This window comes from Macrosteles quadrilineatus, unplaced genomic scaffold (assembly GCF_028750875.1).
Source record: "Macrosteles quadrilineatus isolate MER2022 unplaced genomic scaffold, UCM_ALF_1.0 Scaffold_2__2_contigs__length_208266976, whole genome shotgun sequence".
Classification (NCBI taxonomy): domain Eukaryota; kingdom Metazoa; phylum Arthropoda; class Insecta; order Hemiptera; family Cicadellidae; genus Macrosteles; species Macrosteles quadrilineatus.
In genome coordinates, this window is record NW_026542595.1 from 197,448 (window position 1) to 319,343 (window position 121,896).

General features: G+C 32.4%; 1 protein-coding gene and 1 long non-coding RNA gene across 3 annotated transcripts; both read right to left on the minus strand.

Moving 5' to 3' along the window:
- Positions 1-13,505: 13,505 nt before the first annotated feature.
- Positions 13,506-47,624, minus strand: LOC128986581 (uncharacterized). Its single transcript, XM_054407018.1, has 21 exons — positions 47,512-47,624; positions 47,243-47,319; positions 46,974-47,051; positions 46,704-46,781; positions 46,458-46,646; positions 45,638-45,813; positions 43,750-44,041; positions 37,928-38,127; positions 37,012-37,140; positions 33,631-33,852; positions 32,708-32,848; positions 31,814-32,019; positions 30,792-31,013; positions 30,054-30,236; positions 22,856-23,015; positions 21,949-22,215; positions 18,041-18,271; positions 15,609-15,763; positions 15,079-15,286; positions 14,328-14,474; positions 13,506-13,805 (listed from the first exon to the last, which is right to left on the minus strand). Exons 1-20 carry the CDS (start codon positions 47,622-47,624, stop codon positions 14,358-14,360), a joined length of 3,444 nt encoding a protein of 1,147 aa, XP_054262993.1. The 3' UTR covers positions 13,506-13,805; positions 14,328-14,357.
- A 51-nt stretch (positions 47,625-47,675) lies between these two features.
- Positions 47,676-116,602, minus strand: LOC128987180 (uncharacterized). 2 transcript variants are annotated; one of them, XR_008490203.1, is made up of 3 exons: positions 116,516-116,602; positions 69,904-69,994; positions 47,676-47,724 (listed from the first exon to the last, which is right to left on the minus strand). It is a non-coding gene; the product is annotated as an uncharacterized LOC128987180 (long non-coding RNA). The 2 variants fall into 2 exon arrangements; XR_008490202.1 differs by lacking the exon at positions 47,676-47,724 and adding an exon at positions 47,979-47,993.
- Positions 116,603-121,896: the final 5,294 nt, after the last annotated feature.

Sequence of the window (121,896 nt, forward strand, 5' to 3'; positions counted from 1 at the left end):
GATAGGAGAACTTTCCATGAAGTTTTTTTTTTCAGCAGTATTAATTACATGATCCCAAAAACTGCATTTTAAAAAGTTATCAAAAAGCATTAATAAATCGATTTCAGATTTACCAACACTTCTTGTCATTATTTTATTCAAAAACACTACGGGGTTTCTTGCAAATGCACATCTGCTACATCCAGATTCGATTTGAATTGTTGATGTTTGGGGACATATTGTGTACAATTCTGAACAAAGCATTGTATTTTGTGTGTGAAGTCTTAGGTTTAGTAAGTATTGTATCAAGATTGACAGTTTAAAAGGTTTGAGTCACTCAAACCTTGTGGGACAATTCGACAAGTATTGAATTGTCTCACAAACAAATCAAGCATAAAAGGTCTAAACTAGAAAAATACAATTACAGCCAGCCTTCTTTATGAGGCGAAACAAACTTCCCTTTTAAAAATGGCATGTACTATTGCACTGCTTAAGTTACTAAGTTTATTTGGACTCATAAAACGTGGTAAACAGTACAAACACATGATAACGTTTCTAAAGACTTTGCAAGAAGAGTTCACTTGTGATAGTGAGCAACTGCAAGGTTTAGCTTTCTCCAGTTTAAGTAAGTAAATTTAGCACACTGTATGAGTGTATAATTCCCCCAAATTTTAAATTGTGTACAAATACTAGCAGTTACCCGGCGCGCGTTGCTGCGTTTAACAACTATTATTTTAAATGGCAATTTGTTCTTTACAAAAAATAATAAAAGTGTATACCAAAAATAAAAATTTAATATTTGACTTAATTGCCAGTGGATAAACAATGTTTTTTTGTTTTTTTCATTAGGTGTAGAAATATATAAGTTTTTAGGCGTACCTACCACCACTGTGAGTATAGAACAAAAGATAAAAATATTAACGCATTGCCATCCCATTTATTGTTTATAATACTTTAATAAAGGTTTTTATGTTTACATATTTAACATTAGAGAATTTAAACGTCGTTGAGTGCACAGGTGTGCTGCGATTGGGGTTTAATATATTTGGACTTATTCAAAAGTAAAATATTTTTCTGTGCTGTACTCTGTGGAACCATTGTGGCACTATTTCAAATCATGACTAATACAGCATGTTGTGATTATTACAACCTACTAAACAGTTGCCGGGTAACAGCTAGTTATATTTATTTGTAAACATTGTAGTTCAAAAAGTCTGACATTGGCCCACTTAAAACCCTCTGGGGCGGAGCCCTTTTGACGGATCTGCACCAAACTTCACACAAACCATCCTTTAAAGATGCTTAATAATGCCTGAAAGTTTCATTACAATCTGGCAACCGGTTTCGGAGTCCATAACGTACATACATACATACATAGTTCCTCTTTTATAGATATAGATGAAAGTCTGATTATGTGAATAAACAAACTAATATTGTTTTTATTTCTTTTTTAGACACCATGACATCATTTGCTAAGACCTCGGTAGTTTTTCTTCTATTCTTTGGATGGTGTTGGGCTCTTTACATTAATCAAGAATCAGAATTAGAAATGGATGATAGAGGAGAGGACGACTCCGATTTTATCTTTGATGAAAAGGATGTTGAAGTGATTAAAACTGGTAACAAGCGTGAATCTAACCAATTGAACTGTAAATGTAGTAAAGTTAAATGTAGTATGCGACTTGGATGACTTGGATGACGTGGAACAACACATGCAATTCTTAATATGTTTATGAAACAAAAATATAATTTTTGTAGTACAGTTTAATTTTTAATTAGTTTTGTTAATATAGTTTAGCTTTTTCAGTTCTAGCTCTAGCTCACAGTCGGTTTTGGGTAAACAATTATTATATTTGATTGCTATGATGAATAGAAGCGCTACTCGGAGCGCAGGAGCGTGGCAGTCTTAACTAGCCGGCGAAACGGACAAAGATGGCGGCGCTAGCATACCTGTCGGGGAAATAAATATGTGCACTCGAGTTTGAGCCTAAATATCTCAAGAGATGAATAATCCAATTTTGTTGAAACAAAAATTAAATTTAAGCTGGTTTAAATACATTTTACGTGGTAGCAATAAAAAAAAATCCGTTTACCAGAAAAATTTATATTGTTGAAAGATCCTAAAAAGTACCGGGTTTTAAGAAACTCTGCACTAACACTGAAGTTTAAAATTTAATCGTAAACAAACCACTGAGCCAATCGGCCTGCCAGTTGCGGGAGAAAGTTTTATTTACAAATATATATATTTTTAAAAAACACCTTATTTCGCATTATCGATCCGTCATATTGGTGTTATTACTTGTGTCACGACAAACACGATAATATTTTGAACGAAATTTTTAGCGTCTTATTAACGATGTTAGCATACGTTTTAAAAATAAACATCAGCATAAAAACTATCGTGAGTAAAAAATTTTAAAATGCATGGAACTGTTAACAATAAATCTACCAACAAGCCATACAAATTTCAGAAAGATTGGTTTAGTGGTTTGTTTACAATTAGGTTTTAAACTTCAGTGTTAGTGCAGAGTTTCTTAAAAACCGATACTTTTTAGAATCTTTCAACTATAAAAATTTTTCTGGTAAACGAAATGTTTTTTAATTGTTACCACGTAAAATGTATTTAAACCAGTTTATATTTAATTTTTGTCTCAACAAAATCGGATAATTAATCTCAAGAGATATTTAGGCTCAAACTCAAGCACATATTTATTTCCCCGACAGTAGTCCCGGCGTGTGCAGCGCGCTAGTCGTCTGCTATACTTGACGAGAATAGTGTAGATATAAAGTTAATGCTATTAGTGTTAAGAAAAACAATGTAATTGAGGACTTGACGAAGAAAGTACTTGGACAATGTGTAGGAGTAAATTTGTTTCCAAATAGAAAACATTTCTCAGGATATGAAACAATATGGACAAAAATCATTTTTGTTTAGTACCTAATTAAAATTATTGTTCAAAAATATTTCAATGTTAGAGTTCGCTACTACTGTAAAATAAGTAACGAAAGTCTTTACAAAAATAAAATCAGGCAACATCTCAATAAAACTGTAATTTTTCTGGACAATAAATTGAGTGTAATTTTACAAATATATTTGGGAAGTTTAATTTAACTTACAGAATTTTCTTTAGTTTATCTTGGATGATATTGAAAGCTAATTAGCCCTTAAAAAGTTGTGCTAAACGGTTAAAAATTCTTCATAGACAATATATTTGAAAATTTCTTTAATATATACAATATTACAGTACAACAGTATAAAACATTAAAACACTGCGCGCTAAATGTAGTCGACGGCCTGGCGGCGCAGCGGGCGTGGCGCGGAGCAGCGGCAATGGATCCCTTTTGTACCTGATTTTTTAGAAAACCGAACACGATAAAAAATTTTGGTGAATCGGATAGTTAAATTTGGTTATTTATCCACAACTTTCCCGCTGACGAAATTTCTCTGACCAAAAAATAAAAAAATTCCTCGCAATACAACTTTTTCATGTCTGAATCTGAAAAATTAAACTACAAATGTATTAAACATATTTATAACTCAATTACTATCATTACTATTAATTTTATATTAACACCATCGTTTTCCTCAGTATCATATCTACAAGTGAGCAAAATTTCAGAATTTTTTGTCAACTATTAATGTTGTTTATGATCGTGTATTTGTCGCGGGGTTTTTAATGCAAACTTATCGAGGGTCTTGGATTCAGGCTGTATGACGGACCAAGATGGCGGATTTGGCCACACTTTCAGTGCATTTGGTTAAACGCCGTGTCCTCTCTATTATTATTATTATTATGTGCTCGCTGATGATTATCTAATGACTCAAATTTTTAATGCTGAAAATTATTTGCAAAAGGGCATGAAAAATATGTGCTTCAACTGTCACTTTGCTGCCAAATAATCGACCCCTCGTGGTCTTTACTAAAATGCGTTTTAAGAGAATGCTTTTAGGTAGATCATTACAAGATCCTCAGTCCTGACTGTTACGTTGAATTCAAGCCATTTCATGAGAAGTAGGCTTATAGTAAGGCTTTTTGAATGAGAGGCTGAGCTTTAAAAGGTAAGATATAATTTTAGATGAGTAAAACTTTGATAATATTTTTAGAGATACTAGATGTCTGAGGTCACACATATACATATATACCGGGTGATCAACTAAACAAGGAGGCCATTCCACCATTGGGATATCAGAAACGGTAAGAATTAGAGAAAACTTTAAATGGGAAAAATTCCTTTATTTTATTGGAAGTTAAAAATATGAATTTAGCTATTTGAAATTCAGCCGCCATTTTCCAATATGGCGGCCAACTTTGAAATTCATTATAGAACACCCTATATTTTATCATGTTTTTATATAGAACATGAAAAAATTTAAAATTTTAATTTAAAAAAAAAATTTATTCCTGCCATTTTGTTCTATAAACCCACTCGTTTAGGAGTTACAGATTATGAAAAAATCACTTCCCGATGTACATTTTGCATCATGTAGCTCCTAAACGAGTAGGTTTATAGCGAAAATGGAAAGAGTTAATAATCTTCAAATTGCATCCACATTCCTAAAAGACCACAAAATATAGATTTTATTATTTCAAAAATGGCGGCCATTTTCCAAAATGGCAGCAAACTTGAAAAGTGGAAAACTGTGTATTTTATGGTCTTTTTGTGGATGCAATTTTAAGACTAATAAAATAAAAATAAACATAAAACAAATATGGTTGGGGGAAGTTTTTTTTTATTGAACTGATAACTCCTACCGAGCCGCAAGCACTAAGTGCATTATTTAGGATAGAATAAACATATATTCTAAAAATATAGCCAATACATAAATAATACTTACAAATATTACTTAAAAAGTTAAATAACTTTCAAATGAATCTATGGCATTGCATTTTGTTGATTTTCTAATTCTGTGGAATCATTTAGGAAGACTTTTAAACAGAATATGGGTTTTTATTCATATCCCGTTACACTTTAAATTAGTCAGTTCCGGTGAAATCTGCCATGTGACGCAAACAATTTGGTTCCATGGCTGCACATATGACACAGTAAACGGTCAATAATTGGAATATTAATGTGTTCAATGTTCTACTATAGAATCTGAACGGCTATTCAATAGTATTGGTATAGTTAAATAGTATTAATTAAGTGCTATATATTTGTACGTTTAGAAATAGAGAGGAAGTGCCCATGCTCAAAAACCTTTCTTTATAAATGTGTTGCATATTGTTGTTTTATTTATTTACTATCTGTAGCTGTTGATAAAAATATAAGGGCTGTTGATATGGGTTGGGTATATTAAACTTCAAACAATACAAATTTAAAACTCAAGTACGATGCAAGTATCCGCTTGTGGTTTAATTAACAAACTATGAATCAAACAGTTACTGAATCACAAAAACTAAGTTACTAACGGTCAGGTTTATTAGCAGAGACTGAATGCGGTACTGTTTTTAGTAAATAAAATCGTCATGTTATCCTTTGCATATTTGCAATAGGATTGAAAGTGGGGCAGTAATATGCCCCTTAGAAAACTACATTATCTAATTTAGAAGCCATCTCACTATTTAGAAGTTTATCTTAAATAATTTATTTTTGTAAAAAAATACAACCGACTTCAAACGCTCTAAAAAGAATGAAATAATTTCAATAAAGTAAACTTTTGTATTAGGCAAGCTCATGTATTTTAAGTCGGCGCGGCTCTATTAGGATTTTTGATACAAAATTGAAAGAGGGTGTCCATATTGCAGGTGACTATCTATAACTAAAGGTGTTAATCTGCATGTCTTTTTCATAGTTATGCCTTAAGTGTTATTTCAATACCGTAATCAGAGATCGGCATTATAGTGGTATAAACGAGAATCTTTAAAAAGATTATAACGCATTTAAATGTTTCTAACTTGGAAAAGTAACGTTTTAATACTAAACTAGCTTCTTTTCCCTATCATAATATCAAACTAAATTATTTTCCTATTCATATAGAACATTTGTGTGTGTTATTTTCATAATGCATTATTCTGAAGTAAACATAAAATACAAGAAAATACTTCCTTTAATATATAAACAAAACAGTTCAGTATGTTTTTTATATATTTATGTTATCCAGCTACAATTTATTGATTTTTAAAATACACACACAATATTTAATTTATTTGCAGTTTGAGCCGCGCCGACTTAAAATACGTGAGCTTGCCTAATACAAAAGTTTACTTTATTGAAATTATTTCATTCTTTTTAGAGCGTTTGAAGTCGGTTGTATTTTTTTACAAAAATAAATTATTTCATGATTTTTAGTGACTGTATAATTTTTTATGTATTTATTACTTGAGGTTTTTTGATAAGTAAAACTGTTTGAAACAATCAAAAGTTCCACAGAACAATCATTATTTTAAAACTGCTTGAGTCACCTGTTCAGGTTATATAATCAATGGGTATGAAAATAAACATTTTTAGATATTCCTTAAAAAAGATAGAGTTGTCCATTACATTAGGCCTAATGAAAAACTAATTGTCTTTTCTAGATACATTGAAATGTCAGACATCATCGTTTCTTGCAATCGGTGTACTTCTACATTATAAAAAGAAATACAGTAACGTCTCAAGCCTTTTGGAACAATATGAAAGTTATTCCTCAGCCACCAGCACTAAAAAATCTCTCAAAAGTGGAAAATTGGTCGTTAACACGTATAGTACCTTAGGAAAATATTATATGAAAGATTGGTTCAGCTAAAAGTGGTGTAAGTCATGTAGGGGGTTTTGTTTGCTCAAGATATAGCCTAGTCGAAATTGCAAATCATCTTCCTCTAGGACTTTCCGAAGCAGGCATAATAGTATTGATATGTTATAGTAACTTGGTAGAGAATATTAATAAACATTCCACATCTGCAAATGAAATATGTATATGAAAGATTGGTTCAGCTAAAAGTGGTGCAAGCCATGTAGGTGGTTTTGTTTGATCAAGATATAGCCTAGTCGAAATTGCAAATCATCTTCCTCTAGGACTTTCCGAAGCAGGCATAATAGTATTGATATGATATAGTAACTGGGTAGAGAATATCAATAAACATTCCACATCTGCAATTTTATGCATGTTTAGTAATTAAAATATTTAACACTTTTAAGACAATTGACGATTATGCACTGTCACACTTCTTAGGTCGTGTAAGGAATAATTGCATTTAATTTATATTTAGACCTGTTTTACGAATGCTTTGGTTTTCACAATACACCTTTATTTGTCAATATCATACAGCTATTCACTGAAACATATATGTTTTTGTAAGTCAGAATATTCAATACTAATAAAAACAGAATTACTGTATACACAAATCAGGTCAAACGTTAAAATACATTTTTTATAGTAACCAAAACAAAATGCATTTTTCTCAATGTAATTCATTTATTTAGGCTCCATGGCAAGAAATAGTTTATTGATCAATATGAAGCAACTGTTTCATGAAGAGTTGCCTGTAGCTTCATTTAAATGGTTTAAACTAACAGCTGTAGGAATGTTGTTATTATTTATTGCCTTCTCTGCACAAATGTAAACAATCTGCACAAATGTAAACAAAATAAATGTTGAATATTTAAGGTTTTCAGAATTTTTCACCGAAACAAATATTATACTTAAACATAATATATAAGGTACCAAATAGAAACTCTCCTGGTTATTTTGTTGGTGGATCCACACTGATCGGTAAAAGAAACACGGAGAAATTAGTGAACATACATAGAAAAAAAAAAACAAAAATAAAATAAAATGGAGTCTTCATTGGTAAATCTGCAGATCTATTTAACTACACATAACATTATTTAATCACTGAATCTTAAACAGAGTTTAACCAACTGCTACTTTCATGAGAATATGCTTTTACTCTTCCCAAAGTTCATAATGTTCATTAATATGTAAATGAACTTCCAGAGGATGTTACAGCGTTGGGCGTGTGAATTTGAAAACCAAAACCTAAGTAGTTTATTCAAGAAACACCCAAAATCCTTTGAAGTCATTACGGCATTTTGAAATCCCTAAAATTCAAACTAAGTTAAGATTCCTTTTAAAAGAAGCTTTAATTGACAATGAGGATTAAATACAAGTAAATAGTTGATTTTAGGATATTGTTGCAAAGTTTAAACAATATTTCTGTTTCTGGAATCTCTAACAAAGTTTTAGCTCGGTGCGATCAAAGTTCAAGTTGACTAATTGAGCAAGTTCCTTGAAGTTTTCTCAAATGTTAATTGCGTTTACTGATCACCATTTGAACTGTTCCTGGCTAATTACTTGGAAATGTACGCTGAATTTTGTAATATTTTCCCAATAGTTGGTTTTACCAATATATCAAGAAAATAATATTGAGATTGGACCTTCTATTAAATTATGATCATGATTCGCTTTTAAAACATTAATTTATAATACAAACCTTAAATTTTTTTTGTTATTTGTTGTTAGACCTTTTTTTATTAATTGTTTTATTTACATTAAAAACATATCTAACATGATCTCTAATATAACATTTCACTAATAAGTTAGCCTTTCGTATGCAAATTCCCCCTAAGTTCACGTTGCAATCAATCTAAAAAATGCATCACAACGCAATTCTAAGACTGTTTAATGACGGTATTTTGGTTGTTACGTGAAAAACGTTTACAGATATTGATTGATTGTCATGGTCAATCATATGATTGAATGATCGATTTATCTCAGCCGTTGAGGCATTAACACAATGCCTTAATATCTTAAAAAGTACTTGGGGGGCGAGCTGGTGTAGTGGTTAGAGCGTGGGACTTCGGTCCGTGAGGTTCCGGGTTCAAATACCACAAAATCACCAATGAATTTTATCCCCTAGGTCTAGCCTGACGTTTTCGGAAAAACAATTCCGGGCTTGTGCCTAGTGTCCTAGGGAAAAAAATATCTTAAAGTACAGATACATAGCTGAACAAAGCTATGACATAAAAGTTGACCGCATAAGATTACGAGATGTACTCAGTTAGCAATGCACCACTACACCAAATAATAAACAGTTTAGAGGGGGAAAAAAAAACCTCAATACAACACATGTTTGGTCACTTTTACTGCACGTACTTTTACTCTGTACTTACGGCTGAGGTAAATGCCGGTAGTTGTGGAAGGTGTTTTTTTACATTGTTTTGAGTTTTCACCGTACCACAGTGGTGTCAAATTTATGGTCTTGAAAGTAAATTAGATAAATTTTAGAATGGGTTCGTAAGAGGGTTAAACATGATTTAATTTTAAATTCAACCTAATTTACGAGTTTTTTTCTTTTTTATGCCCTCTGATACTTTAACTTTTTAAAACCTCTTTTACAATATAATTATATCCATTAAATAACTACGTCAGTTTTAAAGCAATAATGGCATTACAGTCCGTTTCATATGATTCTAACAACATTTTGTCTTTAAATATTATGTAAAATGGTTCAACCATACAGAACGCCTAAAGCTTTAGAGGTATCCGTTCAATGTTTCTACATAAGCTTAAGCTTGCATTTCCCAACAATTAATAATACTCCCATGGCATGGATACCCTAGGTGGTATTTGGCCTCGCCAATAAGTTGCCTCCATCTCTACCTGTTCTCTGAATCTTATTTCCTTCCTTGCTCTCATTTTTCTCAAATCTTTCTCCACTTGGTCCTTCCATCGATTCTTGGGCCTTCCTTGGAGTCTTTTTCAGTAGACTATGACAGTTATCACTGTCATATACCTAATTAAACCTAAGAGAAAAGCAAAACTTGATTTTATTGGATACCAGTTTTCTAATTGCAACATAGTTTTTATGAATATTATATCATTTTTGTTATTGACTCAGTCTGCTCAGTATGTAAAACTATATTGATATTTCACGACGAGTAAACGTGAGTCATTCGATGGCGTGCAAACTGATGATTGCAAACTGTTACCTTACCAACCAGCATACCACATTAAGAAATTACACTAATGGTAAAGGAAAACAAAGTAGATATAAAAAACTTAACTTTATTATTATTTCTCTATCGAAAGGCTAAAACTTCATATAACTTTAATAGTACCTCATATCAAATAGAGTACCGTGTTAACGATATAAAACAACCTAATACATTTATTCTATTGATAAAACAGTATATATTGATATTATCTAATAATCAACGTTCTAGATTAAAATTCGAGTATATAATATACATAATGACTCAATGATGATATGCTATTTACATTTAGCTATAAAGAGGCTGGAACCAATGTAAACGTTTATTGTCTTTGGTATACAAGATGGAACTGTATATTCTAATACCTTGCAATTGAGTTAAGAACTCATCAGAACGACTTCAGATGATGATAAGAAATGTTAAAACTAGTTAAATATCCATATGTCAGTAATGAACCAATTAAATTGCAGAATCTTGCTGTATACTTTTATATGCAGATTTCAAATTACTTTTACAGCACCATTCAACAGTAAATCTTTACAGATTTACAGTATTTGCTTTTAAGAAAACATATTAAATAGGTGTTAAAAGACAAAATTAGGTTTAAAACAGATTTATAAATATATGAAGATATTTAAAAGTGCTTTGTGGAATAGACAATGTTATCCAACTCATAAATAAATCCACAGAAGAATCAGTTTGTTGTTTGATTTAAGATAAGTTATATTAGATTAAGAGGCTTGGCTTGTTGTTTGTAATAGGTAATGTGATTAAACAATGAGTAAATTAGATTGGAAAATATTTTGTTATTTTGAATTACCTAAAACATAAAACCTTAAACCTTTATTATCAATAGGACAAGTTTATATGTGATCAAAAGCGAATTTACAGCACAAAATTGTTTATAAATCACCTAACATTAATAGTTGGTTGTAAATGCTGTATAAGAACAATTATTTACATGACTTGTATGAACTATTTGTAATATCACTACCACAATTAATATAAAATATACTCTATGATTGTTAAGATAGGCACTACTCTCTGCAGTTGTACCTAATAAGTTATCACGAAAAATGAAAGACTACGCCCTGAAATTTTCATAACTAAAGTTGTAATTTAAAAAGTTTTTCTGTGGCTTTCACGAGTTGTTAAATTGCGGTTAGCTTATTATTGAATTTAATTTATTTACAAATATTTAATTGGACTAGGTGCAGTCCACAATCAAAGATTAAGGAAAATATATTTCTTTTAGTTAAAATGTGTCATCAACCCTTGTTTGCATTCTTCGTTGTTATCGTTTGTACTTTCCAATACGAAATGTATCATTGTAGGACAACTTTTATTATTGAAACAGTTACTTTTAACACTAAGTGTATATAAATTATTATCGTTTTAAACTTTGCATAATAGGAAAGACTCATAATAGCCATTACAGAATTTCTCATGTAGTAGTTTTCAACTGAAGTTGTGAAACGCCTTTCAAAAACTCCAGGGCTTTGCCATGCATTGTATTATATACTTAAACACCAAAAATATTACTAACAATAGTAAATTAGATTCTCTATACACATAAACGAAATTAACTAGAAATGCAATAATAAATTATTGTAAAATAAAAGACGCTTGTGTGTAACCTATGATTACTAAGACATGTTTTGGCATTTTAAATTCAATGTATCGAAATGTTAATGGATATATTAAATTTGGAACTCATTAAACATATTTCAAACCATTTAAAATGGATTATACTGTAAGTATGAGGATTTCATTGGCTGAAAGAAATAATTGAATACTTATAAGCATTATACTACTATAAAAATCAATAAAATTAGCACTCCTATTTGGTTAAACCTTTCGTATCTAATAATCAACAGCTAAACTAGTGTACTACGTTACAAATTATCTTTTATAGTATATATAAAACGTCGATTCATATTTTTCTAATCCATGATGTACAACAGGGGGATGGTTAAATGAGTAATATTTAATAATGACGAGAAGATTCTTAAAAAAAATACTATGGTGGTTATCTAATAAACTTTAAACGTTTCAAATGTTTATTTTATAAGCTGTACGCAGTCAGTTCTAAAAATATCCTGTTAATAAATTAAGTTCTTTAAGATATGAATTAAACTATTGATTTTACCCAAAGAGTATTCACTATTGCTTTATAAGCTTAGTGGAAGCACTAAGTGACTATAAAACTCTCATTATACAACAACTAACGTTCACCTTAGCTAGTTACAGTTCAAGAACACTTTATTAGTATTTGATACCTCAAGGAAACATATAAATTGATCTATTTGAAAACGTTGGTAAACTCTGGCAGTATTTACATAAAAAAAAAAAAAAAAACATGTATATAGCCTTTTCTTTATTGGCTCAAGAACAGCATAGTCTCTTTGCATTTTATAAGTAAAATATATTTTCGGGTACGAAAATGCGTAACACGTTCACACAGGCAAACGTGTGAGTATTCAAAACAATTAAACATTTGATTTTAAATATATTTTTTTAATAATAAACCTAAAAGGTGACTTTGGAATATTAAATAAGTATCATAAATAACACTCACTTATAATATCAATTCATAGTAAAATAATTTTAAAATAAGTTTTGTTATGTATATATTAAGTTTAATTCAAGTAGAGATTATATGCAATAATAATCATCAACACCTGTTATGTTAATTAATGCATTTATTTTAAGACGGTTAAATTAAACTATGAAAACATAATTTCAGATAGAGCTTTACATTTAAAATAGTTTTATTATTCATAGATCTTTCTAATTCCTAGAAAAATATTACCCTCTTACATACACCATGTTGTATTCCTATGTTCTAGTTTTAAAATTCGAATAACTTTTTTAAGACTTTAACAGCAATGTATTAGTTTTTACAGACAGTCCAGTGTAGATACAGTGTGTATTCTGCGCGCTAGCCACTCCCACTCTGCTATTTCTCACATCCTTTTTTAAAATATAAAAAAAAACTACTAATCGATGTAAAAATAACTAACAGTAAACATGTTATATCTCATGTAATATTTACGTTCGTGCGATTATTAAGGTCCCATTTCAGTGTTTTTGTGCGATGACATTAACTAGTGTAATAGAATAACCCTAATACAGTAATGAATTGACTCTTTTATAACAATTGGTCGTAAATCAAATATTACAAAATTTGGGACGAAATAAACTAATGAAACATTTATGCACATTAATGAGCCACTTAATAGAAATGAATCTCTTAGATTTCTGTTGAGAATTCATACTGGTAAAAACAGGATTTAAAAAAAATGTTTAAAAGAAAGTATTTTTTTAAATATATAGAATAGTAGATGACAACTAAAGTTCTTATATGAAAATGGATGGGCATTATGAAAATCAAATTTTAACTGCAGCTTTATATTGTATCATTATTTATATTTTTTTAATTGTTGAACACCAGATCGTTGTTTCATTTATAATAAAAGGAAAACCAATAAAAAACATGACATTCAGTCACTGTATTATTTTTTTGTCTTAAATATTAATGTGAAAATTGTCTTCGAATCTGACAAACTAAGTGGTATTTATAAGTGTGTTCTTTTTTGTTTCTTGCTAGCTTTACAAGTTTGTATGTTATTATAAGTGTCTATTAAATTTATTTTCGTTAAAGACTTGAAATTTTTAAGAATACTATTCAATAAATTTGCTGTAAATTGTGTTACAACATTGATTCGAAAAGAAATACTGTGGCCTTTACATTGTATACGACTGTTGAACTTAAAACTTAGTATTAATAGGATGGAGATCTGTAGGCTGGTGGTCCCATGGTGGAGGTGGGGACGTCAAGACGACCGATACTCCGGGTGATAGAGGCACAAGTAAACCTCAGCCTATCACACGGTGGTCACACGGTCAACCTGAAATTCGCACAAAATATTTATGTCTAATAGATTAGATCGTTTACAGCATTAAACTCAATTGGTGTAAATCATGAGAGATAACCACAATTCGCCAACATAATTTACACAATGAAAAAATCACCGGACCTGATCCTTCAAAAACATTAAAGAAGAGGGATATTCCTCAAACACACAAGACAGTATATCAGGTATTATACGGTATATTAAATTCAATGCCAGGTAATTATTATCTTTTCTTTCTTGTAATATTAGCTAGTCGATTTAGTATTGTGTTGTTATCCTACTACTGCTTTTCAGTTGTATGATGTTATAATCCCTCTGTGTTTCTGCTTATTACATTGTTCAAATGTTTGAATTTTGTTGAGTTTGGATATAACAGATAGTAACAAGACCAGGGTCAGGGTAGTTCACTCACAATAAAAGGTTATGCTGATGGCGAAAACAAACTAAACTCGAATATTCAACAGTGAATAATGTAAAGTTTGATTAAATCAATAAAATATGTTTATCAACACTTACCTCAACGTAGCGCACAGAATTGTCTGATTGTCAGCAAATCACCTCCTTGGGAGTGCCGACAATTGGGTCAGTATCGGAGGGGAGACTCTTGAGTCTAGAGCCTGCCTCAGCTCGGCAGACGTGGCAGAAGACACAGCAAACTGATGCCTTCAACAATTACACAAATATAAAACCTGCCAACTTTCACTATCAGTCCTGTTGAATAACAACAACTAAGATTTTAATGGACGTTTTTGGTTTAGTTTATTTATCCACTTAGAGGAATATGGCTAAATGTAGAAACTATAGGTTTATTGATTAAAAAGGTTATTTTACGCTCATTATTATAACAAACTTAAAAAAAAGACTTTTAAATAGACAGTTTAGTAATCAAACTCAACTAACTATTGAATGAAATTGAAGATAACACGTTTTAACCTGTTTTAAAATTGAGTTAACGAATATAAATTTTTTGATTTGGCAATATAGTTTTGAAACTATCAATTCATTTGGAAGGATGCTGGCAAAAGTATTGGTTAAGAAATGGTTACACGTTATGTGTCTTCATTTCCACTAAAATAGATTGTGCAACTTTTAAAAACTGATTTTGGAAACTTGTGATTGAGTTATAATATAATAGGTCAATGTAAATTTCCATATTAGGTACATGTTTAAACTGTCATAATTTTCAATTTGTACTTAGATTTTAAGAGATGCTGTTTTTATCAACTATATGGTGTTAAATAGCTAAAATGATTTCACATGTTATTACCACAAGTATTAGGAAGCCCAGTATCCACAGGGCCATTTGGTGAAGTGGTAGTTGAAGCAGGTAGAGGCAATGGGTGAACGCCTCGTCATAACCGCTGGGGCAGTGGGAGGTACCATCACACCACAAGGAAGCATTGATACAGGCATCTAGCTCTGGACAACGATGTGGGCAGTCGGACAATGCCATGTCTGCGGTTGGGTAGTTAGGTCTAGAAAAGTAACATAAACCTCAACACATAACTATAATACTTTGTCAAACTACATCGGAGCAACAATTGGTTAAACCTAGTTGTAACTCTTCTTGGTATATAAAATACGTAAAAGTATTGTGGCAATATTTGTAAAATAAAAGAATAGTATTTTTACATTATGTAACTAAATTTGAGGAAAGACTCGGAAATCACAAAACATGTAGTACTAAGCTATGGTACTATCAGCCAATTAACGGCCATTTACGTACCCAAACTAATTTGAACTTTTGCATAACTTTAGTGAACAAACATATCAAAATAAAAAATAATAATAATATACCTTCTTGAAATCTCCATCCACGTAACAGTGTATTTTCCCGGTTCTTTGGGGAGGAACTCCACGAGAACACTACGAGTCTGTGGAGTATCGGGGATAAATCCTGGTGATTTACGTGGGGAACTATCAGTCATCCAGCCCGCGGAAAACACCTCGACCTAGCAGTGGGAGGGACAACAAACATTATACAACATTAGGTAGGTCACAATGCTTTGGTTAACATTTGTTTACTGTAAAAGTGCGTACAAGGATGACAATGTTATTTATACTAAGTCAACAGTAGATGAACATTTTAAAAATAGTATTTTGACAGGAAGAAACTGTACAGTATCGTCTTAATGAGACTGTAAAGGCCGTATATCATTATTATATTGAAATATAACGTGATTTTAAATGTAATGGGACATTATGTTATGTTAAAGAACCTTAGATTTGTATTTACAACTCTTAAACGTTGAAACATATTAATACTAGTGTCAATTAGTTGAAATTTACGGATCTTGTTTAAAAGCTCGCCTTCAAATCTTAAGGTTGCCTGAATTTTATTGATTAATCTGATTGAGCGTGATCGATTATTTAACCAATGGAAATTTGCCTCTAAGCTATCGACTAATGACGCATTTTAAACGTTGACGTTTGATAACAACGAGGGTAGAATCGGAAATGTTTTCTTTTAAATGAACTTTTCTTTATTTAAATTATATTTCTTCAGGTAAAAACTCTTCAGGTATGAAATACCCGATGCCACCCCATTACTGGTTACAACATTATACTTTTATATTGTATCATTACGTTTATGTGTTTATATTAGTTTCGTTGTAAAGAAAAGTGCTATTTAAATCTCATTATTGAAATAGTTTTAAGAATAATGTTCAAATAGTAGTGAATAATAGCAATTTTTCATGTTCAAAACAAACTTCATGGACTTAATAGTGGCAAATACAAAGAGGCAACTGGAGAACATCAAACTTGTTTGAGGTTGGATTACCAAGTTATCTTTCCAGTTCCAAAGTTCGTCAAACTTAATTAGGAATCAGTTTTGGATTTGATCAAGAAGACGTCTTTGAAATGTAAGCCTTATCAAGTTAGGCTCTAACAGAATATTACATCCACCGTGGGATCTGCAATATTAACCTCAGCTAAATCAAGAATTGCGGAAAAAAATTAAAAATTTTAAGTTTAAATTACAGTATATTTTTATAAGACAGCCAAAGTTATGTTTTTTTAATCTTTATTTTTGTTTGAATGTCCTTTTCAGTTTGGTTTTCATAGGTATGAACAATGTTCGTCCAAATATTCTGTAAGTGAAAAAATCCATAACTTGTTATTTTCTAACGGCAACAGTTTTTTAAATTATTGTGAAAGATTACAATTATTCTGTTTAGTAATTTTCATTCATGTTTATACGTGCTATTACGAAGTGCTATAATCGGTTCATGTTTGTAACCCATAAATGGTATATATTGTTACATCCATAATTTTACTTGGTCCTAAGTAGCGTGACTATAAAATATAGTAATTCAAAACTGAGAATTTAACAACTGATCTGGGGGTTTTCTGTCTAAATATGATATACGAGTATAATAGATAATAATAGTGTACCTACGACCTTTTTTTTAATGTTGCCGTTTCAGTTCAGTTTTTAGAATTGAAAAGTTTCTCATAACAGCATTGTTTACTATCATAACAGCATAGTTCTTCTCATAACAACACGGGTAACGGACCAACGAGATTCAAGGATTGAGAGAGAAGAAGTAAAATTGTAATGAATCGAACTTCAACTAATCAGCTGGTCAGACCAATTTAATTTTTGAGTGATGCAATTAGTGTTTGGTTCAGTTTCGTTGCATCACTGTCAGTGGCAATGAGAGGTTATAAACGAAAACATAACCTCTCTTAAAAGTTATGAGCAGTGATTTTAGTAATTTATACACTGTCGTAGGTAAAGCAGTGGAAGCAAATCGCGTAAATAGTGTTAACGACACTCGTAGAACATTAGTCATTAGTTCAAGTTCGAATCATTGGAATTTAACTTATTTTCTCTAATCCTTGAACCTCATTGGTCCATTACCCGTGTGTTAAATAAAACTATGCTGTTATGTAAGTAAACGGGCATGCTGTTATGTGAAACTTGTTAATTCTAAGAACTGAACTGAAACGATTAGTTTACAAAACGGTCGTAAAAAATATGTACTTGGGTTTTAAATTTAAACATCGCATTGAACATCGCATTTACCACCTATTACTTACTTCAACATAAAGCGTTGCTAAAGGTTGCTAGGGAGTATACTGTACATATGCTGTTGTTAGAGGGTATTCTATTCAACACAATACTACTGTTATAGTTTGATTTGACCTTTTTTCAAACTGAAAGCTTATTTATCTTTAAACTAACTACATATCTTTCTTTTACAACCGAAATATCAATGATATACCAGCGAGTTGTGAGCTGAATCTTGGTCCAGGGGGCACACAAGAACTTGCTGGCCTCCCCCTCCTGAATGAAGCAACATGCGATTCCGGGTGGGGCATCGACTGGATGACGAAACGGAAGTAGAGTTGGAATCAACTGGGGCAGCACCACGAATCACTGTTCCCTTGATCTGGACGTATAGGAACCTTGCGTCTAGAGGAGTGATGACCCAGGGATGACCTTCACAGTTTACCTGTAAAGGTTGAATTGTATTTACAAATTAGATTTACAAAATAACCCTGACTTGTTAAAATCTTTTCACTAACTACAAGATTTAATCAAAATAAAACTTTTCCTAATCAATTAATTTATGATGCTAAGTAAAGGTAACACGGTGAGGGATTAAGCAAATAGATCCTCCTTTTTACAATAAAATAAATAAATATAATAATTCAAAACAATATGAAAAATTGGTTGTAAGGGTATCTGTATAACAACAAAAATCTCTTTATATTTTCCTACAGCTTACTTATTTATCAATAGTGTGGTGTGACCCTTTCTCCGACCCATGGTGACACAGTGGATAAAAATACAGTATGTGATTCTTTAAGTTGCTGTACAAATTAGTTACACCAACCCGAAACATTGGCTATAAAAATTTAGTTGTACCAATAAAATGGATTTCCCCTTTCTTAATTACTGTAATACAAATCACTGAGTTGAAAATTTAAATTCTTTAATTCGTCCAAATGCAAACAGATAAAATGTGACTGTTTTAGGTTTTTTTTATAATACTTACAATTTTAAACTCAACCTCATAGATATTTCTGAATACTTGAAGCATGGGGCCCTAGATCAATATCGAAATCAGAACTAACCCACAGAATCCTGAGTACATGTATCTCAGGGCATGTATATGTATTTTATTAAAGTTAATCTAATTAGTTTATGTGGTTTTGCATTATATAATGATAATGCTGAAAGCCAGACGGAAACCTAGTTTGTAAAATTCATCAGAGAGATGTATAGAATGTATTTAGTTGGAGAGGGAATACTAAATAATTGTTATGGAAAATTTAACAAAATTTGTTCATGAACATAAGTAGTCTATTATCAAAAAGTATGAATAAATAGATTTTAACACGTATCACACTTTAAATAATGATAATATATAAGTGGGTTTTAGTTATTGAGTTAAAACGTCATTGAAACGTGAGTGGAAGAAACTTAGTTAAGCAATCAACATCAAAAGACAATAATTGTCAATTAACAGCCAAATTAACTGACAAAGGAAAAAGTGAAATTCAAAGAGTTGTCTGGTGGCATATTCATAGACTTGCTAATTGAAAATTTAGCCTAACATTTTATCTTACACATAAAAATTAAAACTTGATAACATGTGTTTAATTTTATAATTTCTTTTATTGAGATTCGAAAACTAACATAGTTTTAACAATTAAAAAATTCAATAACTGCATTGTTTCAATAGAACGACACATGTAGATAGGTGAATTATATACAAACACACATATATAAATATATTACCATTACTGACAAAGTACAAAATGCAGGTATTATAAAGAACTACTTGGCAGTATATTGCCTGAAGCGTTTAGACAAAGTATAAAATAAAGATATTTGTTCAAATAAACTCTTTACAATATTAAAATATTTTTCCTACAGTCACCCGACAAAGTGGGGTTCCTTGCACTGATTATAGTAAAGAAAGCTGCCAATTGCTTCATATACTTACTTTGCTGCACACTTTTTACTTTGTAGAACATCAGTATTTCAACCAAACAACACAAAACAGAGTGCTTTTATTATGCACGTTAATCGTACGCTTGGAAATAGGTTGGCAACATAAAGATACGACTACGATCAGCTGGTGCAGCGTTTCCCATTTCGTTCATTGATTGGATTCAGCCTAACCTAAAAGCATGTTGTACAGTGTTTGAAAGATTAATTATTTATATGATTTATAGTAACTGTAGGAAAAATATAATGTGGTTAGGTTAGTAAAGATTATTTCAGTTTAGACTGGCTAATACCTAAGTCCATTCATTTTAAGATGCAAAATACCCGTCTACCTGGAAATAATTCTCTAAATGGTGAAACTTTGCACAAGTGTAGGACTAGTACCTCGTAACAACATATCAAACATCAACATTCGTGTATGCTGTGCTTTAAATAGATTTATTTGAAAATTAATCAGACAAAGGGAATTTTACTTAGTGTACAGGTTTGCTGCGGCGGGGGTATTGTTCATACATTACACTAGACTTGAATCAGCACAGTAGTTACCAACAGTTATTGGGGACGTGGCTTATTCTGAAGTTAACAATCACAGTTTATTTAAATAACGTCAGGTTTAATAAGTACTTAGGTTTGCTACTACAGGGAGGATTATAAAATTTGTTATTTTTATCAATATATTAATAGCTTAGTATGAAATAAATAAATTTTCTAAGTTTATTAAAAAGATATCCATAAACTAGCGAACATCAACAGTTTTCTTATTTTCCATAAAGAATAACATAGGAATTTTAAAATTAATATTAATTTCAATTTTCCTCAATAACCGTTTGAGGTAGGACTAGTATTGCCATAACTAACGAGATGTATTTTTTTCTGTTCTTTAACTTTTGTTAGAACAACATTTCTGTATTTCCAACGGTTAGTGAAATATGGTAAAAAAGGTGAAAATTGGCCGCCATTTTCCAAGATGGCTGCCGTAGCACAGCATGCACGAATTTAATTCTTATAATTTAAATTTGATTGTTGATATGTTGTTACTGGGTATTAGTACTACACATGTGCACAGTTTCAACATTTATTGAATTATTTCCACTTAAAACCTTAAAATGGCTAGATTATAAATAGAAATCAAAAGTCTAACGAGTTTCTTTAAAATAATGAAGCATTTTGTATATGATTAGGTTTTGTTGGCTTGGGTTAGTTTATTTTGGATTAGATTAGTTAATGATAAAAAAGGAAAAAAGTCCTAAAACAACGTATTTTTTTAAACGTTGCCTGGAGTGGCAAAAGCATTCTGTAGAATGAGTAGGAAAATTAAATAATGAGGCTTATTTGATACTTTGCCGGGCTGAATAATTTTAGGCATAGAATGCCTGATTATACAGGGGGGCTGAAAAGTAACTTGCACCCTTCCTTAACTTTTGAGCCTTTTGAGATATTTAAAATCGTTTTGTGGCAACCTTCTTAAAAATGAGGGGCTACAGTAATTATGGTTAATTTGGAAAATGTTTCCCTCTTGGGTAGTGGTGGTAGGGTGTAGGATAATTATACTATTTTTGGCAAATACCATTGATAAGATAAAAATAACATATATTAAAAAAATAGTCTGTTATAAGCAATCACATTTTTACAGCAAAACATTCTATTAACTCTACCTGTGCCTGCGGATGGTTTTGGTAGGGTTTGCAATCAATACTGTATTTAGGTGTTTGGAAAAGATGCTTTCGCGATTTTATTTTTATATAATAGTGATATGGATGATTTTATTCCATTTTGAGTGTAAAGTGTCTGGATCTCCGAATTTCGTACCACCCAAAATTTAAAAAAAAACTACTAAATTTTGTCAACAAAATTATTCACAAACCTAATTAGTAAATAATATGTCTATTCCCATCTCGATATTGTTCTAAGGCTTGTAAATATTGTCCGAGTTTTAAAAATTATTTTGGACTTACGATGATTATTTTATTGAATGGCCTTACTCGGTAACAACGAGGTTAACAACAATGTTGACTCTAATTATCTAACTGAAAGCATGCAAAGAAATCAATTGTTTCAACAAGTAGTAACATTTACCTTAAATACCCACTTCTATATCACAATCTGTATATTTAATATTTGTATTTTAGCAGTTTTTTTGTTCAGGGACATTGTGATTAATAAAACATTTACCTCATCTGGTGTGCGACTTGGTGACTGGAACAACAATTCCCCACTGATGCCAGCAATTCTCTGTTTCCTGGGACAGACTGGGGTACGCACAAACTCCCAGGAGGCTCTGAAGTTGAGACCTCGGTAGTCGTCAGTGGAGGTCATGTGAAGTGCTGTGAAGTGGACCTCTACTATGTGGGCGGCGGAGGTGAAGGTGTAAGGGAGGAAGTTATCTGCACCTCCACACAGACAGTCACGACCTAGAGGGATGGCAGTGCTCCACGACACCTGCACACAGTTGAGAAATTGAGTGTTTTGGTGGTATACATTTTTTTATTGCTAGCTTAAAAGAAATAATTACAAAGAAAATAAAGAAAATACTACACAAAATTTTAGTTTGATTTTGTGACAAATTGAGGCTTTATTAATTCATCGCTGGATTTCTAATGAAATCGTAATCATTCCATAGAGAAATTAAAGGAATTTTCTTTTTCTCGTTGTTTGTTAAATAATTGGATAATATGGTATCATTAAACGTTTTCTAAAAGTCTTGGTTCATGAAATATACCTTAATATAAATGGCAAATACACACATAGACCTATGCTATTATCAAGTTGAAAGTGTTTAAGCTAAATTTGAAATAAACAAGTAAAAAATTCACTTGATGACCTAACCAATTATTTCAATCAGCGCTATTTATAATGAAAAGAAAATCTTATAAATATATGAATTTGAACTTTAAAATAAACTTATAATACTTTTAAATATCTCACTTAACGACGACAGTGTACGCCTTGACCAACCATAAACCGTAGAATGATTTTATTTCAACATTCTAAAATGCTGAAATGTTAGTTTTTTAAAGATAAAGGATTTCATAAATTCCTCAAAACGTTTTTTATAAAAGGAGACCCATGTTTCATTTACCTCCCATATTCTCAACTGAGCAGTCGCGTTTCCAACACATTGTAGTCTGCCGGAGTCGGTGTTATTTCTCGTCACACAACTTGATCTGTTAGCGGTCTGCATGCCGTGGATGGTGATACGAACACTGTCTCCTCGCTGGGCCTCGAACCGGTAAACACAGCTGGACACAAACACAGCTGATATCATATACGAGTAAAAATTATGCAAAAAACAGGAGGGATACTGTAATCTATATATTTAATACACAGTTGTAACACTGTTTTCTCAGTAATTACTGGACCGATCCACAAGATCTATGTGTCAAATTAAAGGGGATAATGCATAGATTTGCCGAACTTCATTAGAATTCACGTTTTTTCTAAGGGTTAAGACCTACAGCCCTTCAAAGGTTGAGTCAATACATTCTTATTGAAGAATATAATTTACAGCTTATTTAATAATTGTTAATCATATGTCAGCTATTTAATATTTGTTAGATTTGTTATTATTATTGTAACCTTACTTTCAGTATGTAATTATTAATCTAGGAGTTCCTGTACACACGATTTCAAACAAGGAAAAGTGAATTTGTTAAAGTTGTATACCACAATGTATTATTTGTAAATGTATATGAACATTATTTGTATTTTTTAGTGTCAATTTTGTATTTTCGAATAATGTTTGAGTTTGCCTGCAAAAATGTTGCTGAAAGAAAGTGTTTCTGAAGGAATGTGTTGATTGAGTTTTCAAGGAAAAGTGTATTTGATAAGGTTGTATACCACGATGTATTATTTGTAAATGTATTTAAACATTATTTGTATTTTTTAGTGTCAATTTTGTATTTTCGAATAATGTGTTAGTTTTCCTGCGAAAGTGTTGCTGAAAGTGTTTCTGAAGGAAAGTGTTGATTGAGCTTATGTTTGAGTATGGAACATGAAATTATACCTATAGCAGGGGACGGAAACTGTTTGTTTGGATCAATATCATTTATTCTATACGGCCACCAGAACAATCATAGGGAAATCCGTTTGAAAGTTGTCCAGAAAATTGTTAAAGAGTGGGAAAAATACAAAAGTTTTATCGTAGGCGATGAGTCTTAGGTACTCAACATCAGTGTTTGACCGTCACCAATACCAAACTTTACTTTCCCGAGATGGCAATTACGCTGGATACGTGGAACTACAATGTATCAGTGAGCTATACCCTAACTATTTATTTCGATTACACAGGGAAGTTGCTGAAGAAACTGTGACTTATGACATTGGTTCTGGCGAAGAAGTGTGTGACTTGATGTTTAGTGGCAATGTTGACTCGGGTCATTACAGTGTTATAAAACTTTCTCATAATACCCAGGATGAAAAAAGTACAAAAAGAAAAAGAAAAGGTAAAAAGTCATTAACTGGGCGTAAAGAGACAAACAGAACAAAAACACGCGTAGAAAAACATCGAACTAAAAAAGTAAAGAGCAGTGATAGTGTAAAATGTGCCCTGGAAGTTCCTAAAAAAAAAAACGCCGATCAGGTATAAGATCATACAACTCAGCTTTTGCTATGGTGAGTTCTGAGTCTCACTTAGATGAATCAACATCTGGTTGTATATATAACTTTAAGATCCATGACTCCTTTTACCATCGGATTGGACCGTTAATACTCTCTAACATTGAACCAAAGTGTGCCCAACTAATACGACGTAAACACCGCTGTTACTCACAGAATGGGTCAAAGGTCCAATGTGAAATGCGACCAACTGCTGATGCATGATTTAAGTGAATATCTTTATTCCATCAATCCCTTCATGTCTTCATTTAGAACTGTGGCAGATATGTGTTGTAAATATGACTCTGAAATTCTTATGCATACAGTGGAAGACAAACTGTGTGACAGGAGACGCTACAATGATGCCGTTCAAACAGATGTGGCTGATTCCGGTCAGAAGATGGTGCACCCCCTGCTGAGAGAAACTTAAGAGTATATTCAAGATCTAATGGTGTTCGTAAAATTTCTGTGATTGAGCCATCTTTAGACCCATTGGCCTATCTTCTGTTGTTCCCATATGGTGACTTTGGATGGAAACCCCAAACAGAACATGACCGTTGTAGTGTAAATCGACGTAAAAAAACTACATTACTGCAGTACGCATCCTATCGGCTTGCGATTCGTCCAGATTTCAGCCTATTGCATAGATCACAAAAACTCTACCTGCAATGGACAGTGGACATGTATTGTAGGATTGAGGGCACACGTTTAAACTATATTCGTTTCAATCAAAACAGCCTACATGCTGATCTTTATCTGAATATTGCTGACTTCGTGCACAAAAGAAGTGGTCTTCAGGACGATGCTGTTGGAAAACAAATAATATTGCCTTCTTCATTTATTGGATCTCCACGGAATATGCATAAACATTATTTAGACGCTATGGCTACTGTCCAAAAGTTTGGAAAGCCCTCATTGTTTATAACCATACCAGATTTGGTCGTGCGTGTGTTTCATTGTAAACTTAAAGAACTTATTATGTGCCTTACAAAGAAACATGTATTTGGAAGAATAGCAGCATTGATATATACTATCGAATTTCAGAAACGTGGCTTACCCCATGCTCATATTTTATTGACACTTGACAATGATGATAAGATTCACAATATTGCAGATATTGATAAATTTGTTTCTGCTGAAATTCCTGACCCAAATGAGCATGCAACTCTTCACAGATTGGTGCAAAATCACATGGTACATGGGCCATGTGGCTCACTAAACCTAAACTCCCCATACATGGTTAAGGGAAAGTGTTCAAAACAGTTCCCAAAAGCTTTTAACAATAGCACTAGAGACAATCTAAATGGATATCCTGAATATAAACGCCGCGATAATGGCATAGTTGTCGACGTTCGTGGACATACTATAGACAATAGATATATATATATAGTTCCATACAATCCATACCTTCTAATTAAGTTCAACTGTCATATGAACGTAGAAGTCTGCACAACTGTTAAAAGCATTAAATATACATACAAGTATGTGTACAAGGGATGATTGTGCAACACTAAAATTCTCAAAGAAAACAGCAGTGTTCTGGTTTATGATGAGATTGATTCTTATTCAAACGGCCGTTACGTTGGTTCAACTGAATCTGTTTGGCGTATATTTGAGTACAAAATGCATTTTCAAACTCACTCATTGATTCGTCTAGATATACACTTACCTGACCAACAGACAGTAATTTTCAAAGAGGGAGAAGAAGATGGTGTTATTGCTGATCCCAAGAAAACTAAACTACAAGCCTTCTTTGATTCAAACAAAACTGATACACATGCACAACATCTCCTGTACACTGAAATTCCTCAAAACTATACTTGGGACACGATAAATAGAACTTGGAAACGGAGGAAACAGGGAGCATAAAAAACAATAACGAGGTTATACATTGTCAACCCAAAACAACCAGAAATATACTATCTTCGCCTCATTCTACTGCATGCCCGTGGTCCATCATGTTTTGAGGACTTGCTAACATTCAACAGCGTAAGGTACAACTCTTTTGTAGAAGCTGCATATGCCAGAGGGATTGCAACCAACAATAACGAATGGCGTGAATCACTCAATGAAGCCAAGGAGACACAAATGCCATACCAGTTACGTCAACTCTTCGGATTTATTTGTGGACTAAACATTCCAACAATTGCTGCAGAACTTTGGGAAGAATTTAAAGATTACTTGTGTGAAGATTTCAAACTACGCCATGACACACAAAGCTCTATAAATTTATGCCTAATGGAAATAGAGGATATTTGAATCATCCATAATACGTCATGTAAAGAACTCGGCTTACCTATTCCTATTCAGTATACTATCAAAAGAAACACATTCGATGCTCAAGAACAAGACAGTTTATTTAAGGAAATGTACAATAAAGCAAATGATGAGCAAAGATTCATTATCGAAACTGTTTTAGAAGCCATACTAAAGGAAACATCTTCTACAAACGTATTTTGTTTAACAGCATATGCAGGATGTGGAAAAACATTTGTGCAAAAAGCTTTACTGTGCAAACTATGATCAATGCAACAACAGTGTATTCCATGTGCATGCAGTGGCATTGCAGCCAGCCTCCTAGATGGAGGTCGGACTCTTCACAATATTTTCAAATTGCCTATACCCATCTTGGAGAACTCAACATCTGGTATCAAACCAAACATTCCTGGGGCTAAAATAATTATAGAGTCTTCATTAATAATTATAGATGAAATATCTATGTGTCCAGTATATGTTTTAAACATTATCGATGGATTACTTTGAGATCTTATGAGAAACAAAAATAAATAAGAAACTATTCTTAGGTGGTAAAGTTATCTAATTGTGTGGAGACTTTCACCAAACACTACCAGTAGTACCACACGCTGGTCCAGCCACGATAATTGAACAATGCGTTAAATCTTACGAGCACTGGGGGTGCGTTAAACAACTGAGTTTGTCTAAAAACATGAAGGTATTGGATAGTGAAATAGAGTTTTCAAAGTTTCTCAGATCAGTCGGTAATGGTGAACTAAACAAAGAAGTTGATTTGGGAGAGGATATAATGAAAATACCCACCCAGTTAATTAGTTCTGGCTCAGTAATTGAAGATATTTACGAAGATCTTAATAAACTAATCGCAACTTCAGACATTACTGAGAGAGCTGTACTAGCACCAAGAAATGAAGACTGTTTATTAATTAATAATTGCATTTTAAAAAATTTACCTGGTGAAGAAATAGACTACTGTAGTGTTGACAAGGTGATAGCAGATGATGACATGGCTCACACTACATTCCCAACTGAATTTCTCAATAGTTTGACTGTAAGTGGCTTACCACCTCACAAACTGACTTTGAAAAAAATTCTATAGTAATGCTAATCAGAAATTTGAACACATCTAAAGCAATAATTAACGGAACAAGAATGCGAGTGAAAAACCTGTACCGCAACTCAATAGATTGTGAAATTCTGACGGGGACTTCGATTGGACAAAGGATTCTTATCCCACGAATTCATCTAACAACTTCTGGAACTTTATTGCCATTCAAACTTGAAAGAACTCAGTTTCCCGTAATCCTTGCATTCGCAATGACAATAAATAAGGTCCAAGGGCAATCAATCGCTAAAATCGGTGTATACCTACCAAAACCCTTTTTCCCACGGACAGCTCTACGTAGCAGAAAGTAGAGAAAGATCATTCAATGGCTTACGTTTCTACATATCGGATACAAAGGATCATGGGCACCTAAGAAATGACCGAAATGTCTATACAAAAAATATAGTATACAAAGAACTCTTGCACACTTAAAATGAAACATATTTTGTTTAATCTATTTTAACTTTTTACTAGATGAAAAATAAAAATAAAATCCTTTAACCTTACCAGTGTTGTTTAGTATTTGATCATTTTAATACAGAATTTAAATAAAAAATAATGAATGTAGGAATATACATAAGCAAATTTAACATCTCAATAGCATAAGTATATTAAAATTATTAAAATTGTTAAAATTATTATCTCTTTTATTGCTGACATTATTCCCGTGGCAAAGCACGGGCTGTTAACTAGTAGCTATTTACATTACAAGTGTAGTAAGAGCGTTTTTACATCACGCAGGGCGAAGGCGAGTTGCATAATTCACCGAAGTGATGTAAACTCGCTCTTGCGTAACGTGTAACGTACAAGATTTTACCTGACCCGACAATATTCAGGAGGTTACGAGCAATATGCTTCATTATCAATTTCACTCATCTTCTAACAGTAGCGTTCATTTATAAACAAAAGCTAGGTTCGGAAAATTCTTCAAAGCATAACAATAAAATTCAAACACACAGCTGATGTCTAGCGTTGAACGTCGTTGGCTCCATAGAGGTATATTTTTTAAGTTATCCACTCAATGTTATTTAAATGGGTTTCATTACATCACCGAGTGAGTTTTTTTCAACTTTACATCACTCGAGAAGTAAGGAAGTTGTATACATCACGCTTGGGATAGGGAAGTTTAACATGGCGGGTTAGGTAAATAAATAAATCAAGTATTTAATTATTAAGGACAGCAACGCAAACTAAAAACGAAAAAAAATCTTGATTTTTTAATACACACTGTGGATAAGTGCAAATAGCAAAATAACCTAATATTGAAAAATTCTTGTGATAAGTAATATTATAATATATAATGTTATAAGTTTGGTTTTTTTTTGACATAATAGTTTGGTGAAACGACTGATATCAATGGCGTTGTTGCTAGCGTACTTTATCAGCATGTTACGTGTTACACTATTTGCTGCAGTAAAAAGACATTATTTTATAAACAAAAGTTGTTTGACAATTTAGTATTATATGCAGTTCTCTAAAAAAACATTAAAAAAAATTCTTTTGCTTGAAAATTATAGTTTCAGGCTGAAATACAGTGAAATAAAAGTGTAATAGTATTTTATTACAAGGTAACTTACATTTATAACAAAATTAAGTCTGCAATAAACTGAAATAAAATTAAGATTTTGTTAACTGCAGTTCTCATCAACCCTAATACTTTAAGACTCTAATTAAACTTTAGACGCTCCAAGAAGATTGGTTTAGTAAAGGAATACGCTGCAATTACAAAGGATTTATCAGGCTGAGGTCCTGCTGAGGAGTTTCAACCGTTCTAGATGCTAACCATTCATATATTTCTTATTTTGATGTGATTGATAATTGTTAGCATTGAATTATACACCTCAATGTATGCATATGTAATTGTTATTTAACCTAGTATATTTTGGAGGAAATTATTAAAATTCTAGTAGGCTTATAATTCTTCTAGATGTGAACTCTAGGACTAATGTTGTTAAATGGTTTATAGTTTAGGTTGATTTGCACCTTTTCAAATCATCTAGTTAGGGTGTTTGTTTTTTAAACGTATTTATATTTCAAGTTCGCGTTTTATCGAAATAAACATATTTCTTAGATGGCTAAAATATAAAAAAATTAGTATATAGCATATTGAATATAAAAATCCGACATCAGTATATCATAATTGAAGTTAATTTAGTTCATCCTTTAGTTTATCCAAACAAAAAACAAAATAAATTTAATATAATATTTCTTAACTTTTTCTAAATAAAATTAAAGATGAAACAATTTCTAGTTAACGAGACAGAGTCGTCTTAAGTGTTGACTTATGTAGGATAATAAGTGTCATAAGAAGTGTGAAATAGTAAACCTCAGATTGGTCGTTCCGCCTCTCCCGAACAGGAACACGTCTCTAGGAGAGGTGAAGTTCTGAGGTTCACCCTGCAAGTGCTGCGATCTGCTGGTGAACTTTCTGGAGCAGGGACCCTGGCCGTACGGCTCTCCGTCCTGGTGGAGGTCCACAAACTCATACAACGCTCTGAACGACAATGGCCTGAAACATGGAGTTTCAATGTTGAGTTGGATGGAGAAAAAAAGTGGACAAAAATTTGAGATTGTTCGTTGTAAACTAATTTTTCTAGCGTTAAATCTTCCTTATATATTTTTCTACCTAGTACAAATATTTGACAATATCCATCATGTTACTATAATTTATTTGAAGATTGTTAGTGTGTTAGTCATTGTAACATCGTTGATTTGAAGAAATTAACGATTAATAAGGTACAATAAATTATTGTAATTAGTCCCTGGAAGTTTGAGTACCATGCGCTGAACATATTTTATTGAAATTTTACTTTAGTAAAATATTGAGAAAGTGACCTATTTTGTAAATAACATTTTTGTCCGTTCCCATCGCATATAACAATGTCATGAAATCCAGAATTTCAAGGAGCAAATTGTTTTTTTCAATAATGACTAACAGCTAACAACCATATTTATATACATACTATAATTATACAGCGGGTAGCACATTGAGCTGTATTTCAGTCTCAAGAAGACTTTTACGTGTGGCATTAGTTAGTCGTAAATGTAGGAGAGGTAGGCCTACCTGAGCGCGGTGGAATGAGTGACCTTGAGCTCCAGGGTCATGGAGTCCCCGGTCGACAGGAAGCTCTCTGCGAGGGAGCACGGGCGAGTGGCGCGGGTGGCGTTGTTGAGTAGTGAGTGGTCGCAGCTGCGAGGGATGTGGTCCTTGCAGTATCTGGCGAGCAGAGTCAAGTTGCTGCTACGCCCCGCGCTATACACCATAGAACCTCCCTCCTTCTCCTCGCTATACAGATGGTGTCGATGAGTAATTAATTGTACCCTTACAAGGCTGTATAAATTTAAAGCAAACTAAGAGTAATCATAAAAAACTTTGAATTATTTAAGGTATTCCACACAAAGTCTCTAAAGCATCTAAAAACATTAATTCATTTCGTGAATATGTGTTTATAGAACTAATTCTTGCTTCATCAGCCCTAGTAGGCTGGTACTACAAAAGGTTGTCACATTAACGGTAAGGCGAAAAACAGTTGATGTCTTCATAATTGAAAATGTATTATTTAATTAGCTATCTGATTACTTGAGTTCATATCATCCAGAATAGGTCTTTCTGGCATGTTTGATTGCTGTTCGAAAAGAATTCTCATTCCAAGAAATGGAAGGCATGATTCACAACATTAAATTATAGAAAGGATTGAAAAAACCATTAAAGTACTTCTCAAGAAGTATTAAAGTTGTTCTCTGGAACCTTGTATGAATAAAATAGCTGGAACCTCCAATCCAGTTCTTAACACCAATAGAATTAGGGTTTTTACGAGAATGTAGAAGGAGATGTTGACAGTTTTATTTACTTATTTTTGTAGTGAAATTTTAGGGCTATGTTTTGGCTCGCATATTTCACTAGAATATTAAAAGTAGTATCAAATTATATATATTAAAAGTATATACCAAATTAAAGTTTATTAAAAAATAAGTAATTAAACTTTGGTTTTCTCATCAAAGTAATAAACTGTCTAGAAATCTTCTAATTAATTCTTGAATACATTTTCATTCTATACTGCGTTGTAAGCTCTTGTAGATCCTCACCAATAAATCTCATTGCAGGATGGCGAGGCCCTGATGTTACCGTCCCACACCTGGAGTCTGGTGGCGCACTCTGTGTCGTCTGCTGGGGTCACATGGTACTTGAGCACCGCCAGCCACACTTTGAACCTGGTGGGTATGAGAGCCTGAGTGCGACGTCTGGACAGTTCTAGATGCCGTGGTGGAGGTGGGGTTCCCGGCTCCATACCCTAAAACAACGTGGAACATTATGGCATATTGCCATGAATCAAAATAAAAACACGACGACGTTCTGTTTGATTGCTATGCTGCAAACACAGTTTTGAAAACAAATCCTATTTTGAATAAGTGACACAACACTTTAAAATGATTTTCAATTAACTGAGAATCACTTTGATACGTCATTTTTAATAGACAAGGAAGGATATAAAATCGGGCTGCGTGTAAACTAGATGTTGTGAGTAAATAGGCGCGTTTTACCCAATCAATCGTCCACACAACGGTCATTTTGGCTGCAAATCTAGTCTGACTATTCCCCATAAGCATTTGCCTTCTTATAAGGTTTGTACTCATTGTAACTACTAAAGCCTTATTTATAACAATAATTAAGAACGAGAAAGTAGTCTTTAGGGACAATTTCTCATTTGCATCATGGTTATTTATTACAAACCGAACAAAATTATTTCACAGTTTTTTGTCTGTTAACATCCTCTAATGTAGAAAAGCTACACACAAAAAATTGTGTCACAGTTTTAAATACTGGTTATCAAAGGTACTGAAAATATTTTGTGGGGTAATGTTTCACGAAATTTTGACTTATTTGATTTGTCTAACACTCTGGCTTTTTTATATTAATTAAACTACAGTTTTGCGTTTAGAATGGATTAACAACAATATAAAACTCAAAAGATTCCTCACCTGTAGATGGTACAAGCAAGTTGTGTTTGCTGCGAGGGAGTGCCTCGGGCTTTCCAAGACTCCTTTCCCCGCACCTTTCAACCAAAACTCACATCGCTTGTTGCGGGCATACTTCGGCGACTCCTTGTCCACAAACCTTACCTAAGAACAAAGATGATACTCAAAACTCATCACTCTGAACAAGTTTCTAAGAGTAAAACTGACTATGATAATTACTTTTAAGCTGATCTATATTAAATATTAATCATCAATCAAACATATTCAATCCATACTCAAAATGGATTGACGAGGTTGTAGGTAGAACAAATTCCTTAAGTACGGTAAGATTAGGCCTAGTAGCCTACCAACTATAATTGTTAGAAATGATTATGCAATTAGTAACCTTGTGTAATAGGTAAATTTTACTATGAATGTTGCCTTCCAAAGATTCTTCTTTTTTTCAACAGTTTAATATGGACCACAAAAGTGCATATGTATTTTCATACTTTTTAGATTCAAAAACGATTTTACCATGACGTAGGCAATTTAGAACAGAGTCGAACGTTTTTTTTTTAAATTTGCAAACTGTGGTTTTAGTTACTGTTAAATGTTAATCATAATACAGTTTAATATGGACCACAAAAATGCATATGTATTTTCATAGTTTTTAGATTCAATAACGATTTTAAAATGACGTAGGCAATTTAGAACAGATTCGAATGGTTTTTTTTAATTTGCAAACTGTGGTTTTAGTTACTGTTCATAATACGTTAAGGATACGACTACCCCCCCTAGCCATCTTTCAACGTCTATCCCTTCTACAGACTTGCTTGTACTCCTTACACTGACTTCTTTATTTGTGATCTCTAGGAAATTGGCCAGCTTATGCCACATTGCTTGCCTAAACACAATCAAAAGATATACAATTTGCAAGGAACACTTGCCTGGACTTGGAGTTGAAAGCCGTGCAGAGGCATTGGAGGGGCCGGGTAAAGGAATGTTCCGTATGGTGAAGTGGAGAACTCGACCAACAGTTCGTGTGTGCTGGACACAGCCTCTGGGACCGCGACCCCACCACCGCAGAACTTGAGAAGCACAGGGTCCCTGGTGGTGTAGCCGTCGTAGACTGTCACATAGTCTTGTACCTCGTCACACTCCTGCCAGACCTGTAGTGTTATAGGGTTGAATTATAAAGGTTGTTTGGGATTATTTTGGCTATTTTTCATTTCATTTAAAGTAGTTTCAAAACAATTAAACCCTTATTATTATTAGATTGTAGCAAAATATCTCAAACAAAACCCCGCCCATTCAGCATTCTTCCCTGATTGCCTCACAGTTGTAATTATAACTCAATCTAAAGCAACAGCCAAGTTTCACGAAAGCTACCAATTATATAAACATGTTACTGAATCCGGGCCTGGTAGCCTTAACCTGCTAAACATAAAAGAACATTTAAAACATTCCATCATTTTTTTTACTATGAAATAAACCAAATCCAACGGATTTGGTACCCTTGTTGAAAACTAACAACACCACAGTGTACAATTCGGAGGAACCCACGCCCAGTTCGTTCACACCCCTGACACTGTCCTTCAAACTGTTTCCGTTTATATGAAATTAAACCTCCCGCGTTCTTAACCCGAGCTTGTCCCCACTGCAACTTGCTAACAATATAATGTTAGTGATGTGAAAAAACAAGAATGGCTTAGACAGTTTTATAAATTTAAAATACTAGGGTGGGATTTTATATTTTATTGTAACAACTGAAGATGTTGCACTCTGAGACGTAATGTGCATCAGTGAACTTATTGGACATCAAGTGAACACGAGGCAACTAGCAGAATAAAAATTTAACTTAATGTTTATTGTGAGCATTTTAGAGGACAGTTCTTCATTGCCTAGCATAGACCATCAACATGCACTCAGTGCTAAGAAAACAAAGGTCAATTATATCGATGGGGATGCCACTATGTGCGTATTTTAACCCAAATATGAGTGAAAGATGGGTGTATGATGAGTGGCGCGATCTTGTAGTCTTGTGAGTAAGGCCGACATGTTCCTTAGACACAGCTGTTAATTAATAGCCCATACAGCCAATGGCAACTAAGGGACCTACAGTTTATAGTGGAATCCGAACCAAACTTTTTCCTTGAAATTAACGAAAAGGTCTTATTATCAGGATAGTAGGCTACTGAGGATAGTCGTAGTACCATAGCCTTCTCTAGTACACAATATTAGTAGAGTGTATAGTACAGTGTATTAGAGGTGGCCATGGTAGTACTCACTAGGTTTTATGATGCTAGAGGTTTAGTGATGCATAATTGAGTATACGGTTTTGTCGATCGTTGAAAGTATTTCACTATCTAGAGAAATAGTTGCCCGTAGAACGAATATCAAGTTACATTTTCGTTCCGTCGTTCTATTTATCTATTCTTTTCTAGATTCGTTCTAGTCAAATATATCTCTTCACGGCAACACATCAGGCTGCATAACTTAAGGAAAATATGAAGGGAACAATATGTTTATCATATTTTACTTACCGTACCTAGATGATTCACTAAAGTACTAATCTCTGGATGGGTATAATTTTTTTCATGCACGTTTGTAGATAGTAAAATAGGACGATAATCTTCGGACGATCCAAAGAATAACTACTACCATTACTTGAGAAACAAATGAAGACTCTCTTTACACTGGGTAATAGACTAGTTGGTCTAGTTTATCTAGATTATATTAAATTAAATTATTAAGTAATACCTGTAAACTGGAATTAAGTGAAAATAATAAATGAGATATTTAGTTTTTTGACAGCTAAGATTTGTTCGCGGATATTCATACTCTTGAAGGAAGAGGGACAGGGCTATACAAAAAACGTTGTACAGAAAACATTTAGTTATACTAATTCAGAATATAACGAATAATTCATTTGCATTTAAAATGTTGTTATCCATCAAAAGCGTTGATTGTAAATTTTAGTAACACATAACCCAAAGCTATGTCCACACCATGTTGCCCCTCCCTCTACATTTGGGCTTGGGCGCATTCCAAATTTCTCAAACGAGCTTAATATTATGATAACACGCTCCTTTATACGTTATAGACTCACAGACAACTCGTTTATGAGATATATTATTATTTTAAGGTAATAAGATAGCTTAAATATACGATTGAGTAACAGCGATAAAAATATTGTTGTAAGAAAGTAAGAACTTGACAATACTTTGCGTGTTCTTTAGACAACTTTTTGGAGGACATGAAATAAAGAAGACGAACAAAAATATCAGATGAACAATACAATTTTCCCTTTAGTCTACGGCATCATTTATAATTCTACTAAACCTCCATGAAGATAATTGTTTCCAAGATAAGATTATACTTAAAACACTTATTGCAAGGTATTTTAATGTTTAACCAAAACTAGGCTCAAGAACGGTTCTAGCAATGGCATTCATAAAAAAATGAAATACCCCCGCCGCAGCAAACCTGCCGACTAAGCGAATTTCCATTTGTCCGAATTGATTTTCAGTTAAATATATTTTATAACATTAGGTTTAACGAGTACCTAGGTTTGCTGCTACAAGGAAACTAATAAAGTGTGTTTTTGAGTAAAATATTGATAGCTTAGTACAAAATAAATAAATTTGCCAAGTTTGATCAAAATATATCCATAAACAAGCAAACTACAACATTTGACAATATTCTCCATAAGAATAACATGGGAATTTTAAATTTACAATTTTTTTAATTTTCTCCGTTACTAATAATCGAACAAAAATACTTTTATATACTAAATTATTTGTTTTTTAAGCTCTTTAAAAAGGTCTAAAGAGAAATTGGGAAATTTTGTGTTTTGAGGGTCAAAAGTGAGAAAAACCAATTTTTACCCCATAAAACCCCCCGTAAAGCCCCGTTCCCATGGTCCGATCGTGCTGGTTCGCGAACTCATTCAAGTTTATCCCGCTTTACACCTTTAAACCAAATTTCATCAAAATCGGACAAAAATTACTCAAGTTATCGCGTTCACGGACGTATATATATATATAAGTCTATATATATATACATATATAAAAATTTGAACGAATGGTGTTTTTGGCCTCTAGAGACATCAAAATGAAAAAGTAAATCGGTCCCGGGTCTAGGTCTTACCGTGCCACCTACGGTAATAGCTACTTCCCTATAGGGAAATTCGCTAAAATTAACAATTGACGAGTAGTATTGACGATGTTTAACCTTGTATCACATTTGAACTCTTGCAATCATTTTAAAACAATTAATTTCAAGAAATAATAATACTACGTTAATTTATTTAAACGTCCCTGACTTACCTTAAGGTGAGCTGTGTTTTGGTTAGGCTGCTGACCTGCTCTAGCGTATAAGGCGGACTGGCTCCTTATATTCACGAGTTGGCCTTTCGGTTGTCTCACCGATATAAGTGCATATTTTCCTGGTGGAACCTATAAAGAATTGATTAAATCAATTAATCACAGAGCAAGAAAATAGCCATGGCTAAACTGTATAAAGTTATACAATTAAATTATGAGTAAAAAATTGATGCAGTTTAATTAAAAATAAAACCGTAGTTTATACAACTACTTACTAACTTACTAACTTAGTAGTTAATACAACTCAAATCAAAAATTATTATATTTTGCCCAACCTTTTTTTGCATATTTAATGTAAATCAGAACTATTTAATTGTAACAGTTATCCAGCTATAACTATGAAAAGCATTTTAAATACAATTATTAACCTCAATAGTTAACTGGAAAAAATTGTATACGGTTGTTTACTAAGAACGGTATCTTATACTGAAAAAGTCTTCATAATTATTTAGGTCGGTTTCGAACAACATTGCCACGTAATCACATTGCTGCAAGCTACCGGTGATTGGCTAGCTTTGAAACCGAACCTCCATAACAGCGGGACAGAACTCCCACTGTTTAATACCCAGACCAGCTATGTATCAAAAGGTGAATTAATCGGTTTTATAAAGTGATTTACTTCTGTGCGAAAAAATTAAACATCAATTTGTAATAGTTGCTATGAATATTATTGAAATATTATTCGAATGTGTTGGGCTTTTATGGGTGGTCTTTTACCCTTTGGTGCGTTTAAATGTCCAATATCTTGCGGGGTTAAAAATAACAACTTTAACCTGTTTTTTTTTTAAGTATTATATACTATTTAGGGATCAAATAGCTGATCATATTTTAAAGCTTTAAACCATACTGAAGGCTTTACCTCTTGCTGGCGAATAGCGTAGTAACAGGTGAGGTTGCGAGGGTATACCCCAGGGAAGTTGGGACTCTGCAGACGACAGTCCTTGCGGTTACAATCGGTGAACACCCGGGAACAGAATGTTCCTCCGATCAAGTCACCCAGATAGTGCTGAGGGGTGACTGTTGGAGGCAGTGAGGTGTTCGTGAAGTCAGTGAAAGGATCTAAACATTCAAACACAGCTGTCATGCATCCAAGGGTGAATAAATAAAAATCAAATGTAGAAACTTAATATCCCATGTCGGGCATTTGAATGTTTGAAGCATTATTGAGGTCATTTGTCACCAGAAAAATAAGTACAAGGTTTTATGAAGTTTTTTTTATCTGGAATTGTGTCCCGTTACCTATAAAAAGAGAAAAATATTATGCTATTAATTCCAACCAAAACTAGAAAATCCCAAACATAAGGTGGCTCTGTTTGGATTTTATATCGTGATTTCACAGCTTTGAATAGGCTTGTGTATCTTTTGTAATTTTGTAGGTTCCTTTCACCTGAAGATTCCAGATCCCGAAACGTCGTAGACACTTATTTATGTCTGATATGATGGTTGACGTCTGCAATAATCCGACAGTAACAACATTCATGGTTTATCTAAATACAAACCCCATTATAAGTATAACAATTTATACTCAAAAAATTCAAGGAATCCACTTGGAACGTGCCCCAGCCATTTAGATCCATAGTAGTCCATATCTACACCTGGGTCTACGTGTAGCAAAACCAATGCATATATTTCAACAATGTTTGCTTTTCATTGAGTCAATTTACATTTAGATACAGTAATGTTCACAATTAGTTTTCTCATAGTGATACTATTGAGGTCATGTTTGAAGTACCAGTAATATATTTCAATAGAGCGTCATTATAGGCATATAACTAATTAAATACCCAAGTAATCAACAGTTATTAATAATGAATTCTAAAACGTTAATAATCTACGTACAAAAGCTCGAACTCAATAAATTATAGAATATTTTAGTTCTCTTTGTAAACTCTAAGGAATTCATAAGTATATAAGAGACTACAAAGGAATGTAGGGAAATATTTAAAGAATGTAAACATAACAAATAAACTATATTGGACCACTATTATCTCATTATTTATTTTTTTATATGACAAAAAATACTTTTTTAAGTAGTTTATTTTTTCTTTTGCTTCTTAATTAGGTATTACTGTTATTATATTATCCCTTAGAGTGCGGTACATATATGTAATGCGGTGGATATACAAAATGTATACAAATAGAAAGTTGAAAGAACTTAAACCTTGTGTTTGAGTGTACGAAATTGCCACCCCATCTATTCTATACAGGGTGAGTTTTATTGCCCCCCCCCGAACTTTTTTCTACATTTTTTCAAATATCAATCCCAGACCACTTCCAAACATTGTTGGGTAGTAAATGCTTCATTTTGACAAGGTGGTCATTTCCGGACGCCATCTTGGATCCGCCATATTGGATGCAAAATATTTTTTTCAAATGTAAAGGTGGGGTTGTGACCCATTATTACGAACTACATTTTTACCCTGATTACAATGCCGCAAACAGTTTAAAAAAAATCTTGATTCATTTTAAAGTTATGAGGGCTTTTTAAAACTTTATTTTTAGCCCATTTTAACATTGTGCATTTACAAACTAAGTCCATAACCTCAAAATAGTGCTAGATAAAGTTAAGTATACACTACTAGTAATTGTCGACCTATTTTCACTTGGTTATGACTGATGTATTTTTTTCGACCGCCATCTTGGATCCGCAATTTTGAAATGTGATAAATTATTTTAAATATGAAGGGGGTGTTGTGACCCATCATTTCGAACTACTTTTATAAGCTGAACTTAATTCCATGATCCGTTTTTCATTTTAATTTTTTTATTTTAAAATATTGACATTTTAACAAAAAAATTGCAATATTTCATAAATAAAACTTGATAACAAAAAATGGATTGCGGAATTGAGTTAAGCTTAAATAAGTAGTTCGAAATGATGGGTCACAACACCCCCTTCATATTTAAAATAATTTATCACATTTCAAAATGGTGAATCCAAGATGGCGGCCGAAAAAAATACATCAGTCATAACCAAGTGAAAATAGGTCGACAATTACTGGTAGTGTATACTTATCTTTATCTAGCACTATTTTGAGATCATGGTCTTAGTTTGTAAATGCATAATGTTAAAATGGGCTAAAAATAAAGTTTTAAAAAGCCCTCATAACTTTAGAATGAATCAAGATTTTTAAAAACGGTTTGCGGCATTGTAATCAGGGTAAAAATGTAGTTCGAAATAATGGGCCACAACCCCACCTTTACATTTGAAAAAAAAATTTGCATCCAATATGGCGGATCCAAGATGGCGGCCGGAAATGACCACCTTGTCAAAATGAAGTACTTACTACCCAACAATGTTTGGAAGTGGTCTGGGATTGATATTTGAAAAAATGTAGAAAAAAGTTGGGGGGGGGGGAAAATTAAAACTCACCCTGTATATAATTCAGTTTTTAAAATCTTTGTACAACTAAATCTAGAGTTCTACTAGACCGATTTTATTAATTAATGGGTCGTTGGAAAGCTTAAGTTTAGTCGTATAGATTTGCGAATAATTATGAAACTTTGTTTTTGTTATGATTTATGGTGAAAATAAAAAAAACATGTTTTCCATAAGAAATACATTAAAAACGGTGTTTTTCACACTTTTTATTTGGGTGCGACTTTTGGCTGCCTTTTTTTGAGTATTTCCAAGAAGTGCATGGTATCAATTTGTAGGAAATGTAAAAAATGTAGGAAATGTAGGAAATTCTTTCAAAATTTCATCTTCCACTTTGGTCGATTTCCTCACCATTTAAAAGTTATATGCAAAAAAGCTAAGCAACCTCCGAATATATAGTAATGAGAAAATATTGAGTTTGAGATATTTTTGTAAAATTTTGTACAACTAAATCTATACTTCTACTGGACCGATTTTGTTAACTAATGGGTCATTGGAAAGCCTAACTCATGTAGATTTGCAAATAATTATGAAAGTGTGATTTTATTAAATATTTGTGGTGAAAAAGTAAATATAACAGGGTATATTTAGGTAGTATTATTAAGATCGGAATCTTAATAATCAATAGCGCAAATGAAAGCTGGCATTTCACTAAAGGTTTTTAGACCAAAACATATGGGGTAATGTAATTAGAACTGCTGGAATACATCTTTAACTAAAGTAAAAATTGAAAAAATCGATTTAACATTTTTTGTTGTGTAAGACATTGGATAATTTAATGATGAGGCTTGATGACAAATATGTGCTTGCATAGCTTTATTTTAAGACCAAAATTATGAAAATTGGGCGGGTAGAAGAGCCAAACGAACTCGAAAAAACACAAATTTAACTCCCATAGGAATGTACTGTTAAGGGACGTATTTCGTGCATAACTCGAAATATATATAAAAATGAATGCCGATGCTTGATGGCAAATCTGTGGTGCGTCTATACCTTTAGTTTAAGGCCAAAATTATAAAAATCGGTCTGGTAGAAGAGCTAACCCGATTCGGAAAAGAAAAACCAATAATTTGTATAGATGGCAATAATTGGTTTACCAGTAGGTATGCATAATCTAATCATACGAAACCTGCGTTAATAATTTAACAGCTTATGTTTTATTGTTATTTAATTGATTTTTCTTTGATTAAAAGTTGTTGTTAACAATTTGCATTTGCGTTTAGAGTATGTTGCCTATGTTAAGTGTGTGATTCTAATGTTATGTGCTTAATCTGTACCATTAATATTAGTGAATTAAGTGGTGTATGGATTTCATAACCATTATTTTACTAGAGACCGTTGTATTTAACCAAATGGGCTCTGTTGCTAGTATTACCTATAATTATTAAATCGTATGACCAGTAACAGCTAAATACAAATAAAACCTTAAAAGAGATGAATTATATTGACATATTCAAGAAGAACTATTAACGAAATTGCCACATTACCACACACACATTGCCACATTGTGATGTTTCAATATAATTTAAAATAGAAACTCCACTATATATTTTATGAGTTTGTATTTTTATGAGGCCTTTTCCCACATATGTTTAGAATAATAAATTTAAAAATAATTATTATCCAGTACATTTAGATAAAATTATAAAAATAAAAATAAAACACGTATAAAAAATAAAATCATAATTTAGGTTAACTTATAACTTTGTAAATTTTGAATTTAGTAATGTTAACTTTTTATTCATATTTATATAAACTATCCATAAATTTGATATTAAAAAAAATGTTATTGTTAACATAACCTTATAGAGTTTTGTGATGTGTCTGATGATGACAGCATAGCGAAAGGGCTCATAAAAATACGAATTTATAAAATATTGGTGCAGTTTCTATTTTATATTATATATTGAAATCTTACTTGTAAAAACTGATTCACTCAGTATTGGTAATCTATAGATCTATAGATATCTATAGATATAACCTATATAAAGGGACTAATTGATAATCACTTAAAGCGGACAAACATTTCAACGGAAGGATAAGGGTGGGTTTACCCGAGGTTAAGCCAGTGGAGGCCGGGTAACGGATGGTACAAATGAAATATAAATAGGCCCTTTGTCGACGCCTTGTTTGAGTTTCAATTAAGGAATTAGCGAGGGCTTCGGTGGTGATGCTCCATTTATACACGTCAACCCTTGATATGTTTAATACCACTCGTGTACTTACATACAAAGTCTATATTTTTATGTCACACACTATCTTTTTTGTTTTCACAGCATACCATTCATTCTTTAATTGATGTTGTGTTGAATAGAAAAATCTAACAAAAGGTCTACAAAGTTAGATAATATAGATATGTAACTGTTTCATACAGCAGATCTAAAGAACAGCAAACCACTTAGTATATTATAATAAAATCTAGGTTTAGACTGCCTTGATCAAATAAAGTAAATGAAAAAATACTGCAGACTTTTAGGAATAAATCACATGATGTTTACTTTTCTGAAAATTCAAATATACGGAGTGTCCCGTAAGTAAACACACAAACTCGGAGAAATGGTTCTATGGGTCAATACAAAGAGAAAATCAAGAATGACATTTTTTCCAAAATCGCTTTGATAACCAGTTCAATTAGTATATCCACCATTTAGTTTTTTTACAATTCAACTTATAATTTTTCAACCGATCATTACGAAACTTGGTATGTTTAGTTAAAACAGACCCACGATGTTAAAAACTATCTTACTCCGATTCCAAATTTCAAAATGGCAGCCATTTTAGTTTTTAAATTGAATTTGCAAAAAAAACAAAATTGACTAATGGTATTTAAAAAATGTCTAGAACACTTTTATTTAGCATTTAGAATTTTCTATGAAACGACACCAAGGAAAAAATAAGGAATAAAAAATATCAGAAATATTATGATTTTTAGTTGTAAAATGATGTTGAACAAATCTAAGCTAGTCAGTAGTTAAGTTTGCATCATACCCTATATGTTGGTCATATGTTGGTCAAGCATTGCTATTGAGTAAAACCTGACATTTCTTTAGTCAGAACCATTCCAATAATCAAGAGATAGGTTAGGACCCGTTTAAGTACTAAAAAGCTACCGATCTTTCTCATGGTTGAACAGACAACCCTGTTGTTGTCACCACTATCTACTCCCGTACTCATTTAAGTATCAGACACTATACAAGTTTAAGCCAGTACATATTTAACACACCAGACACAATTAAGAAAGTAACGATTCAACAAACACCAACAACACTCCAGCAAATTTATGTATGAAAAAAATAACCAACCTAAAAACCTAAGTCCTCCATATCTTACGATGGCGTTGTACTTCGGTAGCATCTTGTACCCTAGCCTGAAGTCGAAGTTGTATCCGTCCTGATCCTTGGAGATGCGGCGTAGAGTGACAGAGATAGTAACGGAGCGAGTCTCGCTGAAGTACACTGAGGGACCCCAGGAGGTTCCACACCACGCGCCGCCGATCCTAGGCCTCTGCCACTCCCACAGCTGCATCTCGCCGTCTGGACAACCTCCGGACAGGAACGACGTGAACCTCCCAAGTGTGAAACTCTCGAACGTCACCTAGGAGGATGAACAGTTCTATGAAACCTTGTTGTAGAGCTCCAACAACCAAGAAAGGTTGGTAACTGTTGTCACCAGTCAAATAGAATCTTGTCTAAAATTTGCATTAGTGAATCGGAATTTTATTTGCAAATTATTATAATAATATCCTGCCTGTTTTAATTATGTGTGCTTGGGTATGGGTTCTCTTTTTCATATGACATACTTTGATTTAGCAAGAATTTTGGATTTATATTCGTAATTTGTTCTCGATTAACCTACAATAGTTATTTGTGTAACTAGTGGTGAAAGTGGCACTTTGCTGCACACGAGAGCAATGTGCGGAATGATCTCGAGTGTAGCAAAGGCCTTTTTCACTCGTGTTACACATTATATTTTTCCTACAGTCACTATAACTCATATAAATAATTAATCTTTCAAACACTATACAACACGTTTTTAGATTCAGCTGGCAACACAAATGGTGCCCTTAGAGAAAGTAGTACCCGCGGTCCGTATCACTCCGCTATTTTTCCTCGGCAAGAAATGTGCTCCGCGTTTTGAGAATATAGTTCCGTATGTTTTTGTAATTTGAAGTGGTTTCCGCGCCTAAAAAAATGCTTTAAATGTATTTTTTTGATTATTAAGATCGTAGGAATGTTTTAAAAACGTTTAAAAGAAAAGTCCAGGAAGTTCAGAAATACCGAAACTATAAACACGAAATGACAGGTTAAATCGTATTTATAATAGTCAATCAGCTGCTCATAGTATTATTATCTTTAAGTGTTGCCAACCTATTTCCAAGCGTACACGGATTACGTGCATAATAGAACCACACTGTTTTGTGTTGTTTCGTTGGAATCCTGATGTGCGGCAAAGTATAAACCGTACGGCAAAGTATAAACCGTACGGCAAAGTATAAATATGCAGCAATTAGCAGCTTTCTGTACTAATGTATAAACAGTACAAGGAAGCCAACTTTGTCGTTTGACTATAGGAAAAAGAGTTTTCGTGTTCATAGCTTGTGTCCTTAAACATCCCCAAATAACTCGCCTTATCTTTAATCTAAATTATTACACAATCCATAGAATAAGTCCCCAAAAACCTGGGCATACTAATGTAAATTCAACTATTTATAGCCAATCACTGTTGGGCCTTTTATGCAGGTGGTTCGACTGAATAAGGGGTTTTAAAGATATCCGAAAGAGAGTGATGTCGTAACCGTTACTCGCTATTGTTTGGGAATGACAATATCCTAAATGTTCTAAGTAGCAGTACGCGAGTCAGGGAATACTCCCCCACTTCTTTGGCATATCAACTTCCTAAAGGGCAACTACCCATCTTAAAATTAGAATCTTTAATGACCCCCCTCAACTTTCAAGGCACTATTAAAAAACGTGTCTTCTTATCCAAAATTATATTATGCCTGCTGTTATAGTGACTGTATTGTCATTTGTACTTACCATCATAGTTTAATTTTTGTTATTACCCCAAAATTTTTCAGAGAAGGCTAAGTTAGATTATTGTGTAAAATAAACTACGCCAATGATTTCTTCTATGTACATTACAAAATGTTTTAAACTACCCTAGATAACACCCACATGATTAGACTTATACCTGCACGATGTCCCCCAGAGATCCTGAGCCCGCGGTCAATGTGAGGTGACACACGAAGGGAAGTCTGTCCTCCCTGGGTCTGTGCAGTTCCAGCTCGTAAGTCGTGCCAAGGTCCCCGTAGTAGGTTCGATTACACGCTGCAACAAAACATGCGCCCTCAGACCTCGGTACACCATCTGAAAACCATGCACAACTCCTACAAAACATGCATCTGTGCTCAAACTATAAATATGTACATTTTATTTTTTTAGGGGAAAATCTAAAAAATACAAGCAGAAATATTTTAAAAGACGTCTTACAAAGTAAGAGAAACATCATGCACTCCCTGAAAAAAGCTTACTGAAAACTTCATGCGTTAAAATGTACAATGTGCAATTTTTCATACTTACCATTACAATTTTAAATATTTCGACTTTTCCCCTAAGTGATCAGTATCTTTCAGCTTCAAGGTCTATGAGATTAATATTATCTATGAAAAACACGTTATTTGTTAATATCTTAAACAATGTTAAAAAGGTTAACAAACGATTGCGAATCATCAGTTTTATATCAACGACTGTACTGTTAACTGATTTTAACTTCCTGGATAGGCTTCCAGGAGGTGAGTGTTAGAGTTTCGTCATTTTTGACACGGTCGTCGCTAGGAGACCACGATTCTGATTTTAAATTGTAAGAATGAAATTGTTCTTAAAGTGTAATGTATTTTAACATTACAAGTACATGTGGTAAAGTTGTAATGTTTGAGATATCACTGTTCAGGGTATATGTTTTATCCTAAACTAACTACATACACCGTGCTACTAATTCGGTTGGTACTTACGGCTACAGAGACGTGGTTCGTCCGACGAGTCCCCGCAGTCGTTTACGGCGTTGCAATAGGCAGTCGCGGGAACACATTTGTTGTTGTTACAGTGGAACTCTGATAGCTTACAGGGCGAGGGTGTGGGTGACGGGGTCGTGGTGAACCCCAGGATAACAGGCAACAGAGCAACTGACGTCAATAGAGCATCTGTAACAAGGAATTAGAATAATTAATTATATCATCAGTGGATCTCTGATAGCTTACAGGGCGAGGGTGTGGGTACCGGGGTCGTGGTGAACCCCAGGATAACAGGCAACAGAGCAACTGACGTCAATAGAGCATCTGTAACAAGGAATTAGAATAATTAATTATATCATCAGTGGATCTCTGATAGCTTACAGGGCGAGGGTGTGGGTACCGGGGTCGTGGTGAACCCCAGGATAACAGGCAACAGAGCAACTGACGTCAATAGAGCATCTGTAACAAGGAATTAGAATAATTAATTATATCATCAGTGGATCTCTGATAGCTTACAGGGTGAGGGTGTGGGTGACGGGGTCGTGGTGAACCCCAGGATAACAGGCAACAGAGCAACTGACGTCAATAGAGCATCTGTAACAAGGAATTAGAATAATTAATTATATCATCAGTGGATCTCTGATAGCTTGCAGGGCGAGGATGTGGGTGCCGGGGCCGTAGTGAACCCCAGGATAACAGGCAACAGTGCAACTGACGCAATAGAGCATCTGTAACAAGGAATTAGAATAACTAATTGTATCATCAGTGGATCTCTGATAGCTTACAGGGCGAGGATGTGGGTGCCGTGGCCTTAGTGAACCCCAGGATAACAGGCAACAGTGCAACTGACGCAATAGAGCATCTGTAACAAGGAATTAGAATAACTAATTGTATCATCAGTGGATCTCTGATAGCTTACAGGGCGAGGGTGTGGGTGCCGTGGCCTTAGTGAACCCCAGGATAACAGGCAACAGAGCAACTGACGTCAATAGAGCATCTGTAACAAGGAATTAGAATAACTAATTGTATCATCAGTGGATCTCTGATAGCTTACAGGGCGAGGATGTGGGTGCCGGGGCCGTAGTGAACCCCAGGATAACAGGCAACAGAGCAACTGACGTCAATAGAGCATCTGTAACAAGGAATTAGAATAACTAATTGTATCATCAGTGGATCTCTGATAGCTTACAGGGCGAGGATGTGGGTGCCGTGGCCGTAGTGAACCCCAGGATAACAGGCAACAGAGCAACTGACGTCAATAGAGCATCTGTAACAAGGAATTAGAATAACTAATTGTATCATCAGTGGATCTCTGATAGCTTACAGGGCGAGGATGTGGGTGCCGGGGCCGTAGTGAACCCCAGGATAACAGGCAACAGTGCAACTGACGCAATAGAGCATCTGTAACAAGGAATTAGAATAACTAATTGTATCATCAGTGGATCTCTGATAGCTTACAGGGCGAGGGTGTGGGTGCCGTGGCCTTAGTGAACCCCAGGATAACTGGCAAAAGTGCAACTGACGTCAATAGAGCATCTGTAACAAGGAATTAGAATAATTATATCATCAGTGAACTCTGACAACTTACAATGCAATGCTGTGGATGGTCGTGGTGAACCTCTGCAACTGACAGATGTAACAATGCATGCCACTATCGGTAGTCACCCCAGAACGTTTTGAAATACAAAGTTATGAGTGATAACGAAAGTGGGCATCTCAACCATAATAAGGATAGGCCTACAGCAATAAAAGGCTAAGATAAATTAAGTACAAATGTTACCCAGATAATTTTTAAATTATCCATGTTTTTAAATTTTTCACGCATAAAAAAGCAACACCACACTTGATCTAAAATTAAATGTGTTGAAACATTTTAGCATTAACATAGAGAAGTGTACATTTTCGAAATGAAAAGTGCACAAAAAAGGAGATGTCGAGCAGACAGAGTTGACCTGAACACTGTGTGTACGTGCTTCAACTACAAAACACTTAAAATGTATAACGCGTCAGAGTCAATCGTGAAACACGTCTCGTTCTTACAGTAAACGTATTTCTTCAGACTCGTCTAAAAAATCATTATTACAACTTAACGGATTTAGTATCTTGGTGATGTACAGCGTTATTGTTTATCATAAAATCAAACATGAAACAGATTTTGTACCTATTGTTTTGACCTACAAATAGATATTCTGTCATATAACTAAACATCAGATACATATCGATTAGTAGAGTTCCAAAACAAAACCACGGCATGTTCTAGTACGCGTATATTTATGTTGCATATCTGTCTAAACAAAACGCTGTCATGGGTTTTATCAGATACTAAACCACAATAATAACCACGGCTCATTGAAATGACATGTACTTCTTCTCTATGATGCACTCACAATGGAGTTAAATGTAGACTGTAGCACCAATACGATACATGCATGTTAAGTTGTGCTTCAAACAATAAACTCTCATGGTTGTTTGTCAGACCGACTATAACCACAGCTCAGTACGTGACATATAACTGCCACATCTGCTACAGCTGTATCCATACTGCACCATGGAGTTACAAGCTGATCGTAGCTCCAATACGAAACATTCATGTTAAGTTGTGCTTCAAAAAATAAATAGTCGTGGTTGTTTGTCAGTCCGACTATAACCACAGCTCAGTACGTGACATATAACTGCCACATCTGCTCCAGCTATATCCATACTTCACCATTCTGCTACCGAGTTACTTGTGTTCTCTTCAAATATGTAAAGCTTAAGTTACCCTTAGAATTGCGTATTCCAGGGTAGCATTAAAATAACATTTTTACAATTATAAACGCCCCTCGAGCTTGGTACAAACATACATTTTTAAATCGATATGATTGGTTTTAGATCGATATAAAATGGGCACGTATCAAAGCCAAATATGGCATGCACATTAATTGTAACGTAGCATACGAAAATATTTATTTAGTATCATATTACTTCGTTCAAACACTTAAGAATACAAATAATATATGAGTTATTACAGCCAATACTCGTCTTAGGAAATGTAAATTTAAATTATGTATATTATAGCTTAAAAAACTTCCAAATCAAATAGACACAAATGAAATGTTCTTTTCATTGATATTGTGACAAATATGGTTTCGCATCACAGAGGAGGAATGTGAAACGTGAAGCTGTAATGCGATGTAAAGCTGCGACTCAACGTTTCATATTTGTGCGACAATATCCGTTACCAATATCACTTTACCACTAATGTACATTACACCGTTGTGATATTGTTCCTGTTTGTACTCCGAGTCTGTCTTTCCAGATCTAGTCTACTATTCATAATTTGCTTACTCAATTGCTCTATGTCACGTCCTTGGGTGATACCGTGATCATTAATTAATCGAAAACAATCACTCAGTGAGTACTAAAATCTTTAACTTGGACATTATGAGCTTTGTTAACACCTTATATACTGAGCTCTTGATGATATAATACTACTGTACATAATTTTAAATATAAATTAAAACTATTTTGCAACAGTAGACTAACCGTTTGAAAAAATATTCCTTACAAAAGGGCTATTTTTCCGAATAAAAAGTACGGAATTGTTGTATAAGGGTTTTTTCCAATCCAAGAAAAACGTACTCCTGGTTACTTTTTGTTTTCCAGATAGTGGAACCCACTACTTACAGTGTAGTCAAAATCACGACGCATGACATATCACATAGCTATCCCTTTGGTAACTGGGACTTAAACTTGGGCCTACAGAACAGTATTCTAAACTATAAAATTACATTTTACAGAAAGTATTACTTGGTTCACCACAATTCTTTAATAGAAAAATTTTAAAAATATGATATTTCCGTTACTAAAAATGCCTTGACAATGTTTACTAAGTTAAGAATAACAATTATAAAATTATTTGTGGAAACAATCATCATTATACATACTCAATACCGCGAACACCACACGTCGACAACAACGACTGAATAATATAATTCAGCATGATTATTTATTTATTTATTTATTTATTTATTTATTTATTTATTTATTTATTTATTTATTTCCAACGGACATCTCCATTTTACTATATCTATTTTTATTATATAATTGTATACCTATTGCATCATGAAAATACAATTCAATACTAATATAGAAATATATTCTATTGTATTTGAGACCATTCAATCAAATATTTTGCTATACAATAAAACATACCGTATAAAAACTCCATTATTTGTACCAACCAAATATTGTTTAAAGATGTTCATAACAAACCAATGGAACATAAAGTTCTCGTTCCGCTCTAGTTAGAGCTAACACATATAACCTGCTACAAAGCAGGTCAAACCACAGACATGTCAGAGCAGGGTCCTGCATTCAACTGTTACGGCTTCAACAGTGTTGTACCAACTGCTGCTGCATCCGATCTGTGTATAATTCATATGAAACTACAGCTTTGGTCTCAAAACACCAACTTTTTCCAAACATCAACACTGATTATTCTTATTTGTCCTTGCTGATCGTGTTTTGTCTGCTTTTTATCCACTGGGTTTAAAAAAATTTAAAACGGTGATCGTAGTCTTTGTAGTAAGCCTATGTCCACTTCACTATATTTAAAGCCTCTAGAATCCACAAATACCGATGAATTGGTTTGAATACAAAAACATACAAAAAACATACCCGCCGCAGCAAACCTGCAGACTAAGCGAATTTCCATTTGCCTGATTGGATTTACACTAAAATATCTCCTTAAAAATATCACATTTATTCCCTATTTAAATAGAATCAGTTTAACACATAGTTAGGTTTGCTGCAACAGGGAGGGTGAAAGTGTTTTTTTATGTAAAATGTTAATAGTTAGTAAGAAATAAAAACATTTTCCAAATTTGGGCAAAACATGTTAATAAACAAGCAAACTACAACAGTTTACTTACTCTCCATAAAAATAACATGAGAATTTTAAATTTACAATTTTTTGGAATTTTCTCCGTAACCATTAGGCGCATTATAACGCTTCAATATACTAAATTATTTGTTTTTTTAAGCTCTACAAAATTGTTTGGAAAGAAATTGCAAAATTTTATGTTTTTTGGGTCAAAAATGGGAAAAACCCATTTTTACCCCATAAAAGCCCCCATAAACCCCCGTTCCCATGGTCCAATCATGCTGGTTCGCGAACTCGTTCGAATAAACGTAGGTTCACAGGTTTGTACCAAATTTCATTAAAATCGGATCATTTTTGCTCGAGTTATCGCGCTAACGGACACATATATATATATATATATAAATATATATATAAATATATATATAAATATATATATATATATATATATATATGAATTTGAACGGATGGTGTTTTTGGCCTCTAGGGACCTCAAAACAAAAAAAAAATCGGTCCCGGGTCCAGGTCTTACCATGAGTACTACGGTAATTATTCCCTATATGGGAAATTCGCTAAAAACAAAAAACATACTTTTAGAAATGGCTGTACCCACATTAGATTAGTTTACACCTTTTTGCTCATATTAATTATACAATTACTATTCAAATGCAAATAAACCATTCAGTTTGTTTTATTATGTTTTCATCTACACCTTTCGGTAACTTATTAAGTGCCGGCTACCAATGAAATACTAAATGCAGTAAGTTCCTCTTATGCATTAAATACAGCCATAATTTTGTCTCTTATCCTGAGTCTAAGTTGGGTAGAATGACAATGTACTATTTTAATTATTATTGATCAAGTATGTATTGTAATTAAGTAGTGATTTACAAATTTTAAATCAATCAATAAAATGCTATATATTTGAATAAATGTCTAATCGTATGTAATTATGTGAGTCTTAACACATTTAGCATATTACTTTTTAAGTTTTTTTTTATAATTATTATTTATGTCTAAACAATAAATAATAATTATGAAAACTTGATTGAAAAACTAAATATTGAAATTTGTATGAACTGTGACTATACGGACGGACTATAGCTACGAACATTAATAACACACTATTATCTTACGTTCATCCTCTTTTGTTATACTATGTAACTAAGTAGAAGATGTTATAGGTGAAGCTAGAGAGAGAATTCTTGCTTTGAGTCTCGCAACATATCTCAGACGGAGGAATGCTGTTATTGATAAAGTGAGGAACGGATGTTGGATATCGAAGCTATGATCAGCAATATTGGTCCTCGATATGTATTACATGTACTTTCACTTCTCATATTATACCTTCCTTATTGTGTCATAACAGCTTCCTTGTGACGTGTTTGTTTTTATTTTCATATTGTTGAATTATAGCATACGGCACTGTAGCTTACTGACGAACGCTTTACATTTTTATTCTTAACTCTAAAATTAATTTAAAATTTCTAACGGTTAATAAATCTAGATTTTATAATATTATTGATATAATTAACTCAATACTAGTTAACCACCCGCTCTCCGCCACGGGAATATTGTCTGCAATAAAAGACATAATAATTAACAAATACTGTATATCTTTGTATTTTATTTAGGGGTTGCTTAATTCTTTTTACATGAAGTAGAACGGATAGTTGGCATGTATAAACTATTTATGATAATCAAACCGATATAATAGTTTAACCAAATGAATGGTTTAAATTAATTCGAGTTATATTTGAAAAATAAATAGTGTATGAACTGCGCAATGCTGTTAACCTAATAAGCTACTTTTGCAATGGAGATAATTTGTTCATGTATATTCCTACATCCGTTGTTTCTTGTTTATTACATTCGTTTTGTAAAATGAAGATAGTCACTTAATGAAAGAACTTTTTACTGACTGGAAGTGCTTTAAATTATTTAAATTTAAAATAAGTGGTATTATAGGCCTACTTGGTGTACATTAAATCACTCTCTGTCTCTCTATCTAGTTTTTCTGTCCGATTCTAGTGAAATTTGGCTTGAAGTTGTAGGGTGGGATAAACTTGAATGAGTTCGCGAACCAGCATGATCGGACCATAGGAACGGGGTTTTATGGGGTAAAATTTGGTTATCCCATTTTAAACCCTCAAAATATATAATTGATCTCTAAACTATTTTGAAGAGCTTATAAAACAAATAATTTAGTATATTGCAGTGTTTTTGTACGGATTAGCTTATGGAGAAAATTTTAAAAGTTGCAAACTTAAAATTCGCATGCTATTCTTATGGAGAATAAGTAAACTGTTGTAGTTTGCTTGTTTATGTACCTATATATTTTAAGAAAACTTGGCAAATTTATTTATTTTATACTAAGCCCTACCTATTACCCTGCCTGCCTACCTAATTACCCTACCTGAAGCAGCAAAATTAGCAGCAAACCTAATTTTATTTAAATAGATTTAAGTGAAAATCAAATCAGGAAAATATAAATTTGCATAGTCTTCATATTTGCTGCGGCGGGATTATCTATTTGCAGTAGTGTCATATATAGGCTTAAATTGAAGTTCATAAAAATTGTATTTTATATTTGATATGTATAACCTAGGCAAATGCTATTATAACGTTTTAGGTTTAAGCAAAATCCTATTAATCTTGGGCATCAACTGGGTATCTTGTAATCCCAAATTCTACAGAAACCCGTTGTTTTACTACTTATTTTTTAAGTATTAAAATGACAAAATAATTCTTTGATAATTAGAATTAATTGAAAAATAGAGTTAGTATAATAGTATACAATAGGTAGAGTGTGTTTTTCATTAACAAATCGGGAAATACAGTAGTTAATTTGAGTGGAGTAACTTAAGCTCTTGAGGGGATAGATTATCCAATTGCCCTTAAATAAGGAGTAAAGAAATGGAACAATTCAAATTTGAATTGAGTTTGGAACTCTTTATATATTATATTATACTAATAATTAATGAACTAAATAATGTAATTTTCATTATATGACCATATCAATAAGTTATATTGATGTAAACTCATTTGGAAGGTATTACTATTAACTCAGATCATTAAAAGTTTGATCATTTTACTCGAACGTTAACTTTTATATATTTATCCATTCAAAACAAAAATTCACTTTAGAGTTTACATTTTTCCATACCTTCTTGGTCATTGTATCAATTCCTAGTTTCAATTTAGCATTGTAATGATAACTATTTTGGCTACGGTAATTGATTTTAAGGAATTCCTTTAAGGAACAACCTGTTCAATTTAATTCGCTTACTGCTGATAAACATCTTACAACAATAAACGTCAGAATGAAATGTATATAAATTGTATATTGTGTGTATAGCAAAAAATGTCCATGCATTGTGCGAAAACTGTTCGAAATAACTGAAAAGCGAAATGAAGAATGATGCGTTTCATACAAAACACAATGACGTCATTCATGGCAGGAATGTGGTGATATTACACTTCCCGTCTCTCTCCAGCGGTCACAATATTTACACGATATGGCTACACATATCGGTACACTGATCCACTCAAACCTATTTGTAAAGACAGAATGTAAAAAAAGGTTCTTACTGTATTTGTATGTAACGTCCAATGTAGGTCCTGTTTTTTTTTTTTCAATGTAGGACCAGATCAAATTCAAAATTCAAAATGTATTAATACATTAATAAAAATAACACAAAAAATATCTAACATTAGAAACCCATCAAATAAAGTTATACTATGTCCAAGGAATATCCAGGATCAAATGACAGACATTAAGTACTTAACCTGTTCAAGTTGAGACCAAATAAGAAACGGTAACGTTAGTTTGGGGAGTTATAATATATACTACCCAGTTTAGTATTTCATAGCTTTAACAAGTACCTAAGCAAGTTTATAGCTTACAAAGTTATATAAAACATGGATTTTTAAAAGTACATTTATTCTAAAGAAAATTGTAAAATATATAGTTAAGTTTTAACAAACATTATACATGTCAATAAATCAGAACATTTAATAGTGCTTGAGCATTTTAACTATATTTGCTCAAGTTACTCTTAACTTTAACAAGAAGTAGCGTTTGTAAAAAATCACCTGTCAACAATACAGTAGATCCCTGTTATTGGAGGGGCAAAGAGAGATAAAGTGCTTTTAACAACCTTTGTAAGCTGCATTATAGTACTCTGACTCTCTTTAAAAGGGGTCTTACATTTCCATCAAGAATAAGTTCAAAGAGGCATGTTAAATATCACTGTACACAAATGTATTTTCATGAAATATATTTTTTGAATATTTTTAAATGGATATTTATAACAGAGAAATTACAAGAAAATGTATACATTACATAGGATTAATAACTGCTGCTTACAAAAGCCAAGTAAATAAAAATATACCGGCTGTTATAACAGATTAAAGATGGATTTAAAAAAGATTTTGATAGACAATGACATAGAACAAAGAATGTTTTCGTAGTATACAGTGTACTAATGATATCCCGGAACAAACATTGGTCCTCAGGTACCTTAAAAGTTGTTAAAACATTAACCGACTTATATTACTAAAAGTGAATATCGCAAGCCAGTGAGGGAAGGTTGCCTAAGTGGCCCTGTGGGGACTGTAAAGTCGTCACTGAATTATGGGGACGAATGACGCACTCGAGTATACCAGGGCTGCTACAATCTCTTTATGGGTTGCCTTTGGTTTTTACTTACTGCATACTTACAGTAGATGGTAGCACCAAAATATAGATCATAGGCATAGCAGAACAAGCAGTATAAATCAGCAGTTTTTATTTATTGGTAATAAATAGTAATTTTATTCTTGTCTCATGTATATTTACCGTCTTGTGAGTATAAGCGAATATATATGTTTTAAGTGTTATTAGACGTATCTTTTATTTACAGTATTTTCCGTATATTTAATGCTGATCAAAAAGTTAATTAATAATTTGTGTCATCAATCATTTTTAAATTTAATTATCAATTGTTTGTGACAGTGACACACACATTTGGATGTGAGGTCGGTGTAAATTGTAGAATTTATTGTGAAGATCTGTGTAGCTTTGTTAATGAATAAGTTATTCAAACTCAGTAATATAGGTGTTAGCTTTTATTTGTAAAATTAATTCTATTGGGTTTAGGAAGTGTATCGTAAAATGAATTTTGTTTTGTCAATATGAAGTTCATTGTAAAATGAGTATGGTATAAGCAACAGTTAGTAAGTTATAATCGCCAACATGGAACAAGGTTAATAATCTGGTACATGAACGGCGCTGGGGGACTGTAAAGTTGTACTGAATTATGGAGACGTACGACTCTCAGAAATGTTGTTATACTGTAATCTCCTTAGGGCTTTCACTGATCATATATGATATAAAAAGGTTAAACAAACAGTGGAAGAGTTAAATAAACTTCGTATATAGTATACTTTACCTAACTTCAATAACTTACATTTTCTGTACAAATATACTGATACGATAGTTATCAGAAATGCCATGTTGAATCATTTAGTTTAATTAAGTTTTGTTGAACCTCTAATTTTTCCGAAAAAGTTCCAAAAACTGTAAACTTAACTCCATGTTTTACTTATAGATAATTAATCAATAAACTGTAGTTTGTTTGTCTATGTTTATACATTTCATACCAAGCATTTCAATATAAAAGACACTACCCCGTAGCAGCAAACCTAATGTATTAATTTTAAACCCAATTATATCTGAACAGGGAATAAAATTGAAAAACTTAAAGAAATATTTCAGAAGAAATCAAACCCTGTAAATGGGAATTTGCTTGGTCTGAAGGTTTGATGCGGCAGGAGTATGTTGGAAAAGCAAAATAAGTTGTAAACTATCGTATCCGCTACATAGAAAATACATAGCAAGGGCTGCACCATTAATTTCTCATTTTAATAAACAACCATCATATACATTTAAGACTGGAAATAAATTTATTTTGGTATTGTATTTTAAGCCACGAAATTGTTTAACGGGAATGTTTATTTCGATAAATAAAAATTGGCACTGGGCGTATGACTCAGTTACTTGCCACCTGACAAAAGGTTGAGTTAACAAATACTACGTAAAATGGTTGTAACAAGTAATGTAAAACGTTTAGTATTACAAAACACTTGCAATAAAATAAGTGTTAAAATTAGTATAAGATAGTCAAAGTATATGTATTTGCATATGTATTATAGAAATTGATTAACTACATAACAATCAGGAGCTGGCTTTAAACAGTTTTGGTGGAAAATTTCATTAACTAATTCAATGAACGACTCCAAAGATAAACAATAGACGTAATGTGATAAAAGAGTGATACATGAGTTAGCTGCGATCTGCTGTCTGCGATCTGCGAGTGTGTTGAGAGGTAATCTCTCGGGGTCAGAACCACATCGCGACTGACGGACCAACTTGATTAAACTGTAATTGGATCAGTGGAACTGAACTGACTCTGTCCATTGGTGAAATCAGTGGACATAATTTAATATTGTACCCAAAAGGAAATTTCTAAAAGCAAATATAGTATATGTATGGTGATACTAATATGACAGTAATTATTAGGAACCGAAATTCAAACATTCAAAAATGTAATTATTTACAAAAATATTTTCAGGTAGCGTAACTGTATCATTATATGCAGTTTTACTGTTAAACTGGAAGGAAGGCTTGCCTGGTATTGGTCCTGTATAGAAGGGGTATTGATCCTGAACAGAAGGAGTATTGAACCAAAATAGAAGAGGTATTAATCCTAAATAGAAGGAGTATTGATCCTGTATGGAAGGGGTATTGATCCTGAACAAAAGGGCATTGATCCTAAATAGCAGGAGTATTGATCCTAAATAAAAAGGGTATTGATTCTAAATAAAAGGGGTATTGATCCTAAATAGAAGGAGTATTGATCCAAGGGGTATTGATCCTGAACAAAAGGGCATTGATCCTAAATAGCAGGAGTATTGATCCTAAATAAAAAGGGTATTGATTCTAAATAAAAGGGGTATTGATCCTAAATAGAAGGAGTATTGATCCAAGGGGTATTGATCCTGTATAGAAGGGGTATTGATCCTGAATGGAAGTGGCATTGATCCTAAACAGAATGGGTATTGATCCTGAATAGAAGGCGTATTGATATATGTGAAATAGGTTACGGTTTCCTTACCAAGCTTTTAAATTACAAAATGTGTTAGTATTAAATTTTAGGTCAAGTTTGAATTTCCCTTATGATAAATGTTAATAAATACACAGGTGTAGAAAGACACAATAAAAAAAAAAACTGTATTTGTATGTATGGGTGTAATTTAACAGTAAACGTATTCCATCTAAGGTTTAGGCTAAGAGCAGTAACACTACAAAGGTAAACAAAGACCTAATAATACAGGCATTATTTGATAAAAAATATACCTCGAACAACGCAAGAATACCTATATATTTTTTACTGCGAAAACATCTAATGTAAAAATATCAAATAATGTAGTTACATTATTTTATATACTAACAACTTGTTATTACATTTATAATTTTCACTTAATAAGTCCTCGAATAAAAAAAAAATATAATTTGACAAATTCCATTTCTGCCAGTAGTTGGTGTAAGTGGACAGAATCGTATTTGATCAAGAAATTCAACAAAGCTCGATTTCGCAAACCAGCGGAGTCAAACTGATATTTGCCCTTTCGCAATATGCCGTGTAGAGCGTATTTATTTTGGTCTAGCAAAATTCTCATCAAGATATGTTTTTGTATAATTATTTTACACAACCATACAATTCAAGCAGAATAGAAAACATTTTTGCATACAGATATAGGCTACTCGTATTTTGTGAGCTTTATGTTGTTTGTTGGATTAGCTATTACTAAGAAATGGCTTATTTTACAATTAACTTACAATCTATAATAACTGAAGAACAGTTCGATAATTTAATTAAAACGCATGAATATATGACAACTGTTAGTGATGGTTATTTGTTATTTGTATAATTTTACTGAACCATTTTCATGGCGTACTTTAGTTAAAATGTAAAATGCTATATTGCATAAACAAAGTTTTTGCATAAGTGTTATATTAGGAGTCATTATGCAATGCATAATCCCCCCTAATCCTTATATTTACCAGGCTAAATAAAAATATATAATTAGGATATTTGTTTGTTAGTGTTTCAATATCAGGTTACTGGTTATTATGATGTATTTCTTAACTAGAGCTTTCAAAATATTTCAATATGTAAACAATAGTGTAGTTTTAGGTCGATAGAAATAAAGCACTTAAATATATTTTCCCTATTATTAGAATTTTAATACTGTAGTTTTTTGTATTGAATAACATATTCAAGCCCACCAATTTCTTTATCAACAAGGAAAATGAAATCCAACTATTATTTTGTTTATTGTAAGAACATAGTTAAAGTTACAACAAAAATAATTTGAGAACACCAAGCTTACAGTCTACCATTTGTTTACACCCCATGTCAGCGAAAGAGATTTATTGCGGAATATTCGACACAATCTATTGATGCAAGAGATTAAAATGGCGAAACAAATGACATAAAATATGACTGGTTACATCTGATAACAAAATGTTGGAATGGTGTCGGTGAGCTGTGCTGTGATGCGCTGCGTGGAGGGGGGGATTGATCAAACAATAGGAATCTGATTTAAACTACAAAATCTTCTATTAGCTTGTGTACTGTAATGATTGCTCTTTGACTAAAGTTAAAACCACATTTTTTAAGTAGATGAAACCATAGGCTTAGAGCTTAGTACAATTGATCAAATCTTATATAAAAGAAATTGTTATTATTTTTTTAAAAGTCTATTTACTTTAAATTAGGACGGGAGAGAGCACAGAGAAGATATGGCGATTCTTCACCGCAAAAACCAATGAAATTAATTTTATCAATGTCCATGTCACAACGAAATATACTCTACGACTGCGTTTTCCCAGTTGGGACACATAAAGCTCCTTCCAAACTCTATGGTTCTTGTGTCACGTTATTCTTTAGACAACATTTAACTGCCATATCAATTGCTGTGTTCTAAAATAATACTGAGCTTATAAAAATTGCAAACGATTGAATGAGGATTCAAAGGTTTGAACACTATCCCATACTACAAGCAAGACATAATGTCAGTTCTCTTGATGCAATATACAAAAGATCTATTGTAATATCAAAAGGTTAAGTTAAAAAAAAATAAACAAACAAACTAAGACAAAAACAAATCCAACAGCTTCAATCTTCAATATCTTAAATGTTATAAAATATATCACTTTAATTGAGGTTCCTGTCCTTGGGTCATAATTATAAAAAAACCGATATTTTGAGGAAGTTTCACATCAAGACCTTTCATTCAAGTATGCGGTTGATAGGTGTGCGGCTTATAGTTTTCTTAAAAGGTCAAATCTTTCCTAGCTTTATCTATGGATTACATATTATATGCGGTATCATATTGACAGATCTTTTTCGTTAGTTTATATAAGCATACCAAACATATTGATTACTTGGTTGACTAAAAGTTCATCAAAATTATGCTAGCATATACTAGAATATAGCTTAGCTCACAAATGGATAAACTTCTAATGTTGATTTTAGTTACTATATCTTATTTGATCAACGTGTTTGCTAAAGTAGGCTATTTTGTTTAGGGAAATTGTCAAATGCTAAAGATTATAGATTAAAAAGGACAATAATTAATGCCTTCTGCAGATTTGTGTGGAGTTTATTGCGAATACAATTAATAATATATAGTGTTTTGACCTTTTTAATACGAAAGTAACAATCTCCGTAAGTTAATCTAAACATGACCATGCATTTAGAAAGGACTCGTTAAGCAGGGTCTCCTTGCATATTTAACGTTCACTATTTCCTTCTGCGATACATAAGGCCATCTGCCCCTTTTCGGAAACGTAACCGGTAACTGTTAATTAAATCCTAACTATTAGGATTTAAATATCTGTTTGTTTTATGAAATAATCTATTACTAATAATATTTTTACGTAACTCACTAATAATTATAGGTTATTTTAATTTTCAAATTAAAATACGAATCCCAGAATCTTTTTACTGCGATTGAAAAAAGAAAAAAAACACTGGTAATTTTCAGATATAAAATTTTTTTAGTGACTCTAAAATGCAACATAATTTATTTTATACGTTTTTCATTAAGAGAAAATATGTTTTGTAAAACAGTTTTCAACTCAAATAAAGATTACAATATACAGTTTTCAATTAAAAAACCAACCAACTTCAGATTTAAGAACATTTTTATAAATAGAAATGAAAACCACATATCCATGTTAAATCATAGTTTTAGTTTTATTTAAAACTAGCTGGCCCGACAGACGTCGTCCTGTCCTAATGTGGTTTTATGTTTAATGCTCGTTCATTTTCAAGATGAGCTTGTTCGCATGGCTCAACTATGTCCTGGTTGAAGTTCGTTCACTTCGTTCACTCACCTTTACATTGATTAATCTATTATACAAATTTGTTATAATTTGTAAATTTTTTTATAAAACTGTTATAGTTGTTGTTTGTCGTTCGCTGCGCTCACTTGCATCAGGTTAGCTTGTTCGCTACGCTAACTCGCCTACAGGTTGAAGTTCGTTCGCTAAGCTCACTCACCTTTTAGTTGCAAATTAGCTGTGTCTTAAATTAAAAAAAAAAATAGTGTTGCACCCTGTTCGTAAACCTATTAACTTTTTAATGCTATTGAACATCACAGAATCACATTGGATCAGATGTTAAGATTCTTTAATTCCATTTAAATATGAGAACTCATAAGGTTAACACGGGAAACTCCAAAGCCACTGGGGCGGAGCCCTTTTGACGGATCTGCACCAAACTTCACACAAACCATCCTTGAATAATGCTTAACAATGCCTGAAAGTTTCATTACAATCTGGAGAGCGGTTTCAGAGTCCATAAAGGACAAACAAACAAACATACATACATTGGAATTTATATATATATTGATGATAAAACATATGATTTCATTAGCTTTTTACAATCATGAACTTAAATAATTATCATTATCATCATCATATATATTAAAACGTGACAGGGTTTTTTTATTTCACGATTCTGAATCAACCACTTGACGGATTTTCATAATTTTTCTGTTGAAAGAAAGATTATTTTGAAAACTAGGGAATGTCAAAGCCATAATTTCAGTTTATGGTTTCAGATTTTTAGAAAATAAGTTTAAAATGTTAAAAAGTCTAGCAGCCGACGCTAACATTTTATACTAGATTTTCGTATAAAACCATTGCTTAACGTAACAGCTGTAAACCCGAGTGTGATACAAATTCAGCATTCGGATACTAAAGACATGCATAAGGTTGACTTATTTATACAATGTGTAATGCTATACTAATTGATACGTTTATTTATTGGGTAAGAGGATGACAGAATATTTAAATATACAATACATGGTAAAATGCTAGATGTTCTAATTTATTTTTTGGGCAGTCTTTAAAATTTTAAGTTTGTTTTAGTGCAATATAATTTGTTTTAACTAACAGCTGGTTGAATATAAAATATTCTTTAGAACTATTCGGTTGGTTTATTATTCTGTGATTTTTCCATTGATTATAGGAAATACGTAAGATTCTATAACCAGTGATGTATACAAATCGAGGCTCTGCCCCCGAGACTTCAAAGAAAAGATTATGCAAGTTATTTTTGTTTCTGTTCAACTTTTTGAGGGAAGAATAGAAAAAAAACAATGTTTACATGTTTTAATTCATCTTGGCAGCTCTTTGTTTACAGTAAAAGTTTAACTGCTTGAACTTTGCTTGGATTAGAAATAGAAATATTGATATAACTTCAGTTTTAGTTGAATACTCAATTCCCGTATGTAGGACGGGCCAGCTCATTGTATTTTATAACGGCGTTTTAAATATAAAAAGGGGCTTTTGCCCCCTTTAATAAATCAAAGTTTTTTGATGATTCAAACGATTTCCATTGGCCTTTATAAAACATATTGTTTTATAGTGTTAAAACGTAAAGATAAAGTAATTGCCTTTTAAAAATCCAACAGCAAATAATTTAGGGCCTATAACGAATTTCAAACTATGTTTTTAAAACAAAATTGAATAAACGGTATCAGAATTCTGACACATACTTTCTTCCATAAGTTTGTCAACAACCTTTATAATGTGTAAGTGGTGAGAGTAAATATACGGAAATGAGATTTGTACAATTTTGACTAGAGACTACACCTGTGGTCCGATTTTGATGAAATTTGGTATGTAGGTTCTAATCCATAGTATCTCCAAGCATTTCTTTCATTTTTTTTGAAATTTTGATTTTTAATGGGGATTTTCCCATAAAACCCCATAAAAAACCGGAAAAGTCGGATTTTCTCAAAAATAGCCCGAACGATTTTAATAAAAGTTGAGTATGTTGTAGCCCTTTAAATTCTGAACAAATTGGTACAAATCCCATTTCTGTAAAAATTACGGTTCAAAGGTTATTGTAAATTATTTCATTTTCCCATAAAACCCCCATAAAATAACAGAAAAATCCGATTTTCCCAAAAATGGCCCGAACGATTTTGATAAAAACTTAGTATGTTAGGCCTAATCCAATGTCCTTTAAATTCTGAAAAAAATTTTACAAATCCAATTTCCGTATATTTACTCTCTCCGCTTACACATGATAAAGGTTGTTGACAAACTTATGGGAGAAAGTACGTGTCAGAATGCTGATACCGTTTATTTTTATTTAGCAAACTATTTATTAAAAGTCATATACTAACATTAGGGTGCGTACACAAAGAACGCCGGTTGCCGGCGCCGGCAAACCGGCAGCTTGCTCCTCGTGCTTATAAGCGCGGCAAAAGCTTGAAGCCGTACATAAAGAAAGCTGGTAACAAGCGCGACAAGTCAGTTCACTTTGAGCAGTGTCAAAGATGTCTTCGTCTAGTGATGATGTGTTTTTGGCGGAGAGTGTCCATGTAAAATTATTGCAAAGGAGGAAAGTCGGTGTTCATGTTAGACATAGGAAGAAACTTGGTGAATACCATCACTTGTTTCCGCAACTAAAAGGTGACCCACAACGGTTCTACACATACGTGAAAATTCAGTAGCTATCTCCATCCAACACTTATCTACATACACTCTGTTCGCGTGCAACTTTTCCCGTTTATCCCAAATCGCCTTCTTTTGATAAACTTTGGAAATTAAATCATCTGTATCAAACATCGCGCTATGACACCCACCAACTGCACAGTACAGAGACCACTCGCGGACTGAGCCGGTTGCCGGAATCGGCTTATAAGAATGTTCCCTTCATACTTGTTTGCCGGTTGACGCCGGCAGCTCGCGCTTGTTGCGCTTGTTGAGCCGGCACCGGCGTTTACTGTGTACGGGCACACTTGAAACCATGTTAAGTTCTTCTCGAGCCGGGACGCGCTTACAGCGGCCGGTTTGCCGGCGCCGGCAACGGCGTTCTTTGTGTACGCACCCTAAATTGGTAAAACAGAAACAGCAGGTTCTTACAATAATAATAACATAATTACATTAAGCTTTTATTACAACATTTGTATTGCGAAATCCTTACTATAGCAAACGTAAAGTTTGTTAAGAGAGTCAAAGTCAGATATCTGGAGGAGACATGTCGAAACTAGAACGGCTAAGAGTCAAGTGATGTACAGGAAGACACTACGAGTGCTGTTGGGTGCGAGAACTTTGTACTTAGAGTTAAGCTTATACAACACAATTTTATACATAGATATTTGGCCTGTAAACCATTACGTAAATAACGATGTTTTGTTTTTTCAAGAACTGATTAGTACCGAATCAGAGGAGTGTAAAGGTAATACAAATTTTGTTTTAATAAACTAGGTGTAGAGAGTAATGTGACAAATTAATTGCTTTTATTGGTGACACACAATTTATGACTTGCCAATTTAGTCTTTTTATCCCACTTGTAATCCTAACGATGTATTATTACTGTAATGCTTCAGATCAAATTTAAAACTATCCCTTGATCAAACAGCTTTTCCACCCCCACCATGTTCCCTCCCATGCCATCTACTGAACATCCCACCGCTCCACCCGCCATTCCGCCCTTTATCGGTTACTGTCAGTCAACTTTTATGACTAACATAATAGTTAATCGTGCCAGTCTCGCTTGCATCGTATATTTATATATTAACTACATTAAAAATACAACCAGTTTTCAAATGAATATCAAATTAAAATTTATATTGATTGGTATTCAGTTCTTTGTGGATTTAGATTTTAACACTATCAAACACCTAGTGCTTTAGGTGTATGCGATTTTTTAGTTTGTTTATGGATTTGAAACATGCGTTAAGTTAATTTATGGTAAACAGCATTAAATACATATGTAATAGTTAAGACATGGAATGAAATTTGGACTCCCATCCCTATTTATTAATCACAAATTTTAGGTGCATAAAAGATTTTACACAACTATTGTTTATTTTAATACCCCCGCCGCAGCAAACCTGCAGACTAAGCGAATTTCCATTTGACTTTACACTTTTTATGGATTTACACTGAAATGTCTACTTAAAAATATAACATTTATTCTTGATCTAAATAGAATTAGTTTAACAAGTACTTAGGTTTGCTGCATCAGGGAGGGTAAAACTGTTTTTTTTTTATGTGAATAGTTTCGTAAGAAATAAAAACATTTTCCAAATTTGATCAAAATATGTTCACAAACAAGCAAACTACAACAGTTTACTTATTCTCCATAAGAATAACATGGGAATTTTAAATTTACAATTTTTTTGAATTTTCTCCGTAACAATTAGGCGCATAATAACGCTTCAATATACTAAGTTATTTGTTTTTTTAAGCTCTACAAAATGGTTTGGAAATAAATTGCTAAATTTTATGTTTTTTGGGTCAAAAATGGGAAAAACCTATTTTTACCCAATAAAACCCCCGTAAACCCCCGTTCCCATGGTCCGATCATGCTGGATCGTAAACTCGTTCGAATAAACGTACGTTTACACGTTTGTACCAAATTTCATCAAAATCGGATCATTTTTGCTCGAGTTATCGTGCTGACGGACACACATATATATATATATATATATATATAAATATATAAATATATAAATATATAAATATATATATATATATATATGAATTTGAACGGATGGTGTTTTTGGCTTCCAGGGACCTCAAAACGAAAAAAAAACCGGTCCCGCGTCCAGGTCTTACCATGAGTACTACGGTAATAGCTTATTCCCTATATGGGAAATTCACTAAAAAGGGCATTAGCGAAGGTTCAAGAGTTGTTTTAAATGCATATTGCAGTATGCGTGTTCTGGAGTTCAATAAGTTCGAAAGTACAACTAATGAGAATTTTCTGAAGAAAACAATTATATGGAATTAAGAAAAATTATATAATTTCAAAATTTCTATACGTCTTATACAAATCTTTTTAGGCAAATCGAAAGTTACTCACTAAAATGATTTAAAACAATGCTTTTTCAAATATTGTATCAATGTATTTTACATTTGATTTGTGCCATATATATAAAAGATAAAAATTATAAATTTTTTTTTAGCATTAGTTTACCATGGCAAAATATATAAAAAACTTCACATGCTATTTAATTAAATTGGTAAGGCCATTTTGATATACCATTTTTACTTTTTCATTTGTGTGTATCTACGCCATTAGCGTAATTGGTCGTTTTATTCTAGGGAATTAACATTTACTACATTAAGTAAGGTCTCATGGGAATACCTATATGCGCGGTCGAATAATTATTTCGTTTTAAAGTCCTTATAAGCTAACAAGGATATTGTATTAACTCAAGAATGTTAAACTAAAAAAACATTACCAACCTAATCCTTGCATTAGTTAACAGATGTGTTTTCAGTGAATTCTCGTATTGTATAAATTGTGTACCAAGCGAAGATTACATCTGAAACAGACTCGATTAAATGAGAACCACTTTGCATGGGTAATGCGTAGGAGGATTCCCTCTACCGCGCCCGCTAGCGAGGGAATTGCAATACACTTCCTTGCGATATTACAATTTGTATCACATTTATCTTGGTGTATGGATCATATTGAATATAATGTATTCGGTTCAAACAATTGTTTTTATAACTGCACTTTTCTGGCCGTGCCAGAAACTATACAAATTATTACTGATATTTTATTTACAGAATTTAAAGTGATAGTTTACCGTGATAGGTAACTATTTAAAAAGCTTTGTTTTATTTTTCTGTGTGTATTCTCAGGGTTTTCATTGTACACAGGGTTTTCATTGTACAAATTAATACAGTAACGAATTCTCATGACATAAAAAGGAGTTTGCTAACTTTTTAGGTTAGTTTAAATCGTGTTAGATTAACGCAATTTTATCACACAATCCCATTTTAACAAATTTCCTATTGGGATTAGTCTATTGCTGTAGTATAAGTGCTAGGGAGTAGGTTTTCTAGAACGATCGCGCTTAGTAAAGTAAAGGCCACCTTGGTAAGGATGGATTACTACTAAATAGGTACTACTTGTTATTAGCCTACAAGTTTATCTATATCCCCAAAATGTAATGGAATTCCCTTTAAGAGAAACATTATTGAGCAGTTATATTACCTATCAGATTAGTACATAATATTAATTTGTGGTGAAAATATGATGGCATTTTTTATTCGGGATGTGAAAATCTATACAATAAAATATCAAAATAAAAAATGTGTGCCAGATACCTATATTAATAGTTACAAAAATAATGTTTCATTAAATGTATGAAATATCTAAAAAATTCTTTGGCTCAAATAAGCACAATTTACTGGTAGAGGGCCAAAAATATTGTGGTCTGAATTGTAGCGAAGTTGGTTTGTTGTTTCAACAATGAGGCTTGATAGAATTAACGTAACGTGTTACTATGTCAACAACAACGGTTAATGTTATATTGTTGCTAACTTGTTTAGCTCCCTTGACACAAGGGCCTTTGTGAGTTGGTTAGCGGTTTAGTACGCGTCGTAGATTTAAATAATCTTACGAGTAACACAATAAGGACAAATACATCATAATAGAATGATTCTGGTGGTAAAAATCAAACCTATAATGGTTTGAGTACAACTCTGAAGATTAAGTTATGAATACGGTTTGGACGTCATATAAAATTCTCTATGAAAAATTGTGGATGGACCATAGTTGATTTAAAATCATTAACGCATTTAAAGTAAAAAAATAACATATAGACTAAAATAGTTCGTTCGGTTAAAAGATTATCGGTAGTGAACAAATTACGTATGGGTAGATATTATTATGTATGTGATATATTGAAAACCCGTGTAGAACCAACACATATCTGGGCTAGTAATACTAAAACTGTAAAAATATTCTAAAACTTTCAATAACTAAATAACAAAACCAAAAAAGAATACGTAAAAAACAGGTAGGCCTATCTAACAGCTTATGAAATACCAACGAAGAAACGTTGGTTCAAAACACATTTAAAGTTGTGAATAATTACTTAACGTATTCTAAACCCCGGGTTTTCACGGTACGAGGTAAAACTACAGTTTTTAGTCAGGAAAAAAATACTTTAGAGTACAGGAACAATCTGACTCAGGAGTGCTCAGGAAAAACTAGCTAGATGCATGTAACGAATGTGTTTCTTTCATAACTATATTTACTTTAAAGTTAGATACGTCTGGTGAAAAGTAAATAATATTGCAAGTAAATGGAAAATATAAAAAATGATAAAGATTTTTAATTATTACAAGAAATGCCAAATTATGATAGTACTGTACAACCATGAAACAGCTTTTAGTAGTATTTAATGATATTTTACATAGCCTAAATAAAATATCATTACGTTGAAATTCGTTTCAAACAAAAATAATATGTACGCAAATCGCAGTTAGGTGAAATCTTATAAAGCAAAACGCGTTCGGGCAAAATAAATGAATTTAATAACAAAATTGACACATATAATTTAAGTATACACGGGGGGTTTTGGCTCTAGGGAGTTGAACGTGAACGTGTAATGGGGTGTTGCTATAGGTTTCAACATGAGGTCCGATGAAAACTACCGCTTCTTCATTGAACAAGTAAAATATGCCATTTATAATACACCAACAATTTATTCAGCAAAATTTGTTTCGAACTATTGCGCATCTATAAAAGTTTCTTCTCCATTAAGTCCACTGGAATGAAATAGGGTAAAGTCATATCCATAATAACTATAAAGTCATCACTCTTTTGGTAAAAGTGTTTTGAGTTGTAGTAAGTCCAATAATTTGAAAACCCGATCATTTGAAAGATTTTACTGGTTTCAAACATTATTTCTAATAAAAAGAACCAACGCTATTACTAATTTTCAAAAACCTTCAATAAACCAAACTCAATTAAGATAACTAATTGCAGTTCTTTTACCACCCAGTAAACATGATCAGGACAAGTGTTTACTTGTGTAACAAATTAAATAAAACAACCCCGGGCCTAAAAGCAACTAGTAACATATTCAAAAGGCTTATACGTATAGTTCATACGTATAGTACAGGCTATTTATTACACACATGAAAGATGTATTTGCCGCAACGATTTTAATATGGGCCAAATACGATTTGTTATTAGGTTGACCTACCTGTCAGGGTTGAGCGGGCAGGCATGTTGTCGATTGAGGAGAATGTGCCTCACGAGGTTAGCAGCGGCTCAGGCTTTCTCATCTTCCTAACCTGAGAGAAACAAAATAAATATTTAGACATAAACGATATTAAATTAAATAGCCAGTATATACACTGTTTAAAATTTATATAAATCTTATAATAACTTTTTTAGGAAAATCAAAAGTTACTCACTAAAACGATTCAAACAATTTTTTTAAATTATTGTATCAATGTATTTTACATTCGATTTGTGCCCTTGAAGTTAAAATTATAAATGTCTTATTTTTATAACCTGAATTTACCATGGCAGAAATCAATCTGACTCAAATATACTAAAATGCCATCAAAAGTGTGTAGAACGTTTCTTTAATTTTCGTAGTGTAAAGAGTATACCGTAGCGTTAGCGTTGGATTATCAAATTAAAATATGTTGTCAATTTCTATTCTTTCAAGAATGTTAAAAGAAAAAAAAACATTACCAACCTAATCCTTGCATTAGTTAACAGATGGGTTAGTCAGGAAAAAAATACTTTAGAGTACAGGAACAATCTGACTCAGGAGTGCTCAGGAAAAACTAGCTAGATGCATGTATGTTAGTATATTTAATATTCATAAATAAATAGGCCATAATAAAAATGTATATCAATCCTAACAGAAACTTGTATTCTATTTGATCACTTCTCGTACTTCCACTTACAGTGATCAAGCTGTAGTATGCCCGATACAATAATCGATTACTTTATTATGACAATAAGAGTTAAAACACAACACAAATTAATTATCGATTCTTATATAAAAAAAAAATACCATATTGATAATATGCCCCATTAAATAGTCTACTACAATGTAAGATTTACATGTATGTAACTATATTTCTTGTAAATCAGATGCAACGCTGTTGTACGATAAAGGATGAAATCAAAATATGTTTTTATCAGTGCTTAAATGGTTTTTTAATCGCTCGTAAACCTTTGATATGACATGGATTTTATATTTAAAGATGGTGTGAACCTTTCATTAAAGTTTCTTTTAAAGTTCTAATCCTTTATAAACTAGGTCTATGTTTCAACACCATATGTTCTAGGAACTAGGACTATGTTTCTACATGTCTTGTGCAAATCTAACTGTATTATTACTGAATGTATTAAAAAACCTCTCGTGAAGATAGGTGTTTTATAGGCTGCGTATATAGAAAAGTTTAAGTGCTCTTAATTATGTTTAAATTATGAAAGAACACCAAGATAAGATCACTCTACCCATGTAGTGTTCTCAGAATGCCCTTATCACCAGCTTAAGTAGCTATCGTACTGTAATGAGACTGCGGACGACCTTCTCTTTTCATTCTAATTTTGCGAAAAAAAATATACTTATATCAATTTTAAGTCATTAATACGATTTCATATACATTTTAGAGCATTTGGTGTTGTATACACCAAACGTGTTAAACGTGGCAATATTGTTACGTGGTTTGGTCAAAATTGGGTATAGTACTCTATATTTTAGTCGTTCATTTAAAATTTCTTATTCTACTCTTACTTTATACATGCGCATTTGTGGTTTACAGCAATATCTACCTGTGAGCTTATAAGAAAATATGAGTTTAAAGTTTCTATCATAATAAATTGAGCTATCTTTCATATAAAATCAGCTAATTGTTAGTTAAACTATAGAGTATATAAATACTCTAAAGTTAAATACTCTGAGTAACCAATGTAGCATCGGATGGACGCATGATGTCTACTTTAAGTAACTACTTTAAGTTTTACATGAAGTACTTTAAGTATAAGAAAACCCATAAATGTTGTAGTCGAGAGTAACAAATTGAATATTTTACGAAAGTTTTAATGATTTATCCATGTATTCGAATATGCTAGTACATATGCTATAGACACATGCTTTCGAACATGCTTTTGAAAAACTACATATACATAACTTTAAACACATTTTTAATAAGAACATTTGAATAAACGAATGTACAAATTATCATAAAGCAGTATTTTAAACTTAACTCACTATAACCAGGAAAATACTGTCATGCAAATAATAATGTGTCTACAGCAAATTACAAGGTTAATTACAAGGCAAAAATGTGGTTCAGATTCAAATTCAAATTGTTTATTTGTCCATTAAACATTACATAATAGGCTATGTCTATGCATAAAATTCCTCATCCCACATACATAAAATTCAGATTCCACTATAAACTGTAGGTCCCTTAGTTACCATTGGCTGAATAGGCTATAAATTAACCACTGTGTCTAAGGCATATGTCGAACTTAGTCACTAACAAGACTACAAGATTGCGCCACTCATCAATCCTACGCTCATTTCCCATCGTACTTTAAATTCGTATGGTTGCCATTTCAAAGTAAAGTGTTCAATTATTACTATTATTTTATTATAATTCTCAGGACCTAATCTTAAACAAGGTTTGATTGATATTAATTAGGGATGGGAAGATTCAATACCGGGTACGTAATATTTGTAAAAAAATAATAAAAAAGCATGTATATATTTTGTTGGATTATTTAAGTGAATTTCCCATATATGGATGAAACAGCTATTACTGCAGGCCTCATGGTAAGACCTAGACTTGGGACCTTTTTACTTTTCGTGTCGATGTCCCCAGAGGCCAAAAATTCATTTATTAATAATAGATGAATAAATGAACCTTAGCACTCTTTTTCTCTCTTCAAAAAACATGTTTTATGTTAAAGATGTAAATTCTATAAAATTACCTACTTCCTGGATTGTAATAAATTATGTGTAAATGAAATGTATTAAATTAGGACAACATATGTATGTGTGTAACAATTTCATATATTTTGTGAATATTATTCAAGACAAAACTAGTTTGATATGTTTTGTGTCTACTAAGGACCGAGTTCTGTACAATGTTTGTAGAATTAATCAAGCGAAGCCATTTATTTGTTTGGATGCTAGTCAACAGTTCTGACGAAGTCATAGTGGAACAGGCAAGCAACGCCGCTTCTATTTGATCTACTCATCCCAAAGTGTATATGAGGCTCTGCTATGATATTACATCATAGATCAACGTATTTAGACAAATAATTATAAACTGGGACAGATTAATATCAATGTAAAACCCTAATTATTCATTATATTTCAACAACACGCGTGAAAAGTAGGGTTTAAAGGCACAAACATTGAAACCCTGCTTGTAGTCTAGTCATTGAATAGTTTAAGTTCAACAAAATTGGTTTAAAAGGTTTCTCAACGGTTTTCATTACTTTCATACGTTCACACAACACAGAAAAAGTCTACCAAAATCTGACTTGGGGAAGTACCGGATATTAGGGTACGGTATTTAAATGAAAATAATAAGTGCTCCCAGAAAAAAAAAACAGTTAAAAACATTTTTGCTATATATAAAGTGTAATATATCGTTATTGATGTTTACAATGGTGGGAAAACTAAATATGCAGCTTCAACTTAAATTAGACCTCATTTGGCACCACAAAATCACCGCCAAAATCCGTTCCATGAAGGAGAAATTAAAATAAAACTTATCTTTAGATATAGGGTGTAGTATATTGAATTCAATGTTTACAAAGGTAGCAAGACAAAAAAATGCAACTTAAAATATGATTGTACCTAATTCAAAGTCATAAGATAGAAGTCACCAAAATATACACTCCAAGGAGGGAAAATAAAAAAATACTTACCTTTAAAAATAGGTTGTAGTATATCGATTTTAGCTTTTAAAAAGGCCAATAAACTACATATGCAACTTAAAATGAGATTTTTTATCATGTGGCGTAAGATGGCCATATTGAAGCCAAACAGAATGGATCAGCCCGCAGCACCAGAGGCTCTACTGAAGATAATCAAATGCAACTGTAGAGGAATGTGTTCCAAAAATAGAAGTTCCTGCAGGGAAAATGGTCTAAAGTGCAACTGGCGTGTGCAAAGGGATCACATGCACAAATAGACAAACCCATGATTCAATTGAAACAATTAAAGTGAGAGAGTAATACAACTTTTTTTAATGCATTTTTTTAAAGTTGCATTTTTGGTTTTGCTACCTTTGTAAACATTGAATTCGATATACTACACCCTATATTTTAAAATAAGTTTTATGTTTATTTTCTTCCATGCATCGTATTTTGGCGGTCATTTTGTATTGTCAAATGAAATCTAATTTCATTTTAAGTTGCATAGTTAGTTTCCCCACTCTTGAAAGCATTAAAAACTATATCGTACAGCAGTAATATTTTTAATTTTTTCCTGAGAACATTTATAATTTTTCATTTAAATATAGGTACAGTCCCAAGTCAGATTTCGGTAGACTTTTATGTTGTGTGGATGTATAAATAAAGTAATGAATCCGTTGAGAAACCTTTTGAAACAATTTTGTTGAATCACCACTATATATTTCTCTTTAATGATGGGACTATTGCTACAATACAGTGGTTGCTGTAAGACACATGCAGGTAATTAGAGCCATCCAAAGGGCTTTTTGTACTTAGAAGATTACAACCCAACAATAACAAAACAAACCATAAGTGACTAACTTAAGTCACAAATTATGCATATAAATCGTTGCAACCAGTATCTGAATAATTGATATTTAGGAATTCAACACAATTTTATCGACTGGCTACCCAATGATCAGGAATATCTGGGTCCAGTTTTGAATCATCTAAAGGCCATTCATCGGGCAAACTTTTGATTGGCTTGGGCGAGCACTCTCAACTAAAAGGTTGACGGATGGATCCTGAGAAAAGTCAGTAGCCTTTAGATGATTGAAAACTGGACCCAGCTGTTCCTGATCATTGGGTTTTAAATCAATTATCTTGACTTATGAAAAAGCTTGTCTCAGTCAGTAACAATGCTACACAGATCATCACACTCGATTCTACACTCTTCCTTCACTCATATTTTAGTTAAAATACGTAAAGTGGGTTGATATACGCCCCTATCTCAATAATTGCTAAGCGATGGTTGATACAATGAACTCGAAATAGTTTCAGTAAACATTTAATGGAGAGAACAAAGTATTGTGTAGACTAATGACCTAGTCTCTGCTTGAACATATCACGTACTATTCAAAGTGACGACCCCAATCAACTATTGTGTACACATAGCGTTGAATAACCAATGAATCCTGGTTTCTGATTCGATGAACATGACTGTCCAAAGTGACAACTAGTGACAACCACAACCAGCTGTCGTGTAGATGAAGCGATGAAGCGATGAATAACAGATGATCTCCATCTCGACTCTGCCTCGGTGAAGATACAATGTGGTATTCAAAGAGACAACTACCATGACTCATTGTGTAGACCTAGTGTTGAATAACCAATGACTTTTTGGCCTCTGCTTAGTTGAACATTTCATCGAGTGTGCATATTCATAGTGACAACTAGTGACAACCACAATCAGCTATTGTGTGGGTGTACTGTTGAATCATTAATGCCTCCTTCTAGTATCTGCTTGAACATATAATGGAGTAATCTAAGTGGCAACTAGTGACAACCCCAATCAACTATTGTGTAGACATAGCGTTGAATAAACAATGACTGCTTAAAAAACAATACCATTTTAGTATATTGAAGCGTTATTATGCACCTTATGGTTACGTAGAAAATTCCAAAAAACTGTAATTTTAAAATCCCCATTTTATTCTTGTAAAGAGAATAAGTAAACGGGTATAGTTTGGTTGTTTATGAACATATTTTGATCAGATTTGCAAAATGTTGGAAAATGTTTTTATTTCTTACTAAATATTAACATTTTACAAAAAATACAGTTTTACCCTACCTGTTGCAGCAAACCTAAGTAATTGTTAAACTAATTCTATTTAAATGGGGAATAAATGCTATATTTTTAAATAGATGTTTTACTGTAAATCCAATCAGTCAAATGGAAATTACCTTAGTCTGCAGGTTTGCTGTGGTGGGGGTATTTATGGCGGGGCAAATATTTACCTACTGTATTACTGGACAAAAAACATAATTTAATTTATTTTCGAATTCTTAAGATTTATTTTACAAGTTATAATTATATAATCCTATATATTTTAGTCTAAGAACCTCCAGTGAAATACCTTCTTTCATTTAAGCTATTAGTAATTAGTAATTAGTCAAATCGGACGAGTTTCAATCAAACGCAAGGTGAACAACCAACATAAAAACTATTTTTCATAAGGGTTTGCTATGATTAAAAATCAATAGCTCCAGTATTGTTCAAGTTTTTCGACATGTTTTAGACTCAAAATAATCAGTACATTACAGGCTTTAATTTGAGCTATGGATCGTTTGAATCAGTTAAGCTCAAGATACTGCATTACTCAATCAAAAATCATCGATTTCATTATTTATCGGATATTATATTTATTTTAACGCTGCGGAGCAGCATGGGTCCTCTAGTAATAACTAAATGTCTAGAGTAATTCTAAATATGGCACAGTATATATCTAAATAGCAACACTGTACTGTCAATGTGGCAACTTGTAATGACTCAAGATGAAAAATTGTGAAGGAACTGTTGTATTAATAGCACTAACCCTTGTGTATGATAACATGCTTTATATACTTACATATGCATGTTTTATGTTTGAAACAAACTGTGCATCACCGAGTAAGCTCGATCCCCTAGTTCTTTATATTGAATGCGTTGACAATAGTTAATAGTCCTGAAACTTCTAGTGTGGTGTTCTACCATAGCGAACACAAGTCAAAGCAGTAAATTAGCAATTAATTCATCTGTTGAGGTATAATGTTGGACCCAATTAATTAGAATTTACATGATATGAATCGCAGCTTTAAGTCAAGTACTACACTTAATACTTTTGTTCACAATGTCGTAGAATCGAGTTATTTGACGGCCCAGTCACGTGTTGTTGTCGCAGTTTCCCTAATGATGGCGTCTGTAATGAACCTACGTGACTTTCTTGAATATCTTGTCATACCTTACTGGGAATAAATGCGTTTGTTATACCATCGTATCACGCGTGGAAAACAAGGTAACTACTGTTGGTAACTTTCATGTACAAAAATAAGCAAGTTTTCAATTATATTGAATAACGTTATATTTGTTCATGTTTTTTGTATGATAACTCTAGACAAATTTGCGTATCCAAAGAATTAAATTATATTTTTATGTGAACACAGATGAACGTTTTATGCTTACTAATTCTCAAAACGTATTCAACTTAAAATCTTTTTGAAATACCATGTAAAAACTCCATCGTGTGTCTCTATGTTCATTTCTTTTAAATTTGTTTAATTTCCTTGTAGGCATGCGTTATCAGCTAAATTAAGAGGTAAAATGAAAATTATGCAGTATATAGATGCGTTTGTTGGTATCTATCAGGACTGGTGAAAAGCGGAAATAAGATGTCACTCAACCAAACAGTCACCCATGTTGACGTTCCAAGTTAACACTGGAACACAGTCATGGACTGAATAGATTCAGAATATCTGAGACCATAATGGTTTAGAAAGAATTCTATATTTTTAAGTTCAAAAATTTGAAAACCCCATTTTTACTCGATAAAACCCCTCATAAACCCCCAATCTCATAGTCCTATTGTTGTCTCATAAGTCATATTGTTGGTTCGTGAACACGTTCGGATAAATGTAGGTTTATAACAAATTTAATCGAAATTGGATATTTTTTGCTTGAGTTATCGTACAATATATACCACATATTACACATACACTATATACATTGTATACATAGCAGTGAAACTGTTTGTTTCAAATTACAAATTTGAAGAACTGTTTTGCTATTTTCCTATTAAGAAAAATTAATTTAAAAAATTACTATACCAACTTTTAGAACATCGGTTCATAAACAGATTGATAAAACTTATTTTTAAGAAACAATATTCGTGCCCATTGGGTAACTAATAATTAAAACAACTGATTGTTTTTGCTAACTACTAACTAGCATTGACATTACCCGAAAATCGCAGATAGTTTTTTATATTGAGCAATTTGTCTTACTCCATATCTTAAAAGGCCAGCAGAGCGTTCGGGGACACCCTATATATATTTAATAAATATAAAATATGTTAGGAACTAAAGTCGACTGATAAAAAGATAAGTATTTAAACAAAAAGTAGGGAGAATATGGTAAATTAAAAGTTCGGGGTAACACCAGTGACTATACCAACAGGAGCCATGTTAATAGGATTTCCTCGGTTGATCTTATAATGGATGTGGCCGGTCGTTGGTCAAACACACAGGGTTTACACTTATACTGTATTGCAGTGTATTGAAACGCATGGCTTGAGAATGTTGAAGTCGCATACGAATAGTTATGTGTAACTACTACAGTTTCTTCGTATTAAAAAATTAATCTAATTATTTTAACTAGTTTTCAGAAAAATCTTAATGTAATGTAATACTATTGAATTTAATTTTTTTTTAAATAGATTTATTTAAACATTTAAGTTTAAAATGTAAAACACATTTTTAAATATAACTTATTTGTAGATTTTGTATTTTATTACATTATGTTATACTAGCTTTGATCCTACTGTCGGTGAATTATAATATTTTGTAATGTCGAAAAATAAAAATCTTCATGGTGTTCCTAAACAACCTGTAACTTACCCCTTTTGTGGGATTTTTCCTTGAACAGAGAAATCGGTTGAAAAACAACAAAGTTATAAAAATCTTCATCACCCAATGTTTTATAAATTACAAAATATAAGGCATTGGAAATGTTCCATTGTGTGTACTTGTGCATTATAATCAGCTTACTTGTCCATGTCAATTGAATGTTACTAATACATTAGCTGATAAATAGCATTGTAGTAATAAAAGTTTTAAAAAGCTTCATAAATTTGTTGTTTTCAACCGATTTTGCTAATTATATCATGTCTTTAGATTTGTTTAAACATTTTTAAACATTGATTTTACTTTTGTATTTTTTATCAAATTCTCACTGTCGAGATATCAAAGATTTAAATGTTTGAAAGACACATTTTTAAAATGGTTTGAAAATACAAAAATGTAAATGTTTTGCAAGTTCGCTGTACTGTGATGTAACATGTCTGTACCAAATTTAAATAATTGATGTTGAAGATTTTATAAGGAAATTTGTAAAGACACATACAAACTATGAAGAACAGAAAGGAAGAACAGACGGAAAATTAGGCTTTGGAGACCTAAGATTATTTATGCAAGGAACAATCCCACAAACGGGGTACAGGCTGCTTAAGGACACCCTGTACAACAAATCGTATAACATTAAATTCATTTAATATCCATTAAAATGATTTGATATTTTCAAATCAAATTTACGTAAACAATATTTATAAATAAGGTAGTGATTAAAAAAATGTACAGAGTTGTGTACTACCTTACTATAGGCTTATGAATAAGGTAGTCGTTCTAGAGAATAAGAACAATTATTTTATTTTCAGTTCATTTTATAGAGGAACATATCCATCGTATAATTCGATTTTTACTATGGTTATTTAAAAACTACAATAGCTTAGGATGCTTGTTATGTAGGATTTGTACCTTAGTAAAATTGGGAACTCGATTTTGACTTTAATCCGATCAGTCAACTTAGTGAAGGACCCAATAAAATGTTCTACCCTATTTACCTAAGAATTCAAATATTTTCTAAGCTTACCTAAATAAAGTCATGTATTTTTTCCTGGTCAATTTAGTGTCCACGTTTAGAACAGTAGTTCTATTTTGTGTATTTTTAAATAGAGAAACTAAGACTTAAGACATAACAAAATAGGCATCGAAACATCATTTTTACGAATAACATACTGTAATAATTCGAATCAATACACGAATATTTGATAATATAAATAAAACCTCCTCTTTTCTCACTAACTTGGCAAGATTCAACAAGCCACTTTTTTACCTGTGATGAAGGACATATTATCATACTGCGCCATTATTTAGGCTAACCATGTCACAAAATGCAAGTTATTTCTTTTCATGGTCAAGTAAATTTCTCCCAGTTTTATTTATAATAAATCGCTCTTGCCTATCATACTTATGAATTTGTTGTGTCATGGTTGTGTTACTGTTCACTATATTTTACTATAACTATTGATATTTTAAACACCACGTACTATCGATTGGTTCAAGGGATGGTTTTAAAAGTTGTTTATCTTAAAACAATAGTAATAGATACATTTTTTAAGAAAACCTTCTTTGCTGATAGTCACAAATACAGTATGTCAATGTAGATTCTGGATGTTAGTAAAATTTGTTAGAGTGTATTTAAGTGAGCTATTTAGGTTATCCTGTTAAGGTGTGGTAGAAGTTAAAATAAAACTATTTTTCATCACATCATCGGATCGAAGCTGCAATAATATGTGAAACATACAAATTTTGGAACTAATACAGATACAAATAAACGGTATCAGCATTCTGACACATACTTTCTCCCATTAGTTTGTCAACAACCTTTATCATATGTAAGCGGTGAGAGTAAATATACGGAAATGTGATTAGTACAATTTTGATCAGAATTTAAAAGACTATAACATACTAAATTTTATCAAAATCGTTCGGGCCATGTTTGTGAAAATTCGATTTTCCCGTTATTTTATAGGGTTATTATGGGAAATAACATAATTTACGATAACTTTTGAACCGTAATTTTTACAGAAATGGGATTTGTACCATTTTGTTTAGAATATTAAGGACTATAACATACTAAATTTTCGTCGAAACCGTTCGGGCAGTTTTTGGGAAAATCTTATTTTACCATTATTTTATCGGGTTTTATGGGAAAATCCCCATTAAAAATCAAAATTTCTAAAAAATTTATAAACTATCAAAATTGTAAGGACAATAACATACTATGTTAAATAAAAAACCGGATATTTTTTCTAAAATCCTATTTTTCGTTATTTTATGGGGTTTTTATGGGAAAATAACATAATTTACCATAACTTTTGAACCGTAATTTTTAGAGAAATGGGGTTTGTACCATCTTGTTCAGAATCTAAAGGGCTACAACATACTAAATCTTTATCAAAATCGTTCGAGCCATTTTTGAGAAAATTCGATTTTTCCGGTTTTTTTATGGGTTTTAAGGGAAAATCCCCATAAAAAAATCAAAATTTCCAAAAAATGAAAAAACGCCTGGAGATACTGTGGATTAGAACCTACATACCAAATTTCATCGAAATCGGACCACAGGTGTAGTCTCTAGCTCTGTACACATCCAGACACACACACACACACACACACACACACACACACACAAACACAGACATCACTTCGAAAACCACTTTTTTGGGTCCGGGGGGACCCAAAACAAATATATCCACTCAAAACTCAAACTCGAAAATTTTGACGAAAACAATACTTTCTCCATATACTATGGTATAGGGGGAGAAAGTAAAAGTAAATTCCAAAAACAAACTTAAAGTTAAATGTGCTGTATAAAATCTCTTTATATCGAAAAAATAAGTTTAGTTCTATTATATTTAATTTTAAAGCATCTATGGTTATTTTTGAACTTTTGAAATTGCTATACCATTATAAAAATTGTGTCTCATTCAGAACAATAATCACACGAAGAAAATAGTAAGTTGTTACACAAAACAAACTTGATCAGTAGACGCTTACCATAATTACCCGGTATCGACCTCAACCCAACCTACTGTATGTCCCTTTGCACTGATTCGCTATGAAGAGTCTATAATGAGGAGAGAAGTAGATTACATAAAACACCAATCTTGGAAATATCGAACAAACAATCTCTGTGAGTAATTGAGTTAAAATGATTATTTTTATAGAAATCAATTTACTTACAAGTTTCAGGGTGCATAAGCTTATGTAGTTCATCGATTTTACTTCGTCCATGACCTCAAAAGAACTAGAAGATTGATTTTAAATTACTAAGAGTCCATTTAGGTATAGTTTCAGCGGTATTATTTATTTTCAGAAAAAAACTTAAATCATTCATGAAATGCAGATAATTCATGCTATCCTTTAAAAATTTCGAAAGTAAAATACCCCCTCCGCAGCAAACCTGCAGACTAAACAAATTCTCATTCATCTGGTTAAATTTTCACTGAAACATTTCCTTAAATTGTCAGTTTTCTTTCCTGTTTAAATAACAGTTATTTTAATGCGTTAAGGTTTGCTGCTACAAGAAAGGTGGTTAGGTGTATTATTTTATTGCAATGATGATAGCTCAGTATGAGTTAAACTAATTTGTCCAATTTCTCCATATTCTTCAACAACAATAACACTGGAATTTTAATTTAATGTTTTTATTTTATTCGTATTACTAGGTTCCGAGTACTAAATTACTTTTTTTTTGCTTTACAGCATAGTTTTGAAAGATATTTCAAAACTGTATGCTTTGAGGGTCCAAAATTATAAAAACTTTATAAATACAATATTTGCCCCATAAACCCCCCTATACAATGTCATTCTCATAGTCCGAACCTCAGGTTCAAGAAATTGCTTAAATTAATGTAGGTTTCCACGTTTGAACTGTATTCAATCAAAATCGGACGATTATTACTCGAGGGAAGACAACAAAACGAAAAATTATACTTGTCTAGGGTGGGCCCTACCATGAGACCTTCAATAATAGCTGGGAAATAAATCTACATAAAAATACCCCCGCCGCAGCAAACCTGCAGACTAAGCGAATTTCCATATGTCTGATTGGATTTACACTAAAATGTCTACTTAAAAATTTAACATTTATTTCCTATTTAAATAGAATTAGTTTAACAGGTACTTAGGTTTGCTGCATCAGGGAGGGTAAAACTGCTTTTTTTTTGTAAAATGTTAATGATTAGTAAGAAATAAAAACATTTTTTATCCTCCATAAGAATAACATGGGAATTTAAAATTTACATTTTTTTTTTAATTTTCTCCGTAACAATTAGGCGCATAGTAACACTTCAATATACTAAATTATTTGTTTTTTTTTTAAGCTCTACAAAATGTTTTGAAAAGATTTTGAAAAATTTTATGTTTTTTGGGTCAAAAATGGGAAAAACCTATTTTTACCCCATAAAACCCCCCGTAAACCCCCGTTCCCATAGTCCGATCATGCTGGTTCGCGAACTCGTTCAAGTTTATCCCGCCTTACACCTTCAAACCAAATTTTATCAAAATCGGACAAAAATTACTCAAGATATCGTGCGGATGGACACACACACACACACACACACACATATATATATATATATAGAGATAGATAGATATACTGTATAAAAATTTGAACGAATGGTGTTTTTGGCCTCTGGGGACATCAAAATGAAAAAGTAAATCGGTCCCGGGCCTAGGTCTTACCATGAGACCTACGGTAATAGCTACTTCCCTATAGGGAAATTCGCTAAAAACCAACACTTTATATGGGAAATTCACTAAAAGAGGATTTTCATTACGTAAAGGTTCTTTGTTTTAATATAATACTAGTGTACCTGTTGATCGAATTCGAGCAATTGCGAAGCATTACAGGCGAGTCAAAGATTATGGAAATACTCACGATCTACACAACAGTTAGATATAATCGAAATATTTTGTAAATATCTTATCTTTTTTAAAAAAGCTGAGGTTTTAGCCTATATCATATTGTCCAGAATTTCTCGTTCTTTTCCATTGTAATAATTACACCAACCCAAGTTTCGTCTACAGATGCAATATGCCAAAGAATATCACCTACGTACAATCTCCAAGAAGTGGTAAAAAAGGCAGAAACCAACCCATACAATAGATATAATATAACTCCATAAGAAATAATTTTAAAAGTTACTGTGATATAAGGGTTTTCCACTGATTTGGTAATAGAACATATATTGCAAAACATGACACGATGCAGAAGAAAATCAATTTTAAAATCAGAAAAATCCATTGCAAATACTGTACTTCATTTTGACAAATTCAATAAATCACAACTTAAATATTAACAGCTGTTGCATTAAAAAGTAGTGTATAATTATGCATATCGTCGTAATGTAAACAAATCTGAAGAGGCAACTTTAAAGGCTTCTGGGGCAAAGCCCCAAGGGAATTTACCTCTTTCTTCTTTTGATGGCTCATCTACAGAACAAGACCTTTCTTTAGAGACCCCTACCAAGTTTCTACGCAAAGCCTTTCTCTCAAATTAGCTGTGACAAAAACCCCGTTTTCCTCCTTAAGAATAACATGGGATGGGAATTTAAAGGCCACGGGGGCAGAGCCCTAACGGAATTCACCATGTTTCTCTTTTGCTGGCTCATCTACAGACCAAGACCTTTCTTTAGACACCTCTACCGAGTTTCTACGCCCCGCCCTTCTCTCAAAATAGCTGTGACAAAGAAAAACAGTTTCAAATTAATATATAGATTGGTGAACAATTGGCAATTTTAGTATGGACCAACCTTTTTCCTTCTACATATAGTTACTGATATTATCTGCTAGTGTGGTGATTTAACCTGAAATACATAACTATTAAGCACTAGACCGGCATTTAATCATTGGAGTTATATCCGTTGGACTCAATTATCAACGATAACGTTATGATGTGCAGATTATGGAGTGCTATAAACTAATCAAGGATCTCTCCACACTATCAGCACCACACCACGCAAGCATTTGCCTTGATGTGTTTTCGATTAAGCTCTGAAGAGCTTAAACAAACGGATGCAGACTATCTGTAACCTGCCATAAGTTAGATAAGGCAATTGAAGTAATTTATGCTGTTCATTAAGTTTTTTTTTAATATCATCTACTTAAATAAATAAACCATTTGAAGGATGAGCTCAGACTGTTGTACTGTACGTTCAGTTGTTCTAAATGCTCAGTCACGATTTGTTGCCGCAGTGTCTCTAATGATGGCATCCGTAATCAACTTACGTGACTTGCAAAAATATCTTGTCATCAACTTCACTGGGAATAAAAAGTGTTTTATCAACGCCATTACAACTAAATTAAATAATTAAATAAACAGTTAAATTCCAGTCACGAAACGCACGTTTAAAATCAATATCCATGCTACTTAAGCTTCAAATAGTTATTTGTGTAACTAGTGGTGAAAGTGGCACTTTGCTGCACACGAGAGCAATGTTTACGCACGAGCCGCAGGCGAGTGTGGAATGATCTCGAGTGCAGCAAAGGCCTTTTTCACTCGTGTTACACATTATATTTTTCCTACAGTCACTATAAAGCATATCAATAATTAGTCTTTCAAACACTATACATTACGTTTTTAGGTTCAGCTGGCAACACAAATGGTGCCCTAGAGAAAGTAGTACCCGCGGTCCGTATCACTCCGCTATTTTCCTCGGCAAGAAATGTGCTCCGCGTTTTGAGAATATAGTTCCGCATGTTTTTGTAATTTGAAGTGGTTTTCACGCCTAAAAAAATGCTTAAAAGGTATTTTATTGTTTATTAAGATCGTAGGAATGTTTTAAAAACGTTTAAAAGTAAAGTCCAGAAAGTTCAGAATTACCGAAACTATAAACTCGAAATGACAGGTTAAATCGTAGTTATTATAGTCAATCAGCTGCTCATAGTATTAATATCTTTAAGTGTTGCCAACCTATTTCCAAGCGTACACGGATTACGTGCATAATAGAACCACGCTGTTTGGTGTTGTTTCGTTGGAATCCTGATGTGCGGCAAAGTATAAACCGTACGACAAAATATAAACCGTACGGCAAAGTATAAATATGCAGCAATTAGCAGCTTTCTGTACTATAAACAGTACAAGGAAGCCAACTTTTGTCGGGTGACTGTAGGAAAATAATATTTTCCAATTTAATAGATGAGTGAACGAAGTGGATGAATCTGTGTCGTATATACGTACTTTGCGCTAAGCCACATCGATAATAATAATAGCGTTTTTTTTTTTTATATAAAATAAAAACTTTTGTCACTCCCCCCAAACCGATGTTCAAAATGGTTTAGCTTTTTAACAAATAATAAAAGTTGTTATATTTGCAACATTTGCAATGGTTTGGCTTAGAAGGGAAAGTTTCACTTTATATGTAGAGGTTTTTGCTTCCATCCACCGTACTATTATCCAAACGCAGCGGGAAGCACCAACTTTCTAATTAGCAAATAATATCAAACATTAAAGTTATAGAAAGAAACACGTATATTACTTCTCAACAGTAAAATATGGTTAGTGGTCATACATTTCCCGGTACAAACCCACATTGCTGGGCTGCGTTCCCTAACTACATTATCCTCCCTCCCAGACTCAAGAGATTCCTGAAAATACATTTCCTGGCCGAGGCCGCTCTTTATTTCATTTCCTCTATGAAATGAAACTTTTTATGTCGACACCAAATGGAAATATTGAAAAATCCTTTTTGATATTGCGCCGTGAATATAATTTAATTAGGTTCTGATAATTAAGTTATAACTCAGAGGTTTATCATCAAACTCAAGGGCCATCTCATATTATTCATCAATACTTTTGACTACCTATACCTAAGTGTTTATTTATGACAGCAATTAGTAAGTATCTAGCCTAGTGTTTTATAACAGGTAACGAAATATAAAAAAACATATCTGACTTATTACTAATGTGCATTGTTTGTATTGAAATATTATTCATTAAATGAGATAATTCCTCTGGCTATACAATTGGAAAATTTTCATTCCGGTTAATTAGACGATTAGATCTATATTATGACGTAGCATACTGGATTGAGGGATACTTGTCTACTAGCAGAGTTAATCGGGTCGGGATGATCATAAAAGTTGTTAAAGAGGTTGTTGGTATATTTCAACCTTGCATTTACCCGTCAACATAGGCCTCGGGCCCGAGCGTGAAACATATCCGGGAAAGCAAAGGGTAACCCGTGACAACAAGGGTACAAGGGTAAACTTTAAGGCCTACTTTATATTTTTATGTATATTGACTTAGCCAATGCATTAATGTAAATTTGGCCAAATAAATTACTTATGACTTATGACTACTGATAAGTCACTAGTACCAGGAAACGAACATACGGCCAGTGCCATGGATCTGGATTCCGTCACTTTACCAATGAAGCCTCCAACTCGCCTGAACTGTACTGAACCACCTCCGGCTGACCTGTGTCCAACTACTGGTTAAGCTTGAAATACCACAAGGTGCAATAATATTTTCGAATGTTTGTTATCATGTCACAGTTGCTTTTGCTAATAAATTACAAATAGAATTATAAAATATTGTGTATCAAAATTGTGAGGTCTCTCGTTGCCCTTTAATTTGTGAAATACGTATAATTTAGAATTACATATTTTGGCTGGATCTCAAACTGATTTTATCTTGTAAAATGCGACAACTGTTAACAAACATTATTGAAATATGAATAGCTAATACAAATAAATAATCTGTAACAGTTAAAACTTATTTTTTACAGTTTTAGTTTGCCTTTAGTGGTATGATTCACGAAATGACTCTTTTGCTACTCGGTTTGACTGACTTAAACAATTAAGGTAAACATTTTGCAGTAATAATTTCAGAAAAATATGTACAGTAACAAATTGCAATAACGGCAGTAGGACAATCAAAATCAGCGAGATTTCATTAAAAAGCGACTCTTGAAACAATGTTGCTGCTTAATGAAAACCTCTCAGGGTGACTTTCTGCATCAACAAGTTCATACAACTCAGACACTTAGTAAAATCTTAGATTCGAATGAAAATATTTACTCATTGGACGTAAAACTAGGTTTAGAACGGCCCCTGTTGTCATTGATTTTTTCGTAGAGCCACATAGCATGACTCGAGCTTATTTATGGAGTATTTTGATAAAAACGGGAAAAGTTGATACATCTGAGTATTGGTGTTCTAATCAACAGCTGTTGCGTAGAATAGTTTAACACCTTCTGCTATACCCGTGCTTCACGATAGAAAGAGTACGTGAAACCTTCGACTATTTTGTGAAACAGAATAATGTGGTCAAGTAGACCTGACATATTATGAAATAGCTACACATCCTTAGTTCATTTTAGAAAAAAATATTATTTTACTACTATGAATAGTAAAAATTATATTCAGATAAGATGTTTAATATTTCCTATGCAGCCTAGTACGACGCGTTTTCAAAAAGACTGTAACTATTAGACTTAATTTGAAAAAATCAATTAACCTCAAAGTGTAGACCTACTTACGTTTCAACCACCACTTACATTTAAAGTAAAAGAATCCAAAGGAGCTATTCTCGTTTAATTAATCAAATCAAGTAAACTATGGAAGCATATAAGGCGGAGCCCTTAAGACGATCGTTTATGCCAAAACTTTTCGGTAAACCTACACACTCTAAGCTTTATTTTTATGTGCCATATTCCTACATTTTATTTAGTAAATGTCCCTAAACAATTACAACAAATTTGACGTTATCACTTTAATAATATAAAAGATAATGGATGATAAGTGATACAGTTATTGCAGTGTTTTAAAAGATAATAAGTCCTTAGTTTATCCCTTAATTCTATCCAAGTTAGTGCTTTATTCAAATTGAGATAACAGTTTCAAAGTATGTATTAAGAGAATAATAAAAGCACATAAGCATCCTATTAAATGTACAGGATATAAAAGTAAGAAGGCTATTACAATGCCTGCACCAACCAATATCGAGAGTATAAATCAATATTACATTGTTCTCCTCTGTATTTATTTAGTAAGAGCTCCACCTTCCAGTTACAATGGTTTCAAGTGAACAGCAATATGAATGGACCCGCTTTCAATAGTCTTATCATTATGTAACACCCCTTAAAAAATCTATAAGAAAAAACGTTTTAGTTACTAATATAGAATACTTTTTGACATGTTATAACATTTGTTTTTAAAGTGGTTTAATTTGCTTATACATTAGAATCAGATTCATAGAAACTCGCATCCTCTTACCTAGCCTAGATAGCGTTCTTTCACTTGTCCAGCTGGTAGTTGTGGCATATATATTGCATGTAATAATCAGTACTATTACGAACACATTCTGGTACAAAAATACAAATTTATTATTTGACACCTGTTTAGCTTAAACATTTAATTAAATTTTTCTTTTTCGTATCACATACGAAACGGAAGTGACAGTAGTTTAGTGTCAATACTGAAAGATAAAGCTGTAACTTAAGAGCTCGTAACAACGCAACGTTACCAATGTTTGGCTTATTAAACCCAATTTTAGATTCTATTTGATTATTAAATAATCTTAAACTCCCTTAAGCAACACATAATACTCTAGCACAATGACAATATAATTATAAAGACTGATGTATTTGAAAATAAGTTAAATTAGAATAATGTTTTTTGAAATCTTGATATATTCTGTTAAAATATTTAGGTTTGTCCGCAATGAGTATTTTCAAAAATTAAAACTTTCCTAAAAATATTATTGATCATATTGTAATAGCTGATCAATTTTCAGGTCTTAAAATGCCAATTAGCTCTCATTTATTACCTGGAAACGTATTAATTGTCCTTAAAGGGACAATTAATATGATATATTATTATGTATTAAGGTAAGTCCTTAAAGGGACAAATATAGGACTATAAGTTGTATATAATGAATAAAATTAAAAAAATGATTAAAAGTGTTCCATCTGTGTATAAATTTACTAGTATTATATACGACTTCTTTATGGTTAAAGACAATAAATTATAACATTTGTTGAAAATAGAAAGAGTTTGTATGCTTTAAAAGCAGAAATGCAAAATGAGGAGGATGAGTATTTGGGTCAAACCGGGCTAATCTTTTGCCAAAGCTCCTAAGCAAACGATATACTGATTTGTTGGATCCAAACAGGAAAACTATTTTGCAAAATTTGTTATAATATTGTAAATACTATAACGACCATACAATTACGACTATAAATTAAATATATGTCCTCATAAGACTCTATAACTAATTAATTGCAGGTTTTTATAACTAATTATTATAACTATTTAGAAGTTTATTAGATACCTCTAAACCTATACTTTCTTTTTATAATGCTTTATCACCCTAAAAAACAGTTTTGGGTTTGTTTACGCTTTCTAAATATTTAAACTTCAGCAAGCTTATCTAGTTAGCTGTCAGATTAATACGTAAAAAATAACACCATTTCTGAAATTATTAAGGATAGAATTCCAATCTAAAATATGCTATTTAATATTGGTTGAAAGTATTTTTGAAAACAATAATACTTAATGTATGTTGTGATAAGCGGAAACTATGAAGTTTGGTTACTTCAGAAACAAATCTTTTAGTAAATATAAAACTGTACTTATACAAAAAATACGTGAATTAAAATTCACTAAGAGAACTAATTGAAAGGGGGGCAATAAATATTTTTTTTTTATACATAGCCTACGGTGAATTGCAGGAATTACAGAGAATAGCTTATCACAAATTCGAGGTATCACTAGTGGCTATACTAACAGGATCCCTGGTAATAGGATTCCCTCGGTTGATTCTATAATGGATGTGTGGCTGGACGTTGGTCAAACACATATAGTAGGCTGTATTGCTGCATCTGGTTGGTCAGAGGGTATAATACCGTTATATATACACGGTAATGTTTGTAGGTATTAGTTATTGTAACAATAGTAGAGCTTATAGTATGATTCAACCGATGGTGATATAATGAATGTGTCTAGACATCGGTCACACAGATTTCTTTTCTCCTGTATTCAAGTATCACAAAAATATACAAGTATTATTGGCTGGAACAGATCATAAGTATCCTAATTTGCCATTCTATGATGTTAATGGTTAATTAAACCCTTGATTAATTACTTATTTTACCACATGAGCGGAGGAGTGGTCGGGGGACGGCTTCTGGTCTTTGAGACGGATATTCCCAAAAGAGCGTATATTGGATCCAGGAGTAGGACGAACATATACTACACCACCCGGGACGAGAAGCAAGCCCGCGGCAGTGTCTACGGGTCGGGAGCGCGCTCGAGTTCTCGTGCAAATCTCGCACAGTCAAGTCTGTGATTTTGAAAATATATATGGGGATAGATGGGTATTGGGAATATTCATGGAATTTGACAATAGAATAGGACATTTGTATAGGGACGTATAGGAAAAGGTAAAGATTTTTTTTAAGTGGCTAAAAATGACCCCCATATTATTCTAATGGGAAAAAACGCCCAAAGTGACTGAACTTTTCTCTCATTTCCCCTACTGCCGTCAATGAGTGGAAACCTTGTTTGTAAGCATTTGGTGACGACGATAAAAAAAAATAAGTTTCCCAGCCCTATTCAACACTGATTCACGGTATTTTCCCCCGTTATTAAAACTCGAATACAATTTAATACACACCGAATCTCCAGTTCCCAACCTGGATGAGGCCTAGGTATTTAATTTCATTAATGGTTACACATTTTTGCACTTGCGATTAATTAAATCCGTTATGTAAGGCACAACTTTTTAAATCTTCTCTTGGTTTAGATTTGCTTACAAAACTTGTACAGACGAAACTGTAATTTTATTTATATAGACGTGGCTGTACGTAGGTTGTAACGTTTTAGGCTGTAACTTGTCTATATTGAGGTATCTCGGAGATATAACTCTCATAAAGGATGTGGAGTCGCTAAACCAACATGATCTTGATTGCAGACTCTATTGTGTGTACCAACTATTGTGTGTGAATTAATAGGATTTACTCGGTTGGTTCTATAACAGATATGGCTGGACGTTGGTTTGACTGATTGTGTTGTGGTGACTTGAGACAACATAAAACAAAGACTTCTGGATATTGAACTCTAATATCAACGTGTATCGTTTAACTGTCAGTCTCGATATTGAAATTCTTACGAAGAACGTTACCTGTTCTTTTATATTTTGTATAGCCGTGGCTAAAATAGTTTGATAATATTATTATAAACTATTTACAAATATTATTGTAAATTATTAAACAATATTAAATTATCATTTAGCAATAAAAGAACAGTGGTATTTTATTCAGTCAATTTGTTTAGAGCATATACAGTTTTTGTTCTTATTGTGGTGAATTACATTGCACAATAATGAAAACTATTAACCAAACTATAATTATAGAACCAATATTTAAAACTTTATTCGAGGTTCAAAATTCCATTTCCTTATACACAATCATATAAAAGTACTATAATAATTAGTGAATAAGTCATGATTTTTGTAAATTACTTTTTAGACGATTATACAAGAGTCATTTTCATTGTACTTAGGTGTGTCTAACGTTTTAAAATTGAAATTATTATTTGTTGTTTATACCTTTTATGGTAGATAACTGTAAGGAAAGCTCAGTCAGGCCTATTCCTATTAGGGTAGTACTTGGGATTCAAGTTTGTCATAAATCCGATCAGCCAACTTAAGGATTTGTCAAGTAACAATGTCCCAGCTTTTCCTTACTGTAAATTTTAGAATTTTTGTTTACGCCCTCCTGAAAATCAACAAATGACTAGCCTCCTATTATACAATGCTAGTATAATAGCTAATGCTAGCCTAGTATACAATGCTATCGTTTCAGAACAATATATGTTAAGCTGTAGACGTTTTCCCTTCAATACATTGTTCATAAAAGCCAGACATTGGGACAAAGGAACACAAAACCTAGTACTTTGTCTAAAAATATTCATCACCACAAATATTTTTTTTTGTCACTATTGTGTATCGAAATATAAGTGGCTTTCTTTTACAATATGCGGAGAATATATTCCCACAAAAGTATCTATCTGAGAAGTTTTGATTGGAAAAGTTAAAACGGAAAACTTTAATCAAAATATGTTGTGGTCAGAGTTGCCAAACTAATTATACATACATAGTCGTTTAATATAAGGGCGATGTATTTTTGTTTCTCTTCCACATTCTACAACATCATTTCGTTCAAATTAAATTTATCAAAATATTCACATTGAACTTTCAGTTTGTACGAACTTATTGACGGTCCGTGCAAGACACCAAATTGATCGTTTCAAATGGTCTTCAGTGGGATGATCTTCAAATGGCAAGCCTTTCAATGGTCTTCATTGATTATAAAATTATAAAACAACTGTAGCATCGATTTGTCTAGTTAAATATATTTTTAAAACAAACTATTATAGGCTAATACATATAGATTTAACAGTGAAGTTTGAGAACGCTGTCATCCTGATTCTCGTTAAAATGCACTTTTCATGAAAAGGAACTAAGCAAATTATTATGTTTGAAGTTTACAGTTTAATATTTGGAATTAAGTAAAGCTCTAAAGTACATGTCCACAGCCTAATTTTTACATATTCAATTTGTTATTGAGAGGTTAGTTGTATATTTAGCAATTTACAGGCACAATTGAGTTCCTACGTCGACTTTTCATCAATGTGTTTAATTAAAAATGCACAGCACACCTCAGGTATCCTTATTCTAACTGCATTTAAAGTTATTCGTAACCCTATTCTTTTAAACATATTTTGAATAAAATCTAAAAGTTTTTAGTTATATTTTTGTAGTAATCTGATAAATTTTAGAATAGTCGTAAACGTGGAATAAACAAAGAGCAGCGGACGTTTTTTAATTATTATTAGCATAGAAGCCCAATTGAAACCTGTGTATCTTTTTATTATATAAATTGAAATTGAGCATGCTAAATACGTACCATAGTAATAATATTTTGATCGAAAATATCCAACGCAAAGCTACGACTTGCAAACAACTCAAAATTATTTGGAATTCGATTGTTTTACCAATTAGTAGTTAGATTTTCACTAATAAAGGCTGAGCAAATTTATCTTTTAAAAGCTTTAGAATCCTTATTGAATCTCGCTTTACACTATACTGTATATAGAATTTCATTATTTTAATTACAACTAATTCAAACGCATCTTCTGTCCTGTGTATACATTGATTCCCATAATATGGTCTGAACTAGCTATTTATAGTAATACCACAGTGAGGGGCAATGAATTTAAATACTGTAATATGTAGTAATTACTGAAAGTCATCGCGTGATTGTTTTATTTATTTTAATGTGTAACATTTCAAGTGTACTAGGGTCCCTGTTGCTCGAATTCGAGCAATTGCTAAGGATTACAGGCGTTATTTTAAAACAAATAACAGTCATAATTTATGATGACTTCAAAAGATTCGACTCAAAGATAATGGAAATACTCAAGATGTACCTAGGCCTACATAACAGATCAATGTGATCAATATTTCTTGTAAATATCTTATCATTTTTCAAAAGCTGATCTTGTTTTTAGTGTTTTCTATAAATAGCCTTACTCATAGCCGCATTAGGCTGTCCATAATAACGATTATAAATAAATAAAAAATCATCATTTCTATTTCTTCTTCTTGGTGGTGTTCTATGATTTTTCGATGTTTCCATAGTTTGCAAATCGGCTCTTTCAATGATTACTTAGAAATGCAACACAGTGTTGATTCAGTTTTCTTTTTAGTATATCAATTTATCCAGGATCTCTCGCTTTTTCCCATTGTAATATTTACGCCAACCCAAATTCAAATAGTAAATAGTTAATTTCAACCAAGTCAGTAAATGTTTGTAGCAAACTGTTTAATTAGCAAAACTTATTGACTGTTTACAATTAACACGTGTTCTTCTTCTCACTTTTAATTTCTGACAACAGCTGGAGTTTAATAACAATTTTTGTTTTTCATGTTAATCTTATGAAGAAATACGAAACTTTAAAGGGCCCCAGGGCCTCAATCTCAAATTATTTCCCCAAAAAGAAAGTTTCATGCACAACTTCACGTTACGCTCTTTCCAATTACACCAAAAAAATGTAAATCGGTTCAATAGTTTCGGAGGAGTAATTGTCACAAAAAACCTGCTTCCGTATTAAATAAGTATAATATATATAGATTAGTGATCATTGTAAAACATATTTACAATCCCTAAAATAAATTATACTAAAGGGATTGTAAATCTGTTATATTCAAGTATTCTGTAATGCGTATTCTTTAATATATTAAAGGGATTGTGTATCTGTTTTACAATAATCACTAACACACTTGAAATATCACTCATTAAAATAAATAAAATAATCACGTATTGATTTTCAGTATATACTACATATTACAGTATTTAAATTCATTGCCCCTCACTGTGGTATTACTTTAAATAGCTAGTTCAGACCCTGGTAAGATCAACCTAACATGTAACTATATTGGGTTTCAAATAAAGAACGATATTTATGAACGTCAAGTAATTGGACGCTCGGTGAAAAATGCTGACATACATTCACGAAAGCGGTGTAACCAATTTATCGTTTAGTAAACTCGGTTTTTTCTAAAACTAGTGCTGTATCGTCTGGATTCTAACCTAAACAAGTTTTTGGTTTTCAGCATCGGAAATTATTATGGTTCAATGCTATTTTAGGGTCCGCGGAATTGGCTAACTCTGGAACTCGCTAACCCCATGTTAAATGCCCTATCTTCAAATTTGGTCGACGAGAGGAACTCGCTAACTTGTTCGGTTTCGGAACTGGCTAACTCCGGAACCCGCTAACCCGCTCTAGAGCCGGGTTAGCGAATTCCGTCCTCGTACGGAAGTCGCTAACTCGGTCCCTCGGCGGAACTCGCTAACTCCCAATCAGAAGCCTCGCGGGCCGTCCAATGGGAGCCAAGCACGAATATTTTTGGCCAGTGTTGCCGAAAGTGTAGTACCTATATCGTATCGGCACCATAATGTCGTATCCTACGCTTAATTAGGAGTAAGAGCAACGTAGTCGATAAAATAAATATATTTTGAAGTATGTTTAACCACAGAGAAGTTCTTATGATTATTAGGGTGGAAAATGCATTATAGTCTTACCATAGACTAAACAACACAAGTAAACTTTACATCCCATTGTAAACTTTGAAGCTCGTTTTTCGTGTCTAGTTCATGTCCGGTGACACTGATCGCTAGTGTCGACAAAATTGTGTTTCTATTATTTTATAGTTAACTTCATGCTTTGTTCCTTACTGTTTGGTTATATAACTAGGGGACGTGTTATTATTTGTGATTAGAACGTTTTATTTGGTTAAACGAGGTTTTAAATTACTGAAAACAAGAAACAATTGTAAACAAAACACGACCTCTAAAGACAGTACACCGGACAGAACTAACAATACAACTGTCTTCAGATCATCCATAAGAATGAGAAATGTACTAATATAAGGGAGTATGTTTTATATGTGGGTTTCTTACTTAAATAGTAGCTTATTGGTATGAAAAAGATAAAAATGCACATTTAATTTGGATCTATTACATGTTATGAAATATCTATTTTCGTAGTCCGCCATTTGTTTCTTTTATTCGAATAAATACCATTTTGTGAACTTCTGCAAATAAAATTTTTGAGTTCGTATTTTATATACTGGGCTTGTAGTAACCTTAAATCATAAATCATAATAAAATTTACACGTTAAACGTCATTACAGAATTACATTGTAGTGGTTATGTATTTTTAAATAGAGCTATTGAATTTAAATAAATATTTATCAATACATTATAAAGTGGTAGGCCTAATGTATTCATGGATTGCATTAAAAGTTAGTCTATGCATAAATACAACTTGTAAATTTCTTTTATCGTAGGCTATTAGTGTAGAACCCGGGTCATCCTCTTAGTTTTGTTGAATTAATATTAATTTTACGTCTTTCAGTAGGCTTACTTTTTAAAAGTCTGGAGTTTATTTCCAGGCTGATTCTATCTTATCCAAAAACAAAGCTATTGTCTATTGTGTAGCTCAGTACTGGGGAACGGTGAACCGAGCAATGGCTTGGTATAGTTTATATCGTTTGTGAAAGCAATATAAAGGAAACCCAACACTCAAATCAGGAAAATCCGTCAATTAGTTTATTAAAAATCGTGAATTAAAATAACCCTGTCACGTTTTATTATATGAATATTATATCTTCTCCTATTTTTTACTAGTGGTGCTTAGGTGTACAATCTAAAAACTGTTTTAAAACATGTAACATTATTGCTAAAAAATTCAACACATTTTAGAATTAGGCAACTATTTACTAGTAGGCCTACAATGCTTTGGTTCAAACTATTAGGCCTAGATAAAAACTTAGTCTATGTCATCATATTTGTACACGTAAGTTGGACGGTTCAACGACGAACATTTAATTTAAAATCTATGAATTAATTATGAAAGTTACGATGGTTGATGACTGTATTAATTAATGGTTTTGGTTTATTACGACATTACAATTAAATCTGTTTTCCGTGTTTAAGAACTTGCGTGTATTTTAGCTTATTTTCGTAGAGGTTTAATTATTTATTACCAATTAAACTAAATTTTGAATATTTTTCATATTCTATTATTTTCTTTTATACTGATGGCATTTATATTTAAGATCGAAATCATAAACATTTAACTGGCCATTGTACAGTTAAATAAAAAACACTTTTTCATGATTTTTTAATTGTCTTTTAATTACTTTGGGCTAGTTATCTGTTAAAAGTGGAATTGATAAAAAAAAAAATAATATTTACTGTATCTTTATAGACACTGACATTTTGAAATACGGCAGTGTACGATTATTTTGTCGTACAAGGTTGGCAACGCTCCGAGCAGTGGGCGCGGCCGGGTTAGCGACTTCCAGAGTTAGCGAATTCCGCCGCGAGACAAAATCGAGTTAGCGGGTTCCGGAGTTAGCCAATTCCTGACTGAGACGGTTAGCCAGTTCCAGAGTTAGCCAGTTCCGCCACACGACCGAGTTAGCGAGTTCCTGAGTTAGCCAATTCCTACGTCTCCTATTTTATATTGAAGGACAATAAGTTTATCTTATTGTACAGTTATTTTCATCACTCTGTATTCGAAAATATCCCATTTCCATACAGCTGATATCTTCGAAAATCTTCAATTTCCATATACGAAAAACAAATAGTGATTAGCTGTATTTTCCTGACGTAAACATTACTTTTACTACACAAACAATACTTTGCCTGACATCAACAAAGTTACAACTGGTTCCCGGTTTAAGCCTTCAGTTTGGTGAATTAGTTTTTTTCATCGTGATAAAAATTATCGTTCAATACTCGTCACGGAAGTCCCATTTCGGGGTGAGATAGTGTTTTACATGCGAGTCGACTAGTAGTAAAATATACTATTTCCGTACAGAATACTTACGAGTGTGTTTATGATTTACACTGTCTGTTTAAACGAGTTATTTTAGAGTCCAATAAATCAATTAGTAGTGAGTGGAGGAATCATAGGTTTGTTTTTTTATCCAACGCGTGGTCTTTTTATTATCTAACGTTGAACTTTTTGTCAGCATCATTAATTCATAGCACAATGAAAAATGGCATCTGGGTCTGGAAACGCTCTTGCTTGGATACAAACCAGTGACCTTCAGATTTGAAGGCGAGCACTATAACCACTCGACTTTATGGGAAGATAAATATTTGGGTGTCATCAGGCTCATTTGTTGCCAAAGCTGCTAAGCTCACGATGTATTGACTTTCTGATTCCAAGCAGGAAAACTGTTATTTCACTATTATAGATGTTATCTTGTAATGTGCTAGGTGTGTTTGAAGGTAAAGAAATCTTCTGTTTCGTGTAAAACAAATGTTCCTTTAAACACATTATTTTAATATGATTTTAAGACGTGTAAAAAGAATCGTATAGCTAAGAAAGAATAAATAATAATAAAATACCAGAAATTAGAACAAATACATTTTATATTTCTTTACAGACAATAATGTGTTCCTCTAACATACTTTGTTCCTCCATATTATATGTATGTATACTGACGGGTGACATGTAGGTGACGCGATGAATACTTTGAGTAGACTTAACGATTACTGACACTGGATATTATTTAACAGTTTAAGGGTGAAACTTCGGGATAGGTATGAATAACGTTCTTTCAGGCACTGTATTTATTATTAACGTACAACAGTTACATCTGGTATCTGCTTGGTTCATACAAAGAAATTGAAGCATCTTAAGTAAATTTTCGAGTAACATACATCTTATTATGAAATATAATACTAGATTCACTTTTTTATACCTCATTATAAACACTGTTAGTATATTTTTACAGTAGTACATTGAAAGTTAACAATGAATATGATTTTAATTAAGAAGGAAGAGTGGTGACAGAATTTATTTCATTTCATTTCATTGCTGTTGTTAAAACACTAATAAATCATTGAACTCATCTAAATATATTTTTCCAGCCAAGACAAAAGCTAATTCCGCCTTACAAGCACCAGTTCACAATACTAATTGGACATGACTACAACTTTTATGCATATAAGAGCTAGATAAATTTTGTTTAATTTTATGTTAAAGACGACTGTGGTTGAATATTTTAGAGAATTTCCCTAATGATTAACTTAGTTTAAACATCAGCTTTTACTTTCCTCGTCAAAGAAGAAACAAGCAGACGAGTGTAAGCTTTGAGAACAATAAACACTTTATTTAGTTCTTCACCCAGTTTGACGTTTCCCTCAAAGTTCTCGTTTGCATGAGTGGTTCTCAAACTAGAAGTTTCATTTCTCGGAGTCTCAATATTTGTCTCTCAAACTAATAAGATCAATAAAAGGCTTCAATGATCGATACATTTTTTGTTAAACTATTTTTATTGTTGTTTTATTTTCAATACATTCACAAACAGTTCAAATTAAAATATGTCATAGAAGAATTCCAACTAACATAAACAAAAATTTATCAAATGGATGATAATGAAAATTGCATTCCGTTGATATCCTGAAAAGATTTCCATAAATTGCTCTCTAAGTTCATAAGCTGGTATGTTTATATCTGTATTACTGCATATTGTCTTTAATTTGCTCTATAATAATATCCCTATAGAGTAATTTAGGAAATGCAAGAATGTTAGCCAGCCTTGTCTATCGTATCTACTAGTCAACAACTTCGATGTTAGGTCATATTTTCAATTTAAATGGAAACCCTTGGAAACAATTGTGAAAAAACTAAACTGTAGAAAGTTGTTAATACTATTAACCATATGTAGAACATGGTATTTTGATGATAAAATTTTGAGTAATTCATGAAATGGTAAGCTATTAATCCTTTGAACAACCAGTATTTGTTTTACACATTATAATTGCATAAATATCCACTGTAAAATAAGTACATAATCATTATTTGAAATGTTAAATTCAATATGTGACACAATTCATACTACTGGTCCAATATCTCCAACTGGTATAATTCAATCTTCATAAATTCCAGCATAAATTATGCAAAATTAATAATTTTGAAAAAAATAGATTCAGAATATGCTAAAAAAAAGCTGGTCTATAAGCTTAACCTTTGATATTATTTTACGCAACGATTGAGTAAAGATAGTGTTAACGACACGAGTAGAAAATTGTATAACTTCTACGAGTATGAGTTGCGTACAACACTTTACCTACGACAGTATTTTAATTATTTAAAATCACTACTCAAAACTTCCAAGAGAGGTTATGTTTTCATTACAACCTCTCATTGTGGCAATTTAATTTGGCTGACAGTGATGCAGCGAAACATTTTACCAAACACTACAGTAATTGCACCACTCAACAATTAAATTGGCCTGAACAGCTGATTAGTTGAAGTTTGAATCATTACAATTTTACTCCTTCTCTCTCAATCCTTGAACTTCATTTACAATTATCAACCGTGTTTTTGTGAGTAAAACTATGCTGTTATGAAAGTAAACAATGCTAATATGGGAAACCTTTACAAGAATTCTAAGAACTGATCTGAAACGACTACTTAAAAAAACGGTCGTAGGTAATAGTAGTTTAAGCCACGATTGCGTAAAGATAGTGTTAACGACACGAGTAGAAAATTTAAGGTGCCTTGGCGAGTGCCTTAAAAACTTCTACGAGTGTCGTTAACACTATTTACGCGAGTTGCGTACACTACTTTACCTACGACGGTGTTTCAATTACTAAAAATCACTACTCATAACTTCTATGAGAGGTTATGTTTTTGTTTATAACCTCTCATTGCCACTGACAGTGATGCAAGGAATCAGACACTAATTCACTAATTGTACCAATCAACAATTAAATTGGTTTTGAACAGCTGATTAGTTGAATTTCGAATCATAATACTTGAACCTCATTGGTCCGTTACCCGTGTCGTTATGAGTAAAACTATGCTGTTATGAAATTAAAAACAATGCTGTTATGAGATACTTTTCAATCCTAAGAACTGTACTGAAACGGCTACTTTAAAAAACTGTTGTAGGTAAAAATCTTTATAAACGAAAAATCCTTTTACGAAACATGAAAATACGATCTGCACTCACCGTACTAAGTGGGATGCAAACTTACGCATGATCTACTCAAATAAATTTATTTGTTTAAATGAACTGCTAGGAATTACATAAACTCCTCGGCTACAATATCCATGTAAGTCATCTTATCTATATGGTCACCAGGAATAGTCGTTTACCACTAAGGTGCTTATATTATATGAACAGCATTAGAGGCATAGCAGACCATCACAATATTGATTCAATATTGGGAGGTGAGGACAAAGCTTTATGCTTCACCACACAGTGTTTCTCCATTTTGTCTGATCAAATTAGTGGGTAAATTTGCATAAATACACGTAATGATCGCGGTACATTAATGATTTGGTCTAATAATATTATTTGTAACATTGAAAAACGTTTCGTTAACTGATGTTCAGAGTTGTGTCACATGATTTACACTCGTTCTGTTATCTATTACCACTGAACTGCGTGCGAAGTTAATTCAAAATACAGAATGGAGGAGTTAGGTACACACCTGGCTAAAACTAATGTGAGCCAATTACAAAACTATTACTTTTACAAAGTAATAAATTGTAATGACAAAAGTAATAGAATAATTTAAACAGAAAAATGTTTTTTCATTCATAGGTTCAAAATTATAATACTAAGTTTGGGCTCACCTTAAAATATATGTTTTTATTTTTAATGGTACTTTCCATAATGTCTTTAGGAGTTAAAATCACCAAAAATACTTAAAACATCAACGTTTTCACGTAAATCCTTTTGTAGAGCATATTTATAAATTCTCTACACATAGTATGTCTACTTAGGATTAACAAGTTTAGATTCGCCACGTGAATATGTAACTCAGAGTCAGTGATCCACTAAGTCTTCCCAGGAGGATTACGTTGGAATACGGTATTTCAATCTTCAAAGGATTTGCATTTCAGTTTTGCTATTTAACCACATAACGTTTAGCCAAATTGACAGAATGGCTGGGAAATCACGATTGTAGTTGTCCAGGTCAGGTGCACCCTGACAGACGTTTCCTGTTGATCTAACGATCAACCTACACAATTTGCTTATTTTTTTGTAAACCTATTCTTTAATATTTTAGTAATACCTAATATTAATAAATTAAACTTACGTACTTAAATCCAAAACCAGTGTGGATTGAATATGTTTAGACTATAACGTTCCCATTAAATATTATATAAAACTATTTAGAACGGATTACACCTGCTCAATCATGACATTTTCGTTAAAGTTTGCATTTTATATCGCAGCCTAAAGCTAGTTTAATCCTGTACAACCTGTTTGATAAAAATATATTCCAAACTCAGAATTTCTTTGATCACAGTGCCCCCCCCCCTGTGAAAAGTACCTATACAGAGTGTCCCAGACCACCCGGCCGGCTTCTATAGCTCCAATATGAAAGCAAATAGAAACCTAATTGCAACTGGAACCCCCTATTTGACCCCAAGATTTTGGGGGTGGGGGTGGTTTTTGGGAAATCTTCAAATGTAACGGGGGTCGTGTTATACCTCATTTTAACAGTTTTTGAGTCCTGAGTATTTTAGTGGAGAAAACTTTAAATTATCTTCATCCCTATTTACAGGGTGTTCAAAAACGTACAAAAAATATACCTTTGAATTACTTTTCAAAGAGGTGGAATTTCGTGGGGGGGTTCAAATTTTGATAACACTTTAATTGCTAAATGAGATTTCAAAAAACTCTGGTTTTCAACTCGTTCCCTAACTTTTTGCTTATGTTACGCATTTTCAAACTTTTTGAAGTTTGAAAAGCTGTTATCTCAAGATTTTCAAATGGCAACATGGGTTTCATTACAAACCAAATTGTAGCCCTTAAAATTAGCTACGATTTTTGTAGGGTATTTAATGTTTTTGGTATCTTTATGGTTTAAAAAGTTGTAGCGAAATTAGTGTATTTTAATGTTTTATTAAATGGTATTCAAAGGGTTTGCTGTTGTAAATGTGTACGTCTAGGTCTCGAATAAAACTTTACAAAAGGAATCAAAAGCATGATAGCTTAGTTACAAATAGGTAAGTAAAACTTCAGCAATGCCATGAGCTATCACCAATATGATTGATGATCCAATAATCAAGTTTGATCCATCTATCTTGAGCACGACGTGTCTGGACCTGTTTGTGTCATTGACTGAGTTACATCTATTTATTGTTACAATGGTACATTTGAATTGAATCTGCACTAAGCGCAACATTGATGTCTCAGTTTATTATTATTTGTATATTCCTGGAAAGATTTCCTATAATTGTAATTATAGTTACAAGTGTTTTTATCAATATGTATGATTATATTTTAATTGGAAAGTACACTTTGTTGGTTTCATTTGGTTCAATTGTCATGTTTCAACTTGTATGCTATCATCAAAACCATACAACTACAGTACTTATAAAACCGAAGTATAATAATGATATAATAACTATCCTAACAGCTCATACTGTATCCAAGCTAAAAAATTAAATTATCTAAAATAAGTGTGTATGTTCTTTATATTTCTTAAGTTTGCCATAAATATGATGATTGCTTATCATCATCATCATCATTCTAAGCACGCTTAATATGTCCTGCGATTAGATTTTGTATGCGTCATAGACTTATCGACTGTATGTGGTTCTAATGTATGTGGTTTATGATTAGAATTGCATTGCTCTGGTCAATCTTTGAATTACGTCACGACGTCATATGATCAGCAAATTTTGTGTTTGTCCATTCGTTAAGGTTCGATTGGTTTCTTTTGAATCATTAATATATGTAAATTATTGTGGCCAGTTTAACCAGTTTAATCAATATATGTTTACCAAACTCAGTACACCAAACTCAGTTAATCAGGATATTGCTGATTTAAAGTACTGTATAGGCATTGTCATTATGTGTATGCATTTTGTTGTAGCACTGTATGTATGTATACGCGAGGCTTTAAGAAGTATAAAACAGGATGTGGCGTAGCAATAGTGCACTTTAAAAGTAATTGATTAAAAATTAGTATTTATTAAAACTTATACGTGGTATACTAAATTTGGTAATTGTTTTTTTTACTATAGTATCAAACAATACAAACATATCACTTGCTGACCGTCAATCAGCTCAAATGTTTTGTTGAAATTTGGGAAAATTTCATATTTTTACTTATTTAATTTATCCAGAACATAATATAAAGACACGCTATGTTTATAAGCCACCCCTTAGTTCATTAGTACCAACACAGCCGTGTTTCCATAGAAATCAAATTGTAAACAGAATGTAACGTCTCTTTTGCTGGCTTTAACATCTTTAAAAACTCCCCCTGCTTTTATCGAGGTTTGCAAAAGGGTGCGCTTGGTTTTCTAAGGTCTACTCGAATACATTTGAAATACGAAGGTAGGTAAATCTTAAAAGCTTTTTGTAAAAGAGTTAAGTAAAAAATACCGACAGAAACCTAATGCAATCAAACGGTTGCATATGTAATACGGTATTAAATAACTGTGGTAGGTAAATAAATTATTATTATCAATGTATGATATAACGTTAAAGCACTGTTTAATTAGTAAAATTCTAATGACATGAAATTGTTTCTTAATTAAACATTATCTGAATAAACTAATCAGGTCACTGTATGCACCACAACTTAAATACCTCACCAAATCACGAACAACTTTATTATGTTACAAGCTAAAATTCTTGCTGTTGTTTCTCAAAAATAGATGATTATACATAACTCAAAATCATAATTATTACTCATCGAATCTCACAATGTATTACCTTGCATTTATTTTGTTCTCCAAAGTCCTATATCTCTAAATAAATATACTAATAATTAGTAAACTTATCGTCCAGATTGTTTAAATCGCCACAAGTGGTCGTCAGACTTCAACGTAGCACATTGCTGTAGATAATGGCTACTTTCTATGACATATTATAACACAATGCGTTTAACTTAATTCATGAGTCCTTATATGAAAAGTACGAAATCAATTGATATTCTCTGTGTAGAAGGGCAAAGACAATATTCTTATCTCTACTACCAAAAAAACACCCTATACAAAAATTAAATGATTAAGCTCTAAAACTTCAACTTCTTTGGTTGTTAAAAAAATATTTTATTACGCTTTCAATAAAAAAATGAGAACTGAAAATATTGCTTGCAGTTTATTATTTTTTCACATTGTAAAATTAACGTGGTTTTATACAGTAAACCAAGAAGAGAGTTAATATAAAATATTTAAATATGGGTTTCCTAATTAATGATGTTATAATTCATTATTACACCGGTATGGATGTAGTTACGTATTGTTTATACAGAGGAAACAAAGCTGGAAGTATCTACATGATCAAATTATTTGTCAAGAGTTACGTATCTTCCAATATCTATCAAGACTAAGTCTTGCATTGCTCTCATAAAGGAAACCGGAAAACTCTTCGACTTTGAAGCCATTGAATAATGTAAATAAATCGGTTATTAAATAGGCCTAAGAATTGTAAATAACCTATATTGAGGATCACACAGTTAAGTACGTTTACTTTTTAAGCTGATATTATACGTCATTTATAGTACATAATTATAAATATTTCAAACTATTCTTCTTTTTAAACAAATCATACCTTAGACTTATGTATGGTTCTATAAGTAGTTATTTAAACATCATATTTAATGTCATTAAAATAACATCAATGAACTTATGTCAAAGGTCAATTCACATTATCTTTGCTTGAATTATATCATAAAATAAAACTATATGGATGGGTTTTTAGTAACCAATTACTTTAAAGCTTTGTAAAAGTCACACTTTTGTATATATTATAATACCATTACAACAATTGCAGTAGCGATTTTTTTTACTAAAAATATTTTAAACTTCATTAGAGGTTTAATACCTTCGATCAAATATATAATGAAACGTGTTATACAGTACTTGTGTTATACAGTTATGTATACGTCAAATTCACTAAAGTTCAGTCACTGAATACAACTGCGAGCTACCTTATTCCATTGTAAAACATAAGTCCCTTGCAACGGTTGAAAAAAGGCGAAAAATGACATTCTGGCTTTAATAAAAATACAACAGAGAGTAAAGCCCGGATTATAGGTTAAACCCCTCCAGTCAGATAAGTCTTTACACTGGGTGAACGTATCCCGCATCAGCAACAGTCCGTCGGATATATTAAAGAATGAATTTTGTGATAGTACTTCGATTTAGTGGCAAATATTTTTATTTCCTCCTTGTACGTTAAGCTGTTTTTCCGTAATCAATTTGAGACACCTCTCGTGGTTGTATAATTAAATTAATGTCATATATAATTTTGTTTATGTTTCTGTTATTTTACTGTACAGTTGAATTTATTTTATGTTTTAGCTGACAACCTAACAGGCGGTAAATATTGCAGGCTTATTTATAATAACAGTACTACGTTATCTATAAAGCACGGTTTACAATTTCATATACAAAAAGCCTTTAACAAGGTGTTCAGTTTGAATGCAGATTTAGTGGTACTTTATTTAATTACTGGGTCAAAATCCATTATTTGCCCACAACTCCAAATTTTTTTAATAAACCTTTACTATTATTTATACCATTAGTAAGGTTAGTAGACAGGAATGTAAACGAGCCTTTCAATAAACACAACAATCACATGGTTACATAATTTAACAGCTATATCGTTTAAGTCGTATAGGTATATATAGTTCAATAACAAAGGTACTATGGAATGGTTCCCAAGTAGTTGGACGACCTAATGATTTATCACCAATATATGATTGATGACTCAGTAATCGAGTTTGATCCATCTATCATGAGCGAGACGTGTCTGAACCTGTTTGTGTCATTGACTGACTGAACTAAAGATGTTATCACATCTGTAGTTTATACATATGTAGAATCGTGTCTGATATAGAAGTCAATTTATTCGAGTCACATTTCTCATGTTCTTAAGAATATTAAAAACAAATTAACGGTGTAATCGTAAATACTGTTGATGCAACCAGCGAAGATGCAACACATTTGTTAAATTATGTTGTTAATATGTTTTAGAGAATTTTAATAAGACAAATAAAATATCGGTATCAGCAATCTGACACATACTTTCTCCCAAAAGCTTGTCAAGAACCTTTATCATGGGTAGGAGTAACTATGATAGTTTATATTCACAAAAGATGCAATAACTTTTGAACCGTAATTGTTACAGCAATTTGGGGGTGGCCCTATATTGTTTAGAATTATAAGGACCATAACAAATTAATTTTATAGTTTATTTTTGTATAATTATTTTGTTTTGATAACCTTCGTTATTAATAAAATCAGATTTTTTATTATTTTGTGGGAAATTAACACTTTTAGTGGGGTCTAAAAGCTGCATATGATGGCAGAATATTTCAGTTCTGGCAGAGAGGCTGCAATTTTAGGTGGTTATAGTATACAAGTTTCTGAACCTAAAACCGCCCAGACCCCAATTTTTAAGGACCTCGGTCGTCCGTAATGACGTCATCAAAATGGCGGCCGTAAGAGGATGCTGGGTCCCCATGAATTGGCTATAATGACCGAATGCCTGAACCGATTTTCATGAAATTTGGCACACAAGTGCTTGAATACATTATCTCGGCCTGGGTTGAAAATGGTCAAGTTTCATCAAAGTCATTTCAAAATGGCGGCTGTTCAAAACTAAACAAAATTATGAGGAAAATAATTGTGAATTGTTTTATACAGGGTGAGTTTCAAATGAGTTCCCCCCCCCTCTACTTTTTTATACATTTCTTATGATATCAACTCCGAACCAGGTCAGATAATTGTAGAGTAGCGAGTACTTCATTTTGACTTGGTTTTATTTTATCCGTTTTTTGTTATCAAGCTTTCTTGATAAAATATAACAATTATTTTGATTTAAAATGTCAATATTTCAAAAACCAAATATGACAATGAAAAACGGATTGCGGCATTGAATTCAACATAAATAAGTAGTTCACAATGATGGGTCACAACACCACCTTCATATTTAAAATAATTTATCACACTTCAAAATGGCGGATCCAAGATGGCGGCTGAAAAAAATACATCCGTCATAACTGAGTGAAAATAGGTCAACAATGAATGGTGGTGTCCACTTATCTTTATCTAGCACTATTTTGAGATTATGGCCTTAGTTTGTAAATGCACAATGTTATAATGGACTAAAAATAACGTTATAAAAAGTTCTCATAACTTTAGAATGGATCAACATTCTTTTAAACGGATTGCAGCATCGTATTTAGCGTAAAAGTCTTGTTTGAAACGAAGGGTCACAACCCTACCTTTACATTTGAAAAAATAACTTTTTATCCAAAATGGCGGATCCAAGATGGCGGCCAAAAATTTAAACCCAGTCAAAATGAAGTACTTACTACACTAGAATGATCTGACATGGTTTAAAGTTGATAGCTTAAGAAATGTATAAAAAAGTATGGGGGGAACTCATTTAAAACTCACCCTGTATAAAACAATTCACAATTATTTTCCTCATAATTTTGTTTAGTTTTGAACAGCCGCCATTTTGAAATGACTTGATGAAACTTGACCATTTTCAACCCAGGCCGAGATAATGTATTCAAGCACTTGTGTGCCAAATTTCATGAAAATCGGTTTAGGCATTCGGTCATTATAGCCAATTCATGGGGACCCAGCATCCTCTTACGGCCGCCATTTTGATGACGTCATTACGGACGACCGAGGTCCTTAAAAATTGGGGTCTGGGCGGTTTTAGGTTCAGAAACATGTATACTATAACCACCTAAAATTGCAGCCTCTCTGCCAGAACTCTCTGCTACCCAACCTGACTATTTACGGAAATGGGATTTGTACCATTTTGTTCAGAATTTAAAGGACTATAAAATAATACATTTGTATCAAGATCGTTTTGGGCCATTTTTAATAAAATCTGCTTTTTCCGTTATTTTATGGGTTTTATGCAAAAATCACCGTTAAAAAGTTTAAGAAAAAAATAAAAAAAGACCTAGAGATACCATGAATACCCTACATACCAAATTTCATCAAAATCGGACAACAGGTGTGGTCAGTAGTTCTGTACACATCCACACATACACACACACAGACATCACTTCGAAAACCACTTTTTTTTGGGTTCAGGGGGAACCAAAATGGATATATCCACTCAAAACTCAAACCAAAAAATTTTGACTAAACCATGCTTTCTCCATATGTACCAGGGGGAGAAAATAAAAATAAAAACGGGTTGAAACTGGAAATTAATCACTCAAATTAAAGATTTTAATCCAAAACATCAAGAATAGTCAAAAGTAAACGTGCTGAGAGGATGAAACATCTGGCATTTAAATAAAAATAAGTTATGAAATTGTGGACCAATTCAATTAAGTTGTAATATAATTATTTTTTGTTTCGGAGAAAATATTCATTTCAAATTTATATGTAACTGAATACTTTGTAAAATAGAGTGAGAGACAGGTATTTCCACATGCCCTTCATTCTTTGAGGAATGTAAAATCTCTTCCGTTATTTATAACAAGGTTAACAGCACTCCTGCAATTCCAAAGAGGCTTTTAGTGGTTACAGTTTCATGTTCACCTGTTAACGGAAATATTACTTCAAAATGTGACATTTTTCATCATACTTATTTAAATATTACAACTGACCAACAATAAGTAAAACAAACCTTTTCTGCACGGGACTATTTAGACTGCGTACCCTTTTAAGGATAATTATAAATTAACAGTGATGACTACTAATGGTTTTAGAATTTTGCTTATTAAATAAATCGATTTAAAACTATAAATAGGTATAACACTATAGATAATTCACTTTTATAGGAATCCCCTCGAATTTCTCTCAAATTTACCTTTATACCAATACAGAGGTCCATGAAGTTAGCGTACAAATATTAGCGTACGCACTTGGTAAATTTGAAAAAAATGTGCTGGCAATTCAAATCAATCAATTCAATATAATTTTTTCGTAATATATCCATATAATTTCTTCTCATTTCATATAACATTCCGGTTTAAATCCTTCAACCCATTTTATCATATGAAATAGCAGCCAACCTTCTGACATAGGTATTAAAATCCGATAGTAAGTAAAAGTCTGGATTATAGATCTGAATTTTAAATCCCTCCTGTCATTTAATCTGTTATGCTATCGGATCCTATTCCGTATTGATGTGGCCATGTGTCTGGAAAAAGATTAAATTAATTCTTCCTATTTCCATAACTCGGAACTTTAATTTAAGTAGGCACTACTCTTGAAGAATACAAATAATCATTTTTTAAGTAATTTTTATTTACAAACTAACATAAATCAATAAAACAAATTATTAAATATTTTTAACAAGGGTGTTAAACAAAATTGACAATAATAGCTATTTATGTTTAAACTTAAATTTAAGTATATTTACTCAGACATTCGTACACTATCAAATAGATAATGTGTATTAATTTGGCAAAAAGTATAAAACACTTGGCAAAAACACAAACTAGGAAGAATTTTGACACTCACGTTTAAAACCCAACAAATTTTACTTTATGACAGCAACACATTCATTTTGTTGTTTATGTTTATGTCAAGTTTGTAGTTTGCCTTTTAGTAGTGGTACTGCACACACTAGTTGTCATTCAATCTACAATGACCACACTAACATGCCGCAAGAGATTAGGTAGTTGCAACACTTCACTGATTTAACAGCAATATAAGACTGATGATTCGGTAATCGAGTTTTATCAATCCATCAAGAGGACGACGTGTCAGAACCTGTGTGTGTCATTGACTGAGTGAACTGAAAATGTTACAATCCCATCTGCAACTTTGACCCACCTTCCTCGTACCTATACGTATGGACTTAGAATTTAGCACAATATTTATTGCTCCTAAAAAACACACGTTTTACATTTTATTGTAACATAATATCAAATTGGGATGAAGAGAATTTGATTTTTAATTCATCATTACGTAATAAAGGGTACTCATATCCAGCATCTATTTAATCTCCAGCATGCAAAAGTAGACAGTGATAAATAACTAAGACTTAAATGAATGTTTTTAAAACAGTTGAACAATAAATGACGTTGAAATTCAAGGAGTAAAGTGATTGCGCCATTTTTTCAATGTTAAAAATGTTTAAATTTTTAAGATAAAATAAGTTTTTGAAAATCTTTTAGGTTGTAGACATCTTGTAAACGTATAATGTTCTGATTATTTACACCATTTCAAAAATAATCTGCACCGTATGAGATTTTGTTTTATATAGGTATATACAGGGTGATTACCGAGAAACGCATGGTTTTCAAATAACGAGTACTCAGGCAATTCAGAGAAAAAAATGTATTTATGAAAGGAAAATCAGTGTACACAATATGCAATTTCAGAATAAAACTACTTACAGTTTAGTGTTTAAAAATTACATCTCTAATATGGTCACCTTCTGCTTGGTATGGAATTCCTTCATCAAACATTCCCTACAAGAGTTTTCACACGTTTTGGTGATATCACTTGCCCTTCTCACTCACCGGATAATACTCGTACAATTCCAGATTTCTTTCTATGGGTTTTTTTTATCTAGAGTTTACATAAACAAACCTCAAACATTACAGGAACTTAAAGAAGCTATTCGTCAGGAAATCTACGCCATTCCTACGGACATGTTAGGAAAATCCGTAGCAAGTTTTAAGGAACGCCTTCAACACTGTATCCAAGCAGAAGGCGACCACCATGGAGATGTAATTTTCAAACACTAAATCCTAAGTAATTATACTCTGAAATTGCATATTGTGTACACTGTTTTTCCACTCATAAATATATTTTTTTCTCTGAATTGCCTGAATACTCGTTATTTTAAAAACATGCGTTTATCGGTAATCGCCCTGTAGCTATATTGGTGAGATAGCGACGATCAACAGTTTGAGATAAATTAGATTTTAGTTCATATTATATAAAACTGAATAGGGTACTACTTGTAAAATAGAGGGGGAGCTGGGTATATCCACATACCTCTTGTTGTTTGAAGAATGTAACATCTCTTCCGCTATCTTTAACAAGGTTAACAATCTCCTCGTTGCTTTCAGTGAAATCTGCAATCTCATGTTTTTGTAAGCTAACATAAAAGTTGAGGTAATATTTTTTCTAAAATCTGTTATGAAATAATTATTATTCCTCAAAAGGGACAAATTTAAATTTTGCTATTTTCATTTATTGTTCTTATTTTAACAAATGTTTAATATATTTTTTGTAAACAAAATTTAAATACAACATAAAATGTTAACTATTTGTATTATTCGCTATCAAATCCACACTTAAGTTCTTGCGTATTAAATATAATTTATCTTTGTCTAACTATCACTGCCAATATACTGTAGAATATAAGATTATCTTTATAAACTACAATTTATCTTTAATAATATTTAAAAATCCAACAAAATATCCTTATGGTTTAAAATATAAGGAACACTAGCTATCTTAACCTCATATAATTTGAAAGTGGGTCTGTAAAATAAAGTTTCGAAGTCGGCGTAAGAGCCTGGAACACGCTAGTACTCCAGGAAATTGATATTGATATTGCATTATAACTGGAACGCTTACTGTACTTCGGTTTCCTGGCCCAATAACCTAGACCTAGACTTTTCCCACCAAACCTCTAGTAACAAAGTCTTCTTTCGATCATAAAATAAATAATAAATAAATAAAAAATAAAAATATTACCTGTCAATTTGTAGTTTTATTCAGTTTTATTACTTTTTTTAATACTCCGTGAAAGAAATCTATTTGATATGACAGACGCCTTAGTCTATTATCCTTTTCATGTGAATGTAGGTGTATTTTTCTGTTCTATTGGTTAGAATAATAATATCTTCCTTCCACTTATTTAAGCTAGATACGGTTAAAATTTTTTACTTAACTGTGAGAAAATTTACGGCAATGCGAAACGTTCCTTAATGAAGGGAAATATTAAACAGGAAAACCGTCAAATTTCTGACCGTAACCAATGCTATTTCCATTTTCTGAAACCCCTGAAAATGTAGAAGTCCCTTCCTATTAATATTTTAACACGCTTGTGTTATATGTGTTACGTGTTGATTTCAATATTTAAAATGATGGTAAACCAAATGTGATTCCACATTTTATTACAAATTGAAATTGCCTCCAGCGTACGAATAATCCGTATTTAGAAAAAGAGACTTCCTGTCAATTTTTCTTATCAAGTTTTCAAACAGATTTTCATCAAGATATTGGATTTGAGAGAGACCGGGTGTCGGGTGAATACTAAGATCCAGCAAGGGTTTGACGGGCTCGGGGCGATGATTTGCCTTTGCTCACTTTGAAACAGACGGCAGATTGCAGACCTCCGTGATCCCCAGTCAAGATTAGAGGAAGAGGGTTTGCTTAAACCGTCTACACAGTCTGTATGCATCTCAGATTCATCACATTTCATGTTTATGATATAATAAAAATAACTATTACGGGATAAATGAAATTGCGCTAGTAAAATACTTAGTACGAATTGTGTGTTTTTTTTTTCAAATCGCTTAACTGCTGATGTTAAATATAACGGTTTATTAAATCGAATGGCTGAAATTCATTAACTAAAACCACTAAGCAATCTACTAATTATTTTCAAAACCACTATAGTCTTACATTGATAATTGACTAATTATGAATTTACCTTACGCCTGACACTACCATGGATTTAAATTCTGAATGGAATGCGAAATTATTATTTCAATGTATTAGTGTCATTTATTAAACTACTCGCATGGTGAAATTAATAAGGATAATTATAATAGTTATTTAATAACAGTATACGTCTCTTCATTCAAGATTTGAAAACTGGAATTTTTTAACTTTCCTATTAAAACAACCAAATCGTTTGACTGTACAAATGATACTACGGAAACAGAGTATAACGTATTGTTAGTTACATTACATTTAAGAGACATTATAGTGATACAAAGCATTCAAGAAAACTCCAATATCAATATCAATTTCGCAAAGTACTTGCATGCTTTGGGCGCTTTACCCCAATTTCGTAACTTTATTTTACTGACCCACTTCTATACTGTTCACAGATTACTTTCAAAACTCCACCCATTTATAAATCATTTGGACAAGTGACTTGCATTTTTTTTTTATTTTTGATTTTGGTTTGATCAAACACTACTAAGAATTGTCAACGGATTAAATATTAGTATACAGGGTTAGGCAAAGGTCTGGAACTCCCCAGTTAACTTTTTAACGCGTTTGCCGTAGGAAAACCAAACTCGGCACATATTTACAACATAAGAAATTAAACTTTTTCATAAAAGTTACAGCTTTGCCCCAGCCCCCAAAATGGGGTATTTTGGGGACAGTCCCAAATTTTCAAATGTAAACACCCATCATGTGACCCCTCATTTTAAAGGGTTTATCAAGGAGAATTGAATTGCGCAATTCAGAGGTCAATATCACACCCCTAATCAAATTGGCAACAATTTTAATTTAAGATGAGCAAGCAAGATAAAGTCTGCACACCCCCAGTGAACTTAATAACGTGTAGCAGCGGGAAAACCAAACCCGGCACATGTTAAAAAAAATCACTTTTTCATTAAACTTAAAACTTGCTTCCGGCCCCCAAAACGATGTATTAAGGGGGCAGGGCCAAATTTTCAAATGTAAACACCTGTCATGTGAACCCTCATTTTAAAGGGTTTCTCAAGACAAATTAAATGGCGCAAACTAGAGGTCAATATCGCACCCCTAATCAAATGGTTGCCATTTTGATTAGTGGTGTGATATTGACCTCTGGTTTGCGCCATTTAATTTCTTTTGATATACGCTTTAAAATGAGGGGTCACATGATAGGTGTTTCCATTTGGAAATTTGGGGCTGCCCCCAAATACACCAATTGGGGGCCGGGGAAATTTGTAACTTTGATGAAAAAGTGCGATTTCTTATGTTGTAAATATGTGCCGAGTTTGGTTTTCCTACTGCAACGCGTTAAAAAGTTAACTGGGGGATTCCAGACTTTTGCCTAACCCTGTATAAGGCCAAACAGTTTGTCAGGCCATTCCTGACCAGTATGTTTGGGCAATTCGTGATTGGCTATTAATTGATGATAGTTTACATAGGTCTACGACAAAAACAATTAGGGCCGAAGTTGAAGACAATACTGACGTCAAAAAAAACTTATAATTTGTAAAAAATGTGTTTGACTTTTTTTAAGTGAGGAACTACGAATTTATTTTATTTAGTGTTTAAAAGTTTCGTCTGCATTTTTCAAACAAACTGTTCTCTGCAATATTTTTAGTATTGTCAAATAGTGTACTTACTTTTTAAGAGAACATCTTGTATAATGTTGTTAGTTGAGTAGAGTACAGAAAAATTCAAAACTGCAGTTGCAGTTAAACTGCAGTTAATGCAGTTGCGAAGTTAGGGAAAGATTTGACTGTTTAAGTTTCTACCGCAGGAAATGATGGAATCTAAAAGAATAAATATTCTAACAAAAAACATGTAAGCTGATTCAACCAATTAATCGTTGAACTGTGATTGAGTTAAACTCTATTAAACTATAAAAACATTTTTTGTCCTAAAATATAGCACTTACCACAGACTGGCCAAAAGGTCTTCTCTAGGTGAGGGATGAATCCCAGAAAGGTGCTTTTAAGTTAGATTTTTTCAGAATATTAAATTGTACCAATATCAAGAACAAATTGTATAGATAAATTATTTTAGTTTGAAGTATAAACATGTTTATAGTGTTGTAAACAATACAAACATATAAATACATTTAATGATTGGTAATTAATGTTAACAAGGCACTGTGAACTATGTTCTAAAAAACGCCTTTCAAATTACAATTATTTGCCTAAAAAGTTTGGTTATTATTGGTGATACATGGCTGGGAATAAGTAAAGCTCCAATAGCAATTGAAAAATATTTAAACAAAGATACAAAACCTGTCTGATATAATCCAACTAAATAAAAATCAAGTGTTTTCTATGCCGAAATAATTATTCTCTTTAATATGATAATGTAATGGTTTCTGTATTTTTAAATTAATATTAACTTGAGTAATAATATTAGCAAAAATAAAATGTTGGTACGACCTCAATTATTATTATTTTTATTTAAAATTTTCTTCCGTTTTATAATAATTGAAAAAACCCTTTTATTTTGCCTTAAAATTTGATTTCGCTTACATTTAAAGACAAAAAAATAAATGTAGATAGAGATGTTTTTAAATTGACAGAAAGATTTAAGAAAATTGACAAGTAGAGTATCGTATAAAAAAATCATTGTGCAAAAGATTGTAATTTAACGCATTATTACTGTAGTTTAAAATTACTTAATTTATAGAAAATAAAGCCCAAAACTTATAAACATATATCACCCACGGTGAATGCTAACCTACATTCCGCTTCGAACCAATATGGAGCACAGATACCACGGCGTTTTGGTCTGTTGGTGCAGGCACTACTTACAATTCAACACATAACATAATATATATGATCGCGCCTTACCAGTATCCACGCAGCACGCACTACACTCACCACTACAAGTCAGCACTGCCTGCACACCGATGACGTCACAGACACCCGCACTGTAACAATGCTCGATGCTACTGAGCTCTGAGTGGCGCCCTCGTCAGGGTTGCCACCCTCGCAAACCTATATTTCCCTCCCTCCCCCAATTTTCCCTTCTATTTACTGGAACCGAACAGGTGTTGAGGGTGCTTTCACGGTATTGTTTATTGATTCCGTCTCCCAAAATGACACACGATGGTGTTAATTAGATCACCAGTCAGAGTTTGGTTGTTCACACTTCCCTCTCGTGTTCTCGATTCCAATGTTTCTCACACAAACACTCTTCCTATTTTATAATATTAAAAATAATTAGGATCAACAATACTCTTATAGTGTTGCATGACATTTAATAGAGATGGTATCGTATATTTTGTATAATAAATTCATTCAAAATCTGTATGTAATAATTATGAAATCTGTCATATAAATTAAAGTGAGAGACTATAAAATGCACATAATCAACGTAAGTAGGGCTAAAACTGCAAAAAAGTATAAAGTAATTTAAAAGAAAGACATCAACACAAAACATTATCTTGACTGAGCTCACCTGGGATGTTCAGCTATTGAACTTATAATTTAACACTTTTGTATTAATTACGCCTACTATCTCGGAAACGCGTTTGGCAGCAATCAGGTTAATATACTTGTCTGTTTGAGACTCCACACTAAAATCTGGAATCATCAATTTAAAAAAATAATTTATGATTGATTATTTCTTATTACTATAGGCATATCGCAGTGTAGAAGTAATTTTAATCGGGTCTACTACTTTCAAAGAATATTTATTTCAACCAACCAACTGTGAGGTCACATATCTGTATTCCTATCTTGTAAAGAATGCCTGGATGAAATAATCATTCTTGGAAAATTAGGTTCACTGCGCCAGTTGGGAAGCTGTGACTAACGTCAGAATTTATACACTTGTTTAACACTCGACCCAAAATTACAAGTACTGTCACTGCTCTTAAGCTAATACATTGGTAACCCTGTCTGTTTTACTTCATTGCTGATTGATTTATATGCATTGTTGCACACAACTTATTTATGAGGGTTAGTGTTATTGGGAATTTATTGGAAATAAAACTCGACATGGCATTTCCCTAACATTGAAGAGTTAGAATAGTCTTAATATGTTGAAAGTAAATCGTTGTTTTTGTGCCAATAAAATAAGTTTCCAGGTATGATTCCAGTACCAAATAAATCAATATACAAATTTAAGGCAACTGAATCAGAATTTAAGGAAAACATGAATCTGTAAACTTTCTTTAAATTCAGATTTGGCTCCCTTAAATTTCTACATTTCAATAATAGGTGATTTACTAGGTACTGGAATCACACATGGAAACATGATTTCTAATCTTTCTTGGTACAAAACCAATTACTTACTTTTAACGTATTATTCTAATTCTTCGAGATTGGGGAAACGCCATGTTGAAGTCTTATTTACAATGAATTTCCAATAGGTAACACTAAACGTCATAAATAATTTAAGCAACAACGCATGTCAGCTTAGAAATTAAGAAAAGGGATGTCAAAATAAAAGTTTGTTTTATCACAAAATTATTTCTTACAGTACTTTTAATTTGAGTTGCGTAAAAAAACACCCTGTATTTCTATTATTTAAAACAATCAGAAAATGTCCAGTATTTTTTAAATATATAAATAGGCAAAAGAACACAGGATACAGTTTGCAAGTCAAATTACAGTTTACATTATCTCTTTTTTTCACCCAATAGACACCAGATTTTCACATCAAGGAACCCTTTGAACTGATGATCATTGAAGCCATTCTTCCATGATTGTAATTTTCAACCTTTTATCATAAGGATCCTTGATAATTTTGTAATCTCCCGTTTTTTTGGTGAGTAAAAACATCAAAATTTGCAGCTTAAAACCAGCCTGAATTATTATTAGCCGTGCTTAATTTTTATTTTCTTTGGTGTCAAGTGAAATAAAATGATACTAAAATATAGCTACCATATCAAATCTCAGGAAATATTACTTTCGTATTCAAACAAAATCTCATCTAATGGGACCAAAGGTGAAGGTAGGCCACACTGTGTATACAAAAGATGCTTACCGTATCTCTTAATCCATGTATAACAATCTTTGTGATAATAGTGCCAATTTCAGTCTGAAACCGGTTTCGAAGTTGAAAACCTAGAATGTATTTTTTCCTAAGATGAGATACTGGGCGAAATAAGCCACTCATTGCTTACGAAATGAATAAACGAGCTGTAAAAGTAGACACGAATTGAAGCCTTCCAATCTCATTCTGCAGTCTTCAACAAAACAAATGGGACAGCTTGCAAGGCTTCTTGAATGGGATTTGTTCAATGGATGACTTCATTGTAGCACGATACATTGCTTTAAGCAATACATTGATCGGAATTGGATCAAACCTGAAGTCAGAGTAAGATATTTAGTCTCACTGTGAAACTGTTATTTATCACTTCCCTTCGTTACCTTTCCTCAACATTCATCATGATTAACACCATATACGCCTATGATTCTCGTAACACTATAACTGTATGTCTCCTCAGTGTACGAATAATAAGGCACCTTCCTCAAAAGTTTAATGGGATTAAAACTATTACTTTAAAATTATTATAACTGTATATTACTTCGCGTACACAACCATACCTCTTAGAGACATTTTTCTTCATTAATAGGCTATTATGTACTACTGCAGGCGAAATATTTTTTATTTTAAGATTATGACATCATTTTAAGGAATTGTTTCAATGCCTTATTTTTGATTTTTTTATATTAGTAAAATCAAATTAAATTATAAAATAAATTTCGGAGTGCTTAGAATGAATAAAAAACCTACTGCTTTACACGTAAAGCTAAAAACAACTGTTACCACCTAAGTAAGGCGTTAGGATAGCAAGCTATTTTCTGGTGAAACCGTGCGTTGATAAAAGCACAATCTTGAACGACCCTTACGTAGCGTATACAATAAGGGTAGTGAAGTGTGTAGAAGGGGTAGTGGTGGGCCTTTAACGAATATGCAAACTGCCAAAGAGGCAAATGTAGGGAGGGAAGGAGGTATCGTCACCGATCGTCACTCGTCAGAGTTAATGTTTAGTAAAATTATAACTAAATTGAGAACAAGTAGTTTTCTATTTATGTTTGCGTTGAAAAATGAATAGATTAGTATGAGTTTTTTGTTATGTTTATTTATAACAACAAAAGTAATGATATTTATTAGCTTTACTAAAATTCATACTTTAAACTATTTCTTTTAATATGACTTGTTATAGTTGTAATAAGTCATGAACTAAATTACTAACTACTAAGTTAACTCTTTCTGTTTTGTAAATATCTGCTTTAACCAAATATAACCATTTTTTGGTGAAGCACATTTAACTTAAAAACAGTACATGGTAAATATTATTTTCAAGTATATTGCAAAATTGTTTTAGCCACACAATTTTAAGAGGGTCAGTTATAAGCTCTGTTTATAGCTGAAACATCAGTGTTTAAATGAGCATCTGGTCGTTCATTATACGGACCAAAAACAGCGCCATGTCATCAAAGAGAACTACTTTCAAAACATTCAGCGTAAAATGAAACGCTTTACGCTTTGATACCATTTATGTCATCGTTTTAATTTATCCGTGCAGCTTTCATGCGATGGCACAAAACTCATTAACCAACTTAATCGGGCAATCGAATGTGAAATCATCAAAGACTAGTTTATTTTGAACTTAACCGAAATATGAATCATTACTGTCTATTTGATTTGTCTAATTCAGTAATTGGCATTTTCAAAAAAAGGTTAATTTAGATAGGATACATTATAGTACATTCTTGAGTTAATTTTGTATTCAAAGAAATCTCCAGGCATCAACATGTAATATACATAATTTCGACTCTTGGTCCTGAAGTTGGTCTATTAAGTTGACAAGAAAAAAAGGAGGTCACTTATCTTTTCTCATCTACATCAGCAGAAGTGAGCTGGGTCTCTCCTGTATTAAGAGTCATAAATAAAAGTGTTTAAAGACCAGTCGTTGATTAAGTTATCTATGCCATCTAGACTCACGTTGTATAAAGTGCCTCACTTAATTAGTTGTAAACTGCAGGATATAGAATAGAACTCAAAGAAATTTAGTATGGAAGTCACTTTGACGGTTTGAAAAAAAAATCCGTCTAAAACTCTCGAACTGTTATGTACCTTGTTTCTTAAGGAAACTTAAACCCAGTAAAAGTATGAAAGCTCACAGATTTAATAAATCAGTGTACACATGTGGCTGTAGATGGAATAATCAATTTTAACTCGTTACCAATGTATTTAATAAGTTTTTAAAATTATTTTCTTGCATCTTTATCTGGTTGCACTGCATTCGTATACAATCCCATAGTCATTATTTATATTATGTAATATTGTATTAAATTAAAAACGTATTTTTTATGGAGGGTTCCTATATAATGGAGTAAAACGTTACCTCATGCAAACAGAAATGTAATTCAATATCCTATACTGTTACAAATTGTTAATGTAGACAAATGTATATACTCTGCATTGCAACAAAGCATACATAAAAGTTGTATGCTGTGCTGTCCCATTCATTCAGCAGAATGTAGTGTGTGGTAAGCGTGCGCGGTGAATTATTGATTACAACAGTAGTGCCAACTGGAACACTAACCTAGGAATTCCCTTTTGGATAATCTGAGTGAGAATCGCATTATGCAACTGTGGATATTATCATACTCAACCTGAATATAAACTCTCGTTTTGTTATTAATCCAAAGATTAAATGTTTATTAGTTCAAAATAAACATAAACAAAATATTCAATGTCCAAAAGATCAACTTTTGTATACCTAAAAAAACTTTCAGACGGAAATAGCATTATTTTTAGTTCAAAACTATTAAATAAAAGATTAGTTAACTCGAGTTAATCAGACAAAAAATATGTGGGTTGTTATTTTACACGGTTAGTATTCAGTAAATTGGTGTTCATTCGCAATTGTGTTTACAACATATAGTCTATTTCTAGTACTATATTTAGTACTATTTCATGGAATCATTTTTGTATGGAATAAAAATAGAAAAAATTAATCATTTCTGAAAACTAACTGTGGGCATTTACAAAGGTCCAGGCAGAAAGAAATTAAGAATATAAAAAAACTTGAGATAGTATTGGTACCACGTTCGTTGTTAAGAAATTAGCAAAGTAAGACATATTAGCCGTCTATAGTAAATTTGCTTGTTATAGTTAAATACTTGCCTGTTTTTAATCTACTCTAGCTTTAAGACCTCACAGTTTACCATTTAAGTCCTCACATATTAAATATGTATAAATGATACAT

Excerpts from the sequence above, each read along its gene's own strand:
- LOC128986581 (XM_054407018.1), bottom strand. The coding sequence starts at position 47,624 with ATGATACAATTAGTTATTCTAATTCCTTGTTACAGATGCTCTATTGAC. Across the intron at positions 33,853-37,011 it reads AAAACACAGCTCACCTTAAG|GTCTGGCAGGAGTGTGACGA; the intron begins GTAAGTCAGGGA and ends ATAACACTACAG. Across the intron at positions 15,287-15,608 it reads TGGATGGAGATTTCAAGAAG|ACCTAACTACCCAACCGCAG; the intron begins GTATATTATTAT and ends TTACTTTTCTAG.